This window comes from Schistocerca serialis, chromosome 11 (genome assembly GCF_023864345.2).
Source record: "Schistocerca serialis cubense isolate TAMUIC-IGC-003099 chromosome 11, iqSchSeri2.2, whole genome shotgun sequence".
Classification (NCBI taxonomy): Eukaryota; Metazoa; Arthropoda; class Insecta; order Orthoptera; family Acrididae; genus Schistocerca; species Schistocerca serialis.
The window spans coordinates 167,140,470-167,284,648 of NC_064648.1; the positions used below are offsets into that span (position 1 = coordinate 167,140,470).

General features: G+C 44.0%; 1 protein-coding gene across 1 annotated transcript; it reads right to left on the reverse strand.

The window, feature by feature from the left end:
* Nucleotides 1–28,160: 28,160 nt before the first annotated feature.
* Nucleotides 28,161–91,156, reverse strand: LOC126426593 (uncharacterized). The gene is made up of 7 exons (XM_050088487.1): nt 90,992–91,156; nt 86,225–86,480; nt 81,540–81,706; nt 62,239–62,390; nt 48,710–48,885; nt 40,926–41,134; nt 28,161–30,695 (listed from the first exon to the last, which is right to left on the reverse strand). Exons 1-7 carry the CDS (start codon nt 91,140–91,142, stop codon nt 29,218–29,220), a joined length of 2,589 nt encoding a protein of 862 aa, XP_049944444.1. The 5' UTR covers nt 91,143–91,156; the 3' UTR covers nt 28,161–29,217.
* Nucleotides 91,157–144,179: the final 53,023 nt, after the last annotated feature.

Sequence of the window (144,179 nt, forward strand, 5' to 3'; positions counted from 1 at the left end):
CCTGAGGAAGGAAGGGGGCCAGAAAAATATGTGCTTCCCGTGAAACTGATATTCAGTCTTCTGTGGAAGCGGCCAGCTAAATGAGCCGCAGTCCAACAGGAACAGGAATTCTCAAATTACTGCAATTCTGTCGTTTGTGTAAATAAATAATTGTCAGGGCAGTGTTTGAAAGGTTTGCTGTCGTTCTACCTGGCCAAACGTAACAAGGACAGTTGTCGCATTAACATTGCGACTGTTGGAGAAAGTAGGTTCATTCACTTACTACATGTGTGACACTAATACAACGAGATCAGTTTTGAAATCAGTAATTGATTCCAGGTGTAGATAATGTAACTGTCTAATCCATTTGGTTCCGAACCTCACAGCAAGGATAGATGCACCCGCCGAATATATGTGTACCTCTGTGGTCGAACGCATGAAACTTGGTGTGAGTCCACAGTTTCACATGCGCCAACGAGCGGCCTATAACTCAATCATGGGCCGTAAAATAAACCTACGGTGATCTTCGTTCTATCGATCGGCGCAGCCCTGCGACACGACAAAATAATGCCACTGAAACAAGTTTTTCGCTGTTCATCGCCTTTTCAGAGAAATTAATTGTTGGCTCGAATGTGGCCCTTCCTCCTCTCATGTGGAGTGTGTAAAGACCCTCGACGAATCGTTTTTTATCTTTTTTTATCTGTTACCGATTAACGAATGCAATTTGCACAAACAGAAGGTGAACAGCTGGATACAGTGCCACGAAGTAAAACAAGGTCTCACACTTGACACAATTTTGGTAAACATTTTTGGAATACAGTGATCAATTAATTGTTATATTTAAATTAAAGTTCAGTCTTGATCACGTTATGTCTGTTTTAATGAGTAACCGGTTTCGGTTTTTTCTATAAAACCATCATCAGACCCATTGGCTCCCTTGGGTTGGTAGGTGGAGCTCTCCTTGCTGCTGTGCAGTTGAATTCGCCTTGACTCTAGAGGAATTTTGCTAGGCAGTTACACGTCTTCAAAACCATGGACTGTAAATGCGTTCCACCCCTTACTGCTATTCCTATTCCTCACTACGCATGTCATCCAGTTGAGTATAATAAACGTATCACATGCGTTAATTGCTTTGGATAAAAACGTTTAGAAGGTATTTTTTGACGATTTTTACACGTTTTCCGGAAGATTTTCTCACACAATCGCCTCCTTCCCAGGAATGTAGAGTAACATCAGCTGCAGGCAGCTGAGACACAAGGCCATCCATGAATGTGTCGAGTGCGAAACAGGAACTGTGCGGATGCGTTAAGATGGTGAAACTGGCCAGCGGCTGTCAGTGTGACTCACATGTGGGAGTGGACACGCGTCTCGCAGCTTGAGGAATACGCTTGGTTGTGCTGTGGGTACATTTTAAAACTGTAGTCTCTGCGTCAAATATAGATTCACTCTCATTTCAGTGATAAACTCATGCATGCAAATTTCTTTGTCGTTCTCGTTTACTTCATATAACAGCCATTACTCGCGGGAGAGTTAGAAGTGGCAACAGTCCGCGATGCTAACAGCAACAATCAGTCGCTGAGGCAGTGGCAAAGCTCTTTCGGTTGCAAGAGACGGAAAATTAACGAAAAAATAAATTCCATTTATCTGTGTATAATGTTTCGCACTTTCGTTTCAGACCAAAATATTTGCAGTACTGTTATCAACGCAAAACCGGGGGTACAAACTTTTTTAAATCATAACATTGCTTAACGTTATCTGTTATCAGAAAGGCCACATAGATCAGATTTCGCAACAGTAATTTGAATCGAGACAGCGGCGTTTCTCCAGAACAGTTCGTCGAATCATTTACGTCCCTACGTGGGGCAAAATATTTTAAAATATTGTCGAACTGCTACTAAAGTTTTAACTCGGTACGAACACGGACGGCGTCTGACGCAAGAATGCCGTAGCGAGCAACTCCGTTCCCAGCTGTGACGGAATTTTCTGGCCACAGCAGGTGTCGGGGCAGTTTATTATAAACGCCGTGCCGTTTTAATCGTTCGTTTATATGAACTGAGGAACTACCGAGCGGCGAACTGGAAAGAAATGCGATTACGAAGATGAGGTGAAGGCTTTTCTTAGTTGTAGTTTAATCGGGAGAGCGTAAAATTTCTTATCGCGTTTTCTGTGGGTTAAGGGAGAGAACACTATGCTCTTTCAGTCTATTCCCGCAAGCGATGAAACTGAAAAACAGAAAATTAACCCAGAATTTATCAACTCGCTTCATCGCCTCGTTAGTAAGGGCGTCGTCATTTCATGGCGTCTCTGGTTTGTAACCGGAGTTTCAGCTGTGGGTAAAAGTTTGCTACCGTTAAACTAGAGACGCATCCTTACTTCTCAAATAAAGCATTGCATACACAGAAAGCTGAATAACATACACAGTAATCAATGGGAGGAACTTATTTGTAATGATTTCATCGTATTTTTTTCTTTCTGGTCTCAATATATACCTGCGGCACAACACTTTCATAGCGTGTGTGACATTGTGGTCCACGTAGAAGAACGGTTAAACATAATCTGTCGGAACTAAGAGGTGCTATCAGTTTCTTAAGATGAGAAGACAACATAGCTTCAGTTGTTAGAAATCTTGATTAGACTGAAAGCTGCTAATATTGCCTCTTGAAGCGTATGTGGATAAACTCCAAAACAGTAACTGCTAGTTTCGACATTTACTTCGAAGCATCGGGTTGAACGAAACAAAAGTACTATGCGTCATTCTCAGAAATGTGCTGAGCACCTGACACGCTTGCTTATGCAAAGTCAGTGTATTAAAAACAAATTAAAGATTCTAGTAGTACACAGTGGTTTTAGCTTAGCAACTGTGTTTGCCGTAATTGGGACATGGTTTTCAAAGATTAGGTACATGTACGATGAGTGCCATTTTGTGGTGCAGTTTCCCGCCATGGACTTTTCGGACACGTCGGAGAGCGGACAGCAAACTTCGTACGAGCACCTAGTAATGATAAATTTCTTCTCTATTCTCATCAGGCAACTTTCATGCTGATTTGATACGTGGCTGGAATGTGTAAGAAATCACAGCACTACTTGGCGGAGGAGGAAGCAAACTCCAACAAAAACCCTCTGACAACAAAGGTTGTACGATTCTATTGTCGATGCAGAAAAGAAAATGCAAATTTGTGCGTTTGGCACTTGTGATCATCGTTTTCGTAACGATCGATAAGATGTACGCCATTTGCATGTACTGACAGTATATTAAAGGTAGCAGGACAAAAATTACACGATTCTAATGCTAAAACTTAATAATAGGACAAATCTTTTGCAATACTAAGCGTATCATCGTGAGTAAGAAGACTGTAAGGCCAAGCTCTGTCGATGGTAGGGGCTGCATATGTGGTGCTGCAGAGTCCGACACGAATGTGTCCATGTTATATAACATCACAGCTGTGTATCATGGAACGTGGCCGGCCGCGATCAGTACAGAATATGTGTACATTTTCTAAAGTAGGCGTCTAGATCTGCACATTATACGTTTCCCGGGATGGATGGACGGCAGTGAATTGTCGGCAGTGCTTAATATGCAAGTGATTGCAGACTGACACGTGGAACAAAAGTCGTTATAGTTTGGCCAGTCACGGAGCAATGAGGAATGCTTGAACACTCTGTTTCAAAAGAAACAATTTTAACCCAAATGACTGTACAAACCTGTTTAATATCCTTGCATGCGTTGAAAGTATGGATGCATGTTGGTCGTCAGATCTAAAAGACGTTCTTCACCACTTGTCGTTTCGACTGTTCAAGCGTGTCACATACGTGGCCGTAACTTTTCCCTGGCTTCAGCTACAAGCACAAAACGTTTCCACTGCCATCGCGCCATCGACGCTAGAATGCGACATACTTTTGAACCTGATACGCCAAAGTCTTCCTCTGTTTTTCTTTTAGTAGTTTATTGATACATACACGCTGCTAGAAATTAATGCAAAAACTGTCAACAGGTGCTTGTTTTTCTTTGTGAGTTGTGTTTTATCGACATGTACGGCATGTTCAATGAAAAACACCGAACGACACAGTGTATGATTGTGGTTTACTTCGAGAAAGGGAACTCTTGTCTCATCGTTTTAGAGGAATAACACTTTCTTCTCCTCGTATTAAGGGGCACGAGTTAGTTTTACACAGAGCAGCCAACAGACAATGGGGCGCACTAAAGCGAGCTCGCCGAAACCTGTGTTGCAACTGCCCAGTCCGAAGACATCGCGTCGGTTGCATCTGCGCTGCTCCCCCCCCCCCCCCCCCCCCCGCCCCACGCCGTCAGAGTTTCGAGTCCTCCCTCAGGCATGGGTGTGTCTGTTGTCCTTGGCGTAATTTAGTTTCAGTTAGATTCAGTTGTGTGTAAGCCTGGGGACTGATGGCCTCAGCAGTTTGGGACTTAACACCACCACCTCGGTTGCATCTACTACAAATCTGTCATACGATAGTGAATAGCTACTGCATAAGTACGAATACAATGTTCTGTTCACACCTCTCCTGGTCCCGTGACCAAAATACAGCGTCTCAGTTCCATCGTTGCGTTCACCAGAAGTGGTACTGGGAAATCGGTTTACGAAATCCGGTTTTGGGAGCCCCATGTAGGAGGGGGGGTGGGGCCTTTGTTACTAGCTGCATAGCACGGAACGAGATGAACGGACTGTGGCGTGGGTGGACGCAGGCGGTCCGGCAGTGCCGACACGGACGTAGACGCCTCGCTCTCTCTGCTACAGCCGTTCCCTCTCATGCCGCGGGCCGAGCTAGTAACTCAGCCCCATGACGTCAGCGAGTTGTTTGGGGGGGGGGGAGGGGGGAGGAATGGGGCAGCCGCGCGCCCCGGCTGTCTATGCGGCCCAGCTGTGGCGGAGCGGCCAGGCGTGTGGCGATGTGCGGCGCAGTCCCGCCTCTCGGCGAGAACACCAGAGACAGGTGAGGCGGGCAGCCGGCCTCCACTGGGGTACTTGAAGCTGCGGCTGTCGTTCTGCTCGCTTTTGTGTGGCTAGTCGCGTAACTCACGGCGGAACTGCTCGTGTTTAATACATTGTCTTACTTTAAAAATCAGGATTGATACGAACATTAGGGATGGCGAATAGTTTGTTAAATTAGCGCGTCGAGTGTTTAATAATTTATTACTCGTTATTTATCACCTTGTTGCAGTGGTTTAACCGCTGATACCTTGAGCGACAATATCGTGCAACGAACGGAAAATAGTGGCACATGCAGTCGGGCGGTGTTTTGATGTATCAGTGTCGATTCCTGCAGATTTCTCGTACCACAGTTGTTGGAAACGTAAACCACGCCTTCCTGGTTACGTCACTGCAACGAAATAACCATTGTTCGTAGAGGACGCAAGTATGCGAAAACCACCAAACAGTCAGCACTTCGGACTGAGTGAGTTTTATGGCGACACGGCGTCTTCTGCCACTGATTCCAGCAGCCGTGGTTGTCTGTAATTCTGAACCGCCAGCCGAGAAGGACTGCAGGTTGCCTATCTAGCGGCTTGCAGGGCTCACAGAAGTTTATTTCTTAATATTTCGCTTAATTTGGCCGGATTTAAACATCCAAAATGTTGTAAGCTACTCATTCAGAGGTATAACCAGACGTTACGGCTTTCACACAGTAACAAAAGTATGACAGTTGTAAACTTGGCGTGTCGTGAGGTAACGTAACGCACGGCGCTGAAATACGCGAACGTTATTCACCCACCATTTGAGCACTTGGTAACTTCGAACACACGCTAAGAATAATTTCAAACCGGTCCTAAACTTTTGCTCGCTTACATGCTTAACGTCAGTTATTACAGGCGTTAACTCATCTGCAAAGTAATCAGACGTCCGCAGTTGTTTAGTGCGTAGGCATTCCGAATCCTGTACTCCACTCGCGAATCAGAACTCGTGGCGTCATGCCGACATGTTTCTGACGATGAAACGCAGCACTTGTGTTTATTTCAGTATTTTTACAGTTTTCTGGAATTTAGGTTGTGATACACGAGCAATCTGTTGCTTTCCCCAACCTATGTTAGACTGAGGCGAAGATTTGGTTGCTTGTTGGCGAATTCTTGAAAATTTATCGTAATGTTTGCGTTTCATGAAATAAAACTTCCTTATTCTTTTTTATCGTTCTGTGACGTCACCTTTCGTTTGTGATTTGCTGATCAAAGAGAAGCGATCACACACCACAATTTTTTTCCTCTATACAAGTCTGCAGCGCCGGACGGAATGGCTGAGCTGTTGTAGGCGCTACAGTCTGCAAACGCGCGACCGCTGCGGTCGCAGGTTGGAATCCTCCCTCAGGCATGGATGTGTGTGATGTCCTTACGTTAGCTAGGTTTAAGTAGTTCTAAGTTCTAGGGGACTGATGACCACAGAAGTAAAATCCCATAGTGCTCAGAGCCATTTGAACCCAACTCGCCGGCCGAAGTGGCCGTGCGGTTAAAGGCGCTGCAGTCTGGAACCGCAACACCGCTACGGTCGTAGGTTCGAATCCTGCCTCGGGCATGGATGTTTGTGATGTCCTTAGGTTAGTTAGGTTTAACTAGTTCTAAGTTCTAGGGGACTAATGACCTCAGCAGTTGAGTCCCATAGTGCTCAGAGCCATTTGAACCATTTCTGAACCCAACTCTGCAGTGCTTCGTCTGGCTGTCACGTGTTATTATTTGCCTGATAAGAGACAAAGCAACGCATGAGAGGTCTTTGAGACGCGTCGTGTTCGCTGCGGCTTGTTGTGCAGAAAAGTTGTCGCAATCGTGCTTGCGCATTAGTCGTATCTTACGTGACCAAAGAATGAATGATGGTGATTGACTGTCACTTGCCAACTTCTTTATCTGACGTTCAAATGACACAATTAAAGTGCAGTGTAAATTTTTATATGCGGCCTATAACGACGGCAGAATGTAGATTTAATTTGTGCCATTTCCAGTGCAATATTTGCGAGAATCGAAGTAGATTTCCTATTAGTTTCCGTCAGAGCACTGAATCACGTCGGAATTACATTTGTGGCGGCATTTGCTAATTATATTTGACTGAAACCTGTAGCAAATATTATTTCGTTCAGGCAAATACTGCTACAGAAGCCTTACCCTTTACTGATGGTAAGTCACTGTTTGGGAATTATCGGTAGCCACTGACGTCAGATTTACCGACATTTTAGCATGATAAAGTACTGAAAATCTTGAAGACTTCTGAAATGTCGTGTATCATTTAGACTACATATCGTCATAAAACGCAAATTTGAGTACCAAAACTGTGAAATTGCTAACTTTAACTTCGCAAACAGGTAGATCAGCACGGCAACTGTCCAGTTTGCTCCCCGCATCCAATCGCAGCACAGGACGCGTGATGTCACATAAAAGTGACTGTCTTCACACGAGAGGGACGGGATGATTAAATAAAAGTTCCACGAATTTTATGAATAATGCGCAACCCGAAATCTGAGCTCCAAATGGCTCTCACTGTCGTGGCACTGAAGTGTGTGTCTGTGTGGTGGTTACCGTTTTTATACTCGGCTATCAAAAAATATGCAACGCAATTGGAGCACCGTGATGAAGACCTGTCCAAAACGTCTCGTGGGTAGCGAGATCAGTTGACTGAATTGTCGGGAAATGTGACGTTGACGGATGAAGAGTGGCCGGAGCCAAAACAGTTTCAGAAAAAGGCCGCCATTTAATCGAGAATGTGTGGAATTCGCTCTCTGAGTCACACATCGATTGCCCGTAATAACGGATTATGATCGCTGGTGACTTACGAATGTGTACAATGTTTCTGGGTGCTTTTAATTCTTCACGTGTTCTGTCCACCAGCAGAATCTTTGACAGTGTGGTGTCTCACACGATACTTGGGCTGGCAGTAACGGCACTGTACCACTGGGTGCTCATAATCTGAAGTTGAGCCACTCACAGGGGTCCAGTGTGGACTGCAACTATTGTATGGCAGCGAAACTTGGTATACTAAAGCCCCCTTGCGGAACCGATTTACACTGGGAAGAAATTATTTCCGATTTTAGCCACCAAATGGCTCTATCAACGGAAGAAAGACGTATAGAAATGCTTCCATATGTAATGGATTGGCAACGGAACGTGGACAGGAAGGGTCAAACAAGTGAGAAAGGCAGAATGTTGATCTTGTTAGTTGAACAATTTGTTCAGTACGAGAACCGAAGACTTCGGCGAGAGGTTGCACAACGACAGATTCGCACCTGGTAACCAAAATCGGAACTGATTTCCTCCGGCGCAAACTTATTTCGCATTAACGCCTTAGCATACGTGCCAAATTTCGTTGCCATACGGTAATTACAGACCACAATGGACCTCGGTGAGTGGCTACATTTTACTTACGACCACCCGGTACTTCTATGGCTCTGCTGAAGAAAAAAGCGATTCGCGAAGATTTCGCTGTCGCATTTCTGACCCATTTGGTCATAAACCATTTAGTAGTTAGCCAGTTAAAAAAAGTTTGCAGTTGTCTGACTTCCGTCTTGTTTCACCTTTTTGAAGCGTCAACACTCGTTAGTTTCTGCAAATACCCGTCTTCCCAGTACAGGCGACTGTCTAAACTGGAGCAGGTCGCAGCTACCAATAGGGGTCGTCAACATTGCCCCGTGGCGTAATGATGTACTCTGTGACGTCATATATACTTACGGATACAACAGAACGCGGTGATGTTTACATGACTGCTATATTACGCATTTTTTCTAATATAGGTGGAAAAGTGATGTGTTGCATGGCCCGAGGTCTAGCCTGGGTTGACAGGTTACAGTACGATTCAGTTAGCGGAGCCAAAGAAATGGAGTGTTACAGTAACGATAATTATTGCTGTGTCTGATATTTTATGCACGTTAGATTTCGACGAGTGTTTTATGTCCGTTTTGATGTCGTCATGGATCGAAACACAGTTGGAACGGCAGTTTCAGTATTTTTCAGCATTGGGCACAGTTCGTAGCTAGTGTAAACAAACGTACGTTTACACCTGTGTAAATTTGCGTGTGCACAAGACGGACGCAGCCTTCGCACAAAGAGGCATCGGTGCAGCCAGCCTCGTACGCCTGTTGACACGTGGGCGCGGGCAGTCAACACGTCCCAGGCGAATACAGGCCGTGCTGTCCCGTCCACGGTTTTGCTTCGTTTGCTCCGTTTTGCTGCGTCGCACTATTAAGTTCTAGTCTTTCGTGCACTTTCAAATTTTTGTTAACCCATTGGCCAAGTGGCCTAAAAGGGAACAAATGGATCTGAAGAATATTATCGTGCATACTTATGGCGCGAGTTATCGGTATCAACTAGTGTGTCTTCTGAATGATATAATGGATAATCGAGTTGAACTTTTTACTGCTAATGTTTTGAGGAAACGTGCTTTCCAATGCAGTGGCAACGCGTATCAATTACTAATGGCCCTTTGAATAATATTCATGTTGGTTTGAGACACATTATATAGTGCCTGCTATCTATCGCTGCATTCTCGAAAACAGCATGAGAAAGTAGGCTGTAGTAAAATTATAAAGATTACAATTAGAGCAGTCAACCACGAATATGATATGCAAAGTTTATTTACACAAAAGCATTGCCGGTTTCCGATTTTCAAAAACAAGTTGTTAGGTGGCATTCAAAAGCTGATCAGTACTTGCGTTAACCGCCATTTAAAAGAATATTCGTTTCTGCGCAAAATATCAAACCTTCACGATCGGTTTTGTCTGGAGATGTGAAATTATCGACTACATTTTCCCATGCAAATGACGTCCGAGCTTTGTGTTCGGGCACTACATTACTAGATGAAAGGCAACAGTGAAATCAGCTACAGAATCAGTGTGCCTTAATTGAAAAATAAACAGTACGCAGGATCATTCGTGAGTTGTAACGAAAATGATGTACATTATCGGTACAAGCCAGTGATACAGTACAGGTCCATCTGCCCTTTAAAGAACGTTAGGTCAGTTACTGTGGCACTTCGTATCTTGTTATCGCTATTTCAGGTAAGGAAAGGAGCCACTCGTCACTGATTCTATAAGTAAATTGTCAGCAAGACGTGAATTAAAAGTTAATGAATAGCAGCACTGACAGCTCACCATACCTGTTAGAAAACACTATGATATATAAATTTGTCATCATTGTTTTGCAGGAAGAATAAAGCCATTGGGGTATTAATTTTTCATTCTTGAGGCTGCACAGAAAGAAGTTCTAGATTTAATTACGGAATTCAAACACACGCTACCTATTAACGATACCTGTGTCTTGGTCTATGAGTACGTCAGGCAGGTGCGAAATTGCGTTGGGTTGCATGTTCGTACTTACTGAATAGCGTACTGGAAAGGAGTAATAAAAGTCGGATGCAAGTAGGCATATACTCACCATTTACGTACGTCATCGTTGATTGCTTACGGCAAGATGGCAGATGGTAATGTCCGCAGTATAGGTAGTAGCATTGAAGTCACTACATAGTTTTGGCAGTATGTGATTAGTTAGTACAGAAGTGCTAGTACATTCTGTGAATGAAATATTAGTCGCTGCGGTGATTAATTGGAAATGCACAGAAGTACTTTGATTCCTAACATTATCAGGAGAATCCTTGGAGGCAGGTTTTGTGTGCAAATATTATCTATATTATTAAAAGAATTTGTAAATACAACATTGTCAACCTTTCCGACTAATAATTAAGAGAACTTTTGGCCTCACGTGAAAACAACAACGGGATCGAAATCATGAGTTGAGTCGCTCAGTGACCATACCGTCACAGCAACGCAAGACGACACAGGAGGCGAAATACAGGGCTACCAATAAATCATTCACTGGTTTCCTGAATTCTACATTTTCCGAATATATTTTTCGCCTCAGCGAGTTTAGACTGTGCCGACCACCTCATATTAACAATGCAGCGCCTTGAGAAAATGCCGACAAGGCGAGAGAAGAGTTTTCGTGTGTTGGAATGTGCGGGATGTTTGACCAAATGTGGCAGCTGCGGCCGTGGAGGAGGGTGAGCGAGATTTTTGTACAAAGAAGTCAACAGCAGCGACAAGCCGCGAACTCTGAATACCGCAGCAAGGTGTGTGGAAGACCGTGCGTCGGCTGTTACACTTCGAACCGTGCCGTCTGCAGCCCGGAAGGTTGCGGCCGGCGCCTTCAGACTCGCGCCACAACGGAGGGATCACTGGAGGGTGAACCTCCATGCTGAACCTCCATCCTGATCTTCAGCGACGAAGCAACCTAGAATTTATCTGAAAAACTTAATCTCCGCAATATGAGTGTGGGCTACTGTAACTCCTCATGAAATTGCGGCGCACGAACCAGATTCTCCGATGGTTAATGTTTTCTGTCCAGTGTCACAGACAAAGCTTGAATGGGCCGTTTTTATTCTGTGAAGGAACTACAACGATCCACAGTACGCCACACTCTCACATTGCGGAGACAAACATTTTCAGATAAATGCAAAGTTGCTTCGTTGCTAAGTATGAGCATGGGGACGAAATGTCCATCAACCGGTCCGTGCATTGTGGCGCAAATCTGAAGGACCCGGCCGCAACCTTCTGCTTTTAATAGTTGTGAGAAATGCAGACGGCGCGGTTCGATGTGTGACCGCCGACGCACGGTGTTCCACACACTTTGCTGCGGTATCTAGAGTTCGCGGCTTGCGCCTGCTGTTGACTTCTGTGGACCGCGTACAGAAATCTCGTTCACCCTCCTACACGGTTGCAGCTGCCACATTTGGTCAAATATCCCGCATATTACAACACGAGAAAACTCTTCTCTCGCTTTGTCGGCATTTTGGCAAGGCGCTGCATTGTTAATGTGAGGTGGTCAGCACAGTTTAAACTCGCTGAGTTTGCTGTTATATTCGTGCTCCAATCATATTTGTACAAGCAATATTTCCGAAAATTTAGAATTCTAGAAACGAGTGAATGATTCATGGCTGCTCTGTATTTCGCCTTCTGTCGGTCACTGAGCGACTCAACTCATGGTTTCGATCCGCTCTGGTTTTATGTAATGCCCAAAGTTAGTTCAATTTTTAGTCAGATCGGTTGACAATATTGTATTTACGAATTCTTTTAGTAACGTAGGAATATTTTTACAGATAATCTGCCTCCAACAACACCCCCGACAATGTTTACAAACAAAATACTTCTGTGCCCTTACTATTAATGACTGCAGCGCCTAATACACTCCTGGAAATGGAAAAAAGAACACATTGACACCGGTGTGTCAGACCCACCATACTTGCTCCGGACACTGCGAGAGGGCTGTACAAGCAATGATCACACGCACGGCACAGCGGACACACCAGGAACCGCGGTGTTGGCCGTCGAATGGCGCTAGCTGCGCAGCATTTGTGCACCGCCGCCGTCAGTGTCAGCCAGTTTGCCGTGGCATACGGAGCTCCATCGCAGTCTTTAACACTGGTAGCATGCCGCGACAGCGTGGACGTGAACCGTATGTGCAGTTGACGGACTTTGAGCGAGGGCGTATAGTGGGCATGCGGGAGGCCGGGTGGACGTACCGCCGAATTGCTCAACACGTGGGGCGTGAGGTCTCCACAGTACATCGATGTTGTCGCCAGTGGTCGGCGGAAGGTGCACGTGCCCGTCGACCTGGGACCGGACCGCAGCGACGCACTGATGCATGCCAAGACCGTAGGATCCTACGCAGTGCCGTAGGGGACAACACCGCCACTTCCCAGCAAATTAGGGACACTGTTGCTCCTGGGGTATCGGCGTGGACCATTCGCAACCGTCTCCATGAAGCTGGGCTACAGTCCCGCACACCGTTAGGCCGTCTTCCGCTCACGCCCCAACATCGTGCAGCCCGCCTCCAGTGGTGTCGCGACAGGCGTGAATGGAGGGACGAATGGAAACGTGTCGTCTTCAGCGATGAGAGTCGCTTCTGCCTTGGTGCCAATGATGGTCGTATGCGTGTTTGGCGCCGTACAGGTGAGCGCCACAATCAGGACTGCATACGACCGAGGCACACAGGGCCAACACCCGGCATCATGGTGTGGGGAGCGATCTCCTACACTGGCCGTACACCACTGGTGATCGTCGAGGGGACACTGAATAGTGCACGGTACATCCAAACCGTCATCGAACCCATCGTTCTACCATTCCTAGACCGGCAAGGGAACTTGCTGTTCCAACAGGACAATGCACGTCCGCATGTATCCCGTGCCACCCAACGTGCTCTAGAGGGTGTAAGTCAACTACCCTGGCCAGCAAGATCTCCGGATCTGTCCCCCATTGAGCATGTTTGGGACTGGATGAAGCGTCGTCTCACGCGGTCTGCACGTCCAGCACGAACGCTGGTCCAACTGAGGCGCCAGGTGGAAATGGCATGGCAAGCCGTTCCACAGGACTACATCCAGCATCTCTACGATCGTCTCCATGGGAGAATAGCAGCCTGCATTGCTGCGAAAGGTGGATATACACTGTACTAGTGCCGACATTGTGCATGCTCTGTTGCCTGTGTCTATGTGCCTGTGGTTCTGTCAGTGTGATCATGTGATGTATCTGACCCCAGGAATGTGTCAATAAAGTTTCCCCTTCCTGGGACAATGAATTCACGGTGTTCTTATTTCAATTTCCAGGAGTGTATTTCTTTCACAGAACGTGCTCGCACTTTGCCCCTTCCTGACCACACAGCGCCGACACTGAAGGTACCGCCTCTGATGCCAGTACTTACACTGTGTACGCTACTGTCCAGAATCTTTCCGTAAGCAATGAACGATTACGTACGTAAATGGTGAGAATAGCCTACTTGTATCGGACCCTCAATACTCCTTTCTGGTACACAACTTATGTACGTACAGTCATGCTCAAAAGTATCCGAACGAATCGAATTGCATTTTGCCTGAATCGCATGAAACCCGCATAACGCAGCTGTTTAGCAGGTCCTCTAATAGCCCCTCAGTACAGTCGTTTGACCGTTGAAAATGGTTCCAACAAGTCACCACTAGGAAACACTGCTCCGTATTACAGTAACTCAAGATGTAAAGTAATACCACGACACTACAAATATCAGGGAACCCCCTATCACATATAAACTGTCCTTAACGCTTGTAAGCTCACATTTATTACAATAAATGACATACCTCAAATGTTACCACTCTCATTGTTACGTCAGATAGGTAATGCACGTAGTAAGTCCGTCATATTCATGATTTTTTCATGAAAGTAACATACCGTACTTATTATTTAACGCAAAATGGCATTAAAAATTTAAGTTATTCACGAGCAGCTAGTTGAGAATATCTATGGACTTCAAATGACACGACGAACCGTCTCGTTCTGCATATTGATTCAAACCCAGGTCATGTAGACTAAGCAAAGATTTCGTGACAGACGGAAACTAACAGTCATTCCTGACTAGGTGTACAGAGAGTGATATACCTCGATTTTAGACAGTATCAGTTAGCAAATATCAACTATAAATTACATAACGTAAACATTTTTAACGGACGCGGATTCCTACCCAGCATCTGTTATCCTTGTTAAGGAACTACGAAAGATGTTAAATATTGCTTCTTCACATGTAACTTATTTGAAATGCCGTGACGCGAAGCTTTGTGTTGGACTGGGGTTCGAACCCAGAACCTATTCTCAGCAACATTTCTCCTCACACTGTCAGCCGCCTACTCCTGTTCCGCTCGCGAATGTCGCGTGGTTGGGGCGATCCTCGGCAGGGCCTCTTATATTGGCTGCAATTCCTCATTTTTTCTCGTCGTGGCCATTTCGCTGCAAGCCTGAAAGCCTCGAGGAGACGCGTTGGCACGCCACTTTTTCAATTACAGGCCACACGTCCTGTGGATACATTCAGTCGAGACCGTTCGTAGCGACATCACTTTTAACGTCTTATTGGCTATAACATCGAAATCTAATGGTTCTATCTAAACCGTACATGAATGCTGCATTTAGGCTATAACACAGGAATCTAATGGTCCCATCTAAACCCTATATGAACGCTGTATTTATTAAGTCCCTTACGACGTCTCTTTTTGCGACTTACCCATAAAAACTACGTATTTTTATTCCATTTTCGGGCAATTCTATCGGATGTAAGATCCAATGTTAATTTTTTCTTGTTGCTTATTTGGGGAGGTAACTCTGATTTTCAAACATTCGATTTCTGCAGATTGTTCGTTTCAAATCAGGCGTCACAACGAATACGTCGTCAAATGCAAAGTGAGTACGTACATCTTAGATGCTAAAAGCAAACTAATGTAACAGATTACGTTAAGTAGGGCAGTATATTGTAGTATGTGTTACTGTACAGCGTGTAGTTCAAGATCGCTAACAAGAGATCAATTTTTTGCATTCACATGACACAATTGTATCGTCAGTTACTTTCCTAACCATTTCAGGAGTGAAAATTTTTTTGATTGATTCAGATACTTCTTTCCCAGGTGTACTTCTTCTCTGAGGTTTATGGGCCAAGTTCGCAGAACCACTTTTACGTATTCTTGGAGCTGGTTCTGGATACACTCTACCAGAACTTGTAGCATATTGGGAGTGTTGTCGTGTGCATTGTTTCTTCATTGCCCCCACCCCTCCCCGTATCTTCTTTATTTTTATTCTCTTCAATGTATATATAATTCGACCCGAAATCCCTTAACTCTGATACTTGTTCGTCTATTAGATGTTAAGCGAAAATTTCCGCCTCGTTCAGGTCTCTATGTCTCATTGTAGAAAATCTTCCTCAAAAGAAACACGTTTGCTCAACTGTGACAAACTGCTAATAATAATGGTTAGTCTATAAATCAACCATGAAAATGAAACTAAGCAACTAGACATTCAACAATGCGCCATCAAACTTGCATTCTGGGTTGCCAAAAGAAATTTAGACCGAATTAGAATTGCGGTCGCAGGTGGCGTCAACCCAGTGCAAAATATGCCCTTGGGCACAAAAGTTAAAGTTTTTTTTCGTTATTATTTTCAAAAGGGATGATGGGCGATCTGTTATGTTAAAATGTGTGGATAAAAGTCGTATTTCAAGATCGCTAAAACTCCTCTACTGATTACTAGTTTCAGATCATTGACGAGACTTCTTCAGATATAAAATACAAAAAGGTAGCATAAAAGAGGGCAACTATAGCATAACACGTTTTATGTTTAAAATTCCTGCATCATTTTCAGTTTCGTGCAGGCCTATGAAATTCTTTTAAAAAATTGAACAATTTTTTTTTTTACTTTATTCAGAATGGGTTGAATGTGCGGAAGCCCATTCTGAACAATTAAATTGAGTGTGTGCGCAAAGCAGGGGATGTGTTTCCAGGCTGTGAGTCTTATAGCTGCCACAATATTAGCAGCATTGTCGCTAACAACACACACGACTTTTTCTGGAATTCCCCATTCCCTTGTGACATGTCGCAGTTCTTCGGAGAGTTTTTCTGACGTGTGCCTTTCGTCGTATTTAAAGCACTCTAGGAGGGAAGATGCCAGCTCCAGGTCTTTAACGTAGAGTGCTGTCACCAACAAATAACTCTCATTTGTGGTTGAGGTCCACCCATCCATTGTCAGCACAACCGCTACCGCAGAATTTATTTTGACTCTTACAATTTCTTTCATCATGGTGTACTGTTGTTGTTGTAGTGTACTGGAAATGGTCTTCCGAGCTGGCATTCTGTAAGCTCCATTTAGTTTGCCTACAAAACTTTGGAAATGTTTGCTTTCCACTATGTTGAAGGGTAAATAATCCTTTACAACAATCTCCAGAAGTGTGAAATCTATCTCCTGATTTCTTTTGTTCGAAGGAGGTTTCGAAAAATACGTAGGTAATGTCCTGTGTTATTGATGCCTGCTGTCTGATAATGAAGTGATACTGTCATTTTCTGGCACCGACTGCTGTTCGCTTCTGACAATTGCTGGTGTTGGTTCCGGATTGTCCGCGTTATTTGTGCAAGAAATATCGGAAGATGCAGGAGCAGGGGGCGCTAAGCGCCTGACTGACAATGACACTGTCGGATGCAGCACTCGAACATGACGCGCTAGATTAAATATATTTCCTCCTTTATATGAAACACACTTAGAACGACAGCTGCATCACCTAAATCGGCGAAGAAACCCCAAATTCCACTGCTTGTACGCGATCGCGAGTTGCTAGCCATAGTATAAGAGACGACGCCGCCACTCGGCTGATAACCCGAGGAGAATTCGTGGAGTGACCCCTCGGTTTCCGGGCGCGCGCCCCTCCGCCAGGCCCACCAGACTCAACTGTCTCAGCAAGCTGGAGAGAGCCTTTAATCTCCCCTGCACAGCCGACACAGCTGTAAGACTAGGCGACAGTGGTAAATGGTAGAATGGCGATGTTGAACAGCTGAAAAAAAATTTTTTGCCATAGTCTCTTTCATGGTTTCACACCACTCTTTCTCACTTCTCTTTCGCGCTGCATCTGTCATTTCCTCACTGACGCAAAATTTCCGCTTTAGTTTCCTGTTGCAGTTTCTCGGGCTCGCTCTTTGGCCGGCTTGTATCCTCATTCATTCGCAGGACTGCACAAGATGAGGTGCCACTCCCCCTTGCGCAGTACTCATTTATGCCCTTATTTATCTAAGATTGCTGTAATTTTTCAGGGAATCCAGCGTAACTGGACTGTCTGTGCATATTTCTCGCGAGTCGTCCTGAGCTTCTGTGCCTATATCTGGAACAAGCAGCATTTTATAAAATATATTTTCCAGTTCCTAAAATTATTCTCTGTTCCATGGCTCGAAATGCCTCGATAATGCCCACACGTAGCTCATACATGTGAACAGTCACAGTTACTTTCATCATTTCCACCGGCGGATAGCGATGGATTTGCAGGTATGTGTGCAAACTGAGGAAGTAACTTAATGAACCATGATCGCTGCACCTCAGAACTCTGACGATGCTGAAATGACGGTCGAGTGGAGGATGCTTAAACTTTGCTATCAGCACACGAGTAACTGGCCTTTTCCACTACTATAGACATATTCGTAAGGTACAAAGAACGAAATACAAAAGGACTGACACGTCAAAAAGAGTGAGAGGTAAACTATTTAGTGCTCGTTCCACAGTATCGAACGTGAAAAAGTGCTCATAGCTCATAAGGTATGCATTTTAGAACTTCGTTTACTGGACCCTTTCTCTCTGATCGCCCTTTATAGAAGTGTCCTTCTTATTCTACTGAACTGGATAATGCGCTGTATTGCAGTATCAGTAGCTTCGGAGACATTTAAGCTTGCCTCTCCATTACTTAGTACTTACGTATTCCACTTTTTTCCGTATCGTTTCTTCCTGACTAATGTTTCAAACTTCAGTCTACTCTTCACCACTATTAAATTGTGAGCTGAGTCTATAACTACTCCCTGGGTATGCGTTACAATCCAATACCTGATTTCGGAACCTCTGCCTGACTATAACGTAATGTAACTGGAATCCTCCTGTATCTCACGGCCAGCATGTTCTCCAGACATAAGCCCTATCGAACATGGCTGGGACAGATTGAAAAGGGCTGTTAATGTGCGACGTGTCACACCAACCACTCTGAGGGATCTACGCCGAATCGCTGTTGAGGAGTGGGACAATCTGGACCAACAGTGCCTTGATGAACTTGTGGATAGCATGCCACGATGAATACAGGCATGCATCATTGCAAGAGGACGTGCTACTGCGTATTTGAGATACCGTTGTGTACAGCAATGTAGACCACCACCTCTGAAGGTCTCGCTGTATGGTGGAACAATATGCAGTGTGTGGTTTTCATGACCAATAAAAAGGGCGGAAATGATGTTTATCTTGATTCTATTCCAGGTTTCTGTACAGGTTCTGGATCTCTCGGAACCGATGTGATGTAATACATTTTGATGTGTGTTTCTACAGGCAGACAGGATTTGCAAACCTTTTTAGCATCAAATGCTAAGCATTGTCCTAACAGAAAGCCTGAAGGTAGTACTATTGGACCTCCACTTACAAAGTCAATACCGTCTTCAGTTGCTCATATCTCTGTTTTAAGTATGTGGGTATTTGCAAGTAACTTGAACCCTTCTTAAGCTGTTTTAAATGTGTGTTTATATCGTCGAAATTTTTTCACACTATACCATACTGCCCCTATTCACTCAATGAGTGAATATATTTGCTGTATGTATGATTGAGGGTTTGCAGAATAGTATGACGTATTTATCATATCTGTAAATATCTTGCATAATATTTGTTTTGCACTGGTGCTCTTTCAATGAAAGACAAATACACATTTTAAATAACTTTGTTTATTAACGTTTTATACATGCACAAAATAAAAAAACAATTGTTGACTCATTTCTTAATATTCGCTCTGTCTTATACCCCTACATTATTCTTTAAATAACTGGTTTTTTTATGCTATAAATTCTGCTTCCATTGTGTTCAATGCAACAGGAGCGACGTCGTATCTCCGTCGTCTGTCTGTAAACCAGGCTGTGCAGTTTCAATGTTTATAGGATTATAGTAGCAGCCCTTGGTGCTGCAAGCATACATATGTTTACATATTGTTCTAAATCATCTTGTATGCAACATTCACTTACATAACATACAACATCGTTTAGTAACGCTTTCACATATACTTGCCACCGTATTTGTCTGTTGCAATCCGTAGTGCACTGCATAACCAATACAACTTCACCACACTTTTATACAGGTCGATGATGGTTGCCTTATTGCTACAGATGTTCATGTGAAGAGGAAGTTGAAAAGGATCGTAGTCTGTTGTTATCAACCTCTCAGTTTGCTTCATCGGCAAACAATGCTCCCCCTAACTCGTATCTGTAAATTGTGTTTTACATTACGACGGACATCCTCAGTTTCTACTATAACTTCACACTCACGATCTCATGCTAATCCTACATATACATGTTTTGAACCATAAGCTAACATGTATGTACTGGTAAATAGTAGCATTCTGAAATGAACTGATAATATCATAGAGCTGTATGGTTTATATACATCTCTGCAGTATAGATGACCTCGAAATCCCAAGACTTAATGCAATAACATGCAAAAATTATATAGCACGACGACAGGGCAGTTAACACACTTTCTAAGCAGTGGAGACATAGTGAAAATGACACTGTGCCGCGACTCTCGTCGGTAAGTACTATTTCAGTATCCACAGTCCAGTTCACTTCAGGATACAGAGACCAAGACCATGGGAGAAGCATAACTGATAAATCATATGTAATTATTTGATGAAATTATGACGTACACCTCAGGATCCAGAAGACAGCCCCTGGGTAATTACATATCCTGACGATTAAGCATGTAAATAATCGAATCAGCACATGTGAGGATAAAGAGATCTCTGGAATTAGGACGATTTGATCATGTGACGTCACAGCAGCGAGCAGGACGTGCAGCTGCCTCAAGTATGTTGCAACATGTGACCCTGTTTCTGTTATGATAATACTGAGGCCATTGAAACTGGAATATTTAGAAAGCGACATTGAATTGTCTGTAAAAAGAATACTTACCCCATACTTAAGATAAACACATCAGCCTTCTCCACTGCTAATCCATTTCAAGATCCTCTACTGATGTCTAGGGATATCGAATCCTGTCTGCATGAATGGGTCCTTGACTAGATGCTTGTTGACTATTGATGACGGATTCCACTGAATTTCCCGTAAATGGTTGACAATCAAAGAGAACACAACGAGGTTTTCTGCTGTGCATGATGAGGGTTTCCCTGATTTCAAGTGTTGATGTTCTGCCTGTAGAGCATCTCGATGACTGGCCAGCTGAGGATTCTTCAGAATGTTCTTCCAGACCTTTAGGAGAGCTGATTTCTTAGAGCTGGGGGTGGGATGATGCTGAGAACAGGAAGTCTTAGAGCGATTGTACTCTGAATACATTCCATAATACCTGATTCAGTTGGACATCTATCTTCTTAGTATGAGCACTATTGATCCTGATCGAACAGTAATCTTCAGCAACAGAGCACCTATGATAGGGTTAGAGCTGTGGATCTCAAAACACGAGCATTAGCTCCCCATAAGATACCACCAAATTTTTGAAGACTGTTGTTTCTCGTTTTGACTTTAGGTGCTACTTGTAAGTCAAGAGTTCTATCTAGCGCTGTTCCTATGTATTATGGTGTAATGCAGTACAACGAGACTTGGTCTCTGAATCTGTCTTCTGGTGTGCACTCTGACTGTCTTCTGCATAGATGTGATGTAGATACAATTATTTTCTGTGGATTTAGGTGGAGCCACTATTTCTTGATGTATACATCTAAGACTCCCATATCAGTGGATAAAGAGGTTTCAGCATAATAAACGTTGAGGCTCTGAGCCACCAAGCAAATGTCATCAGCATAAATCAATTTTTTGAAGACTTTTGGTAAGCTGTCCATGTACAGACCAAAGTGGTAGTGGACTCAGAACAGACATTTGAAGTAAACTGTCATTTGGTTTAAGTACCCTGCATCTGTCATTGTGAGAATGGATATGAAATGCTCTATTGTTTAGCATGTTGTTAAGTAAGTCCTTAAATTTACGACACAATCGTGAATTTCTAAAGAAGTGCTTCTCACCAAGCAGTGTCGAGAACAGCTGATAGGGCCAAAAAGGCAGCTACACTTACTAATTTCTGCTCATACTCATTTTAGATATAAGTAACTAGAGAGAGTGTCTCTTCCTTAAATTACTTTCGCTTCTTAAGCTGGGCTAGCGCCTTTATTCTTAACGAAAGAGTGTGTTTCGATTGTTACTATATGTTGAGAGTTGCACTCTGTATCTTCGTTGGTGTAACCAATAGTCTATGGAAAATGTGGTTCATTAGTCAGCATGGTGTGTTTTCATTATTTCTATTTGCTTATTTCTTTAATATCTGAAAACAGTTTACTATTCACATTCACCCAATAGGTACTTTCAAATTACTTACACAGTTCCAGGAAATGCTATTAGATGATGGGGCTCAAGCCTACAGAATTCTTAGCCAGGTAGTATTTACCATGATTGGCAAATCATCACGCAATACTAAGTAACTTTATTAAATTTGGTTAAATCTAAGGCAATTCCCTGTTTATTGTTTCTTTTACAAGCTAACAATAGTTGTTTGGCAACCAAAACGTGTAATGAATGGTAAAGCAATGTGTTTTTGCGATCAAGAAAATTAAAAGGTTTCGTAATTAAGTTTGAATGTTTTAGAAATACATAAGATCACTTACCTGCAGCACCTGATAAGTCAGGTCTTAATAACATGTCATTAATGTCAAGATCATTCGTCGACTACTTCAGATTGACTTTGTTAAAGAATGTCTGTTTCTCAGTTGCTGATCCCAATTACAGTCACTGTTGACAGGGGAGAGGTGAAAATGAAAATGTTTAAGTTTAGTACAAGCAGCAATGTGCCCTAGCAAACGAGTTACTCTTTGAACGGATATTCGCTTAATGATGTGGTGACGCTGTTCATCTTTAATCTGAGGCTCTTATTTGGTTTGGACACAGCGTGTAATCCTGGCGGATTGGAGAACGATGTTATTCTTACAGCTGAGTCCTGGCATTCGCCTTATGAGTGGGTTAAAACCTTCCTTTAAAAAAGCAGCACCCGCGTTTATTTGTCCATCGTTAAGGCATTTTGTTTCCTGTCACATTGTATTGGTAGTCTTTAAGACAAATGCTTAGGAACTAATCTCTAGTATGATACGAAGGGATTTGTAAGATAACTTTGTAAGTCAGAGGTAAGTGCTATGTTATGTGGGAGAAACTGCTGTCTGAATGGTATAGTGGTCTATGTCTTTGTATAGTCACTAGCATAGCTACATCATATTTATAATATCTGCTGTCATTACATTATATAGATTTTGTTTTCAGCAAATGTAGTTATGTCAGTTATATCTCACTGAAGGTAATATTACAGATAGGGAAGTGGTCATGGATGTAGATGAGGTGGGAGATGTAAGTACGAGATCAAATTTGACAGTGTTCTGGAATATCTAGGTCGAAACGAGGTCCAGGGAGTAAACAGTCTTCTGGCAGGATTACAGGCAGCCTCGGGAGAGCCGGCCACGGCGGAGCTCTCCCACCTGTTGTGCCAGGCGTATGAGACAGGCGAAGCACCCACAGACCTTAAGAAGAATGTAACGTTATCAGTTCCAAAGAAAGAAGTTGCTGCTAGGTGTGAAAATTACTGAAGTATCGGTTTAATAACTCGTCGTTGTAAAATACTAACTCAAAAATTCTTTACAGAAGAATGAAAAAACTGGTAGACGCCAACCTCAGGGAAGATAAGTTTGGATTACTGAGAAACGTGGGAACATGCGAGGCGCAACCTGACCAAATGGAGGGGCGGTTGGTAGGACACGTTCCGAGACGTCGACAGGTAACCAATTTAGTTTTGAAGTGAAGTGTGGAGGGTAAAAATCGTAGAGGAAGACCAAGTGGTGAATACAGTAAGGAGATTGGGATGGATGTGGGCTGCAGTATGTACTTGAAGAGGCCTGCAAGTTATACAGTAGAATGGAGAGCTATTTTTAAAACCAGTCTTCACACTGAGGGGCGCAACAACATCTCTCTGTGTTATAACATCTTATTTTCCAGTTGGTGTATTTCTTCATTGTTTATAACTGACTGTCAGAGTACCTCTGAAGATGACGTGAGGAATACATATTTATTTAAAGTAGGGGTAGTTGAATATCACGGGTTGGTGATGAAGGATAGATTTCGTGGATCCACTGTATTTTAATCTACTCGACTTGCTTAGCGATGATTCCTGCTTGTTTTTGAAGGGGCTGACCTGCTCGTTAGTTCTGCCGCATGTCGGGCCCTGACAACAGTACGCAGTGTCGTCTGTGTACAGGGCTGTTGTTTCGATCCTCGACCTTTAGCGATGTCAGCCGTGTTGTTGGTGTGTAGCACTGGAGACGTGACTGTCCCACGTGGCGTCGCTGCGGCTGGCGTAATACTTGTCCAATGGTGATCGCCAAGCAGCGCTTGTACTTACCTGTTTCCAGCAACATTTTTAGTAAGCTGCACACTTTGGCATGCGAAGTTCAAAAGTAACGTTTCAAAGAGCAGCCCAGCATGCCACAACCAATGCAAGGCGCGTTCGCCGTCCACGAGAAAGCGTGCCGGCGTCGCGCCTGCCGTGTTGCGTTCAGCCCGCGTCGCTCTGCTGCTCAGTCCTGGGACCGGGTCGCCTGTGCTGTGGTTGCCGCTGAACCCGGCTTGTTCTTGTCCCATTATGTTGCTCTATTCCTTGAACAATTTTGGTCTGTCTCGAAAGCTTTCCCTGTCACTGAGAGCACGGTAACCTGTGATTTGGTGTTGTTTTTTGGTCTTTCGGGTTGGGAAATCATCTTGATTTTAGCTTGCTTCTATTTTAGAGAGACTATTTTCAGTTTCATGGCCGCGATGAAGAAACGTCTGATATGTTTGAGGCAGGTGTCCTGTGAAAGGAGTGATTTATTTTGTTATCTTCCAGTGCGTCCAGTCTCTGAGCTGCTTTCTTTCCATTTCATATTCGTCAATCTTATAAAGTAGCGGATGTTAAGCGGTTGCGTTCGGATTTTCGAATATTATTTCCTCGTCGGTTTCATCGAATTTTGGATACCACAGATGACCGTGAATGTTTTTGTAGCACTTTGAGGAACTTTTTTGAGGTCGTCAGTAATGAATGACATTCTCATCTGCTATTAAGGATGGCTGTTAGCAAATGGTGTGCTATGACCTGTTGGAACTTTTTTCCAAAAACTACTGCTATTGTGGGACCTAATTCTTGTGATTACCTCGCGCATCCTTTGGTGGGTTTCTCTTCTTATTAGGTCATTGAAAACGTTCAAGCCAATCGTAGCATATCCATTTGGTTAGTGCCGTATGGTCTACAGAATTTCCCTACTGTTTAATTTTGTTTCTTATGTACGTCAGGAGTCTTCCTCTTTGTTATGTTATTTTCTTCTTAGGGTAGTTTTCTGTATAGCAGGTTGTATTGCTTCCACTTGTATTTGGTAATTACAGTATGTTATAAGGAGTGGCTTGAATAGTTGATTCGTTAGTTTTTGTGTTAAAACTTATCAATCTGAATTTTTCGACTATCCGATTTCGTGAGTTTATGATCGTTTTAAGTTTTTTCCTAGTTTTTGTGATTCACAGCATAATAAATGTGAGGTATTCCTTAGCTATGCAGTCGCCAAATTCAGTGTAGCTTCAGAATCTGGGTAGCTATGTTGTACGTAGTATATGTCCTAAGATAGAAGTGCCATAGTGATTGATAAAAGGCGGCGAGTGATTTCTGAGTCTAGCGTGATTCAAAACGGCTACAACAAGTTTAATATCTTTCTTGTTCAATTTTTCAGCAAATATCGCAGATCTAGTACTGAGTCTCCTGTTCCTTTAGCTGGGCACAATGAGGGTATATAATTAACGAGATCAGTTGGCGGTTCCTCGGCAGGATACATCGTTGTGGTGTTTTATGTGAAAGACTCTGAAGCATCTATCTCAGCTTCTACTACGGTCTGGTTTGCGTGACAGATACAGTTATCTAGATTGATTTCTCTACCTGCTCATGAGGTACGTGCTGCGACTATAATACCAACTTCTTTTTCTCTTACTATGCCTTTAGGGAGTTTGTTTTTAGAGCAGAAACCCAGTGTGTTGACAATACAGATAGTGGCAACATCTTTCTTAGGCTTGAATGTGAAGGTTAATTCTTGTTTCCTGGTGTCTCAGGCTAGGTTGGGCATAGGCCTCCTTGTCTATCAATATGGCGATATAGACGTGGATCCGTGTTCGCCAAAGAACGTAGTAGGAGCTTTTTAGAAGCTGCTGTTATTATTTCCCTTCTTACAAATATCATGTAGTGAGGACTCAGAGTATGTTTTCCGTTTGATTGTTTTCGTGACATTCTTGGACGAAGACCGTGATAGTTTCATCAATGCGCTTAATGTTTTCAGTTTTGTCTGCTGAGACGGGCTGTTTTGGTCTTTCTTTGCGACTCTCATCACTATTAACGTTATCAGTGTTGCAGCTGCTGTAGTTTGGTGCTTCTTGTTTCGGGTCTATTTTGCAATTAAAAATTCGATGCGCTCGACTCGGTTCTTCACATTTCTCATTATATCGCAGCTTTTCGTGGCTTATTGGAAAGTGTCGCAATATGGACGTAGCTGTTATTGAGGAGGTAGTGTTTAAATAGTCCAACCTTGTGAGGTACACAGTGCATTCTAAAATGGTGAACAAGTAGCTTGTTAGTTGGTTCTTTGTAACTATAGATGACTGGAAGGAATAGCGGGGAATTTTGATTTAGTTTCCCGGTACCTTTAGGTCCCCTTCAGTTTTTTCGTTTATTGTATCACGGTCAAAATTGGTTATCACAAAGGCGAGCGTGAGTCTGCGTGGGTTCTCTTTTGCTTAGTGTTTGGCGTGCGGTGTGATTTCTGTTACTGTTGCTTCAGATCGGCAAGTAACTCAAACTGTTCTCTCGGGTTTCGATATCTGATGGGTGTATTGTGGTGAATGCAAATTTTTTCGGATTTTTTTGTGAACGACTTGGTGGCCCAGGCAACTGTTTTAGTGCAGGTTACAACGATTTGGCGGTTTCTTTGCCACCTTCTTAGTTTATAGTTTATTGCAGGGTTTGCTAATGTGGCATAAGCTGTGTTAGATGTGCTTTAATTCCATCTGCACCCAACCAGTTGTAAACCTTGTTCTTCGTGAGATGTATTTGGATGAGTGTAAACTTTTTGTAATTGGAGTATCGTGTCTGTGGCGGCTTTGCCTGTTTACTTCGGGTTTCTTGTCCGGGATTTCGGCTAGTTCGCGTAGCGTTGCGTTTCTGGAGATCTGGTGGAGACAGAGTTCTCTACTTGAGTCTGGTGCGCTGAAAACTGTTGTTGCATATCGGAAACAGGACGATCCATAGTCCCCCCGCCCTGCTTGAGAACGCTCGCAGTCAGCGTTGAGTTCTGTGCCTTTAGCCTCGGCAGATGCGTGTTGGTCGTCCCTGTCTCAAGTGTGGCGGTTGTGCAGACTGCCGATCCCAAGTCTGAGTCGCTCTGACAATGCTGCATTTGACGGCAGTGGCGCGAGTTACGCATGATGCACTTTGCAGGGGACATCGTCTGAGTAACACGTGTGCTGTCGAACAACTACGTACATGTAACAACAGTTCAAGCAGTTTCGGCTGCGAGAATGCTTGTCCCCAGATATATCAGAGGAAAGCCCTTAATAGGTATATCGGTTGCAGAAGTTAATGCTTGATACCCCACGAGTCAAAGGGTTGTAACAGCTGATTCCCTGACCACCAATATCTGCTCGCTGGTTCGCCTTTTTGAAGACCAGAACGTGACAGCAGCGGCTGTAAGCAGCAGCAGGGAGTGGCCAGTGGTGGGGCTTGCAGTCCTCTGCTGCTCCTGATTGGCTGAAAGGCCCACGTGTAAAAGGATTTCGTGCAGAGGCTCGGAGCTCGGGGAATCGAACGCTGGCCGTCGGCGCCCGTGTGGCCGACGTGGCGGGTCGCGGTCGCTCTGGAGCGGAGTTCTGTGTCGCGACGCACAGTGTTCTCGAGTTTCAAAACGCGTTCGGATAGCGATAATCTCAGTTTGTTATCCAAATCTGGGAGTAATGTTTTTTGAGTGACCGTCCTCCTGTTGAGTTTGAACTGTGTATTTCGTACAGCCAGTCGAAAGTAATTTCCTGGACTTGGCTGTGAATGTTCCCAGTACTGCGGTCGTAACTCGGGATCTTGCCTGGGGGTAAGTAGGTAGCACGAGGGCCGTTAACTATTGGCTTTCGAGCGATGAGGTTTGATATTTTCCAACGGGTCGAGGCTCGGCTGGCGACCACTGTGTCGGGCTGACTTTACGCATGTCCCGGTGGTGCAGGACGCTTGTCTGGGTGGGCCCCGTGTCGGCTCTGGCCGCCACCACCTAAAGAGAAGGCCGCGGCGCGCTCTGGTGACGTCACGCAGAGCGGGCCAGGGTTGGCTTGGCGCTGCGCTGACAGAATCGAGGCGCACGGCCTGCAAACCTCCGTCAAATGGTTTTACAGAATCTGTGGAGCTGCCGGCGCCCCTCTGCGGCCTGGCGGGCTGCACCCGGCACCTGCCTCCCTCGTGGCGCTGCGGCCTCTGGTTCCACTGCGTCCAAACGGAAATCGCGGTTAACACTGCGGGTGCCTGCTAAGTGCAAAATTCACGAAAATCACTCCACGTAGTACTATTTATCACAGGATTTTCAGTTGGGCTGGATACTAAATTCACACAGACACTCCTTTACTTTGCTCACTCAGGTTTTATTTGAACAAATGGGAGATCGTCTATTGATTACGAATCACAACAATTTCGGCGTACTGTGTGCTTCTAGTGAAGCTACTATGGCACATGTTTTCCAGGACTCACAGTACTGGCACAAGTTTATCCTTCCACAGTACTGTTCCTGTCAATACGTCTTTACGTAATGTTCTTCCTTGCTCAAGAGTGGCACATGGAACATTAACTTTTAACATCTGCGATAGTACCCTTACAAACCACTAGCTTAACAAATCACCATCTTGTCTCACAAACCCAATAATGCTAATCTCATATAACTCTGCCATTCGACACTTTGCGTTCACTTCAAGCCACATATCACACAAGAAGTCATCTGTTACTTTATTACCATACCTGTATGAGCCACTCTATGTAATCAAACCACTAATAAGCTCAACCAACCCAATTACACTTTCATGCACACACCACTCAGTCATTGGCCCTTCTCTTGATTTTTTAAGTATCTGAACGTCTATTGTCATGGTACTTGAATTACAAATCATGTAAAAGTACATCTTTCACACACAAATGGAAACTTTCTTGTTTCAGACATAATATGATATATACTAATATCATACATTATACATTAATAAAATCGACAAACTGCAAAGACGGGTCCTCGACGGAAAATGGAGAAAAGACGTCATACGAACATGTGTCCAGAAATGCACCATCGCCACGGTAGATGACACTGACTAACGGGAATTCCTCCGACAACGTGCTGCGTTTTCCTTGTATATAACAGGCTGTGTGATTGACGCAGCCTATTGTATACACGAAGCATTTCCCAACAATTTTAGTAAGTAGTCTCAGTGCATTAGAATAGGTAGACAGAGGCTACCACTCACAAATAAGCACACAGTTATAAATGAAGGAGACGTTAGGAAAGAGAAGTACTGGCTGTACGATATGAGATTTAATGACATTTAATATTGTCATACCAGGTAGAGTCCATTTTTATTGTTGGGCTTAATGCAGTGTAGTGTGGAGACAGTTATTTGCGAAAAATACTGAAGGAGGCTACACCGAGGATTCTGAAAAGGGAGACTGTTCATTGTTTCTCCTGGCCAGATTCCTCTCGGCTGCCGAACACAGCTCTAGATCTGCAGGGATGTTGGTTGGGTCCCACCAAAGAAGTATCCTGTTCTTCAGTATGGGGAGCGTCGTTCCATTGCAAACGAAACAGACGAAGAGCACTGGCCCTTGCACCATCGTAACTAGATGCATATAGTACACTACTTGCGCTATTCCCTGAACCTGGTGGAACCCAATTCTAATAATAATTCCTGTTCCACTTAATATAATGGCCTTAACTGACATAAAAAGACACTCCTTCTTTGAGGCAAATTTCTTGTTATCAACAATTTCGAGTCGCCGCATGGAGCACCGATTACGTAGGTACATGTATCCAAGCAGTCCGAGACAAACCAAATTGAATGTCACAGACACTGAAATCCCTGCAAGGACTACCATGCGACTGTAGATCAGGTAATATTTACTCGTCTTTTCCAAAGCAACAGCTGCCACACACACTATACTCCACGGTATAAACACGCACAGCACCTCACGACGGAATAACTGGCTTACTTCAGCAGGTAGTAGCTGGTCAGGAAGCCTGAGATGGCGAACACAAGCGTACATGTGGTAGCAGAATGAGTTCAGCCAGAAACAGCTGAGAAGTGTGAGGGCGCTGTCTATCAGCACTGCTGTAGGTAAGTCAGGGACGCCTGCCATACGATACACGACCTCAGAACACAGGATCTGGACTATGCACGTGATCTGAAAGGACAAGAGTATCTTTCCAGGCAAGTTGCGCAACTGGGGAAGGTACATGTATACTCCGGCAGTCGAAAAACGGAAAATGATATTTATCAGTATAAATGACATTTCTAAAGGCTTCAAGCTGTCAATTTTGAAATCCTTGTATTTCAAGGTGGCGTTGGTTAAACTGTTTTTGTAGTTTAGTGTTTCTGCTGTTAGCTTTTGATACAGTACACTGCTTCTACTACCGAAAAATCGAAATGCGAAACTAGTGTACGTACAATTATGGGAAGTCTTAATGGAGGAAAAGTCGCGACACTTTAGCAACAGAATAGCTCTGGAAACAGAGCAGATGGCGTCTGTAGCGTTCGACTGCAGACATGATTGATCGTCAGGACTATCGGAATAGCAGCGAGCATCGTGCACGGACTGTATCATACTGAACGGGACGTCGTGACAAATGCCGTACGAGTTGACAGCCATCCAGGCCAGCAGACAGAGGTTGACGTTTGCCCTCTGCGTGTAGGCCAGGTAGCTGGTGACGGGTATGTGGGGCGACCTCTGCACCACGTCGTCCCACAGCTGCTCGCGGCAACGCTCGCGCTGCTTCACGGCTTCCAGTGGCAGGTCTTCCAGCGGACACGTGGGGTGGTCCAGGGCGTTCACCAACAGCTGCACGCAGTCAGTGCCCACGGAGAGCGTAGCGTGGCTTCTGTCCTCCAGCTGCCACTCCTCGTCTGCAAGAAAACGACAGCAAGTAGGTGGTGGCCGTACACTGCAGGCAGCTGAATCCAAAGTCTTCTCTGGATGACGAGCCTGGGCGTCGTTTACCCGCATTACCCTGGTTCAGTTACCCAGAACTATGTGAGGCGGCATGTCAACACAAAGTAAGAGTATTAACAAAGACAGGTATCATTGTTACTATGCACGTCTATTTCATCTACAGGGTGCCCAAGAAGTCCCTGCATCGCTCTTGACATAGTAAAAATAAGGAAGTAAATAGGTTTTATTGATAGTCCTGCACTGAAGATGTTAAAAAAATAATGTTATCAGAATTATATTTTTGTTTCAGCACTGCAGTCTTTGAGTTCCGAATCCATCTTGTAAAGGAGGGATTAGTGGAGGATTCGTGGGTTCATGAACGTCCGCAGATAGGAAAAACTAGTTAACGCATGATGAGACCATTTGCCTCAGTCCCCCTCGTAAAGTAGCCATGCCTGATTGAGATAAATGTCCAGTATTTTCAGGCTGTCTCAAAGACAGGCCACGTATTGGAAGCAATAAAAAGTGACAGGAAACGTGTGTCACCCACTCTTAATCAGATGAGCAGTCTCCAATGAAAATCATTTGCAAAAGAGTAGTTGGACTTCAAGCATCTTCTTCAACAATGCACGACCACACTGAAAAAATATGAATACGAAAGGATTTAGGCCCATGTTTGTTACTGAATTATCTGACAATGGTGTGGAGCAACGATTTGTAACCTACCGTACTTTGTTGTGGTGACTTCTGCCATGTCTCGCTCAAGAGTGTTGTTTACGTATAAATGTGCCATATACCACAGTTTGATCAGGAAAAAATTGTTTTCTTGTCTAAGGAAAGTACCCATTATCAGCAAGAGTTGGAAAGGAACCTACCTCACCTTATGTGGGCCATTGTGTGATCAGAATACCTGTTAGGACCACATTCTTTTGAAGCTTACATGAATGGGAACTTCCATTTCTCTGTACAACAGAAATTATCAGTATCTCAGCTCCATGACAAGGCAATCACGGATCTTGTGTGGTTGTAGAAGGAAGGAGCTTGAGTCTCGTTTTGTTGTTCAGACGTGTGGGTTTCTTAATGAACAACTTATTCTCGGATTCTATTTGGTTCTGCAGCATTTAAAGCCACATTAAAGTGGTTACCACGAAATCCCAACATTACCACCTCAACAACCTTTTGAAATCGTCATGACAAACTTTTGATCTTACCACGCAAATAACTGAATATGAAGAATAATAAAGCCGCATGTGGCTCAACGTTGAAAGATTAATGGAAAATTGACACAAGTGTTGAAGAAGTCTTTCTAAGCAGAATTACTAGAACGATCCGCAATAAAGCAAGGGGGACAGCGAGACACATAGATATCTGAGGAAGGTGTGATCGTCCATACACTGATCCGTTGGATACGTATTTTTTTTTATATCTAACTACGTCCATATAGAATATACTCTTTTGACATAACTCCATAGGCGTCCTGTACAAAGAAATAGGATGCAGGCTGAATTCTCGTCTTTGTGATATTTCACTTTCCTCCGTGAACTTAGTGACCCCATCACGCAGAGTAAAAAAATGTGATGGAGCATATTTGTCACCAGTTTGTTTCGTTAGCACGAGATTGTCGAGAAAAAGCACAACAAAATACATTAACTGACGATTTTGGGAGTTCCTTTACCACAATGAACGATTTACTGTTAATACTCTGTTTGCATACATTCAAAAACACGCAAAAAATGTAATTACTTTGTCTCATTCGTACCTTGTGTAATGATAATGATGCAGCAATAAATGCAATTGGGATATATATGCCTCAGCTGCTGAGTGGATGAATGTGGGATTACAACTCCAGAGATTTGGGATTCAGGCATTGCTCCCGAGATTCCTTCTGTCACTTATCTCTTCTTTCACCTCTGACATTGATTTATGGAAATCGAAAATGAGGAACTGTAGAATTGTTCGGAGACCCAATAATTAACTGTGTCCCACAATTATTAACTGGGTAAGTTAGCTCAGAAGTAGGAAGACGGCGAGTGACGACAACCTGCAGTAGGACAGCACTGTGGTGACCAAACCAGGCTTCAGGTTGATGACGGCTTTACCTACTGCATTCTGAGAAGTCCTGATGGTCGTTGTCCTCGAGCACTATTCCTGTTCAGAGTACAAATCAAAGGAGAGTGATACTGATATGCTACACGTCATCCAATGTATACCTCATTGGCGTGTTGAGCGCAAATGTATAGCCAGTAAGACGAATAAATTCTGAAAGATTCTTATACACATGCACAGTCTGTGAAAAGCCGAATGCGCGACTTTGTCGTAAACACTCCATTTTCTTTGTTATTCATTCCACTCCCACCACATTATCGTGTGGTGCGCAAGGTTAGGACACTTTGCTGCTTTTTGGGGAGAATGAATAAAATGATAGGTTTCAAAAAAATAAAAGCCATAGCGTCTCTACATAAACACATGTACATTGAAGTTGATGATGGTGCTATGGGGAAGATAAGGCTCTTGCTTCTGGCAAGTCACTGGCAGTCAGTTTCCAATAACTACTACGAGGGTAATACAGTATGATGCAGGTGCCGGCCAGAAAGGGTATATGTATTCAAGGTGTTGGAGTGGGCTGGGAAGTATGATTGACAAGTTGATGTGGGTAGAGGGAGGTGTGGGGGAGGGATGGCAGTGGTCAGGAGGCTGGAAGCGGGATCATCTACATATTGAAGAGGCGTAGACGCTAGGATTATAGCTGGTTGGAGGAGTAAGTGTCTACATACTATTCTGGAACAGGAAGAACCAGCCAGCTGAAGTTCCGCTCGAATAGGATACAGAAGGGGCGGGCAAGTGGAGGATGGGTATGACATGTTGGTATAGGCGCACCAGAAGCCTAGGCATCCAGAGGATAGGCGAGAAAAATTGTTTTTGTTTCCCACGTTTATGGAACGTTTGCAATTTGTGACAAAGTCTGAGGAACCTCAGAAGAGAGGGCAATGTAATCAGCTGGTAGAGGTTGCGTCTGAGACGGGAAAGATGATACAGAGTGCAAGGTGTTCTAAGACTGTAAGGAATGGTAAATTTTTGAGAGTGCTGAGATCCAAGCTATATTGGCGAAAGTAACACTGGGGAAATTAAGGTTTTTGGAAAGACGAAGGAAGAAACAAGATCAGGGGTTAACGTCCTGTTGGTGAAACAGCTATTAGAGCATAACCCAGAATTGGGAAGAACGGGCAAGCAGGACAGCTGCGTCCATCCATAGGAACCGTCGTGTCATTCACCCTACGCTGAGTAGGGACATCGCAGAGAAACTAAATTTGGTCGAAAATCAAGTTTGTAGTCACCAGCTTACCACAGCATCGCCTCGTTCAGTGGGTTTTTTCCAAGTACAGAGGATGGCTGGATGATGGAATCCCCACATTGTAGAGTTTGCTGTTTTCTTAATTTGAGTTTGTTGTAGGCTGGGGTTCCGTGATTATTCCAAGATATAAGAAAGTGAGAGTCCTCTGCCCATGTCAGCAGAGAGGAATGGAGCAGCAAGTCCACCGCCTTACTGCAAGCGCTTATCTTCCTCCACGTAATTGGGCACTGTCCTTGCATTGTGAGAGAACTGTGACTCGAAGTTATCTGTTGAGTGTACATGACTATAATGGATGCATTAAGAGCTTAACATCCACTTCCGACACACATGTTGTTGTGTCATGGTTTTAATAAATTTACAAGTACATAAATGAAACAGTCAATAAAAAGAACGCCTTGTTGTTTGGAAAGCGATAAACTTATTTTTAACTCCTCGCGGCTGTGACTGCGGGAGCACGTATTAATTGGGGTTCAAATACGCAGGAGCTGCTGAAAACACTGAGCGGCATTACAGTGCAAGTCTGCAGACGATGAGCACTGAACGTTTACTACAACTGTGCCAAATATGTGTCTGTTGTTGGCCCTCGACTCTCTGTACGTGCATGCTTGGCCTAGGCTTGACTGAGTGACGTTACGCCGACACTGCACTCTGAAGGCAGAAAATTCGTCGCTTCCATGCAGTCGTCATGGAACTGTTGATACCCTCGTGGACAGAACAGAACTCAGGCTGGACTCTGGCAGAACTCGTACCAGGCACTGGTAGAGCTGGAAATACTTGTCGTGTGTGGCGCCTCGAAGCTACAGGAGGAGTGGCTTACTGCTTCTTTCTCATAGGCGGTGGCGACGCTGCTTAGGTGTACAGCATCTCTGCGGTGGTCGACTGACGATTTGCTGCAGGCGAGTATCGTCGACACCACATGTGTCACCTTCAACAGTGTCACAGGCATCAGTGTATCATGATACACTGAGGAGAGGTAATGTAATGCAGAACACTGACACGAGGTCTGGTGATGAGAAACTTTATGCTTCAATTCCCCCTTCCATTACTGGGGAAATACCAGCAATGCAAATTTCTTCCATCACCTGGATTCGAATCAGCTCACCTTTGAAGAGAGTACCACCACACAGTCATGTTTATGTGTGCCATGGTGGAAGTTAGGGAGAGAGAAATGATTGGTGGTATTTATTGTAATAATTCCTTGGGTTTTTAACATAAGTGATTTTGATGTAGTAGAGGCTACACCAAGAGGTGAAGTTATCGAGGCAGATGGAGATATGCTGTTGAGTAAGATTTACAGTGACAAAAGAAGCATGGTGTGCCAGACAAGGAGCTATACAGTAAACATAATTCATTGGGACACCTGGCACTTGCCAGTTCCCTCCCACAGATCCGAATGTGCGACTATTGCGGAATATTTCGCCAGTGGAGCAGTCATCATACCACTTTCCAATTATAGGCCACATGTCCTGTGGACAGACACCAGTGGTTCCCATTACCTTCTGCATTCTCATGCCTTTGAGCACTGCTGACTCTTCAGGGTTTTAGGAGCAGTGGAAAAAAGTACCTTGAAGCTCTATCCGCCCATCCATCATTACTGATGATTTTTATTCTAAATTTAAGCAGTAGCAAGGTTCGAGCCTGGGTTCCATGACGTTTTGATTAGTATACAAAGACACTACCCTTAAATCATAGGTGAGCCGTGGGATATAAACTTGGGTACAGTATTATATCACACAACTTGACTAGAGGTAGTTGGAAATAAGAGGCTTTTTTTTTTTTTTTTTTTTTTTAAGAAGGTCAAAAGTAATCGAGTCATGAGCAGCCTCAAATAAGAATTTCCTGGAATTGTAAGACGTCGTGGTCTCCTTCATTGCTTACATATTCCGCCCTCACAATCATATTTTGCACATCAAGGCGCTTCATTCGAGCCCAAACTCGATAAGATAAAGTCAGTATTGTATGAATTCATGTAAACGATACGCAGATAACTAATAAATCGCAAGTGCGCACTGTGGTTGAAATACCCGAGGCTGGCGTACACACACACACACATTCCAGACTCGACGGTCACAGGAGCTTCTAGCTGGAGAGAGGCAACTGCATCCCAGGAGGCCGGTCACAAGCTATCTACGTCGGCCAGTGACCGCCTGTAGAGCAGACAGCGTTAACCCGAGTGAAAGGACGACCCCGTGTTCGGCTTAAAAGCAAATTCCGCTACATTGTGTGGGAGCGGTTAGCCTACGCACTCTTTACACATACAACGCAGTTTCAGAGATTTTCACAGGGAGATAGCAAACGCCAAACACCGATACTACAGATTTCCGGATTGGTCACCTTAAACAAAACGTCATTCTCCCATTTTAGAAGAGCAATGCTGATTGGCAGACGATATTTCTGACGCCTTGAGCTGAAGGAGTAATGGAAGAGACCGAAAGATATACCCCTTCATGTCTGGCGTGCAGAGGGGCCGTTCTGTTGTCGCTCTTGGAGCGAGAACACGTAACAAGAGCGTGCGCGCTCGTACGTGTACTCAAAGAGCGAGGAACAAGTCTCTCCTCAGTACTTCACTGGGAGAGCACCTCTGTCGAGAGCGAATCGAAGTGAAACTGTATATTGAGTCCTTGCGATTAAGCGTTGTTCACTGTGATGGCCACCACACTTATTGTGCGGTGTGAACGGACTGAGTAATAGTTAAACGCCTGCAAGCGAATTTTTGAGTGGCATCGTGGTGGACTGGTTATCTGACCCGTGTACCACGCCAATAGACTAGGGGCGAACAGGAGTCCTTGACTTCATCAAGGCGTAGGGAGAGTTTGATTGGCGAAGGTCAATCCAGATAGAACGAGAGTTATCTTATTTGTCGGCAGCGAGCGGCGCAGACAGCAGTCATCGCAGCTACAGCTCTTGCGACCCCCACATTTCCTCCACAACAGTACCCTTCACTGCATATCACACGTGACAGCCTCGACTGTACCTAGCAACATTCTAACCGATAATTATTCAAGTTGAGTAGGTGCGGCTCTCAGCCATTCTGCCAAGTCAATAACAATCTTAAACTTTGTATAGAAATTTCATTACCGAATCCTATCCTTAAGAGGTAACTTCACATTCTGAAAAGAACCCACAAATAACGTGTTCAATTCATAACTAAAAGTGCTATTGTGATTTCTCAGAATTTTTGCAAAATAAATAATAATTTTCGTTACTTTCATGTATATCTTACACTAACTAGCACTACTCCAGTACCCAAGTATCCCACTAGTTACGTAACACATTTTGTGAATTTTTGTGTCATTTCCTTACAGTGGACGACTCCAGAAGGTATTTATTGCTGAAAGTTATTCAGGCATTTCTCTTTAGAACGTTAGGAGTGTCCGTCTGACTCCTGTAGTAGTGTGGGGGTGGAAATTGCATCTTGCAGGGGCCAAAGGGTAAAGGGTACATCTCAGATTAATCTGTTGCGCAGAATGACAGAAAAGCACCAACCCACACGCTCACAAAATGTGTGGCTTTATAGTCTTGTGTTGTAAATGCTATATTTAATTCGTTTTGTGGCGTTATAGACAGGTATTTTAAACTGGGACCAAGAGATATGGTGGTCGTATTTGTGTGACATTGTATGTACCGAATTGTCGAGCAGTCATTAGATACAGTGAGTATATCTTTAAGATATGAAGTACTGAGTCTGGCTTGTTGAGGTTGTTTGGTAATGTGTGGTTGTTATGGATGAGAGGAGAATGAATCCTTTTTCAATAGATTGTTCAGTTTATGGAAAATGTGGCAGTGTTTTTGTTCATGTGTATCACCAATCCCAGGGTTTCTGATCTGCAGAATGAGGTGCTGGTATCAGGATGTCTCACAAGCACCCATTGGCAGTACCATCTGATTCTATGTTGTAGCAATTATCTGTGCTTTGTAGAGTGTATAGTGACTGGGACTGTGTTACGAAACTGTAACAATTTTCATTAAAGTATAGTTGTAGCATTGAGATTACATGTGACTGATGAAGATCTTGTTGGAGCTGAGGGAACAGACATGTGGATGGAATGCTATGCTGCTGCTTTGTCTTGATGTTTTACGTGGCGAAACAAGGTTAGGTATAGGTTTTAAGCTGATGTTTTGGTGTGGCTGAAGATAAAGTTGGATTGCTTTTTGGAACAGGTGACTTGGCTGTTAAAAGTGGAAGGTGACTGTTGGTGTTGTCGTCATCTGTTGGACGAGAGTAGAAGGCGAGTGAGTGTTGTGGAAAAACTGGATGTCTTTCATGTTAGGGATGCGACACAAAAAACTGTTGAGATGATGACGGTGAGCTCGACTGATGGTGTAGAACACTGTGGATCTGAACTCAATATATTTGATGGTGAGGATGCAATGCATGTAGTTGTTGGGATGCGGAATGTAAGTTTAGTGTCGTGAATAATGCGTTTACTTTATATTTATTAGATCATTCGAGTTGAGGCTGTGGAGATGATGCAGTTGTGCAAGGATTGTACATTTGGGCACAGTTAACATGGGAGGTTTTACGAACTTCCAGTATGCTGCAGTAGTTTGGGTCAGCAGCTTCTGGTAACCAGTGAACGAAAAACCGTTCCAAGTTTTTGTTCATTCGGTGAGTTATCTCTATGCACTGTAAATGTTCATTGCACGTTATTGACATCTTCGAAAATGCCATTTTCGACTATGTTATGGTGATTTGAAAATGGGTCTCGGTCCGAAACAAGTCATCCAATGAATAAAAAATAAAAATTTGCAACTTGGACTGGTCTTGTTTGTAATTGGGATAGGCCAGGTGGTTCTGCGATACTGGGTCAGATAGTCCTCACACAGGAAGTATTGTTGACATCTGTAGCCTCGGATTTGCGATTTAGTTGATTTTACACAATGGCAGCGACAGAAAATCAGGACTCAGTTCCTGATACGTTGGTCTGTTGTGGGCAAGCATCTAGTTCTGCTGGACAGTGATGCGTAAAACAGCCGAAAGTAAAGGACCACGGTTTTAATAGTGGCGAGGGCAACTCCTTCAGACAGGGCCGTTGTAGCAGCCTGCTGGATGTCGCAAGCCGTCTCCAACATCGCCACGTGCTCAGAAGAGATTCGCACCAGTTTCTACTTTCCCTCCCTCCCCCCCCCCCTCCCCCCCTCCCTATCTCGACCGAACTGCCACGATCTCTCCGATCTCTCGGGATTATCATGACAACTTTCCCCTGAAGATATCTTCAATGTCGGGCTTAAAGTTAGCTTCCAGACAAACGGCTAGTTGTCCACAACTCTGTAAGCTCTTGTCGCTGCTCATTCTTTAATATCTTGTCGCAACTCGTGAGGAATTGAAACATCAACTACAGCTCACACGTTTGTTCTCGGTGTCCATAACAGTTTCAGTCATGATTATAGACATGCTGCAGAGTGCAGCTCAGTCTAGCAACAGATGGGGTAAGAGTCTGCTTGTTTAGTAACTTGCTAACAATGCGTATTTCCTTTTATGTGCCAGTATTATTCTTGTGAGTGTCTGCAGTAAATTATCGGCGACAGCCGAAATTTTGGAAAGGCCTTTCTTCTCAGTATTACAGTTCCTGGTCCTACTATACGGATATTTTTGTGATAACTTACTTCCTTATCTGTTGTAACCCTTTTCGACCACCTTAGTTTCTTAATTAGTCAGCTTACTACCAATGAAAACCCTGCAACTCGTTTCATGTCTGGTGCACGATAGATAGATGATCGAGTAAGAGATAAAGTCCAGCAATGAGTATAAAATAATAAATTTAAAAAATATAGTGATTCAAACAAATAGAGTTGTTTAGCAGACAGGTGCGATAGCTGTGTTTCCTCAATCCTACTACAGTTCATAGTATCAACATTTCTAAGTATAATATTATTATAAATTTAAAAAATATAGTGATTCAAACAAATAGAGTTGTTTAGCAGACAGGTGCGATAGCTGTGTTTCCTCAGTCCTACTACAGTTCATAGTATCAACATTTCTAAGTATAATATTATCTGTGTATTTCGTACAATTAACTGTTCAGTTACAAATCGAAATATTGTCCGTCAAAGAAAATTAGTAAATACGAACAGTATCATGCCAGGATCACAGATGAGAAATGTAGAACACTACACAAGTTACAGTACTGACAAAACATTAGCTTGTCTGTAGCCGTTAGGTTGCAGAAACCATTCGCCATTTTCAAAACAAGCCTTAGACTAGGTCTGAAAAAAAACTACGTGTACAGAAGTTTAGAGCGTTTATAGAAGATAAGAAGGGACACTTTTTTTATGTGAGGCACGTGTCGCACATGTATGAAGGTCTTATCTGCACTGGCGTTCAGAGACAGAGTTCAAAGTGCTGTGGGATGGGCCCTGTTTTAGAGGTGTTGCGTGCCTCCTACGGGAGGGAGACGAGTTGTTGAGTGTACCAGACACTGGCAGACACCCCAGGTGAGGTGGTTGCCTCTTAGTCTGAGGCTGCAAACATTATTTGTGACACAGACCACTTGTTTCGAGTGTGTTGCACTATCATTAGCAGCCAGCTGGCACTTGAGTAACGTCTCGAAAACATCACACAGCCTCTGTACATCGCTGGCATCGAAACCTTCACGGGCCACGAGCAGGTGGGGGTACACCTTTGACCTTTGTGTCACATAAACTTGTCATAGATCCAGACACAGAGTTGCCGAGGAATCTAAACACTGACTTTGGAAAGAGCACCAGAGATTACCTTGCGTGGCATGCAAAATCACGCAAGAGCTAAAACTACATATTCAGAAGGATATTTGAATTTCATTCCTCGAACAACTGAACACTTGTCAGCGCATAACCATGAAGTGAAGTGGCCGGGTCTCAGTATTAAACTTACCTACAATCTTGACATCATCTTTGTAGAATGAATCGATGGACTCAACTGTAGTGTACCAGTAGACACGATGGAAGGCGTACAGTTCGTCAGCGAGGCTGAACATTTGCGACGCCTCTGGCTGCCGCTCCTTGCACAGCGCACTGAAGTCGTTGTCAAAGGAGAGGTTCCACGGCTGATAGTGCAGTAGGTGTTCACTCAACAGCGGCCGCCTGTAGCACAGAAGGTGCGAGGTTAAAAGTTAAAAACCTAGCATGTATAGTTTATGCAAGAACGTACAAGTATCCAAAAATGTGTGTGAAATTTTATGGGACTTAACTGCTAAGGCCATCAGTCCCTAAGCTTGCACACTACTTAACCTAAATTATCCTAAGGACAAACACACACACCCATGGCCGAGGGAGGACTCGAACCTCCGCCGGGACCAGCCGCGCACCCCATGACTGCAGCGCCTGAGACCGCTCGGCTAATCCCGCGCGGCTAAAAGTATCCAGAATGGATTTCCACTCAGCAGTGCATAAGATACTTCCTGGTAGATGAGTACTGTGTGCCACACTGGGACACAAACCTGGAACTTTTTCATTCTTTAAAGGATGCATAGAAACACAGCAAACAAACGCAAACCCATTGGTGTCTTTAGCATTTTCATTCTGTAAAGGATGCAAAGAAAGATAGCAAACAAACGCAAACCCATTGGTGCATTTTAGCACATCGAGATTTCATCTTTAGATTTCAGAGCACTTGAGTGAGATACCGATTGTAACTATTTCTTGCAGATCATCCACTCCGTTCTGTGCTACTATACTGTTTTAGCTGGTTTCAGACACATCAAACAGCAGAACTGCAGCGCTTGCCGCAGAATACCTCTTTTCTTTAAAGAAGAATTTCGTATTCATTGCAAGAGAGTGAACATGTGATATTTATGTTAAGGATATGAACGAATTGTTCAAATTTGTTATAGATGATTTTAGACGCTGACATGTACACATGTCTGTCATGAGCTGAAGCACACATTACCACTTGAAAATGGCTCAAAAGGCCGAAACTGCAATAGTAAAACAAATAATTTTTAAAGTCAATGGCGAATATGACGCCCTTAAAAAGATACATCGAGCTGGGCAGGCAGGAACCGAGAGCCGCCGTCGCAGCCTTACTTCCGCCAGTAGCTCAGCCGCTGCCTTCCAGTCGTCACAGAAGCTCCCCTGCACGGCTGGCGGGACCAGCGCTCCCGGAAGGATGGGCACTGCAGTGACCAGAGGCCTCGGGAGTTGCTTCCTGGGCGAATCCTCACTCTTCAGTGCAGAGTCCACGTCGTGGATCCGACACACGGCTCTGACCTGCCAGGGAGTTTCCTATATGCTTTAGGTGATGTGGCATCTGCGATAATTTTCCGTAAAGACTGTATGACAGCTGAAAGCAGAACTCCCACAGGAAGAAGAGCTCTATGGACAATCGTGAGTGTACCGTCAAGCAGGTCCACTTACTCAGTCCCTTTCAACTAATCCAACGGCTAAGGACAGCGCGATACGATGACTTAAGCTATTTCAAAACCGTCTTTGCAAATACCAAACATGTGTTTTTATTTCACAATAGGTCTTTCGTTTTACTCATTATACCCTTATCAGTTGTGGCATTTTTATAATGTTTCTGCTTACATCCGGCAGTGTGCATCCCACCATCTCACACTGCTATGCTTGACGTGCAGAAGTACATGTCTGCTGACGTGAAACTTGACAAAATGACGCTTCACTATTGCATAAAAATGTTTGTTTACTTGGCTCTGAAGCATTCGCTCCGTCTCGCTTCGTGATTGGTTGGTGCGGGTGTCTAGTTTGGCAGTGAAAATTATCATACAGGAATTGTTGGCCTAAGGTCAGTGTTCCGTACATAGATTCGATGCATATGTGTCAGGTACATATTATGATGAGAATGGAGCCCTCAGAAACGGGTATGAGACAATTTTTTCCTGATTAATCTACGACTACATTCCATATAGCCCATCAACGATGGAAAGTTTCCATACTGCCAGATACAATGCAGAACAATCAGTACTCCTTGTAGTATGGTCCTTGGTTATCACTTTTAATTGACAACGTCGTTGCCAATTAAAGCATGAAGCTGCATCATAATGAGTTCCGTGTGATGTCTGGGTCCCCAATTTGACAGGAAAGCTGTCCCTCCCATAAGACATGTGGTGCCATGGTGCTAAGGCTCGCAAACCATTTCCACGCCACGTACACCAGCACGCTGTTCTGCTTGGAGGTACAGTACCACACCTACTCCACTGACAAGCTGGGACTCAGAACCCGTGCCGTGATGAAAATCAATATTTCTACGCCCCAGATGGAGGATGTACGTGCATACTGACAATGATCTGAATAAACATTATACGGAGATTTGGTTGTGGAAGAATTTCGGGAAAGGGCTGTTTTTAACGTTCATTCCATAAGGCAACGAAAGAACGGATTTAAATGCAGCAAGGAAGTGAACAAACAATATCCACTGAAACAAGCTCTAAAGAAAATCTCGAAACTTCTGGACAGTTGGGAACGTACTACACAGCTATAATGATACAAAACTGACTGCCATATTCAGTTTAGGAGCAAGTGCGTTGCATCACAAAGTGGCAAATCAACAGAGGACGCAATACATACTCGCCACATGGAGCTGGAGTGTCGACAAGCAGGGCAGACCGCTGCGACTGAAGTCAATCGTCGACAATTTGCGTGCAGAGGCAGGGGTCTGTGTGCTATAGGCGGCTTTGGCCTGTAGTGCTGGAGCCATTACTGAACGTACCATGCGAGTCCAGTAACGAAGTGGATTGACGGAATTTAGAAATGACCGACTGTAAATGGCGATACGTGAACTACAGAAGAGACACGAAATGGTGCGCTGCCTGGACTAGGAGGGCGGTACCTAAGCTGCACCACTGCCTCTGTGGCCCCTCAGCCCGAAGAGTGCTACAGATCTCGCTTCAATATTTTCCGGTTGTGAGAAGCTCCTCTAGTTTTGTTCACACGAAATCGGCGAACGTTCTTTGTTTTGAGCAACATCCCTCACCCTTTTACTCGCGATGAGCACATTCTCGGCTGGAGTATATTCTCTGACTCGCTTTACTCATGTAAACCTCAAAATGTCCTCCCAAAATTTCCAGTACGAAGCATATCCTCCGTTTTACTGACACGCCCCACTATACTTCGCCAGCGCCTCAGCTCTCACCTGGACTCTGCCAGTGGTTCTTCGCCGATCATCTCCCACCCTTCGTCGTCGTCTTCATTGCTTCACCACTCACAGAGAGCCGTAGTCCGGCAGCCCCATCGCCACTGCCTCCGTCAAATGCTCCACCACCGTCGCCGCCACCTGCGCCACCGTCGACTCCCTCTCCAGCAGCCTCTGCCGCTGGCTCTGTCGCCAACACCGTCGCCAGCCCCAAACCGCGGCCCGCCCCAACGCCCGCACCACTGCCGGAGCCAGAAGTTCCAACCACATCCACATTCGTCACCGCCGTCATAAACTCCTGTCAATGTCCTTATCTACACACAACTGGGGCCACCTACTACACCACAACCCTCATGCATGCAGTCACAAGACCAAACAAATGAAATAGAATAGATAAAACCTCACGATTCCAAATGAAACCAAGACAAAAATGATTTCACTAAATTTTCGGACATGAAACCAATAATTCCTCTCAACTATCGTCCTTTGTGTCTACATCTACATACATAATCTGCAAGCCACGGTGCGGTGCGTGGCGGAGGGTACCCTGTTCCACAACTAGTCGTTTCCTTTCCTGTTCCGCTCGCTGACAGAGCGAGGGACAGACGCCTGTCTATATGCCTCCTTAGGAGCCGTAATTCCTCGTATCTTGTCTTCGTGGTCCCTACCAGAAATGTATGCTGGCATTATTAGGATCGTTCTGCAGCCAGGTTCTCTACATTTTCTCTGTTATTTTCTTCGAAATGAGTGTCTTCTTCCCTGCTGAGCTCCAGAAGCATATACGTAACACTTGCATGCTGATCGAAACTCCGGTAAGAAATCTACCTGCTCCCCCTGAATTGTTTCGATGTTTTCTCTCTATCCGACCTGGAGCAGATCCCAAACACTCGAGCACTGCTGAACAAGAAGTCGCTCTGGCGTCCTACACGGGTCTCCCTTACATACGAACCACACTTTCACAAAACTCTCCCAATAAACCCAAGTCGACCGTTCGCCTTTCCTACCAGAATCCTCACACGTTTATTCAATTTCATCTCGCTTCGCAACATTACGTCCAGATATTTCAACGAAGTGACTGTGGTAAGCAGGACACTTGGAATGCCGTATCCGGATATTGCGGGTTCGTTTTTGCTACTCATCCGCTTTCGTCTACAGCAAGAGCCACGTGCCATTCATCACACCAACTAGAAATTTTGTCATCTTGTGTCAACCTGCAGTCTCTCAACTTATTCCATATGCTCGTTCTTCCGTTATCACCCCGCAATGGGACACCGTGACAAATGCTTTCGAGAAATCTAGAAATATGGGATCTGCCTGTTGCCCTTCATCCATAGCTTTCAGTGCATCATGCGAGAAAAGGAAAAGGTGAGTTTCACAGAAGCGATGCTTACCAAAACGGTGTTGATTTGTGCACATAAGCTCCTTAGTCTGAAGAACGTTGATTATGTTCGAACTGAGAATATGTTCAAGCATTCTGCAGCAAACAAGTGTTAGGGATATTGGTCTGTAATTTTGTGGGTCCGTTCTTTTACCTTTCTTCACTTGCACTTTTTTCCATTCGCTTGGTTCTTAGAGCTGATCGCAAGATTCGTGGTAAATGCAAGCTAAGTAAGGTGCCAGTGCCGTACACAACTCTGTAAAACCAAACTGGCATTCCATCTAGGCATTGCCACTTATTTATTTTCAGCTGTTTCTCTACGCCAGGGGTACTCATTACTATGATTTCCAAACGGGACTCTGTGCGACGGTCAAGCGACAGCACGTTTGTACCATTCTCCTGCGTGAACGATTCCTTAAACGAGGAATTTTTAACTTCGGCCTTCCTTTTGGAATATTCTAGCGCCAAAGCAGACTGGTCAATGTGTGACTGAATAGAAGCGTTAGATCCGCTTAACGATTTTGCAGAGGACCAAAACTTTTTCCGGTTCTCCGGTGGTAGCTGTTCTATGATTCGCGCACACATCTTTTCACAGACGCACGAATATCTACAAATCTTTCTGTCCTCATTTGCGCGTTCTCTTTTGAACCGAGAATGTAACAGCCTTTCGTTCCTCAGCATTTTCCGAATATTGTTATTAATGCACGATGAGTCTTTTCCGCCCTTCATCCACTTAGTAGGCGCATACTTTTCCGGATCACGATTTACAATCTCTTTAAACTTTAGCCATAATTCCTCTATGGCCATAATTCTGGAATTAAATGATTGTATTTTATTGTCCAAGTGAGACGCTGACAACTGCATATCAACTCTCCTAGCGTTCTCGACTGATTTACTGACTTTCGTAACCATAGTCGCTATGATGACATCATGTTCACTAATCCCCATCTCTATGCTGACGCCATCGATAAGGTCGTGCCTGTTTGTGCTGGCTGACGAACTAGCTGCTCAACACAGTTTTCGGAAAATGTATTCAAAAGTCCTTCACAAGACTGTCTGTCTGCACGAGCTGCAGTGAATCCATAGACGTCCCAGTCTATGCTCGGTAGGTTGAGGTCACCGCCAGCTAGTGTCGCGTGATCTGGATATTTATGCAATGCTGATTCTTTGAATGGCTCCACATTTGTCCCAGCGGTGTCGGGTGGGTGGTAAAAACATCCAACAACTGATATGGTTTCACCTAGTCCTGTTACGTGCGACCGCGTAACTTCACTATTGCACTCAAAATTCAACCTCAGTAAAGAGAATATTTTTTGTCAACTGCAATAAACACTTCCCCTCCTACGGCGTCGAATATGTCTTTCCGATAAACATTCCAAGACTCGCTAAATATCTCAGAGATTTTTTTTTTTTACTTTGGGTCTTAGCCAGCTCTCAATTCAAGAATAATTTGAGGCTGAGAGCGTTCATGGAGGAGAGTAAATTTGGAAACTATGTTACAAATACTTCCACAGTTGACTGATAAAAGTTTCAGAGTCGAACTGACTTTACTCTGAAAGCTATCTGATTTCCCTAAATGTGTACCAACTGGCGAGTGTTCCTGAGAGTACCTCAAACTACTGGCCAGCCTGAAACCCCCCACGTGCACTCCACAAATACTCTGCTATCCGATCAGCTGCTTCCTTTGTGTAGTGCACCCCTGTCTTGAAATCTACCCATCTCCGATTTTCAGTTCACCTTCCCAACCACTGTTACCTTCATTCCCACTGCCTGACACAATATCGATAGTTTTATCCCGTCACACTATCTGCATGTGTCCGTACACAGTGAACCGGTAACCCACTCACAGTTCTGATGACAGATGTGGAGTAGCAAACCAAAAATCCCCAAACAATAAACGTTGTGGAGTAACAATACCGTTCCTCGAAAACAGCTCCAGTTGGCTACAAATCATGTCCAATCATCCTGCATAATACTTTATCCTGAGTGTGTATTTTACCACCCTGGCCGTGATCTGTCCTACTGCCTGTCTCTGTCCGAGAAATCCTATAGCACGTAATTTCGTTCCTCACACTGACCACTGCCTCTCCACAGCTGTTTACCCACATCAGTTCCCATGGTGAACTTAACTGTAGATGTCGGATGATCACCTTCGTTCCAAAAGACCTAGTCCATTTCCCAGACACACTCATCCCAAAGTAGCTCCCCTACCGACATCTTCAGATATAACTGCAGAAGTCTTTCATCCTATTGATAGCAATCACGACTGAGTCTAATTGTCCATCCTAATCCATGTTCTCCACTTCCATAGCTATCCCACAATAAGCCACCTGAAAGAGTCCAACAACACCGCCACAAGACCTGGGGTGCCTGCTGGGAGCTTGCCCATTCCCACACAGGAGGCCACCTGGTCACCCTCCATAGTGCCAACATATCTCCTACAACACTCCATTCCACGGCCCCATATGTCAAACACTCGAGACACTATTCCGCTTTCCTCCCGCTCACAACCTCCACTATTTACGCTCTATACTACGGACTGATTTAAACACACCAACCACAGGACAAAATATAAGAACGATGGCTATCCGCTTCCTGCCCTCTGCTGACTTCTTCCCATCTTCCCTCATCGCTGCTTAGATTTTTCCTCCATGTATTGAGATGAACATGACTTGTGGCCTCTTTCCCTCACCGACTGGATGCCAGTATCTGGACTAGAGTCGCAACTACACGGTATTACCGTAATTTCTCCCGAAGTGATTTTTTTTTGTCCCGAATAAGACGAGAACACGCTCACTTTTCGTGTCAGGTTCCACATCATTGTTTCCACAAATTATGAAAACTTCGGAAGTGTCTGTAACGATCAATGCTTTCTCTAGTAAATGCAGTAGCATCGTTTTTTGTGTCAGTTTTCTCCGCTGGTCTGTTACGTAATACGTGGCACATTTTAAGACACAATACGAATCAAAAAACCGAAGGCTAAGCGGAGTCAAAAAACTTTCTAAATCACGAGTTTCTGTAACCATGTCCTTCACTACTGCCTATTAGTGCTAGTTCTTTACTCCATTCTGAATTAAATGATCCCTGTGTTTTCTATAACTGTAATGAATACTTCCATGGATAAAAGTGAGATAAACTCCAATAAACCATAGTGAGTACGACAGACATTTGAGTGTACACTGGTCTATACCTGATTATCACGTGCCCTGGCCTGTCCTTGTCTTCTTCCACCTCGTAGTGCTCCGCCTGTTTGCTGGCTAATTGCATGTCATGTACACATCCGGTTAATTTCGTGCGCAGCATGTCTTTCACACGTTCCATGTCCTTAATCCAACCGTGGAGTTGCTGATCACTTGCGTCGTTACCCTGAGACACACAGAAAATAGTTCAAATTACTTTCATAACATCCACAAGCAGCAGCCTGTCTTAGTATACAGTTACATGTAGCACTATTACATGACACTGAAATTACTGCCAGCGCATGAGTGTAGTACATTCAGTTTTGTACAGGCATAAAAACATTAATGCACAGCAGATGCCTAGTGGGGTTTTATTAAATAAATACACTCCTGGAAATGGAAAAAAGAACACATTGACACCGGTGTGTCAGACCCACCATACTTGCTCCGGACACTGCGAGAGGGCTGTACAAGCAATGATCACACGCACGGCACAGCGGACACACCAGGAACCGCGGTGTTGGCCGTCGAATGGCGCTAGCTGCGCAGCATTTGTGCACCGCCGCCGTCAGTGTCAGCCAGTTTGCCGTGGCATACGGAGCTCCATCGCAGTCTTTAACACTGGTAGCATGCCGCGACAGCGTGGACGTGAACCGTATGTGCAGTTGACGGACTTTGAGCGAGGGCGTATAGTGGGCATGCGGGAGGCCGGGTGGACGTACCGCCGAATTGCTCAACACGTGGGGCGTGAGGTCTCCACAGTACATCGATGTTGTCGCCAGTGGTCGGCGGAAGGTGCACGTGCCCGTCGACCTGGGATCGGACCACAGCGACGCACGGATGCACGCCAAGACCGTAGGATCCTACGCAGTGCCATAGGGGACCGCACCGCCACTTCCCAGCAAATTAGGGACACTGTTGCTCCTGGGGTATCGGCGAGGACCATGAAGCTGGGCTACGGTCCCGCACACCGTTAGGCCGTCTTCCGCTCACGCCCCAACATCGTGCAGTCCGCCTCCAGTTGTGTCGCGACAGGCGTGAATGGAGGGACGAAAGGAGACGTGTCGTCTTCAGCGATGAGAGTCGCTTCTGCCTTGGTGCCAATGATGGTCGTATGCGTGTTTGGCGCCGTGCAGGTGAGCGCCACAATCAGGACTGCATACGACCGAGGCACACAGGGCCAACACCCGGCATCATGGTGTGAGGAGCGATCTCCTACACTGGCCGTACACCACTGGTGATCGTCGAGGGGACACTGAATAGTGCACGGTACATCCAAACCATCATCGAACTCATCGTTCTACCATTCCTAGACCGGCAAGGGAACTTGCTGTTCCAACAGGACAATGCACGTCCGCATGTATCCCGTGCCACCCAACGTGCTCTAGAAGGTGTAAGTCAACTACCCTGGCCAGCAAGATCTCCGGATCTGTCCCCCATTGAGCATGTTTGGGACTGGATGAAGCGTCGTCTCACGCGGTCTGCACGTCCAGCACGAACGCTGGTCCAACTGAGGCGCCAGGTGGAAATGGCATGGCAAGCCGTTCCACAGGACTACATCCAGCATCTCTACGATCGTCTCCATGGGAGAATAGCAGCCTGCATTGCTGCGAAAGGTGGATATACACTGTACTAGTGCCGACATTGTGCATGCTCTGTTGCCTGTGTCTATGTGCCTGTGGTTCTGTCAGTGTGATCATGTGATGTATCTGACCCCAGGAATGTGTCAATAAAGTTTCCCCTTCCTGGGACAATGAATTCACGGTGTTCTTATTTCAACTTCCAGGAGTGTACATTTCTCAAACTATGACATCAGATTAGAGAGGTGCAGATATTTCTTGGTAGTTGACATTACAGACATCTGAATGTATGAATGTATACTCCCGTGACGATGTATCCAACTGAAATGTTCTGGAGCTGCCAGCAGCGTCGAGTTCCTACGTGTAAAGCCACATGGCGTGGCTGGAACTCTGACGAGATTCTATTCAAACTTTTGAACGATTTTCGAAAATAGAATGGCCACACTGTTGACAAATACGTCAAAATCCTACTCGTTACCTACGCTGTGAGAATCCTGAACACATGTTTTGACCTTCTACAAACGCAACGATAGACATCAGCCGCTCCATATCTGAAACATTGTCTGAGTTAATTGTGCACACACGAAATGTCAGTTTGACTCAAAATTTTGTAGCGTTTGTCTGTTGCCTGGCTGATCGCGTTTGCCGAATATTTGCGTTTGTAGCTCGTCATCTAACACGATGTCGTCTGTATCTGAACACGTCTCGAATATTGCAGATTTGAAGGAATGTATTGACTGTCCGAGTGTTAAGATCATTTTTTCTGGACCATTTTCGGGTACGAAGTTCACATTTGTGTCACATATTAAGGTCTATGTTACTTTGGCGTTGTAAAAATCGTAAGCTTCTAAGTCAATGCAATAAAGATACGGCCATTTAAATTATATATTTTGATACTCGAAACATCACTCATAAAATCAATATGGTGCTCCCTGTTGATTTAGAATCATGACATTTTGAAAGAAGCCAGATTTCACAGTGCAAATAAAGGAAAAAAATCTTAAAATCCATAATTGGTAACTATATAACTCTAGAAAATACTTTTCGTATTATTTTTTATCAGTCTGTCTATTTGTCTATCCATCTGTTGGGAATCTTTTTCTCTGGATACGTTCTGGGTATCATGTTCAAATTATGTCACATACAAAGGTATACGGACCCTTGGCGGCGTAAAAACTGTAAGCTTATAACTGACTCCAGTCAACAGATACGGCCGTTTATGTCTCGTGTTTTGATAATCGAAAACTCAGTCATCGAAACCTATAGGGTGCTCTCCATTGACTTGGAATCGTGAGATTTGGCAACAACTTTCCGGTACAAGTAAAGCAAAAAATCTGAAACTTGTTAACTTGTAATTACATCACATAAAAATGTCGTTTTCGATTTGGACATACATTGTATTCATGACCTGTTGAAAGTATAACATACGAACATTACTGCATCCAAACATAAAATGTATGTTGTATTCATGATTTAGTACGTAAACGGAAATATGTTATTAAATCTTCTCTCCCTACATACATAAACTAAAGTCCTCTGCTTGCTTGTTCTTGTTTGTTTGGGCTGGGCTGACGAAATAACGTAGAATTTCTGGACCAATCTTGGTATTGCTGGGAGCAGTATCTTGCCAGTAAAGTTACAGAGTCTCGATAACAGGCAAAAATCATTGGGAATCTCGATTCCCAGGACGGGGAGTTTGTACAGAACCCTTAGTGCGTGAGTCCCTCTCGCACTTGCCCATTCTGTTTTCCTTTCTTCTATCTACCCTAGCATCACCCAGTATGTTGTTCTGGAAGGTGAGTGCTCACCACAGACATGGGTGCCGTCGGGAGAGTCTGAGAGAAGTGGGACAGAACTGCTCTTGTTCTCTGTACGTGGGGTCCCCAATCCTTTTGGGTCACACTGAAACAGGTGACAGTGGTTCCACAATAGATTATATTGAGGTAGGGAACCAATACTCGAAAGTGCATATTTATTGTGTTAAGGACATACACAGCATACACCACCTAACAACAATGTAGCTCATAGCAATTCTTCAAAGCAACGACTGTCAGTCTGAATGAATGCATGTATTGCAATGATGCCTGCAGTACTTCACACCGTTGCAAAGATCTCGGGTGTCCGTTGTGCACTTGAACAGTAGCAGCTGATGAACAGTGTAGACACCTGACCACCAAACGGACCTACTGTTCACAACTAGGCTCGTACCACTCAAGCATCGCAGTGGCGCATTAACCTGTGCCGCAAGCACACCACTGACCCTGCTGTCAGCTGTCCATTGCATCAGATAGCTTGTGTCGTGTTCATGGTGAGGTGTGTTGCTGTGTACAGCGCACAATGAGTAATCAAAGATGAAATGTGCAAGCACTGCAACGAACGGATTTTGAGCCCTATGTCTGCTTTTGGCAATCCAGTATAGTTCACTGCGCTGCACTGTCCAACTTCATACGGTTTGTATTGTTTGTGGATGAGGCCTCATTCATCCGTGATGTTGTTTTCAAAAGCGAAACAGGCAAATCTAGAATGAGGACAACACCCACGCCACCCATATCGGAGGCCAACAGCAAAGATTCTCAGTCAAGGTATTTTAGGACATTATCCAAGATCATTCCACTTTGATGTCAATGTTTTGAAGCACCTGAAGAATACTCACTCTCATTGTAGGACTCGAAAGGGGGGGGTCTTCTCTGATGGCCATTGCGATCGCTGGATCTTACAACGCTCGACTTCATTCTCTGAGGTGATGCCTAGATGTAGGTGTACGAAACACCTGTAGATACAGCTGAAGACCTGCTTGCCAGGGTGCAAGCTGCCTGCCTCCTGGTACAACATTGTTGCTCACGGGCGAGGCCTCCACGACGAGTGCGGCCGCTTCATGTTTAAGGATGATTAAAGGTGTAGCTGTTGTCACACGCATCGACTCAGTCTGTGTCTCGACAAGTTTCTACACAGTTGTCACTTCTGCCGAGCTGCTCAGAACAATAAAGTGTGACATGTCTTGGAAGACAGTAGCGTGATTGACTCGATCCCACTATCGCAGTAGCCGCCACGATATAGGAATGACCTGTGAGGATATGCTGACGTCACTCCGAAACTGTGATCACAGAGAGAGCGTCATGCACGTCAAAGGTCGTGAGGTGGTGGCAAGAATGTGGAATATTTTCAAGAACACTGCCATCCTGAATTTGGAATCATTCAACTGTGTGTCAGTCAGACACCTTAGGCAAGTGCATGGTGGTGGAGAGAAAAACGGATTTACTTGTGTTGCAGATATGTGCAAATATTATTTTCTTAATAAAATTTTTGTATTTATTTAGATACTCCCGAGCTCATTTTTTACAGTTCTTTTGTCAGCTACGTTTATTTACCAGGTGACATTTACACTCTTTTTGGAGAACTGTCGAGATGATTCCCAAGTTTCTGCAATGTGTCACTCAAAACGTAACCGATCAGCAGCTACTTGCAGCCAGCATATTCCATTTCGCGCGTTTCTGTCACAGCACAATCCCACTCGTTTAATATGTGGAAGTTCTTCTTCTTACGAGAAATAAACCCGTTTGTGCTGCCTTGCGTCCACGCTTGGTAAGTAGTGAGAGTAGTAGCAAGTTGAGAGAGGCATGTTCAAATGTGTACCAACACGCTGGGCACTGTCGCAATGCGCTAAGTGTAAGTAATGTTAGTGGTGAGAGAAGGAGCGTGATGAACTGCGACTTGAATTGCTGATCAGCGCACGCTGCGTGGCCGAAGGGGTTTGTAAACAGCCCTGCGGGGGGCGACGCGAGTCTTTCTCCCTCTCCGACTGCCAGCCAGCCCTGATATCGGAGTCAAGCGCTCGTGCGGTATGCGTGACGACGATGGTGACTGCAGTCATGGCCACGCACGTTGGACAACAATGACGACGCCGCACTGCTGTCACTGTTTACCGACGACGCTGTGATGTCATTCATCATGGTCACCTTGGCTGAGGATGAAAGCAAGTATACATATTTTCTATAGTGTTTTTGTTTATACACTACTGGCCATTAAAATAGCTACACCACGAAGATTACGTGCTACAGACGCGAAATTTAACCGACAGGAAGAAGATGCTGTGATATGCAAATGATTAGCTTTTCAGAGCATTCACACAATGTTGGCGCCGGTGGCGACACCTACAACGTGCTGTCACGAGGAAAGTTTCCAACCGATTTCTCATACACATACAGCAGTTGACCAGCGTTGCCTGGTGACGCGATGTTATGATGCCTTGTATAAGGAGGAGAAATGCGTACCATCACGTTTCCGACTTTGATAAAGGTCTGATTGTAGCCTATCGCGATTGCGGTTTATCGTATCGCGACATTGCTGCTCGCGTTGGTCGAGATCCAATGACTGTTAGCAGAATATGGAATCGGTGGGTTCAGAAGGGTAATACCGAACGCCGTGCTGTATCCCAACGGTCTCGTATCACTAGCAGTCGAGATGACAGGTTCAAATGGTATAAATGGCTCTGAGCACTATGGGACTCAACATCTTAGGCCATAAGTCCCCTAGAACTTAGAACTACTTAAACCTAACTAACCTAAGGACACCACACACACCCATGCCCGAGGCAGGATTCGAACCTGCGACCGTAGCAGTCCCGCGGTTCCGGACTGCAGCGCCAGAACCGCACGACCACGGCGGCCGGCCGAAATGACAGGCATCTTATCCGTATGGCTGTAATGGATCGTGCAGCCATGTCCAGATGGGGACGTTCGCAAGACAACAATCATATGCACGAACAGTTGGATGACGTTTGCAGCAGTATGGACTATCAGCTCGGACACCGTGGCTGCGGTTACCCTTGACGCTGCATCACAGACAGGGGCGCCTGCGATGGTGTAGTCAAAGACGAACCTGGGTGCACGAATGGCAAAACGTCATTTTTTCGGAGGAATCCAGGTTCTGTTTACAGCATCACGATGGTCGCATTCGTGTTTGACGACATCGCGGTGAACGCACATTGGAAGCGCGTATTCTTCATCGCCATACTGGCGTATCACCCGGCGTGATGGTATTGGGTGCCATTGGTTACACGTCTCGGACATCTCTTGTTCGCAATGACGGCACTTTGAACAGTCGACGTTACATTGCAAATGTCTTACGACCCGTGGCTCTACCTTCATTCGATCCCTGCGAAATCCTACATTTCAGCAGGCCAATTCGTGACCGCATGTTGCAGGCCCTGTACGGGCCTTTCTGGATACAGAAAATGTTCGACTGCTGCCCTGGCCAGCACATTCTCCAGATCTCTCACCAATTGAATACGTCTGGTCAATGGTGGCCGAGCAACTGGCTCGTCACAATACGCCAGTCACTACTCTTGATGAACTGTGGTATCGTGTTGAGGCTGCATGGGCAGCTATACCTGTACACACCATCAAAGCTCTGTTTGACTCAATGCCCAGACGTATCAAGGCCGTTATTACAGCCAGAGGTGGTTGTTCTGGGTACTGATTTCTCAGGATCTACGCACCGAAATTCCATGAAAATGTAATCACTGTCAGTTCTAGAATAATATATTTGTCCAATGAATACACATTTATCATCTGCATTTCTTCTTGGTGTAGCAATTTTAATGGCTAGTAGTGTAAGTGATTCTTATGGGTTCCACTTCTTCTTTTCTAGGTGTGAGCAGGCGTTACTCGCTGTGGGATCTGAACCCAGCAGCTGATAATGATGATGACGATGATGATGATCTCTGGGGAACGACTTCGATCGTTCAGAGGAAGATATCGCTTATTCTACAGTATTAAATTTTTTGTTTGTTATTTTTGAGATGCTCTAGTTTCTACTCAATGCCATTATCGCTGTTTTGACGTGACCACCAGCTACTAGTTCTTTAGCACCTGCGTTTTCGTTTGGGCTTGTCCATATTCTTTCAGACACATTCCCCTGCCCACGTCATACAGCTCCTCTAATACCCATGCTGGATATTCCCTTAATGACAAACATGCCTGCTGATGATGAGTTGCTGGAAGTGTTTTCCAGTAATGAACACAACAACAGTTCTATGTGTAAGTACTCAGAATTTATTATTATTATACGAATACGGATTTTTATTTCTCCTTCCTTAGATACTTATCAACTGCGTCTCTTTCTCCTTCTGGTGTGCAGAGTTAGTAGGAGTTGGACGTGTTGTTGAGGGGAAGAGCATTGTCCAAGTTAGGGGGAGAGCTGTCGTGACATCATGGGGTGAGTCGATACCAGAGTGGTCATACTGAGTCACTTCTCTGAGGTGCAGGAAAGGGAGTCCTGTAAGACACTCAGCTGTATGCTCTGCCTTGATTTATGTTCATAAGATTTTGATCAACTTATTGTGGGGTCCAGTTACATCTCTGTTCAAAAGTATACATTGCTAAAAAAAAGCATGTCCTAATGCCCAGAATCATGATGAGAGGAATTTAAATTAATTTCCATGGTTGCTTCTCGCTAGCGATAGAAATTACCCTAAAAATACAGGGCATACAGATACACAACAAACACCAGATATCCACTGACGATCTAATTTCTCGTATATGGCCGGAAATTGGAAAGCCATAAGGAGAAGACAAACATTAACACACTGTGTGGCACATCAACAAAGAAGTCAAGCGTAAATTAGGTGGTCCCCTCTTCTTGTCCATATTAGCTGAGAAACATCCAAAAAGTGTAGACCTGCTGCTAATCTCTGAAGGCGATAAGCAACACAGCGTTTGGATCAGATGCATGTCCCACCTACGTTCCTCTGAAATGAAAACAGAAAAGGTGCAAGACATTTTTGCTGTAGATGTCTCAAGTCGTTTACCAAGAGCATGTATCTTGAAAGACACCTGATTGACTGCTAGAGCCAGGAAACAATAGGTGTGGAAATGCTTATCAAGGATAAACGGTTCTCGAAGTTTAAGAACGCCTCTCACCAACACTTCTGTCCCTTCGTCGTTTACGTCGATTTAGAGCGCCTCCTAGCTCCAGTGGTACAGTATGAACGTGGTGCCTCTGCCTCCCGTATCACTGCCACAAAATGATGCATACGATATGTGGCTACCCATCAAGTTCTGTGCACTAAAATTAAAATCTTATATCAAGGGGATAGTGCGAGATGGCTGCTCACTGAGCTTGAAAGTCTTGTACGGGATGTTTATAACATTTATAGTGAAAACGTCCTCATGACCAACGTGTAGGAGAACGATGCACTGTACAAGCAGGCAGCTGATCGTTATACCTGGGGACTTTGTCTGGACAGAGGCGAGGAAGCTCCCTGTAGAGACTGTGGCCACGTAACGGGGAAGTCCCAGAGTGCAGCTGACAATCCATGTAACTGTAAGTACCAACTGCCACAGCACACAGCCATCTTTTCCACAATTTCAGTGAGCATGATGCCCACTTTCTAGTTCAGCACTTTGACGAGTCTGGGTAGTAGGATGATAGGACCAGTGTCATTGTTGACACCGTTGACAGATACATGCCGCTTCACAGAGGATCACACCACTTCCTGGATTCACAACGCTTCATGCTCACGACGCTTCAGAAATTTGCTGAACCAACGCGTCCTAAAGATATTCATAGGTAAGGGAGCCACTTATCTCGATGGTGTAGAGTTTCAAGAGTTTCAACTTGTGACGGAGAAGGGGTCTTTCCATACGAATATCGGGATTCTCTAGTAAACTAAGAGGCATTTCCATAATGAATGGAAAGAACGGGCAATTGGTGAATGAACAGCAGGACTTCGGCATCTCTGATTTATCAGAACATGTAAAATGATGAACACGAATGTACATCTGACCGGCAACATCTTCGAGAAGTTCTGTAGCATATGGCTGAGATTTCGTGGGATGCCATGGTAAGAAAGACACAAGCCAGCAGCGAATTCTTGACCAACGTTGAGATGCATGTCTTCCTGGAACATGCGGTCCACGAGTGACTTTGCCAATGTGTGCGCAGGTATGCCAAGGCAAATAACTTGCAAATAATCGAGGTGGAGTACAGGTTGTCTGACGATTTCAGTTTAATCCTTTACCTGGATGTAAACTGTCTCTAAAGGCAAACCATGCAACAAAGTCTCCCTTTTCAAGGGCTCTCATGGATGTCCAAAGGGGAAATCACCAGACTGAGGAAAGAGATCAAATATGTGGCTGCTGATGCTGTTGACGGATATGTCATAGAGGTAGAGCTGGACTATCCCACAAGTCTGCATGACAGACACGGTGATTTGCACAGCCTGAAAGACTTTCATGTTCAGGGACTTCAACAGGTGCCTCCTCTAGGGCATTGGCGCTGCGCCACAAATGCTTATCAGGAGACCTTTCAATTGAGGTTATATACTGAGGTATATACTGCAATTCCAGCTGGAAGCAGGGGTGTCCTATCACGATCACAAGTGGTTCATCGGGGGCATAGGCGTGGAAATCTGCTGCACCCAGACTATTTACTGATGTGTCTGGGTGGGTTTATTTGTTAGCAAAAAGGTAAAAAGGTGTTCCACGTGACTGGGTGTGTGTGGAATAGTTTGATGAGCTGTTTCTCGCAGTTCTGACTGCATGTTTGAGATTATGAATGTTTCATTGCACACTGCGTGCGTCCATGTGTGTGTGCGTGAGAGAGAGAGAGAGAGAGAGAGAGAGAGAGAATTTCGTGTGGAACATGTACAATATGCATCCGTGTAAAGAAAGTATTTTATATGTTTATGGTGCGTGTGTGTGTGTGTGTGTGTGTGTGTGTGTGTGTGTGTGTGTGTGTGTATGTGTGTATTGTTTTTGAGCTGCCATTGCTGTTGCTGTTCTAAGTATGTACACACTGAAAACTTCTCTCTCTCTCTCTCTCTCTCTGAGTTACTAATAATTGTTTAATAGACATTGGAAATTAAAAAATTACCTTATTCACAAAAGAATGTGTATATTGTAATGAATCAATTACGAAATAACAAAACTGTTACGTATATAACAAATACGAGAAAAAATGGAAATTAAAAAGCTTTCAGTTGTTTTCGCAATACAGTTGTTCTTCTTTTTCATATTTTTTGAATGAAATACCTCCTTTATCAGTTTTATATTGATGGCAGGAGCCAGAGAAAAAAGAAATCCTTTTCGAATACAATATTTTTTAAATTTACATACATACATACATGGCCGACCGGTTCTAGGCGGGATCGCGATTTGTCGCCTCCAATTCGTATTTGCGTAAGTAGAGCTTTGCGGATGTGCGCCAGGAATACTCCACGCGTTTACGCGCGTGTGTGTGTGGGACGTGCGTCACGTCCTCGCAGTGACAGCATGCGGTTAGCGGTCAGCGGGCAGCTAACATCCCATTTGTGTTCTGAGCCGCTTCCAGTTTCCGCCAGCCCGGCTGTGGGCGTCACAGCAACACAGGGCGAGGGAGGCCAGCGAGAGACACGGGCCAAGTACACACAGTAGGGGGCCCGGCGTACGGACCGACCCAAAATCACTGCAGTGGTGACACGTGGCTGCAGTCGACTCTTACCGGTACGTCGATAAGCAGTACAGAAAACGAAAAATAAAATTCAGAATTTCCATCGCTGTGCAGGAGCAGTGAATTGGAAGGTGGTGCACACTTTTGAATCGGCACCTTCCACTACGTTGAATCCGTCGTCCTTGCCATGGCGCCACTGCGCTTTCTGCCATCTAGACCTAATCTATGCCGGCCGGTGTGGCCGAGCGGTTCTAAACGCTTCAGTCTGGAGCCGCGCGACTGCTACGGTCGCAGGTTCGAATCCTGCCTCTGGCATGGATGTGTGTGATGTCCTTAGGTTAGTTAGGTTTAAGTAGTTCTAAGTTCTAGGGGACTGATGACCTCAGAAGTTAAGTCCCATAGTGCTCAGAGACATTTGAACTATTCTGACCATACATACATACATATTTGTGCACAGTATTATGTGAGAGCCCAGTTACCAGGGGCACAGGGTCAAAATCGTGAGCTGCGTCCTTACCTGGGCCACAGCACGCCCTGCCGTACTACTCTGCAGGGCTGTAGTGAAGAACCACGAGAGGAATTATCTCGAATACGAATGCCTCGAGACTGCTGCAGCTGTATGAAGGCTCAAGTTTCATTCAGAAAGCAAAGTGTGTCTTTAAATCGAAACTATCTGTACAACATTGGTTTCACGGAATAACTTTCCGCAATTACAGTTTTCCTAAGCAGGTGCAGTGTATGATCAAGGAAGCGTAGCTGCACCGCAAATGTAATAAAGAAGTCGTCCTTTAAACATTCTTGCAAGCTGTGAGGTACTAACTCTACAAAATATTGGATACGTATCAGGTAAATTGCCTTTCCTGCAGTGAAATGCATAGATGATGGTAACGAAAACAAGATGCAATGACAGGACATGACACGATGTCGGCAGAAACCATCCTTAAATGCGGAACCCGCAACTATCAATCTTTGAAATTACCATCCAGCAAACATCCGTAATATTTATAGGAAAAAGATTTAATCTACTCAGAACCTTTTCAGTTCACTAAAACAGGTATCGCCTAATTCTCTTCTCAAACGATCGAAATTGAGGCTCACACGATACTTTAGGGACTGGCACGTTGCTACATACGCCACCAAAAGTTACACAAAGACACAGATCATACTGCGTCCTTTTGCTTTCCATGTATACTACTTTCAGAATCCAAACAGTCATAATGTGCAGTGGCCATTCTATGTGTTAAGGTTGGGTTGTTTGGGGAAGGAGACCAGACAGCGAGGTCATCGGCCTCATCGGATTAGGGAAAGATGGGGAAGGAAGTCGGCCGTGCCCTAAATCAGAATGGCCGGACACGGGATTGAACCGTCGTCCTCACGAAATGCGAGTCCAGTGTATGTGTTCACATAGCTTTTATTCTCGGTAGTGGGAAAATCACTGGTGGTAGTGTTCATAAATCACAGACAGAGAATTCAGACGCGATAATGGTTCGAGTTAGGCCACAGCTTTTATCCTCGGTAGTGGGAACATCACTGGTGGTGGTGTTCATAAATCACAGACAGAGAATTCAGACTCGATAATGGTTCGAGTTAGGCCACGAGACACGTGCAGAAAGGCTAACGACTGAGATGGATGCTCTCAGAAAGCAGCATCCGGTTTCAGGTTAGTCTGACAGAGGTTTTCTTTGGCCTTGACATATCCATAAAATGTTCTGGTTGTGACTGTAGTAGCACAGTGCCTTTAACAAAGCCACTCGCAGACGCAACACGCGCTACCTGGTGGACCCCAGCTGCAGGTTTTCGTTACTGACGCGCGTCCTCTGTGGCTGCGGCGGCTGGGGCATTGCCGTGTCACACGGACAGTGCTGGCCGGCAGTGGTGAGCACAGGGGGCCACCAATGGCGTCGAGCCACAAGTGTCAGCTGCGCTATCGTCTGGCCATGGAGTCGTGGGAAATGGTCACGTGAATGTTAAGGCGGGAAGACGTTGAACAGTTGCGTCGAAATGTATGAATTATGTGGTATGTATACAGGTTCATTACGAGATTTGAAGTTGACGAACCTCCATGTTGAGCATAAGTAATTTTATAGGCCTTCCATATGGAGTAGAGATTCTTAGGAAGAGAAGATGCTGATGGAGACTTGAAATGCCACACTGAGACTCTAGACCACTCTCCACTAAATATGAAGCTAACATGCTTCAGCTTGTAAAGCAGGATTGGGTGCAGTTATCTGAATCTGTTAAAGAAGTAGCTAGCAAATACGAGAAAAGAAAGATACAGACGATTATCTTCGATCTCTAACCATTCCGAGCTTAGCCTCCCTGTATCATAGCCCAAAAGGCTCACAGAAGTAGAGGTTGGTTCAGAATTCTTCCAGATGGTTAGTATTAGAACTGGAGAGCGGAAGATAGCTACAGTGTGAAGAAGGTAAACTGGGAAACACTCTCCAAGAACTGACCAGGTGGTGTGTGTCATTTTCTCACCCCCTGTACGTATAATACAGTTTATAAGAGGTGGAAAAGACTCCACTTACCATACGTTCGAATGCGAGGGGAACCAACAGCTGTGAGGCGTGCGTCGCACCGAGTGAGAGCAGCTGCGCCAAGCCCCGCCAGTAGCTGGAGAGGCGTTCCCGGAAAACAGCCGCCTGGGCCTGCAGCTCTGCACAAGACGGGAGACGTCGGACTGGTGAACAAGCCAGTGGATCAGACTTCTGTAGCAAGCACAGCTTTCACTTTCTGCCCCCACAAAGCGTATGCAGGTAGCATTTACCTTTTGAAACTAGATCAATATACAATGTCAGTAATCGTATGAGTTATAGCACGGACACCTTGACCGGACGTTACAAAGCTCATATTCCAGCGACAAATTTAAAGAGCACATCAAGCAAAGAGAGAGGAGTACCATCACATAACGTAGATCCGGTAATAAAAATTAACCTAAGGGTAGAAGTATCAAAATATCTGAAGAAGTGGAAATATACAACTATTTAAAAAATCACCCACACAGCTTGCCCAACAATAAGATAGATTTAAGAAATAAGAGATCTTGAGATAAATTCCAGTCAATTTTACGTGCTAATAATAGAAAGCAACATAAATTAGAATGTATAGTTTAGCTATTTGACTTTGACGTACTGACAAGCATAGGACGTAACGATTTGCACAGGATCGTGTCTATGCTGGTTTTATAATATGAGTAGTCTTTACGACGTTTCCTGTGAGTTGTATGATGTGTATGGAAATGAGAAAGAATTATGTCCACTCATACACGTTTTTATAATTAGGGTGTATTTATTTTAACATAAGTAATATATTTGAATAATTCAGTAAAAAAAAAAATGAATAAGGTGTTTTGCAAGTGTAGCTGAAAAAGCCATTCTCGGCCTAAACGTTCTAAGGGCCATGGAAATGTATGGCTACATTTGTACTGGTACAGTACCTTACATATTAACGATACATTTTGCAATTACATGGTGATACACATAATGTTCTGTAATTTGTGATAAGTATCTCATCACATGTCTTTACGTCATTTTTGTACTCCTTTTTCTTTTTATTTGTCCAGTGGATCAATTCATGTACGAAATTTGTTGTGAAGGCGATTTATGCCTTTGTGATGTTAATATGGTACAAAGAATACATATGTAAAATGATATATATATATATATGATTATTACTGCCATGGTTTCATAAGCAGGCAAGCTACTGTAAGCCTTTGACGATGGATACCATACGTACTATTACGCCCTATCATGATAAAGATATGTCTTATTTTATTTCTTTACATCAAATGATTGTATCGTAAACAGAATGGCAAATTCCGTTAACGAATGTACACACGATGTTAAGATACTCTGATAGAAAACGTTTACTGTGGGATGTATAATCACTGCTAAGAACAAAGAAGAAACGACTTGTGAATATGTTCCCCACCAACCGCCTCAGTTGTCGTATAAACATCATGAACAGTGAGTGATTTGAGGGGATTCATGTTAGTGATGTTAACATCAGTAACAATAAATTTACCTTATGCCATAACTATGATCCTTACGCTCATCTAAAGTTGATGTACACTCGGAGTTAGGAGGCTCAACATACAGAGACAACAGTGAGATATACACACGTCAGAAGATTCGTAAATTTTGACACCTCCAGTGGCCCAATGTAAGTGATGTGCTGTTTTTAGCATTTGTTGTAATATAACTGCCTCATGTATGGGATGATAGCGGCGTTCTATACATGCCCTCTGCCCTTCACTTTTCGGTTATTGCTGTATACCTGTATAAAGTGCATAGGATTGAAAATGTAGTCGTGACAACAAATAATGTTACAGTTAATGGCAGATACGACGTCTTTAAGAAAAATACTGCATTATTTTTCGCATTTCGTCCTTATGCGAGCTTATTTTCAGTACAGAAAAGACATTGCTAAAGATGGAGAATGATGTGTGTACACGATGTTTATTGCGTTCCTAATGCTATTGGAATTACTCAGCGGCAAATCGCAAAAGAGAAAGTCCAAGGAACGTGCATCTTTACGACTTTGTAAAAAAAACGAATCTTCGGCATGAGGGACTTGAGAGCATAGTACCGACATATTACACTGGCATCTGGCTGTAGGGCAACGACTGCCAGAATGTATAGCCACGGGTTGGGGTGGAGACAACAGAGTGCTGAAAAGTTCACCAGCCATCACAGGCAGACCGATGTAGCCTGGGTTGAGATCTGTGGCTACCACTGACACCACACCACAAGCAGCATAGTGTAGGGCGTTCTGTGGTGTTCAGCGGCGGGAGTCGCTTCTGCCTGTGGCGGTCAGGTCGACGCTGCTCTGTCTTCAGGTGGCCTCGTGAGACGTCACGGGAAGCAGCGGTCGTCGAGATGCCTACCTCCCCAGCCCACAGAAACAAACAGGGGTTAGGAAGACTCGCGATCAAATCATGTGGAAGGCATATGGAAGAGTTCTTCAGAATTTCGAAAATTCTTGAGAAATTTGGAAGCCAAATTATTATTCAAATTGGTTCTCGAGATAAACAATCAGTATCTCTGGAAAATATCATTCACATAGTTCTGTATGTTGCAAGGGCACATAAGTGCGAGGACATCTGCACAATTACCTAAAGAGCTCTCACACTCAAGTTGCTGACAAGAATATGTATATAAGAGGAAAAAGTAGATTGAGGAAGTGCTAGATTACGATCAATTTGGTTTTAGGAAAGGTAAAGGCATCAGAGAAGGACTTCTGGGTTGGCGATTGATCATTAAAGCGAGACTTAAGGAAAATCTAGAAGCGTCTATAGGATTTGTAGTTAGATAAAAATCGTACGATGATTTAAAATGATGCAGGATTTCCGAAACTCTCATAAAAATGAGTGTAACCCCTAGCAAAAGAAGGGTTACGTGCAATATGTACATCAAACAAGAGGAAAAAATAGGAAGACCAATAACTGCTCAGATTAGGAACGGTGAAAGACATACATGTAATCGCCCCTACCATTCAATTTGTACGTCGAAGAAGCAATGATAGACATAAACGAGGGGTTCAGAGATGGAGTTAAAATTCGTGTTGAAAGGCTATCAATGACGGGAATAGCTGATGTCATTGCAGTTCTCAGTGGAAGGGAGAGGTAATTGTAGGAAGTGTTGAATAGAATGAACAATCTAATGTGTACACTCTATGAATTAAGACTAAACCGAAGAAAGACTAAATGAATGAAGTCTAGCAGAAATGGGATCAGTGTTGAACTTAAGGTCAGAACTGTAGATGAGGATCTAGACCAACTGAAAGATTCTGCTACCTTGAGAATAAAGTAACTCGTAATGGCCAAGTTAAAGAGAACATGAAAAGCAGAGAAGAACATCCAAAGAGGATGTTCCTGGCCAAACGAAGTCAACTAACATCAAATGTCAGTTTTGTAACAACAAAAACAAACAATTATTGATAAAATTATTTAATAGGATAGATAAAAGAATCTACTCACGAAGCAGCGGCAGAACACACATGAAAGACTGTTGTGATTGGCAGACTTTTGGAACCAGTGGCACCTTCTTCAGACAGAAGGGTTGAAGGGGAAAGAAGAAGGGTGAAGGAAAAGGACTGAAGAAGTCTAGGAAAAGGGGTAGATTTTGGGAAAGTCACCCCGAACAGCGGGTCAGGTAGTCTTACCGTACAAGATGAGAATGAAAGACTGATTGTTGGGGACTGCATCGGACAGGATTTGGAAACCTGAGAGCTTAAAGAACACAGGCTAACATGCAAGACAGAGATTACTGCTAAAACAGTGATCACAAGTTAATAAGAGTGTGTCCTCCTATCACCACCTATAATAGCCCTGTAACTGGGAAAACATATTCTGTCAAAGGGAGAGCCAGCTGCGAAACGACACAAGTCATATACCAGCTATTATAACACTGTTCAGCCTTCTACATAAGCATGACTACCATCAGATTATCAGTTAGCATGAATGGGTATAGGGTGAGGATATACACTGCCAACTCACAATATCCTGTGGCAGAGCGTGCTCTACAGCATGACATTCGTGACCTCGGCGCCTGTTTCACCATCTGGATTCTTCCCCCAGACACCAGTTTCCCAGAACTCCATAGCTGGGAACTAGATCTACAACATGTCCTTGGTTCTCGCCACCCAGCTTTTTATCACTTTAACTGCTCTTTGCTTCACTCCGTTTCAGTTTCCTGCATCTTTCATTGTCTTTCCCATCTATTTTTCACCGCCCCATCCCACCTCTGTTATGTACAATGCACTTAGCGTCTCACTCTTTATAACTTGTGATAAATGTCTTAGCAGTAATCTCTGTCGTACATATCATCTCGTCTTCTACCTTTAAGCTCTTAGGTTTTCAAATCTCGTCCGATGCAGTCCCCAAAAATTAGTCTTCCCTTCTCATCTCGTACGGTAAGTCTCCCCTGACCTGCGGTTCTGGGTGACTTTTCCAAAATCTACCCCTTTTCCTAGACCTCTCCAGTCCTTTTCCTTCACCCTTCTTCCTCCCCTTTCAACCCTCCTACCTAAAGAAGGAGCCACTGGCCAGAAAGCTTGTCAATCACAACAGTCTTTTATGTGTGTGCTCTGCTGCTGCTTGGTGAGTAGTTTGCAACTTACTCTTATTTTTTTCAATATTTCGAACATTTTTCAGAATTTTACATTTCCGGATGCTTTTCCTAGGTCTACAGGGCCTATGAATGTGTCCATTTTATTTTCCAAGTTTTGCTTCCCTCATCAGTTACAATGTCAGACGTGCCGCTCTCTTGTGCTAATAGCCTTCTGACAGTCAAAATGATCGTCATCTATCATATCCTCTATTATCTTCTCCATTCCCCTATATTAGACACCAACTTTAGTAGTTCTTGGTTGACACTTTTGCCAATGATTTCGGAGACTCCGAAGGTATGTTACCTATCGCTTGTGCCTTCCAAAGCTGTGTTAAGCTCTGACTTTTATGTGGGATCTCCAGTGTCTTCCGTTGTGATTCTCATTTCTTCTTCTGTCAAGTCATCAGACGGGTCTTTCCCCTCGTATATGCCTTTAGTTTACTCTCTCCACCTACCTACACTCTCCTCTGCATTTGACAGGGGAATTCCCAATGCTCTCTTAAAGATGACGTCTTCACTTTTAATTACGTCAAATGTTCTTTTGAGTAATCTGTACAATGAATAAATCTTTCAGACGACCATGTGTTATTCTTTCTCTTCACATTTTTCCAACAGCCACTTCACTTTGGTTTCACATCTACCCCTAGTTACTTCGCTCCCAAGTGACTTATACTGCTGTATTCCTGTGTTCCTCTGAACTTTTTTGCACCTTCTACATTTACCGATCAGTTGCAGTGTTTTTTTCTGTTTGCCAAGGTTTCTTTTCCTTTAGCTCCTTATATCTAACTTTGTTTGATATATGGAACATAAAATCCCGTCTGAGGCCTGCAATCATTTTTATGTTAATAATTGGCCATCGATGCTGTACAATCGCATGAGATGTTCAATTGAATCTTTCATTATAACATATTATGCGTTTCGGGATTACACCCATCTTCAGACATATGTTACAAGCAAGTACAAAACATAAGTGAACAGCACACTCAACACGTCTCAACGTCACAGAAAATGAGATCTGGCCATATGAGTTACATACCACAAACCTGAACTCCTTCCTACCCTACCAGGCGTACAGTCTTGACAACTCAAAGAAGGTGTCGGGGCGCTGCATGGTCATGTGCTCCATGCATTCACATGTAATTCAATAATAATATACTCAGAATATAAATCTAACAGGGTGTAATTACGACGGGCTAATGGGTACTCGGAAAAATTTATACGACAGTTTGGAGCTAAAATTCTTAACAAGACGCGGCAGTCAGGCCGCCAAAAATTAAATAGTAATATTGTGTCAATGGAATATGTTGGACCATGTTGCCAAAAAACAACTAGAGCCCTTAGGAAGGCTGGCGTTCGCGTAAGCTTCCATACAAGGAAGTAGTTGGGGGGAATATTAGTACATACAGACGAAGGGAAAACAGATAAGCTTAAGCAATCCGGTGTATACGAAATTAAGTGTGGGGGATGTGCTGGGACATACATTGGCCAGACGGATAGGGATTTTGCCACAAGGTTTACAGAACATAACTATAGTAATAATAGTGGGCTGGGGTGTCATATGAGGGAGACTGGCCAAAAGCGGGCCCTGATAGAAGATAGCCTAAGAATTCAGCATTTATAACCTAAAGGGAAGATTTTAGATAACTCTGAAGATCTGGAGATCTATGCGCATATACAGCACGCTGCACACCCAGTATTTAATAAACAGGCTTCCGGTGGGAACAACTGGTTTTCTGACTTGTTTGAACGGATACTATTTTGAACTTGGTATCTATCATCCCCTCATTAGAAGTGTGATTGTGTATTTTATAGGAGCTGGTGGTGTTCTGTCCACGTACCGTTATGATAAGCTAGGTTTTTTGCCGAGTGGTTGGCTAGTTTAACGTCATACAGGGAAAGTTAGATGGGCGTATAGGTTGGCATTTACAGATTTGTTCACCACAGTGCCCTTTGCGTGCTCTTTGGTGACACCATGGTTTATTTTATTGATTTTAGACTAAAGTTTTAACACTTTTAATGTTTTGTATTTGTTTTTTAAAAATCTATAGTTCTCTGGTCTCCGGATAGCATAGGTAGGACTGGGGCAATTGTCATGCCACTAGTTTATATAAGGAATGTATGAGGTATAGCCCACGTATCTTTTGCGACTTTATGAAAATGCTCTTCCTCTCACCATTAAACTTTTTCCATGTGGTAGAGGGGCTTCTGTTTGGACAATCATGGCCCATGAGTATCACTTGGCTGTAACTCGATAGGCGGATGGCTTCCGCCGATGTGGTTGCCGTTGGCTATAACAGATGGCACCTAAGACGTTTGTGTACGCGAGCTGGTCACAGGGATTTAGTTTATGATGGATAATGTTGGTTATATTTAATTTGGTGGTATTCTTTTAGAGATTTGAGAGGTTGAAAGGTTTATTCACCAAGGAACTCCCCCCCCCCCCTCTCCCTATTATTTATTTTATATTGACATATGGTTTGAGTTGTGTTTAGTGCCACTACTGGCTATAGGCATAGTATGGCAATGTAAAAAAATTTGGAGTTTAAAAAAAAAATTAAGAAACTTTTAGTGTTAACGTGTACACAAGTAATTACACCCTGTTAGATTTATATGATGAGTATATTATTCTTAAATTACATGTTAACACATGGAGCACATGACCATACAGCGCCCCCTAGCGAGGGCGCTTCGCTGCTGGTTGACTTGTTTAGCGTCAGTATACGCTCTGCTTCAAGACTGCTCGAGCCGCAGTCATATGTTATTCGACACTTTCTTTGAATTGTAGAGGCTGAACGCCTGGTTGGGTAGGAAGGAGTTGAAGTTTGCGGTACGTAACTCAGATGACCATATCTCATTTTCTGTAACGTTGAGACGTGTTGAGTATGCTGTTCGCTTATGTTTTGTACTTGTTTGTAACATATGTCTGAAAATGGGTGTAATCCCAAAACGCGTAACATGTTCTAATAAAAGATTCAATTGAACATCTTGAAACGTCCCCTTTGAACAATTCTTACAAGACTGTGCTTAACCTGACACACAATATTTTGTTAGCGCAACGCAATCTGACTTTCAAAATTCCCTACAAAATAATGGCCCTGACTAACATTAAACTATACCTTTCACAAATCACTAAATCACTTACCTCACAAAAATCTTCGCTGCTCAAGCTACTGCAATACAGCGAGCGCCACTACTGCCAGCTAAATAAAAGATTCAAACTACTGAAGGCACTAACTACTGATAGGGGTAGTTAGCAAATGAAAGGTATTAATAGAGAGCAAACAATGTATTTACCTTAATATCATCACAAGTCATAATATATATATCAGTTCATGACAAATTACAAAACTCCGCCATCTCTCTCCCCACATCCACCACTGCTGGCGGCTCACCTCCAACTGCGCAACGCTACGCGCTGTTCACAGCCAGCTGCCTAACACTACAATGGCGAGTATTACAACAATGCAAACTAGCCACAGACTGCACACAGCACAGCCAGTGATTTTCATATTGAGCGCTACGTAACGTTGCCAATAAGAAAACATAAACAGCCTACTTACATATAGAAAACATAAACAGCCTACTTACATAGAGAAAACATAAACAGCCTACTTACATAGAGAAACCATAAACAGCCTACTTACATAAGCTTTTGCTGTGTTTGTCTCTGATTTTTTTTTCATTTGTTGCATTAATTGCAATAATAATGTATTAGTATCTGGAATCTGTTTCTCTACGCTTTTCGGCAGTGCATTTGCACCGACAACGTCGACCCTTAGCCTAGGATACCTCACTGGAATCTTCTGATTTTTTCTTGTAGTTTGTATATTTAGTGTAGCTTTTGTTTATTGCTAGCGCGTAATTGTAGAGAGAATCTCCTTTGTAGTTGTAGCCTTTCATTGTTGTACAGTAAAACAGTTGTGGCATGCATATAGATTTGCACCAAGTATTTCGCAGCTGTAATTAACTAGATATTATTTTCAGTGTTATGTTAATGTGTTCTCTTATTTTTGATCTTCAAATTGTGTTTTTCTGTGTTGTCGTGTGAAATACTGTGACAATAATGGCGTGTGAAAAACGTAACACTAGGCTCCAAACTAAACTGAGAAATAATAGTGATGACGAGCGTAGCTTATCAGCGCCGCCGAGTAATGAATTTACTAATGTTCAAAGTAGTAATTTGGTAACTGTGCACAGGGAAATGGAGCGGGCGTCAAACAATGGCGTGGACAGTGAAACAATTAGTGAAGAGGGAAGCATTATCGATCGACCGGTCGGCAATAGCTCGCCTCAGGAAGCCGAAATGACACGACACGATCTCGCAAATACTGTAGATTCAGGTTTTGGATCCTCACCGTTTTCTCGAATAAGTCAAGACACATTTTCTGCTTGTCAAAATGTGAATGTTTCCGGTGTAAATTCACTGCCGAAAAGCACTGAGGAACATGTTTCAGACACCAATGCATTGTTATTACAATTAATACAACAAATGGGACAGACACAGCAAAAGCTTCAAAAGTTAGACACAGTGGAACAAAATCTTAAAAAGTTAGACACAATGGAACAACACCAGAGACAAACACAGCAACAGTTAGACACAGTGGAACAAAATCTCAAAAAGTTAGACACAATGGAACAAAATCTTCAAAAGTTAGACACTACACTTGAACAAACACGTGAAGATTTAACCACTGAGTTACATAACATTGAATCGAAATGTCAAAAAGTCTGTAATGACGTAAAAACACAAATTTGTGAGCATTTTCAACCTATTTTTTCGCGGCATGAAAATGCATTACAGAATCACGAAGCAGCCATAAAAGAACTGCAAGCCATTGTTCATGAAAATCATGAGACCTTGTGGGCTAAAATTGACTCAGTTGCATCTACCGATTCGGTTACGCAACTTGCAAAAACTCAGGAAAACTTAAAGGACACAGTAGATACTCTGAAACTTGGTTCAGAAAAACACACTGAGGAAATGTATTCACTATCGGAGAAAGTAGCCGAACTTTCGGATCAGGTCACTAACTTATCTACAAAGGTAGATGATGATCTGAATGACACAAGACCTGTAGCCTTCACTGACACTGAAGAGTGCGAACAAATTAGGAAATTCAAACAAAATCAGAATCAGATTAATACGCAACACCAAAGAGAAATCCGGGAAGTACAAGATCAGCTGACACAGTTAATACAAGAATTACGTATTTCAGAGGATACTCGTGCCCCAACTTGGGAAGAGGGACTTAGAAACACGGAAAAGCCGCAAAATAATAACACAGGGCATTTCGGAAGTTATGAAAGAAATTGGCAATGTGCACCGAATTTTGAGATGGAACGGCCGACACGACCTAACAATGACCGATATGCGACTCGCCGACATGATGATTTTGACTATAAGCTGTTCATTACTACACGTAAATTCAAAACGTTTAAGAATTCTGCCAACGACATTCATCCACAAGCGTGGCTCCATCAATTCTCTCATTGTTTCCCTCCCAACTGGTCATTGGAGCACAGGTTAGAATTTATGTGTGGCTACTTAGAGAATGAACCAGCTGTAAGAATGCGATCGGTCATTCACGATTGCCACAGTGAAGGAGAATTTTACCATGCCTTCCTCTCATCATATTGGTCTCAAGCCACACAAGACCGGGTAAAACATGGTATCATAACGATGAAACATTTCGAACAATCTGAATTCTCCAGTCTTGTGAAATATTTTGAAGACATGTTGCACAAGAATCAGTACCTGTCAAACCCATACAGCCCCTCAGAACTCATCCGCATTTGCTTAATCAAACTGCCTGAACATTTACGACATATTATTTTGGCAGGACGTTGCAAAGACGACATTGAAGCATTTCAGGGACTGTTACAAGAATTAGAAATTGACACTGACAATCGCGGAACGCGAAACCAGGAACACAACAATTACAGGTCACATCCGTCGCAATTCCGCGATGAAAGAAGTAATAACTTGACACGACAAGGCTATTCTCACAACACAAATCGTGACCAAAACAGACACCACCCGTATGACAACCGTTGGCAGAGTAGTAATAACTACAGGGAAAGATCGCATTTCTGTAGTAATGACTATCACAGAGACAATCAGAGAAACAGACAATGTGGGAACCAAAACAATTATTATCAAGGGAGGCAGAATAACTTCAGACGCAACAGTTCGGCGCACAGTCACGATTCAGGGAGAAATTCTCCACCACGTGACGGACAAGGAAGAAACTACGGAATCTACCGACATGACGACAGACGATATATTCGTAACGACAGACCTGAATTGCATCAGAACTGGCGGGATTCTAACAGAGCTGGGCCCTCTCGGCAAGGCGAATTTGTAGAAGTTAGGTCTCCTAATCCCAATAACTTCGCGCGCCAACAAAGAGACAGACAATGACTCGCACAGCAGGCAGCCGCGTGCGCCCGCTGGCTCCGAGAAAAATAACATAAGACTCTAGCCTTGAGAAAAATTTTAGCATTCTTTACCGATGTATACAACATGACAATTGCTTTGAAGTTGAAACTCTGTGCACTAGGAAGAGTAAAGGTTTACACCACATTTCACATGTAAAACCGTTTATTGAAACATAATCTGCTTTTTAACTTTGTCTTTGCCATAAAACTTTTCACTTCACGTTACTAGTATGCTTTAGAAACTGTTACCATGCAACAATGTTTGAAGTTAAATATCCAGCCAAGAACCATGAGAACTTATTTAAACAGAAATTACGAATGCATTGTTATAGTGAACAGACGACACAGTGTTGTATTTGTACTTTCTTGCTTGTTAGTTGCACAATTACGTAACGACTATCAGGCTTACATACTTAGGACACATACTGGTACTGCTAATGAGATTTTAATGCAACTTTTGGTTTACTTGAAAATACATTCTGGGTTTAAAGTACTTTCTGAGAGATACCAGATGACACAGAGGTTAGTTTATGTGACAGCTACACGATTTTTATCACGACGCTACTAATGAGTGACAATTTACAATGTTGCTTTTGCAGTGTATCTGTTTTATATCTGCACAGTTTTCTGAATTCTTCTAGGAAGAAAAACATGTTTTAGTAGTAACTTTTGTGGTATAGCAACAATGAGACAGCCTTTTTCGTGGCATAACAATACGTTACTTTACAGTACTTTCTTCATCACGCCAATAAGCATAATAACTAAGATATCTATACGCAAAGCATTTCACTTTTGTGTTTCATGAGGTAAGTACATTGACTTTAGCAGAACCTTGCTTACAGAGGACGATAACTACGACACTTCCACAGAGATTATCTTACAACAAGACGCGCATTTAGCGCTACAGGACACGCATTTGAGTGATTAATCTTATACTTAAAACACTTATTTTCAAAGATTTTTTAATTACAAAGAAAGTTTTCCGTGATACATTTCATTCCATTGCTGTAATTTGTAACACCTGAGGGTATAATTACATTTATCCTCAGGGGCGTACACGCTTACTTTGTGTACCATGTGTTTGGCAAGCACAAGGAGCCTAGCTAATATGGTATTTGCTTATACAACTTTACACATCGGTACCATATTTCTCTAACACACAAATTACACAGCTATCTGATCATTTAACTGAGAGATAAACATGTTTTTTACTACGTCAGTGACACATGTTTACGTAATTACACAGTTGGATAACTTCACACTTATGAAACTGTATTTTGTCTGTACTTTGTGAAATGTTCATATTTTTCGGAACCATTGTGATACTATGAGAGCTTTGAATGATGTATTTGGTATGGATTCATGATTTTTAAAGTACGTTTGAGGCAGATGACACTTTTGACATGAGCAGAGAATTTTTTTTAATTATTGGAGGAAGCTACGACGATTTTGAGATTTGACTGAGGTGTTATGATGTTATTTTTACGACGACGACGATGTGTATTATGCTGCTGAGGTATGTTTACGATTAATAGGCTGAGGCTACTATATGAGTTATTTGATTATGCTTCATATTTATAATGACGAAATATTGACGAGTGTCGATGGATACGTATATGTGTAATAAGGTAAGGAATAAGGAGTAGGGATTAGGGACTCTGACTTATGGAAAAGGTTGTTGGAAACCAAGAATCGTACTTTAAGAGTTATGAAATGTGTGTGTATATGTATGAATGTATTACAATGCAGACGAAAATTTTTTGGACACTGTTATATCAATAGCATTTTGTTTCTACAGATTTGTAACGCAAATTCTTGACCTGTGAAATATTTTTATATGCGACTGTCTCTGTAGCGGAAACTGCTGTCGTAAATATTTCCGTACGAAAGTTAAGTGACCACCTGCACATAATGCGTCGCGGGCACCCAGCTGTGTCAGACGCCTGGAGAAAAAGCCATTATTGCGAGCCCTTTTCAGCGGCACAGGTAGAAAAAAAAAAGGGGACGTGGGACGTGTCAAACACCTGGAGAACAAGCCATTAGGGTGTGCCTTTCATCGCTAATGCGACACCCTCGTTACTTGAAAACATATGATTACTCGCACTTTGTGCTAATTACTGAAATGCTTATGAATTGATGGGAAATATTCGTACATCTGCACACCTGATTACGACAAGCGTCTTTCTACGAGAGTTGAGAGCTACTAACTTATGAAATGTCACATGACTACTGAATGATATTTTTATGCTTTGCTTTTCATAGTTGCTTATTTCATTTGACATCTGTTTTCCAGCTGTGTTGCAGCATTGCCTTTATAAAATAAAATGCATTTACTAATGTGAACACTTTCTGTCAACAGATCTATTAAATAATTATTTTATGATCCACATTCTTTAAAAAAGGAGCACTTGGAAAGGAAAGAACAATAAGAAGGATCTAGTAACAGTAACACATAATTTTCTTTTCAAGTACATGGTAATATTTCTTTTTACAATCAGTTCTTGTGGTGCACCACTTTAATTACATAGACATTAAGATGATACATTTCCCTTATCTGCATTGTTGTTTAGTGTAATATTTTTTCTGCTTGCGCTATGTCATGTTTAGGTATAAGTTGCTGCTGTTTGCCAGGCATAGTGTTATTGAATTTGACTTTTGCTCATTTATGCTGCTAGCTTTGCCAATTTGCATTTTTTGCATTGCTGTTTGTGTTGATTTGTTATGTGATGCTGCATTGCCTCGTCCCTTAGTTTAGCATCTGAGCTCAGTAGATTTAAGTTAGCTTAAGAGGGGGTAGACTATAGAAGAGAATGAGTTGCGATGAATTGGAAGAAATGCATTGAGAATCTATACGAAAAATGTACAGAAAGCAGGTATAGGTAGGATTTTCTAGGAAATAAATGATGAGGTAAGATAATGGAAAATAAAAATGAGGTAAGAAATGTGTGAACATATAAATACAGAAAGCATGCTTAGATCGAATTTTTTTTGGTGGAAACAAAGGATGAAATAAGAGGAAAGATATATGAAGTTTTGGGTTGGACTGCAGTACCAAATGTTACACTGAAAACGAACCCTGTCCTTTCCTATTGGTGTTATCCCACTATATGTTTGTGTACCCTTGTGTATTTGTTTTCTTCCTGTCTCTGTGTAGTTTCATAGAATTTTTTTCTTCTTTTAATATTAAGCTACATTCACTATGATGAGGAATACTGTTATCCTCAAATATAATTGGCATTAATAATATGTTATTTACCTTATAAATATGCTTACACATTATTTATTCTGTTTAATGCTCATGTGTAAAGTTGATGTTTCAAAAGTTATTGTGATCTTTTATGTATGTACTCATGTCATAATTCCACTGATGTATATGTTAGTTCGATTCTTTTGTAAAGCCTGTACTACAAATGTTATCTGTATTATTATGTTCTTTAATGATGTATTTTGTACCTTTGTAATTGTATTCTTATGTTATAAAATTGTAATTGTCACCAGTTCATGATATTATTAACTTGTAAGTTACATTTCACTGCACACGTTTCTGTTGGTCATAGTATATGGACAATATGTGAGAAGTAGGGACTGTCAGTGTTTGCAAGTGTATTAATAATTCAGCAAGGGACTGGATAACAGCATTGCTGGTTCTAAGGACAATTCCAAAAACTTTGTGAGTGCACAAGTGGTGGTTTATGGACTTGCTATATTCTCCGCAAGACTCTTCGATGGTGAATGTGCACCTGCACAATCGCAACAGATGGCTGCTGGCTATCTCTACAAGGACTACAGTGGGTCTGCACTTCTGATGATCCACCAACGCCATTATTTCTACAAGGACTACAGAGGGTCTGCATCTTTGGTGGCCCACCAATACCGTAATCTCTACCAGGACTCCAGTGGGTCTGCTCTGTGATGACATACCAACCAATATTCTTCAAAACGTCGAATGACTCTGCTGTGGGTTTGCTCTGTTGTGGAGCATTACCTGTCTGCATGTCAAGAGTCAGCACTGTCTTTCCGTTGGAAGGACAACACTACTTCTTCAAGACTGCATGGAAATCCACTACTTCTGTGTGCATTTTCTTCTACTGCTCAGACTTTGAGAAAAACACTATATTTCACCGTAATGAATGATCAGGACTGTCTTTATGGACTGTGAGAAAATTTTAGCTTTTGACCAACATTGTATCAATAAGTGTGTGCATTTTATATCTTTGTTACTGTAATTGTGAAAAATTTTTGTCAAATCTGTATTGGCCAGTGCCCAACACCATTTGTAAAAATTTTTGTGGGGAGCATGGGGGCTATGTAAGTAGGCTGTTTATGGTTTCTCTATGTAAGTAGGCTGTTTATGTTTTCTCTATGTAAGTAGGCTGTTTATGTTTTCTATATGTAAGTAGGCTGTTTATGTTTTCTTATTGGCAACGTTACGTAGCGCTCAATATGAAAATCACTGGCTGTGCTGTGTGCAGTCTGTGGCTAGTTTGCATTGTTGTAATACTCGCCATTGTAGTGTTAGGCAGCTGGCTGTGAACAGCGCGTAGCGTTGCGCAGTTGGAGGTGAGCCGCCAGCAGTGGTGGATGTGGGGAGAGAGATGGCGGAGTTTTGTAATTTTTCATGAAATGGTATATTTATATATGATGATATCAAGGTAAATACATTGTTTGTTCTCTATTAATATCTTTCATTTGCTAACTATCCCTATCAGTAGTTAGTGCCTTCAGTAGTTTGAATCTTTTATTTAGCTGGCAGTAGTGGCGCTCGCTGTATTGCAGTAGCTTGAGCAGCGAATATTTTGTGAGGTAAGTGATTTGTGAAAGGTATAGTTTAATGCTAGTCAGGGCCATTCTTTTGTAGGGAATTTTGAAAGTCAGATTGCGTTGCGCTAACAAAATATTGTGTGTCAGTTTAAGCACAGTCATGTATAAATTGTTCAAAGGGGACGTTTCAATCTCATGACTTTATTGCGATTGTACAGCATTGGTTGCCAGTTATTTGTCTGTCCAACTTCTGTGATGCCCTTTTCATAGATGTCCATTCCTGTTCAAATGAACTGCCTGTGTGATATTCATCAACATAGCATTTACAGCCAAGAGAAATTCAGAGGCATTTCATGAATGATCTCCACTTCAGTGTCCCACTGCTTTCCGCATTTATTCTTCCAGACAATTCTCTTAAACTCCTATCCACTCTTCATCGCAATTCAATTGAGATCTGAGCTTATATCTGGCCCTACGGGAGCCACACAATCTAAGAGCAGGATTTAGAAAACTATAGATTTCGACTTCTAGACGTAGATAATCGGAAAATTCTTCCCATAAATACAGATGTACGAGTATTAAGAAGAGTCTCACCAGGACGTTACCTCACATGGAACTTTCCTGTGCCTCGATCCTTTTCGAAGCATACCTCCCGTGGGGAAGCGAGAGTTTTCGATAGCTACCGACGGTTGCGAGTCAAAACAAAGAGCGACAGAGGGAGAGAGAAAGGGACTCCCCTCTCTTCCACTCCGCTCCAAGGCCAAACGTCATGTGCAATCATGACTGTTTGTACTGAAGCAATAATGTTATGTAATTGCAATACGTAAAGTTTTGATATTTTTATCATTATGTAATTTGTTAAAAGAAAGGCGAACGAACATGTAAAAGTAATGCATCCACAGTTTGAAACAGTTACACTGTTTTACATCTAAGTCAACTTAAAGATGCAGAGCTACAATTTTTGTAGTATGTGTATTCTGATATAAAGCATGACATATGGAATTTATGAAACCCCATACATTAATTTCTGTCATCAGTGATAATACCTGCTACAGTTGCAAAATTGTACATCAGCAGTTGATTTTATCACTGGGATGTGTATGAACAGTTGTGCATGTCCTATCAAGAGAAAAGTGTGTTCTTATGTGTCTCCATTGTTGTTGTTGTCGTTATTAGCAGAAGTAGTATAATTATCAGTACCGTGTGCTGCCCGTGTACTTCGCATGTCGTAATGTTGACTCATTGAGATGTTAGGTTATATGTAAGAGAGTGGACTAATGCCTTAATTTTATCAGGTGGAATAAACGCATAAAGAAGTAAATAAATGTACACAATGTGCCAAATTCCGTTGCTTTTTATAACGCACTTTACACTATTTCTAACGACACGGGCTCTGTCGTTTCTTGCGACTCTTAGTGTGTGTTCTGCTGGGGTTGGCATCGTGTAGTGGATCCCCGTACGCTCTGTAGCGTATGGTAATAAAGGTCTAAAAATTTCGGAAAAGTTGCAGTACCTTCCTGCATTGACACTTTTATCGCAACGACAATGAACGGGAGTCTTAAAACGCCACGTGTCTCAGATCTGTGCTGAAGTTTAGTGAGCGTGCAGTCTAGATCGCATCACATCGCATAGTAATTTTTTAATCGGGACCTGTGCGCTAGCTTCATGCTGAGTGCCCTGGGGACGCTTCCAAGACAGCAGCCGTGTTCACAGACCGCGTGGACACGCTCCTGGCTGGAAGACCGAACACTCAGCCGCCCTGCCGCATCCCGACATGGTCGCTAAGCCATCCAGTCTCAGCCTCACAGCAGATGTCTGGCTCCAGCGTGTGGGCAGCGGCGGTCTCAACGTCGCTGCGGTCTGGCGGCTCTACGGGACCTGCTGAGTGACGTCAGCTGAACACGACACAGCTGGAGAGACTCGTGGACTCTCTTTGTCGGCCAACTCAGGCCCTTGTCGAGGCTAGAGGCGGTGTGCTCTACTCCTGTGTCAGCATGATCTCTCCTTATCTGACATCGAATGAAATCTGTCCTCAACCTTCATGTTTACTACTTGTAACCTTCCACGTAAACATAACTAACTCGACCTTCTTTTGTAAGGAGAAAAACGTACACTTGCGAGATCTCAACCCTAGATGCCAAACACCCGCCCTCTCTTAAAATAAATGGCCATACTTATGATATAACTCATTTTAGACGTCTTGAATGCAGAGTTTTTAGAGTTCTGTAGGTGCAGGTTGCCTGCCACTGGCTGCGCCCCACTGCAGCTGCCTGATGCACGAGTGCAGAGTACTGTGCAGCGGGGTGACGTCCAGAGCCCTCAGACCCGCTTCACGTCGCAAGTGTGGGAAGACGTGCGTGGAGCCGGTCACGTCTGCCCCATGTGCTTCGAAACTTTGTTCTTCGAGTAGAACACATGTTATTTAACATGAAAAACGGGTAAGCAATATGAGCAGATAGTATTTCAATGCCATGCGCATATATGGTTAACACTGTTTGGCAATATTTTAGGACATATTCTGCAGCAGTTTTTTGTAAAACACACCCACACACACACACACACACACACACACACACACACACACACACACACACACACACACAGATCTCTGTTACGGGCAGAGGCAAGGTGAAATCTGACAATATTACTTCTTCAAAGCAAGCTTCCTAAACAGTCAGTTCGTGATTTTACGTCTCCGTCGCATTGTGCCAATGAAGTTGTTTGACGAAAATGATCGTGGTGAAAGGGTATCGTCATGATTGTCACCACCATCCTCTCATAAAGAAGAGTCTAACGTCAATCAACTATTCTTCTCTCCATTTAACGGGTCTTCTGTATGACTACCGCAACTAAATCACAAGGTACAAATAGTAGCACAACGAAACGCTCGTAGAGTTTCTTTTGCCTCGTGTAAGAGTTAGTCGAATAGCCACATATAACGACGCTTACCGGTCACAACTGTCGCGAGCTTTGACGTTTAAACGTGGCAATCTGACCGTCACTGTATACTGCTCCTGGAGCTGCCACACTGTCGCTTGTCGGTTCACCGGCACTATAAACGCGAACCTCTTACTCACCGTACCGTACAGTAGTTCGAGCTCCGACAGTGGGCGAACGCAGTGGAGCGTGCCAGAAACAAGTGGTACACGAGCGTTAAAAACCTATTTGTTCAGAAGGTCTTAACTGCGTACAGTCATAATCGTGGCGCAAATCTCCGCGCGACATAGACAGCTGGGGCTCACACCTTGCAAGTGTGCGTTTTGTATGTGAGACCAGGTTGGTCATCTTCTCTTGTTAGATGCGATCGGTTGTGATTAGATAACTGTTTGTTTTCTCCAGTGTGATTATTATTTACTTCTGATGTTTTTATTTCTATGCATTGTTATTAGGACTGAATTTTCAAATGTGGTGCAACTCCATCATCATGTGTTCATAAGCATCGACGAGAGTTTTTATAGAATACCTAAATGAGCACATTACACTTTATTTAACAATAACGAACTTCCAAATAATATACTCACCAGTTTTATTCCTCCACTGAAACTGAACATGAGGCCGCCCCTCACATCTCACCCTGCCGAACGTGGCTCTTGTGATGCGTCCAATAGCATGCGCTGACTGGGACAGGATATGATGCCTCAGGTCATCCGTTTGCAGCGTTGTCATGTTCCATTCCATGTTGTTCAACCTTTCAAAATAAAATGGATTCAGCTTATGTGACAGATGATACTCTGAAACTTGACTGTATTTTGTAGAATAGAATAGTGAAAACTAAACTGAACTTGCCCTTCTCCAGATTTTACGTTTCCCATTGATAGAGGTCGCCAGCCCCTTAGAGACGAATCGAGGTGTCAGACAGGAATTCTGGCGTAAATTACGGCTGGTATGCGAGTCTGCTAACATATTATGGCGAACTGATCATTTCTGATGAAATACGAGAACTCACATACAAACATGCAGCCAGAACTATGATTGGACAAGCACGGCAGACCGCCTTCAAAGGCATGGAGTGGGCACTCCCCCACAACATGGCTCACCGTCTGCTCCTTGGCGTCATAGTCACGAGCAGCACCTCCACTGTAATACCACGTTTTCAAGACGTTGCCATGTCTCTCTTGTGCCGTTTGGATGAGGTTGAATCTTGGTCTTTCGTGACAAGAAAGACCATACTGCGCTACCTTACTCAGTTGGACTGAATACTTATTGCACCCTGTCTTAGGAATTAGTACCTTGGCATCCTTGATTGTGAGATTAGCAGGGACAAAATTTGACAGAACATGCAACCCCTAAGTGGGAGCTGTTGTAGCAATGTCATTAATAGTCAGCATGGCTCCTTAACGCTTTAGCACAATATGCAACAGCTCAATAACCAAGACAAATTGCAACGTTGTCTTTTTGTCTGCATTTGCTCCCCAGTTTTTTGCAGGAATGTAGTGCAGTTGATTTAGAATAGAACCAAACGACTTTCACAGGTCCTCGCAGTGCTGCATAAATGACAGTGACAGGGAGAGGGAGACACCAAGGTAATTCAGGAAGTAGCTGCAGGAAATTTTGGTCCTATCCAGGGGCACATATGACTGCCTGTGTGCCTCTGTATCACGGAGGTAGAACTCTGTGGGCTCAGTTCCGCTTGTGTTTTGCAGGAGTCTCTATTTGTAAAAGTACTCCCTCAGTTTGGTGTCAACTCGGAGGCTCGTCGACACAGTCAGTAAGTAGCCAGTTTCACACGATGAATGTGGTCACTAGGCGACCACTACGAACAACAATAAACAACTACCTGGGACCTTGGAGTGCGAAGAAATTGCCTAAGGGGACACGTGAAACGGAACCTGGATCAGTGGAGTGGGCTTGTGTTTACCGGCGAGTACAGGTTTCGAACGTCGACTGGGGATCGTCGTACAAGGCTGTGTAGGTGACCAGGCACCGGTGCAGGTCTCTATCCATGGGTTCTGCTGTGGGGCGGGACTGTCGTAGTTTGGGCTGCTATTATGGTAATACTAACAGTAGCAGAAAACAGTATAAGGGGAGTAGGATTCTTTAGGAAGGTAGAGCAGAGAGTGTGTTACAGTGAACAGTTCAGTGATACAGTTACGCGTATCACAATCGACAAAAAACCAACACCGACAACCATAGTTCAGATAGTACATGCCGACGTCGGAAGCTTAAGATGACAGAAAAAGTATATGAAGGTATTGAAAGGGTGATACAGTACGTAAAGGGAGATGAAACTCCAATACTCATGGGAGACTGGAATGCAGTTGTAGGGATAAACGTGGAAGAAATGGTTACTGGAGAATGTGGGGTTGGGATAGGGAATGAGAGAGAAGAAAGACTAACTCAGTCCTGTAATAAATTTCGGCTAGTAATAGCGAATACTCTTAATCGCAAGAGGAGGATGTATAATTGGAAAAGGCTGGGTGATATGGGGAACTACAGTTAGATTACATCATGGTCCGACATAGATTCCGAAATGATATAGTGGATTGAAAGGCATACGCAGGAGTAGATATAGACTCATATCACAATGTACTAATGATAAACAGTACGTTGCAGTTTAAGAGATAAGTCAGAAAGAATCGATATGGGTAGCAGTGGTTGTGGATGTGGGTTTTCTGAAGATGGAAAAATAATGTTGGTGCTTGTTTCTTGTAACTGTAAGATTCAAGAAATTTAAATTCTTGTTTTTTTTTTTTTTCTCTTTCCTTTGTGAAGTGGGACTGAGGTAGTACTGTGTTGATGTTACTGTGTAGCTCTTCAACTGTTTTGTGTTTCATCTATAAGACAATTGTGTCATCCTCGTGTCGATACCAGTCAATTATTTTGTACTCATCTTGTTTTAAAAAGTTGTTGAATATTGTGTTCTCTATATGATCAAAGAATATACCTACTAATTTCCCACTGAGGGGATATCCCATGGCTAGCCCCTCTTTTTGTTGCTGAAAGTGAAGTAGTTTTGTTCAGTGATTAGACTAAGAATGGATGAGATTTCATTTATTTGTCTTTCTGGGAATTTCTTGTACTTTAGCTGTTGTTCTATAGTGTTTATAGTTTCTTCTGTGAGTATGTGTGTGTACGTGGATGTAATGTCAGAAGATACAAGTTTTGCTGTTGGGGGGATGTTCCTAATTTTCTCTATTATGTCTTCTGGCGTTTTGAAGCTTCTGTTGTTTGTGTATGTGTATGTTTTCTCTAGGAATGTGTACATGTGGCTCTCTGAGGTCCATCGCTGGCCTGACTAGAATGAGAAGTTTGTGGACCTTTGGGAGGCCTGTTAAGAGTGGAGCTCTAGGATTCCTTTGTATCATTCTTTTTGTCTGGTTCTGTGTGAGGATGCATGTGATGCTTTCTATTAATGTCTCTGGGTTCCTTTGATATCTTTGTGTTGGATAATCACTTAGGTTGGTCATTATATTCTATTCCAGAAGTTTTTCTGTTTATACCAACAACAACAGAAGAAAATTATCACATACAAAAAGCAATAGCGGAAGGGAAAAACGTAATAAACGGAGAAACAACACCTTTCAACGACACAATCTTCACTGCTCTGAGAGAACTGACGCACGACACACAACAGAAAGCACACACTTGCAAAAGAACCACTCGCCCATCAGACAGAGACACATAAATGAGGAACGGAAGTCGTCAGAACTCGCGCTTAAATTTTCATAACCTTCTCGCAACGTGTGATACATTTCTCACGAGACACGCCAGCGGCAAGTTGGCGTAACGTTATGCATTATGAAAGAAGTGCGACGGTTATGTTTTTCTGTGTATAGAACTAGCTGCAAGCCGTCCAGCGAACATGAGTACACGAGAAACTATGTAACAACCGAGTACACCCAAAAACTGTATCCACAACACTACCGTAGTCCCAACCGCATAACGCTGACATACATAAGTTCACGTTTTCGTATTTGTTTAGTAATAGTCGCTCACACAGTTGCAAGTGACATGATTTATGTTGAGAAAAACGGCAACAGAAAACCACAGAAAGTATGCCCCAAACACCAACAAGAATCTTAAAACCACGCTGTAATGTATAATAAATAAGCTATTATGAAAGTACCCACAGAACACAATATTTAAAAAACAAACAGTAAACATTTAATAACGTTTTACACCGTTTTATAGCTGTGCTATTTTCTGCATGTTTTACATTGATGGCGATATTTGTCTCTGAAACTAAGTCTTCGAGGCTAGAGGCGGTAATACCGTGATGCCATTTCATGATCCTTGAAGAAAAAGTTGGCTTCAATGTGACTGTCTTACTATAAGTTAATGATGTATGGAAAGAATGGGAATCATGCACCAGCTAGTTGTACTTGACAAGTTTATTCGAATCCTTACCTAGGTTTAAACAGATACAAACATTTCTTCCTTGGAAGAAGTAGTAACGTGTGTAAACTTATTGTGTGAAAGAGAAAACAAGTCATAAAGCTCAGTCAACACTAAAATGACCCATATAAATGCTAACGTATAGCCAGATGGCTTAATGAACGGTAAAGCAAGGTAAAAGTGTGAATAAACATCTGACGTGCCACTGGTTGGCTGTTCGATTCCTATGGCTTCCATAATTTTACTGTTGCTGACTGCTGCCATGTTAGAGATTTTAATTACGTATATACAGCAAATGTTGTGGAGTATTACTGTAATCTGGTGGTGCAGGGTGTTGACTCTATAATTGCTTCTTTCGAAAAGTAATTAATTTAGCCACTTGCAGTGTTTATTGTTCACTTTTGAACTAATTTACAACTAACAATGATACCGAGCTACAGCTGTTGTCATCTCAAACGACGCTGTACTTTTATTGATTTTTTGATAATACGGTTGGGAAATAGGAATATAAATTCAATTTTAGTAAGGCAAGCAGTCTCGATGAAAAGCTTTTTTTGTTCGTTACCGCTTTCAGTCTCTAACTGTCATCATCAGATCATTTACTGTCTGCTGTAGCGACATGCGGAGACAGAGAGCGGAGAGAGACGTGTGCCACGAGGCACATTCCATTGACTGCTCGGTGGAAAGTGTCAACAGAAGAGGCGGCGGCAGAAGGTATTAGCGCGCTTCGTCTTTGGGTCTCATAAATGTGCCCTTATTGACAGATAGTTAGTATCGCAAAATAGGAAAAGTAGGTGACAGCATTGAGAATAAATTTAAAGAAAGAATTAGTTGTACGGTCAGTAGTAATGGCGTCGAGTGGTCTACATACCCCGGTACAGAGCAGGAGTCGATACAGTCGTCAGCGATCCGGCAGTCGAGCTCCTCGAGGAGTTGCAAGGATTCGTCCCACGTGAGGCGGCGGAGCTGCGCCAGGGCGCCGGCGCACCCCCCTCCCTCCCCCGCTCCAGCTGCTGGCGGCGGCGGCAGTCCGGAGTCCCAGAGGCGGGCTGCCAGGCGCTGCACAGCTGACCACGCGGGGGGCGGCTGCTCCGGGCTGTGGCACCTTGTGAGCCCCGGTACCCAAACTGCAAAACGTTCTTCAGTCACCTCGAGGTCTGGACTCTGACTCACGAGCTTCCACGGGCTACTCATATGCTCACCACTACCAGCAGCTACTGAAAGTGAAACACTAAGAGAGCTGCAGCCAACGATAATCGACACGGCGTGAGGTGTGCTGCACACTTCTACAAGCAAAAGGTCAACAAGTCAGCTGACTGTCAGCACGGCGGCCACTGCTGCGGCTGCCCTTGGCGAGGAAGCGGGCAGAGCTGCGCCGACAGTACAACACTGGACACTGTGCCGTCATTCCGTATGAGCCCAAGTTCTGACTGCAGCATCGGTGTGGACGATCCGTACATCGAGGCCCTGAGCAGAGCGGCGAATGCCACGTTACATTCTCGCCCATCTCACAGGGAGCCACTTGGTAATTGCTTACACTCATCGCAGCTGTTACATTTCTGAGTCCTTGAGACAGCTCGCTTGCGATATTTTCGACTTCCTTTCAACAAAATAATTTAATGTCGCATGTCAGCCATGCTGTTCTGCCCCAGCTTGACAGAGTTAGCACCGCTACCACAGGAACGTGCGATGTACCTGGCTAGGCGCAGACAGTAATATTTAAGTCGAAATCACACTTAGCGTTAACTGGTTTGATTGGCGAGATTGGGAATAAGACATATGGTCTCACGTTGGTGTCAGAGCTGGCAGTGCGGGGCTGGAGAGGAGACTCCAGGCTGGCCGAGAGGAAGCTGGGCTGCAGGCGGCAGGGCGCTCCAGACTGGAGCGGCAGCCGGTGGGAGCCTTTCCTGGCGACTTCAGATCTCCAGTCCAGGCTGGGCCGTGAATGACGACCCCGGGCATTCTGTACTCTCATCTCCTGGAGCGCCGCACACTTGCCCTGTCTCATCACAGACTACCCGCCAAGTACTGCGTCACAGTCAAGTAACTGCAGCCAGAAAAGCTGGAATTCCCAATAATGTGATCGGCATACCACTCTCCTCTCGCTTTAACCTCTGGGATCCGCCTCTGAGCTGTATTTTCCTCTTAGCTGTAGCCGTGTTTACACAGGGTATCTCGTTAGGTAAGCAGCAGAGGCGCTGCCATTCGTTGTTCTGTAAACTTCCGAGGCCGTAGTTGCACTTCTGTCTCTTTGTACTTGTGTGGGAACGTTCAGCGCTTACGGAGCAGGGAGAAAACAAATGTAATAGCTAAGTACTCATCAAATGTTGAGATCATTTTTGAAATAATCGAACTGAAATTGTCGACCGATATGCAAGTGCGGTTGACATACGGTTCCTCGCCAAAGATAAAGCAGCAATGAAGGCACTGAGTGGCGGAGAGTGGCTTTGCACTAACAAGCGCTGATCTGTTCTCACCTGCCAGAAAGTTTACGGCAGAATCTCTGGACACACAAAAGATATTCTGCCTGCTCATTCCCTCACGAGGGACTCACGTCTTTTTGAGCAAATGTGTGACAAAACCCTCGCAGTGAGTTAGACTGCAAAATGAAGCAAAAGGAAAGAAGAAAGCGTAATGTCTCTATGAAGGAACAGACGGTTAGCCCGCGTAGCTACACTCGTCTGATCCGCTTCGCTTAGGCAGTCCAGCTGAGGCTATCTCGGCGGTGAGCTGACCTCGCCGGTAAACATTCTGAAAGTTCCGTACCTGCCCAGTGAGACTGCTAATTCTGATGACGTCTCTCGCCGTAGGTGTCGCTACCGGGCTGTAAACATACAAACAGTCGCTTCTGATGGGACTGCGGGCAGCTGCTACTGTTAACCGAAAAATCGGGATGCCATTGCTGTATGCCTATTGTAATTAACCACTGCGAACGTTCGAGTAATGCACGCCTGATATTAATGAACGTAATTGACTCGTACAGAGCGAAGTCCACGCTCCTGACCCAACACGGAGACCTCCGCCTCGTCGTGTCTGAGGGCCGACTGACTCACTTGGCGCTCTCCGTAACCTGCGATGTATTCTCGCGAGAGCATGTCCCCGTCAACTGTGCAGCGATACCTGAAGCTTCCCGTACTGGAATAATGCCACAGTTACGGCAATGACTGAGAGATTTTCCCTGACAAGTTCTGTAACGAAAGGAAACTACCCCTGTTACCATTAAGTGTGTTTACGGCCGACTGGCGCGCCTCCTGCACGTACTCCCCGGCCTGCGCGTCTGGCTGCAGGCAGGCCGGCCTCCCACGCAGCGGGCCACGGCCCCCGCCCCCGCACTGGACGACTCGCGCCGCGGGCCACTCGCGTTCTCCGGCCGTGGGAACACACTCCAGCCGCAGCCTGGAACCTGTGTTACTCTGGAAACTGTATAAGCCCCAGAAAACAGCTGGTTGTATCTAATGAAACTATCGTCTTTCGATTCTGCCTCGTATGAGATCATTTTTTCTGTATCTTTAGCTTTTATCGTGTGATGTTCAAATAGCAAGTGTATGTCTGAAAGCATTACCAGGGGACTGATAAGGTTCACTTTCTCTTCTGAACCTCCGTCAGGAAGTTGATGATCGTTCCTTCAGCAGAGAGGAGCGGGGGCAAAGGTGCTACAGATACACTGGCGGAAAAGAAAATCTCAGCACAAAATAAAAATTACTGTAGAGGAATGAGACTGCGGGCGTACATCGCTCTGGATGACACACCTTATAGCTTCGAAGGGAACTATCAAGTACAAAAGCCGCTGCCTCAGCTCGAGGTAAAGCAAAGGTGAAAAAGCCGAAGTAAGGCATCCTGCAGCTCTTTTAATGTAAATGTTTGTAAAAGTAACATTTGGATTTCCTGGTCAACTCCTACCAATAACCCATTTTATTTTCCGTGTTTGCTGTAAGCTACGGGTAAAAACACAAGCTGGACATGCACTTGCGTGTCAGATGTGACAGCGTTCGGCGGCCCACATATTGCCCACGATGCTAACACAACACTGGCTGCAGATGGCAACAGGGGGCGGGACAGGAGCTGTCAAATGATGTCGACAGCACGAGGCTACGGAACGTGGCTGAACTGCTTAGTTGACGAGTAACTCACGACAGTGCTACAGTGGTAGTGGTGTTGATACAAAGCAGAGCAATGGCGCCGATAAACAAAGCAAACATTGCGTTATATCTTCAGAAACAGTAGCCAAAGTCGAGATTTGATCAGAAAGGAACTCAAGAAATTTCGCTGAGTGTGAAAGAAGTGGCGGATGAGTCAGTGGAATGCGTGGTGTCGTGCGAACAATGTACAAGACGAGTGCAGTGATGGCGATACGTGCACGGCACTTGAAAGTTGTACTGAAACCGGTGTGCTGTACTTCATCGTCGTTGTCGGACAGAGGGCCGCAGCTCCCGTTTCCAGTCAAATGTAGTGAAGGACAGTCGTTGTCCAAGGAGCGGATACTAAACATAATTACGTACTTGGAAAATCGCAGACAGCATAGCAAAAGAACAATTACAAACATATTTTGAACAAGTCTGCAGAAATATGACCGTTAGTGTGTAAGGAAAACTACAGAAATTCAACGGAGGACAAGGCGCACTTGCGCGTTTCAAGGATGCTCGACATACATTACAGAGATTTCAAGAGAAGCAGTGGATGCTTGCATGACGTCAAACAGTGCTACAGAAGGGTGAGACGTGAGATAATGAAATTTCGAAGAAAGCGTCAACTGAACGATGCGCAGCAAACTACAGGATCGACCGAAATATTTGTAGATGAGATAAGTAAATTTACCCCGTCGTTGAGTAAGGAATTTGTTTTCAACTGCAGCCAATCGGCATATGAAGAGGAAACGTACATGAAAGGGACCCTGGAAATTAGAGGTACCAAGAGAGATCAGTCAAGATAATCTATTATCAATTCGCATTCGTATACAGTTATGCCGACTGATTAACCAGACGGTAAATTGGCTAGAACGCTATTTATTGCTCTGCGCCCTTTGATTCTTTCTCGTCTGTGTAATTTTGGCAGGGGCCGTAGGGAATATTTACGTCACAGCAAAGAAGAGTGGGAGAATAGACGTAAGAGAACTACAGCTATTCTATGATCACTGCTTTCGGCCAATAGCTCGTCAAAATAGGTGTTTTTTCTTGATTCCTAGGCTGCGCATACAAATCATACACCTAAAAAACAAGCTACCGCTCCTGGAAAGTGTGTGACATAGCAGTTCGTACCACCTGGAACCACCAGATGAATAGTACCTCCAGATGTCTGTCTTTTCTGTGCGTATGAAACATATTATAACACTACCTGCAGCAACGCCTTAAAGGACAGCCAGTTTTACGATAAGCTCCACGACAGGCCGTTTCGCATTCGGTTGCATGCCATCACTTTCCTTCAGTTCTCGTCACCCTGTTACACCAATGTCATTTCCATACGTATTCCTTAAGAGTGGATACCTGGCTGAGCGTCCTCATAATAAACGTAGTCCTTCACTCCAGGCAGAAAACGTATAATTTTTAATAACAGCATATGTAAGCCAAGCCGCCTGTGAGTGTTTGATAAGTTGACTGCGCATAACGTCTTATGAATCCGTACAGCACGAAAGAACACTTACCGAGTTGGTGACAGTAGTGCGACCGTAGCTGAAGTTCACCGATACTGACCACCAAGGGTCTGTCCTGGTGCCGGCAGACGCAGTCCAGCACCGACGTCCCGTTTGCCGCAAGCAGAGCTGCCACTGCGGCAATTACGCCCGCCGGCTGCATTGTCCGCTGTCGACGCTGGGGAGCAAACAGAAGCAGTGCGCGCCGCAGGGAGCGCGCGCTCAATATGAGGACGGCCAAACCACGGGAAGCGTGACGCCTCTCATCCGGATGACCGCCGTATTCCTGTTTGCTTGGTGAGAGTTCGCGAAAGTCGTCGAGTAAAACAAGGAAGTGTTGTAGTCATTGTGCTGTTCCTAATCTATAAAAACGATTTAGGAGGCAATCTGAGCAGCCATTGTTTGCAGATGATGCTGTCTTTTACCATCTACTAAAGTCATCAGAAGAGCAAAGCAACAGCAAAATGATTTAGAGAGTGTACCGGCGCGGTGCGTAAAGTGGCACTTGATTCTAAATAATGAAAAGTGTTATGTCATCCACAGGAGAACTAGAAGGAACCCGTTAAATTTCTTTTACTCGATGAGTCACACAAATCGAAAGGGTGCCGTTTCAGCTAAATGCCAAGGTATTACAATTAGGGCCAACTTAAATAGGAACGATCAAATCGAAAATCTTGTAGCGAAGACTGTGTTTTGTTTGCAGAACACCTAGACAAAGCGACAAGCCCACTAAAGAGACTGTCACTTAGTGATGCTAGAAGAACCCTCCGCCACACACCGCCGGGTGTCACGCGGAGTACTGGTGTAGATGCAGATGTACATCTACAACTCCACACATACTCCGTAAGTCGCAATATGGTGCATGGTGGAAGTTGCCTAGCGCCATCATTAGTCATTTTCTTTCCTGTTACGCTCGTAAATACAGAGAGGGAAAAGCGACTATCTTTATGCCTCCATCATCATCAGTTTTTTGCTATATTAGCAGGTCCTTTGCCTCTCCATTTTCTGCGATCCATTGCCTCCTCCTTACGGCTGCTGTATGTTGTACCGTCCATTACGTGATCCAGTATCTGAAATCTCCTCCTTCCTCGCTTCCTTTTCCCTTCTACATAACCTTCTACACATATTTTTATCAGTCCATCATTCTTTTTTAATATATGCCCAATCTAATTTCTTTTTCTTCTCTTTATTACATCTAGCAGCTGTCTTTTCTCTTCCACTCATCTCAATACCTCTTCATTTATTACTCTGTCCATCCAACTTATTCTTTCCATACTCCGCCATGTCCACATCTCAGAAGCCTCCAGCCTTTCTCGGTCTTTATTCCTCAAAACCCATGTTTCAGGCCATACAGAAGAACACTCCATACAAAACATTTTATCTTTTCCTCAGTTCTATGTCCACACTGCTGCAGAAAACTCTCCTTTTCTTATAAAATGCCTCTTTTTACCATTGCTATCCTTGTTTTCATTTCTGTGGTGCACTTCCAGTCGGTGTCTATCCTTCTTCCAAGATACTTAAAATTTAGCACCTGTTCTAATATTTCTTCATTCAGCACAATTTTTATTTCTTTATTTTCTCCTAGTGCCAATACTTTTATTTTCTTTGTGTTAATTTTCATTCCATAATGGCGTCAATGGTGTCCACTAAATCCTGTAATTGTCTTTCCCCTGTGGCTAGAAGGACCATGTCATCAGCAAACCTCAAACACCCTACTCTTCTTCAATTTCTACTCCTTTGTCATCTAATGTGCATTGGGCAATCATATTTTCCAAGTAGAGATTGAGAACGTTAGGTGATAGACAGCATCCTTGTCTTGCTCCTTTTCCTAGTCCGATCCAGTTTGTACTTTCTCCTCTCACTTTAACTGAGGCTTTTTGATTAAGATATAATGAGTCTTCTGGTTTTCCAGTCCACTCTCTTTTCTCTCATTACAGTCGCCAACTTGTCCCAAACCACAATGTCAAATGCCTTTTCTAGATCGGTGAAGCCCATTTAGAGATCTCCTCCTTTTTCAATAAACCTTTCTCCCAAGAGTTGTAGGAGCCCCACTGCATCTCTGGTGTCCGTATTCCGTCTAAAGCCAAACTGCTCCTCGCCAAGATTCTCCTCCATTAATTTTTAAAGTCTCTTATTAACTATTCTTAACATCATTTTGGCTGCATGTGAAATGAGGCTGATTGTCCCGTGCTCACTGCATTTCTTGATTCCTTGTTTTTTTCGGTAATGGAATCATTAGTTTTCTCAGAAAATCCTCAGGCCATTCACCAGTGTCACATATTTTATTCGTAACCTCAATATTTCCCTTATTTCATCTTGTTTCTAGCATTTTAATATTTCTCTCCGTATCTGTACCTACTGCTTTACCATTTTTCATTGCAGTTATGCCAGACATTACTTCTTCCATTATGATGATTGGGCCTTCCTTTCTGGTCATCATTTACACTGTTCAGTAATTGAAGTTCCACAGTTTCTGGTTTGCGATCTGTGTCATATAGCTCTTTTAGATATTCTTCCCATCGCTGGAGGACATCGTCACGATCTTTGTACCCTACCTCTTCGTCTTTACTCAAAATTTCCATAGTAGCACTTCCTGCTCTGTTTTTATCCCATGTCATAGTCTTTACTCTGTTGTACAGTAAGTCGTATCTTCCCTTCCTGTCCAGTTCTTCGATTGCATTACATTCCTCTTAGCCATTTTTTCCTAGCCTGCTCTGTTTCTCTTTGCAGTTCATTATTTAACCTTCGGTACATCTTTCTTGCATCTTCAGTGTTCTTGTTTTTAAATTTTCTTCTCTCCCCCACATTCGAAATCATTTCTTGTGTGACCTATGGTTTCTTTTCCCTTTTCCCTTTTACATATCCTATATTTTACTGTCCTGCTTTAATGATTTCAGCATATTCCAGTACTCGTTGACATTATCAGGGGGTTCTTTGTCTCTTAATGTGTTTAGAAACTCAAGTGACAGCATTTCTGTAATTTGTTCTTTGTTGGATCTTATCTTCTCTAGATCCCACTTCTTCACCATGACTCCACGGACACCCAAATTTCTCTGTTAGTGCTCCTTAAGCGAAATGGTCGTTGACGCCAGTGAAATCTTTCTGCCGTCAGCTTCTAATGTCGGTTCTCTAAATTTCCTCTATAATTTTCCTAGAAATAATATCGTGTTCGCTACAGGGGTTCCTATTTTCGTTCACAAACCACCTCCATAACACTAGCATGTTGTTCGATCCTGGAGGTAACAACTCTGGCTGCACAGTTAAATTGCTTCGACGTCTTTCCTTGATAAGACCTTGTGCGGATCCAAAACACTCAAACAGTGCTCAAGAACGGATTGTACTAGTCGTGTCTTCTACAAATGAACCGTTCTTTCCTAAAATTCTCCCACTCGAAGTCGAGCATTGACCCTCTCCGCTGCACCCTTTCATGCTCATTTCATTTCACATTCCTTTGCAACGTCACACCTAGATATTTCGTCGACGTGAATGTCAAGGAGTGCGCTGCTAATTCGGTATTCAAATATTTCTACATTTAGATCTAACTATAATTCATCTTACCAACTAGAAATTTTGCTTAAGTCATCTTGTACCCTTCTACAGTCACTCAACACTTAGACGTCCCTGTACACCACAGCATCATCAGCTCATCCTGTCTGTCAGATTACGTTCTGCCGCACTGCTGGCGATACCTTTGTCTCTCATGAGCACTCGCTGTCGAGTGCAAAGTAAGGGGTTCTGCTATTATGAAATTTGCGTTCCACTCCCATATCTAGAAACCTTTTCTGCGTTCATCCGTTAAGAGACTGCACGAGCGAAATCGCTGCCTCAGGATCTGTCAGTACTTTTCTTCCGGTGTCATATTACAGCAGACACATATCCGTATGTCGCCTTCCCATCCACTCACCCTTCCCTCCCCTCTCCAATCCCCCTACATTCCCCTCCCCGACACTGTTCCCGCCCAATAAAGATCATTTCAGTTCTGTATAAAGTTGTGAAAAGAACGTCACAAAGTGCAGTCAGCAGGGATGGGCCGAAAAACCAAACATACTCGGCAATACGTATGTATTTTTACACCAGGCCAATGAACTCCAGCTGGAATGCAGCAACAAGCCACAGAGTATCTTCCAGATTTATCAGACCTGCGGTCTTTCAACTATTTCACACAGAGATCAGAAGTTCCTCAAGTCGGCAAGTCTCAGTTAAGTTGCAGAAGTGTACTGTTTTTCACCAACACATATACTCTGACTGTTAGTCTATCTAAAAGCGTCAGTGTAGGTCCAGAAATGGAAAACTTTCGACGTGTTTTTGGCATCACAGGACTATCTGTGCAGCATGAGGGAGTATACAAAGAAGTAGATGACAACAGAGTGCGGTGCATTACAATCACCAACTGACTTTAAAATGTATGGGAGGAGGGTTTCAACAGTGCATATCTACAGGGAAGCTATGACTGAATCAACTTCAGGGGATATGCGCATTTAAATAAAACATTCGAGTGTGGGGAATTTGGATGATTTATACTGCACCTTAGCGACTGCTACAGACAGACTGAGGTGCTGGTATCTGAATGTAAGAGGAGCAGTGTATAAATGCATTTATTCTCGCTGTACCAGGACAGCCTATTACTATCGAGTTCAGTGAAGTAGAATTCAGGGGTGATATGTCTACTAATACATATGTTGAGGCACTTGCTCGACAGAATACTAGACAAGCTGAATTTTTTAGACTCATATGAAGCAACGACTGGGAAAACATTGCTCTACACAATGAGTATAAAACGTACATATGCAAGTAAAGAAAATACAAAATAAATTGTTCTTCCTGCCTCACTGCGTACCAATCCCCACCATTGTACTGCACATAAACATGTGATGAGCCCTATTCCTTTACCTTGAAGTTTGCTACTGAACACACTTCATGCTTTATAGGTAAAGGTGTATATTCTAGAAGAAAATACATGTGTAATGCAGCACACTGTAAATAACTAGACACATCTTACAATACTGATTTAAGGAAATCAAAAATGCTTCAAGTGGCTCGGAGCAGTATGGGAGTTAACTTCTAAGGTCATCAGTCCCCTAGAACATAGAACTACTTAAACCTAACTAACCTAAGGACATCACACACATCCATGCCCGAGGCAGGATTCGAACCTGCGACCGCAGCGGTCGCGCGATTCCAGACTTTAAGGAAATCCTCCTTTTCCATCATTTACATCTGGCTGGTCATTTATAGCGATTAGTTTCTTTTCTTCGAAATAACAAAGATATAACAAAACAATAACTAATGGTTACTAACAATCTTTTTTTGTAAAAAAAAATGATCGATGTGTATTTTTTAATATATTCATTTTCTATACCATTTAAGCCAGCCGGTGTGGCCGAGCGGTTCTGGCGCTTCAGTCTGAAACCGCGCGACCGCTATGGTCGCAGGTTCGAATCCTGCCTCAGGCATGGATGTGTGTGATGTCCTTAGGTTAGTTAGGTTTAGGTAGTTCTACGTTCTAGGGGACTGACGTCCTCAGATGTTAAGTCCCATACTGCTCAGAGCGATTTGAACCATTTATACCATTTAATCACATATATAATTTCAGATTTAATTCCATATACATTTTTAAATTAATAAACTACCTGCTTTTTCCGTTTAATTAGGTGCCATATTTACATTTAATTCCATGTACAAATTAAAAACTAATAATAAGCACTCTGTTTTCCCAGTCAACCACTTTTTCTTTTCTAATTTGTTTTTGCCTGTACATAATATGCGTAGGTGAAAAAAGAACCACACATATACACATGCACACATGTAGGCACTGAAGAGTAAAAGAAATTAGTTCATGTGGCACAGACTTGACTAATGTCTGAAGTAGTGCTGGAGGGAGCTGACACCTTCAATCCTGCAGGACTGTCCATAAATCCGTAAGAGAACCAGAGGGTGGACATCTCTTCTGAACAGCACGTTGCAAGGCGTCCAACATATGCTCAATAATGCTCACGTCTGGGGAGTTTGGTGACTAGCGGAAGTTTTTAAATTCAGAAGAAACTTCCTGGAGTCACTCTGTAATAATTCTGGACATGTGGGTTGCCGCATTGCCCCGCTGGAATTGCCCAAATCAGTCGGACTTTACAATGGACATGAATGGATGCAGATGATGAAACAGGATGCTTATGTACGTGTCAGCTATCAGAATTGTATATAGACATACCAGGAGTCCCATGTCACTGCAAGTGAAAACGCCCCACACCATTACTGAGCCTCCAACCCCTTGAACGGTCGGTTCCCTGCTGACATGTATTCATAAGGTTGTCTCCATACCCTTAAATAGTCTTGTTTGAGGCACAGCTCAATGTCCTAACGGATTATCAGATGAAATTATATAACTTTTGGCGCCAGAGGTAACTCCATGTTAATGTCTCGTTTGCAGTCTGTGTCTAGAAATAGGGCATGGAAAATCGCGGAAGTAGTTACAATGAAGAAAGTCCGATAGATCTATTTGCTTCCTGGATGTTCTGTAAAAAGCCTTTGAAAAGCTGGATGGCGCCAGAAGTCGTCTCACCGGCTTCTGAGCGGTACAAACTACTGGCAGCTCGCTTTCCGTGCAGGGAAGGCCACTAAGAATGCCGCAAATGCAGTACAACAACTTGTCTGTGCAGCCGCGTGATAACACGTAGTGGGCGGCCGAGTGGGTGCCTCGGAGGCTGACGGCAGCTGACGGTGGCGGCCGGCGCTGTCCTCTCAGGCAGTGGGGACTGAGCGCTCACTGCCGAGGTAGCCGCCACGGCTGCGGCATCGTGCTAAGCGTCCTGGAAAACAGGCGCGAGTGACTGCAGCAAAGGCTGCATTTTCTTCCTTTTCCGAGCCTGCATTTGCACAGCCAGGGTCCGCCGTCTGATAACTTTCTGCGGACCTCAGTGCTCCCTCCACTCAGTGCACTCGGCCCCCGCCTCACCGCGGTGTCTGGCTGAGCAGCTGACGTCACGGGCAGCGTTACCCGTGCACTGCCGCCTGGAGGTCTTTTGTCATTTTTTGTGTAAGACAGCTGTAATCACTTCTCGAAATTATAATACATGGAATTTACAAATCGAAAATTATGAAATTTTTAACTTTTGAGAAGAGAAAAAAAGCAAAGTGGGAATGATTGGTAGTTGTGGCCTCAACAACGCTGCTGAGGGACGTGGTCTCGGATCGCGTCCTCGAGCCCGACCTCCCTGGGCGGCGCCTCCCATTATTAGTTTACCACATGAGATATTTCACGCCTCGAATGTCACGGGACCAGTCATCCCTTGCAGAACTGTTCTAATCTCTAAATGTAGTCCAGGGAAGGACAGAAAAGACGATAGAAAGAAGCACAGAATGTGGCAAGTTATCCAGAATTACTTACTGTGCAAGGTCAGCTTGATGGTATTACTTGCAGTAATTACCATCCACCAGTTTGCCCATTGCTCACAAGCCACACTGGAGAACGTAGTTCATGTTCTCGAGTTGGACTGATCACACAGCACTAAACATACTTTGCCACATCCAACAACTCCCACTTGTTCCACAAAGTGTAAATAAACCAAAGAGTGTGGGTGAGGCTAAAGTTCAAAGATGTTGCATTTGGACAGAGTTTATTTTTGGTCAACAGTAGCATTCTAGAAAACTGCACACTGATGACGCTAAAAATAAAGAGTGTGTCAAAAAGGACATTGTAGCTTTGGACATACATAAATACTGTATACTGACATATCTTGCAGAGTCGATTGACGTGTTATTTTGTAGCAAAGAACCTCAAGTTTCTTATAAAAGTGTCGTTTCGTTTCGATGCGAATACCAATTATGATGTGGGACACATCCCACTGGTAGTCAACTTCCCCTTCCCACATTCCTTGCGGAAAATCGGGTGAAAGGTGAGCAACGGCAGCGTAGATTAAATTTTTCAGGTCGGCCGAATTGTTTGCTACGGGAGGAACATACGCGCGGTCTTTAATGAAACCACCGAACAGTTATTGCAGAGTTCGTTTCATGGTACCAGGAGACACAGCGGGCACGCTCCACACCAGTGAAAGCAGCCATCCTAACTGTGCACAACTCTGGCGTTCCTGAAGTACATGCAGGTTGTTTGCTGCATAATCATACACCTACCGATTCTATAAGTTATCTCAATACATTTCTATATCATTCTAAAGTTGCAAATTCCTTTTTGACTCGCCCTGCACATCTCTATTTGGATTACATCCATTATAATTAAAGTCACATCTATTGGATTACCTGGCACAGAGAGAGTCTTGTAGAAGACTCTCTATAGCTTTAAATGGTGAAGTCTTCTGATTCGAAAACTTTATTTACCGAATTCACAATTCATCGTACAGTGATGACTAGTTTCGGCAAATTTGAACTGCCATTTTCTAAATATTCTTCCTTAATACATATCAATTATAAACTAGACGTCTGAGCTTGTAACCCCACACCCTGTATAAGTTGCAAGCCATTGTCGCCACATCAGTAGTACAGCTAGAACAAGCCTACAGGGCTTCCACGGACATTTCTGTGTGAAGTTATCTATTTTAACTACAAGTTACTCGTGATTTAATGTGTATGGCGAGCGTGGACTACAGGTGGAAGATGGACGCTGATGATCTCATAGTATAGGATTATTGTCTGCAAATGTTGCCGCTCTTGGTTGCTAATACACTGCCAGAAAAAAAATGGTGCTTTTGGAGGTTAATAGGTCACTCAAGATTTATTGTTGCAATGGTGCATATGCAGTACGTGAAGTGGTAACACATACGGACGAATAGCACACACGGTTGGACGAACCAGGCATCGACCCAACCTGAGACATCCATATTAGCAAGTAGCGTGGCCACCACGGGCGGCAACACAGGCGCTGACTCTCTCATAGTGTCGATAGTATGGGTGGCGAATACAGCCCTGGGATACGTGATGTCACGTCGTTGTGTAAGAGACCTCGCTTGACATGTCGCACCCGTCACTTGTCGTCCCATCATATCCCACTCATATCCCACACCTGCTCGACTGCAGAGGAGTACAGAGATCTTGCCAGCCAGGGAAGTTGCCACACGTCTTGCAGGGCCATTGAGTTTGATGAGCAGTATATGAACGAGCATTATCCTCTTGGAACAACGCGCCATCTTTCTGTTACAAGAAAAGCAAAAGAGCAGGTTTAACAACATTCTGCATGTCCTCTCCAGGAACGGCACGGTAAGGCCAGTGTGTACACTCTTTGAGGTAGCACTCACCAGCTCTTCGTCGTATGCACAAACGACCGTCACTTGGATGCAGGCAGTATCTGCTGCCGTCGCTGAAGACCAGGGCGCGCCATTCCTTCTTCCAGGTGAACGAAGCCCTGGCGGCACCAGTCGAGCTCTCCACGTCGATGCTGTGTGTGTGTGTGTGTGTGTGTGTGTGTGTGGGAGGGGGGGAGGGGAGAGGAGCTAGAAGTGTGGGTGCCCACAGTCTCACTGCTAATAGGTGGTTCGCAACAGTTTGTGTCTGGTCTCACGAGCTGTGTTACCTGTGCTGTGGTAGCTGTACGCCCTGTCGCCGCTGCCCCTGGACTAAGACGATTCTGGCGGGCGGCAGGGCTGTGTGGACGTGCAGGAGCTCGTCTGCGAGTGCGAGAGTGATCACGTGACCACTGACAGCATCACAGAGTGGGGCAGCACGTGCAGCTTATGCGGCAGTTCTGTAAAAGGACGACAATTTGACCCCTTCCAGATGTACGAATATATGAAATGGTTATGAATATGATCAGGGATAAATTGAGTTTTGTGAAAAGAATATAAGATTTTAGGTTGGTTGATATTGCGAAACATCCTGGTCTGGTAAAAAGCAAGAGGTTGTCAACAGACAGTCAGGCAGAAATTATCTAGCTGACTAGTCAGATTCATGGCTGACTCTAGAGGAAACATTTGGACTCCATAACGAAAATATCCGACCCTGATTTGTCGTATGAACATTGTAATGAAAATTTTGGTTTTGATTTCTGGAAGAGCATTAGTTTGACTTTTCCGTCTTTCATAGGTACTGAATTCGGTGTTCAGTAACTTTCATCAAGTGAACAGCGTCGATACAATATTCCAAAGTTTAAAAGACGCGGCGGAACGGCATTTAAGTATGACTGATACTATCTTCCAGAAGGAAAGAAATGATAGCTGTTCAGATATTTAGTCTCAATAGTGGGTTTATAGGTGAATGCAGTGTTACTTTCACCTCACATCCCTACTGTATTAGTGAAGGAGCTGAGCTGTCCCACTGCCAGCTGCTGCGGTCTCCCAGTGGCAGAGCGGTCGGCGCCGGGGCGTCGCTCCGCCCCCGCACGGCGGCAGCAGAGGCCGGCGCTGCAGCTGGTGAGGCGCTGCGGCCGCCCCCGCCTGCCTCAGTCGGCACAGCACTGCAGCCGGAGCAGTGCCACGTCGAACGGCGGCCTCTAGAGCTCTGTACACTGGCGTCAGTGTTGGGTTATTCGCGTGTGCAAACCGGAGTGACGCGAATACCACAGGCGGTGTACGCCGAAATGCTACATCCGCGTTGACGATTTGTTCACCTGATTGTTCCGTAAACTTGTGTCTCTGATCCTACTGGTGAACGTAATACAGTACTACGCTCGCTAGAAGTGTTCTTTGATGGAAACTAATACCTACCATAGCGCGTTACAAAGAATATGCTGGAGTGTAGTGAACACGGCTGCTTGTTAAATCACAGACCCTGTATTAGTTGAAACAAAGAATAGCAGGTGTCCACTGTGATTTCTTGACAAGCCCAGTGGTTGTAGGCTGTTCAGTTACAGACACGTTTGCTGGATGTTCGAGTACGATGTGGATGACTGATTTGATCATTTCTGACACAACTTTCACTGCTCCAAGTTATTCGTTCTTTTGAGAATAAAAGTTGTTCTACAATGTGTTGAGCATTTTTTGCTTATAACACAGCTTCATTATATTTACTGTTAAATGGTAGACGTCTATTAGTGCGTTTTTGATCCTGCCGGTTGCAAGCCCCGTCAATGCGATCGCGCGACATGTGTGGGTGAGATGTTTACACTGGCGGGTTTTATGCCAGATGTGAAGACACACTTCCGTTGTGGAAACTATTAAAAGCATACCGCATTGAAGTCCGGCAAAATTTTGACTTTCACTAAAACATCGCCGATCTTGGTGATACTGCGCTTTTTTTAAAGTGATTTCTCTCGTTTCTTCTTCAACAGTGGCTGTTTTGTGTGCAAAGGGAGAATAGAGCCGTGTCTCACTAACATGTTTGGTGTAAATCTCTCCATTAGTGGGAAGCTACTATCGCAGGATCGCGATTTCTCGCCTCCAAGTGTCGTATTTGCGTAAGTGGAGCTTTGCGGATGTGCGCCAGGAATACTCCACGCTTTTACGTGTGTGTGTGTGTGTGTGTGTGTGTCTGGGAAGTGCGTCATGTCCTCGCTGTGACAGCATGCAGTTAGCGGTCAGCGGGCAGCTAACATCCCGTTTGCGGTCTGAGCCGCTTCCAGTTTCCGCCAGCCCGGCTGTGGGCGTCACAGCAACACAGGGCGAGGGAGGCCAGCGAGCGACATGGGCCGAGTCCACACAGTAGGGGGCCCGGCGTACGGACAAACCCAAACTCACTGCAGTGGTGACACGTTACTGCAGGCGACTCTTGCCGGTAGGTCTATAAGCAGTACAGAAAACGAAAAATAAAATTCAGAATTTCCATCGTTGTGCAGGAACAGTGAGTTTGAAGGTGCTGCACACTTTTGAATCGGCACCTTCCAAAATGTTGAATCCGTCGTCGTTGCCATGCCGCCACTGCGCTCTCTGCCATCTAGACCTAAACTATGGCCGGCCGGTGTGGCCGACCGGTTCTAGGCGCTTCAGTCTGGAACCGCGCGACTGCTACGGTTGCAGGTTCGAATCCTCCCTCGCGCTTGGATGTGTGTGATGTCCTTAGGTTAGTTAGGTTAAGTAGTTCTAAGTTCTAAGGGACTGATGACCTCATATGTTAAGTCTCATAGTGCTTAGAGCCAATTTGAACCTAAATGTATGGCCTGACACCCTTTGTCTCTTACATGATGCGAGCCTCACTATGGCTTCATGCCAAATACCTACAAAGAATTAAAAATAAATTTCGTCCGCTCCGAATAGCTACACCCATTGGTAACCGCTTCATTAAGTTTTAAAGATATAAATAACTAATTTATAAATTTTATATAAGAGTATAAGGAGAAGATTAAATCGATTAAGTAGACATATAGATATCAGAGTAGCAAATTTTACCTGGTGATTATCAGTGCAACAGAGAATACAGAGAATCTATTGTACCCTCATGTCGTTTATGTACCAAGTAAAATATTCGACAATGTACACTAAATTACTCCAATGCCTCCTCCACCTACACTGTTTGGCGGAAAGACCCTCGCCGCCGTGGGGTCGCGTGCGTGCCTCAGTGATGCACACAGCCGTACTGCAGATCCAACAACGCGGAAGGGGCGTCTAAGCAGGAGCCAGACCAACATATGTTTCCCGTAGAGGGGCAGCAGCCTATACAGAATAATGCTGAAGGTAAGATGGGTAAATTCAGTTCTTAACGAAAAATTACATAACCGAATGGATGAAACATATAGAAGGAATCAACTGACAGCAAACGTCTTCAAGTATCAAGGAACCGTTAATCAAGCAATGGAACAATGTGTGCGGTAGTACAGAAAAAGCAAAGAACCTAACAGTGAATGGTTGGAGGTATCAGGAATTCTTTACGTCATTAGCTACAATTGAAAACATTACTTACAGTTATTAGCATCCATAGCTTTAATGCTGATTCGCAGGGCAATTTATTGTGCAAAGAGTATTACTAAAATAATGGTCAAAGTTTTGCTTCGGGATAGAGATTTTCTTCGGTCAGTCCCCTACTATTCTACCTGTGTTCTACAGAAGTACAGTGCAATGTTCTTTCGGACATGCATACATATATGCACGCTTGCATGTCCGAAGAAACTTTGCACCGTATTTCTGAACAACACAGGCACTGCAGCATCGCATTTACCCGCCGATACCGGGCAAGCGACTGTTAGTTAACATGTCTCCGAATCAAATGGCTCTGAGCACTATGGGACTTAACTTCTAAGGTCATTAGTCCCCGAGAACTTAGAACTACTTAAACCTAACTAACCTAAGGACATCACACACATCCATGCCCGAGGCAGGATTCGAACCTGCGACCGCAGCGATCGCGCGGTTCCAGACTGTAGCGCCTAGAACCGCTCGGCCACCCCGGCCGGCAACATGTCTCCCCTGTACGGGAATATACACAACGTATGTACGAGTGCAGGGGTAGCAGACACGTGGTTGACGACATATAGAAATCAGGGTCTGGTCTTGAAGAAATGCAAGTGAATTTACGCTAACGCGTATGAATTTATGCACCATCTCGCCACATAAGTCTTCTAATGTCAATTAAGTAGGTGGTAGAACACATGCATTTTTTCCTGGGTTTGTTGGAGAGCTAAAGTTTTCATTTTCTTCAATTCTTTCCCTGAGCGACCAGCTCGTACTTCCTGTTCGACTTTCTGCTGAACGTGAATGTGGCGTTCCACGTTCGTTCGTAAAACTAAAGGCAGGTACACACTCCCAGATGAGAAGAGCAGACAGTAGAGCGCTGTATCATCTGCAGTTCGATAGAAACAAAACACAGTGACAAAGAAAGAAAGAAAGAATTATTTACCCATTGCGTGATAATGTAATGACTACTGGAGCGATGAAAATTAATACATTCCGCGAGCGCCACTACTGCCAGCTAAATAAAAGATTCAAACTACGGAAGGCACTAACTGCTGATAGGGATGGTTAGCAAATGAAAGATTTTAATAGAGAACAAACAATGTAATTACCTTAATAGTAATAATATATATAGCAGTTCATGAAAAATTTCAAAACTCCGCCATCTCTCTCCCCACATCCACCACTGCTATCGGCTCACCTCCAACTGCGCAACGCTACGCGCTGTTAACATCCAGCTGCCCCTCTACAATGGCAGACAACAATGCAGACTAGTCACAGACTGCACACAGCACAGCCAGTGATTTTCATACAGAGCGCTACGTGGCATTACCAATATAAAAATCTAAACAGCCTACTTACATAGCCCCCATGCTCCCCGCAAAAAATTTTACAAATTGTTTTGGGCAGTGGCCAATAATGATTTGATAAAATTTTTCATAATTACAATAACAAAGAAATCAAATGCACACACTTATTGGTACAATGTTGGTCAAAAGCTAAAATTTTCTCACAGTCCATAAAGACAGTCCAGATTGTTCATCACAGTAAAATTGCAGTGTTTTTCTCAAAGTCTGAGCAGTAAAAGACAATGCACACGGAAGTAGTTTTCCATACAGTCTTGAAGAAGTAGTGTTGTCCTTCCAACGGAAAGACAGTGCTGACTCTTGACATGCTGACAGGTAATGGGCCACAACAGAGCAAACCCACAGCAGAGTCATTCGACGTTTTGAGGAATATTGGTAGGTAGGTCATCACAGAGCAGACCCACTGTAGTCCTGGTAGAGAGTATGGTATTGGTGGGCCACCGGAGGTGCAGACCCACTGCAGTCCTTGTAGAAATAATGGTACTGGTGAGTCAGCAAAGGTGTAGACCCACTGTAATCCTTGTAGAAATAATGGTATTGGTGGGTCATCAAAGATGCAGACCCACTGTAGTCCATGTAGAGACAGCCAGCAGCCATCTGTTGCGACTTTGCAGGTGCACATTCACCATCAAAGAGTCTTGCGGAGAATATAGCAAGTCCATAAACCACCACTTGCACACTCACAAAGTTTTTGGAATTGTCCTTAGAACCAGCAATGCTGTTATCCAGTCCCTTGCTGAATTAGTAACACACGTGCAAAAACTAACAGTCCCAACTTCTCACATATTGTGCATTACTATGACCAACAGAAATGTGCGCAGTGAAATGAATGCTTACAAGTTACTTAATTTGATGAACTGGTGTCAATTACAATTTTATAACATAAGAATACAATAACAAAGGTACAAAATACATCATTAAAGAACATAACAATACAGATAACATTTGTAGTACAGGCTTTACAAAAGAATAGAAATAAACATATACATCAGTGTTACAGGAATTATGACATGAGTACATACATGAAAGATCAGAATAACTTTCGAAACATCAACTTCACACATGAGCATTAAAACAAAACAGAATAAATAATGTATAAGCATATTTACAAGGTAAATAACATATTATTAAAGACAATTATATTTGAGGAGAATAGTATTCCCCATCATAGTGAATGTAGCTTAATATTAGAAGAAGAAAAACTTCTATGAAACTACACAGAGACAGGAAGAAAACAAATACACAAGGGTACACAAACACATAGTGGGATAACACAAAAGGAAAGGACAGGGTTCGTTTTCAGTGTAACATTCGGTACTGCAGTCCAACCCAAAACTTCATTCCATAGATCTCTCGTCTTATTTCAACCTTTGCTTCCACCAAAAAAATCCTATCCAAGATGCTTTCTGTATTTTTCTCGCATAACCTCTCAGTGCATTTCTTCAAATTCATCGCAACTCATTCTCTTATATAGTCTACCCCTTCTTAAGCTAACTTAAATCTACTGAGCTCAGATGCTAAACTAAGGGACAAGGCAATGCAGCAGCACAAAACAATTAACACAAACAGCAATGACAAAAAATTCAAATTGGCAGCAGCAGTAAATCTAAATAAACAGAGAAAATGCAACATTACAACTAATATGCGCCAATGTGCAGCACCAAGAAAAATAAATCAGTAGTAAAACTAGCTTAACAGAGTAATACAAAGTGATATTCAGTAATACTATGCCTGGCAAACAGCAGTAACTTATACCTAAACATGACATAGCTCAAGCAGAAAAAATATTACAGTAAAAATGGCCATGTTTAATACCTATATCACATCTTAACACTAGAGTGATGCGTCACAAAAACTTACTCTACCAAAAAAATTACCAAGTAGTTGAAAAGAAAATTCCGTATGCAATTCCTGTGAAGGGAAACGTCTTTTTATACTCCTTCGTTTTTTTGAATAGATCATAAAATTATCTACTGGATCTGTAGGCATAAAATATTTATATTAGTACATATATAAAATTTTATTTTAACCAATGCTGCAGTGCAGCTAGAAACTTGATATTAAACAAAATGTGAAAATAAATACATAAAGCAAGACATATGGCATTTTTCTCAACTAGCAAGACAATAGCCGTGAAATGTTTCTCATCGTTTCATTAGGCATTTCAGTAAATATCATAAATTACAAGCTCCACAGTATGCTTTCAACAAGGAAATGTCAACAGCGAGGATAATGGCCTCCCCTTTCTTTTTTTCTACCTGTGCCTCTGATGAGGCACTCACTAATGACTTGTTCTCCCGGCGTCTGACACAGCTGGGTGCCCACGACGCATTACGTGCAGGTGGTCACTTAACTTTCTTACGAAAATATTTACAACAGCAGTATCCGCTACAGTGACAGTCTCATATAAAAATATTTCACAGGTCAAGAATTTGCGTTACAAATCTGTAGAAACAAAATCCTATTGATATAACAGTGTCCAAAAAATTTTCGTCGGCATTGTGATACATTCACGCATTTACATACATTTCATAACTCTTAAAGTACGATTCTTGGTTTCCAACAACCTTATTCACAAACCAGAGTCCCTAACCACTACTCATTATTCCTTACCTTATTACACATATACATATTCATATTCATCAACATGTCTTCAATATTTCATCATAATAACTACATAGCATAATCATATTCCTCATATAACATCAGCTTATTGATCATAAACATACCTCAACAGCATAATACACATCGTCGTCGTAAAAATAACATCATAAAAGATCAATCACATCTCAAAATCATCATAGCTTCCTCCAATAACTTCAAAACCTAAAAAAAATTCTCTGCTCATTTCAATAGTGTCATCTACCTCAAACATACTTTAAAAATCGTGACCATACCAAACATATCATTCAAAGCTCTCATAATATCACAATAGGTCTGAAAAAATATGAACAGTTCACAAAGTACAGACAAAATGCAATTTCGTAAGTGTGAAGTTATCCAACGGTGTAATTACGTAAACATGTGTCACTGATGTAGTAAAAAAAGTTTGTCTTTCTCAGTTAAATGATCAGATAGCTATGTAATTTATGTGTTAGAGGAATATGGTACTGATGTGTAAAGTTGTATAAGCAAATACCATATTAGCTAGGGCTCCTTGTGCTTGCCAAACACATGATACACAAAGTAAGCATGTACCCCCCTGAGGATCAATGTAATTATACCCTCAGGTGTTACAGATTACAAGAATGGAATGAAATGTATTACGGAAAACCTTTGTATCATTGTACTTCAAATATCTTTAAAAATAAATGACTTAAGTACAAAATTAATCACTCAAATGCGTGTCCTGTAGCGCTAAATGTGCGTCTTGCTGTAAGATAATCTCTGTGGAAGTGTCGTAGTTATTGTCCTCCGAAAGCTAAGTTCTGCAGAAGTCAATGTACTTACCTCATGATAAACAAAAGTGAAATGCTTTGCGTATAGATATCTTAGTTATTACACCTATTGTTGTGATGATGAAAGTACTGTGCTGTAACGTATTGTTGTTCTACGAAAGAGGCTGTCTTATTGTAGCTATACCACAAAAGTTACTACTAAAACATGTTTTACTTTCCAGAATAATACAGAAAAACTGTGCAGATATGAAACAGAAACACCGCAAACAGATTCTAAGTCTGACAAAGCATACTAGCAATGTAAAGTGAAAAGTTATATGGCAAAGACAAAGTTAAGGTGTAAACCTTTACTCTTCCTAGTACGCAGAGGTTCAACTTGAACGGAATTATCATGCGGTATACGTCGGTGAGGAATGCCAAAAATTTTCCCAAGGTTAGCGTCTATGTTATTTTTCTCTGAGCCAGCCGGCGGACGCGGCTGCCTGCGGTGCGAGTCATTGTCTGTTCCTTTGTTGGCGCGCGTCGTTATTGGTATTGGGACACCTAGCTTCTTCAAATTCACGTTGTCGAAAGTGCCCTGCTCTGTTTGAGTCCCGCCAGTTCTGATTCAATTCAGGTCTGTCGTTACGATTTTCTCGTCTGTCATCACGTCGGTAGATTTCATAATTTCTTTCTTGTCGGTTAAGTGGTGGAGAATTTCTTCCTGAATCATAACTGCATGCTGAACTGTTGTGTCTGAAGTTATTCTGTCCCCCTTGATAATAATTGTTTTGGTTCCCATATTGTCTGTTTCTAAGGTAATCTCTGTCATATTCATTACTATGGAAGTGTGATCTTTCTCTGTAGTTATTACTACTCTGCCAGTGGTTGTCATATGGGTGGTGTCTGTTTTGGTCACGATTTGCGTTGTAAGAATAGGCTTGTCGTGTCCAGTTATTGTTTCTATCGTCACGGAATTGTGACGGATGTGACCTGTAATTGTTGTGTTCCTGTTTTCGCGTTCCGCGATTTCCACGATTGTCAGTGTCAATTTCCAGTTCTTGTAACAGTCCCTGAAAAGCTTCAATGTCGTCTTTGCAACGTCGTGCTAAAATAATATGTCGTAAATGTTCAGGTAATTTGATTAAGCAAATGCGTATGAGTTCTGAGGGGCTGTATGGGTTTGACAGGTACTGATTCTTTTGCAACATGTCTTCAAAATATTTCACAAGACTGGAAAATTCAGATTGTTCGAAATGTTTCATCATTATGATGCTATGTTTTACTCGGTCTTGTGTAGCTTGAGACCAATATGCTGAGAGGAAGGCATGATAAAATTCTCCTTCACTATGACAATCGTGAATGACCGATCGCATTCTTACAGCTGGTTCATTCTCTAAATAGCCACACATAAATTCTAATCTGTGCTCTAATGACCAGTTGGGAGGAAAACAATGAGAGATTTGATGGAGCCACGCTTGTGGATGAATGTCGTTGGCAGAATTCTTAAACGTTTTGAATTTACGTGTAGTAATGAACAGCTTATAGTCAAAATCATCGTGTCGGCAAGTCGCATATCGGTCATTGGTTCGTCGTGTCGGCGGTTCCATCTAAAAATTCGGTGTACCTTGCCAATTTCTTTCATAATTTCCGAAGTGCCCTGAGTTATTATTTTGTGGCTGTTCTGTATTTCTATGTTCCTCTTCCCGTATTGGAGCGCGAGTGGCCTCTGAAATACGTAATTCTTGTATTACCTGTGTCAGCTGATCTTGTACTTCCCGGATTTCTCTTTGGTGTTGCGTAGTAATTTGATCCTGATTTTGTTTGAATTTCCTAATCTGTTCGCACTCTTCTGTGTCAGTGATGGCTACAGGTCTTGTGTCATTCAGATCATCATCTACCTTTGCAGATAAGTTAGTGAACTGATCCGAAAGTTCGGCTACTTTCTCTGATAGTGTACTTATTTCCTCAGTGTGTTTTTCTGAACCAAGTTTCAGAGTGTCCATTTGTGTTGAATTCGTATCTACTGGGTCCTTTAAGTTTTCTTGAGTTTCTGCGAGTTGCGTAACCGAATCGGTAGATGCAACTGAGTCAATTTTAGCTTGCAAGGTGTCGTGATTTTCATGAACAATAGTTTGGAGTTCTTTCATGGCTGCTTCGTGATTCTGTAATGCATTTTCATGCCGCGAAAAAATAGGTTGAAAATGCTCACAAATTTGTGTTTTTACATCATTACAGACTTTTTGACGTTCCGATTCAATGTTATGTAACTCAGTAGTTAAATCTTCACGTGTTTGTTCAAGCTTATGTTCCACTGAGTCTAACTTTTGAAGCTTTTGTTCCATTGTGTCTAACTGTTGAAGATTTTGTTCCATTGTGTCTAACTGTTGCTGTGTTTGTCTCTGATTTTGTTCCATTGTGTCTAACTTTTGAAGATTTTGTCCCATTTGTTTCTGATTTTGTTCCATTTGTTGCATCAATTGCAATAATAATGTATTAGTGTCTGGAATCTGTTTCTCTATGCTTTTTGGCAGTGCATTTTCACCGGCAACATGCACATTTTGACAAGCAGAAAATGTGTCTTGACTCATTTGAGAAAACGGTGAGGACCCAAAACCTAAGTCTACAGTATTTGCAATATTGTGTTCTGTCATTTCGGATTCCTGAGGCGAGCTGTTGCCGACCGATCGATCGATAATGCTTCCCTGTTCACTACCTGTTTCACTGTCTACACCATTATTTCACGCCTGCTCCATTTCCCTATGCACAGTTACCAAATTACTACTTTGAATATTAGTTAATTCATTACATGGTGGCGTTAACACACTGCTTTCGTCTTCACTGTCATTTCTCAGTTTACTTTGGAACCTAGTGTTACGTTTTTCACACGCCATTATTGTCACAATATTTCACACAACAACACACAAAAACACAATTTGAAGAGCAAAAATAGGAGAACACATTAACATAGCACTGAAAATAATATCTAGTTAATTGCAAGCGTAGCTGCGAAATACTTGGTGCAAATCTACATGCATGCCACAACTGTTTTACTGTACAACAATGAAAGACTGTAACTACAAAGAAGATTTTCTCTACAATTACGTGCTAGCAATAAACAAAATCTACATTAATTACAGAAACTACAAGAAAAAATCAGAAGATTCCAGTTAGGTATCCTGGCAGGGTCGCCATATGAAACGTCCCCTTAGAAAAAATTATAGATGCCTGTGCTTAACCTAACACACAATATTTTTAGCGCAACGCAATCTGACTTCCAATAATCCCTACAGAAGAATGGTCCTGACTAACATTAACCTATACCTTTCACAAATCACTTACCTCACAAACATCTTCGCTGCTCAAGCTACTGCAATACAGCGAGCGCCACTACTGCCAGCTAAATAAAAGATTCAAACTATGGAAGGCACTAACTACTGTTAGGGATAGTTAGCAAATGAAAGATTTTAATAGAGAACAAACAATGTAATTACCTTAATGGTAATAATATATATAGCAGTTCATGGCAAATTTCAAAACTCCGCCATCTCTCTCCCCACATCCACCACTGCTGGCGGCTCACCTCCAACTGCACAACGCTATGCGCTGTTAACATCCAGCTGCCCCTCTACAATGGCAGACAACAATGCAAACTAGCCACAGACTGCACACAGCACAGCCAGTGATTTTCATACAGAGCGCTACGTGGCATTACCAATACAAAAATCTAAACAGCCTACTTACACAGTTGGCCACAAAGGATATTTATAAAGTGATCCATTAACCTGTAACACAGGATATGAGGAACATCTGCGCTAGAGCAGCTGTGTGATTGAGGAAGTTAGTCAGTAAAAGCTGTCCTGCTGAAAGAACACATCCCAGTAAAGTTGTCCAAAAGGCAGCAGACCAGGCTTGTTGTATCTAGCAAATTCTCGACCAAACACCACTGGTTATCTTGGCTTATGATTCTGTCCAGCATGAAACGCCGATATATCAGCCTGTCTGCGACAGGTGAGCTGAGGAACACCCTGCAGAGGAGATCCCTGTAACACAATAACTGAGTAGATGGGTGTCGTTCTGAGCAAAGGTTAAATCAGCTGGTTCTGTAGGAACAGGTCTGGTGTATACTGCTGTCATCAGGGTGCCGTGAACAGGCCTCAGGGGCTACTTTCGGCCACAACAGAACACGACATGCAACCTGGATTAGCTCTTAGATTTCACAACCAGGTTGGTTGAGCTACTTCAGCGCGACTGGGGCTATGAGTGAGGCGCATTGTCGTGCTGGTAGATACCAGTGTTGCAGGGTCAGTGCAGGCTAACGCTTCTTATGTTCTCCACAGTTCAGCGTCTCCTTAACAGGCTTCGTTTCACCCTGCGTTTCCGCACAGCATGATATATTAATCAGGTCTTGCATGTCTTCAGGGTGGGACATGATGAGCATTACGTCGGCTGTATCACTGCAACAGAGTATGGAAGGTGAGGTAATGCTGATAATGTACGAACGGCAGCAGAGCAGACTGGATGCTCCTGCTAACTTCCGTTTTACCTCCACAACCACCACACGTGATCTGCTGTAAACTCATATTATTCACTCTTACCTTTAAAGTTATCTTTCACATCAGACTCCATAACGTTTCCACGTAAAACCTGCTTTATAGCTATGCAACTACAATTTTATTTATGTATATACAGGCACTGTTTACGTCTGTGGGCTCTGAATAACAATAGAATAGAGATAATTATGATATATTTTGCATTTGTAAAGGATTAAGTAGTGGATTTCCGAAATAATATCTGTGTCGGCGAGTTCTGAAACCGCCACAGAAAAGAATTAACGAAGAAAAACTCAAAGATTTCATGACAATCAGCCATTTTATAAGTAGTGGTGTAAGAATAATATTGTCGTTGTCGTCTTCTTGGTGTCACATAGAGAGGAGGAATCGGTGACGCTATGTTTAACACGTAGGTAGCTTTCATTTGTCAAGATTGTAAGCAGGACGCTATTGGTCGGTGAGTAAAAAGAATGGTGTGTAAACTTGTTATTCGAGTTTTAAATATAGTTGTTTAATGAGAATTCGTATGGTACTATTAGAAAGCTTGCCTGGTGTTTTACACATCTATTTGCGACACTTTCAGCTTTTTAAGTCGTGTCCGCGGTGCCTAGCTGCGACACGGCGGAGCGAGCCGCCGCCGCAGCAGATTCAGATCTGATAATAAGGGCAATCATACGGCAAGAAGCGGTCATGTGAAAAGTGCATTTAAAATTATTTCTCACAGCAGTTCGAGATCGGAGTACAAAGCAGCAGATTTTACGTTGTGTTTCACAGGCGGACGCGGGCTGCTAATATTGTAAACTTTAACAGTATCAAAGTTAAAATACTTTCATGTTTGAAAAGGAAACCTTGCTAAGCAAAAATTATGGGCTCGTAAAAGTTATAGAGAAATCATTTTCCGGTTAATAATGATAGTCTTATGCTCTAGTGTTAGCCATGGCACTGATTAATAATTAATGTTGACGAAAAATCCACTGCAAGGTTTGAGGTTCTTTAAGCATTCCGTACGGTAACTTCATTATTTTTGATAACAGAAATAATTTCAGAACATTTTTACGATAACTGTAGCAGAGGTGGATATGTTGTGCATTCTACTGAGTTACAGTAACAAAACTGTTCATTTAATAAGAATCCAGTTCTAGTATAATAACAATTAATCTCATTTGTTCGCAACATACAATTAACCAAAAAAAACCTGTGTACAGAAAAAATAACAGGAGCGCGAAAACTCGCGCAACGAATTTTGTCAATAATATCCCACGAACTAGCAAAAGTATGGCAACTAACAAATCTGGATCTGTGGTGGGGGGAGACACCTTCAGAACTGGGACCTGGGGGGAGGAAATCGACATAAAACTGCAGTCTCCGTATGTCCATCTCTCAGTCACTCGACATGAATTTCCAACTGTTGCATCTCACATCATCCTCAGGCCGCGAGTTAACGTCATTCCATTCCAGTCTGAGCATCATACGTGAAATGCAAGCAAACCCTGTAATACACAGGCAGGGGCAAATTAAAATAGCAAGGACGAATGGATACGATTGGACGTGAATGTGTGCACATAACCGTAACAACACGCTGTGACGTATATGCCGGCCACGTGATCCAGACCAGATAAGAGCGCAGTGCGAGTGGAGCAGCGCAAAGGAGGCGACGGTGCTCACAGAGGAGCAGCGGGTGTCCGTTGTGGAAAGTAACGTCACAAAAAGGCACTGGAATGGTGTGATCAGTTGTTTGTCGAGAAGTTTAATGGTCTCAAAGTGCCAGCAAGAAACACCACGCAACTGGCCTCAGACAGTATCTGTTTTGAACAAGTCAAAAAACATTCCGAAACATGGCCGAACACCAGAAAATGTGAATGGAGCTCACCAGAAAATGCTATAATGTCCTATCAAATCAATCCGACGCCTGTTGCAAAAAACTGGAATGACACGTCGATCATGCTGACAAATATAGCTGGGCTTGCACATGCATCCCTACTGAGTGTCTGTTGTTCGCGCATTAAAACCAGCAGAGTTCCCTTAGTGCCTCCAGTTTTGTGATTGGCTTCTTTATGTCTGACGAAGTCTGGTTTGTCAACTCACAGAATCACTGATTCTGTGCAGCGGAGAATCCATATAATTTCCACAAAACAGAGCTGTATTATCACAACGATTGGGTTAGGTGTGCAGTGTCTGCACACCACGTTATTGGCCCCATCTGCTTTCATCAGAGTCTGACTTCGGGGCGCTACATTGCCAACATTTTGAAATCATTTCTGGCAGCACTAACGGAGGAGGTAAACACCTATAGTTAGTTTCAACAGGATGGAGCAGCTGCCCATACAGGCAGTCAAATCTAGGAGTCATGTGTGTCAGAGTTGTTAGCGAAGATCAGTCTGGTCACGACCGCAGCTGGCCAGCCATTTCACCTGATCTGTCACTGTGCAATCATTTTGTGTGGGGAGCTCTCATGTCTAGGGTGTGTCGCAACAACCCTCATAGTCTTCAAGGACTGCAGCAGAGCATTTGGGATGAGACTTCAATAATCCCAGCAGTCCAGCTTCGACCCACGTTCAGCAGCTGGCTGACCAGGACCCACAAGTGCCAAGAAGTGGACGGTGGCCACTCGCGACATCTGCTACAGACAGGTGAGTACTGTATTTCCTTCACCCTGCTGTGTTACTTCGTACCCTGGAACTCTGTCCTCTGGGCCACTTTTATTTGTCCCACCATATAAACTGGCGAGCTATATTGAAGGCTAAATCCATCATCAAGTCTCATCATAACCACATTTATCCTCAGATCATTAGTTTGTAGCTCGAGCATGAGATAGCTAGCAATTAAGGAGATGCAAAATTGCTCTGGGCCACAAACTCCGCTACAGCATGGAACTAAGTTTCTGATGATGACGTTCTTATGTCATATGTTCTCGACATTCCTTCCGTGTTAAATCTGAACAAAAAGTTCAATTTCACAAGAAATAACTCCATCGTCGTTATCAAAAACAACAGATGACCACTGTGCTACCAGACAAGGGGTCGGTGGCGGCCCCACCCTGTACATTCCCGAGCTATCTCGAATGCTGTTTTCTCAAGTTGTGATGTAAATAATTTGGTGAATTACTTTATAGTCTCCTAGGGGTAAGATAATGACCGTCACTCCCGTAAAAGCTAATGTCCTACATTCTGATGTCTACAGCCACTTACACAGCAGAAAATGTAATACATGAATGGGGTGTCACATTTTTTATTGAACAAAACATCCATGTCCGTCTTCTGAGAATTACCTACTCCTTTCTCTTCATTTGTATTAAATATATTTCAGTTTTCTAACATTCTTTAATTTTTTCGAGTGTTTTTCTGTGGTTTGTTAAACAGTTCCATCATACGCAGTGCCGAAAACTCGTCACGGCGTAACCAGCGTCTGACAGGCATACGCAGACGTAAAAAGCACCTGCCGTAGAAAAATGCCGTGTCGCTGCACGCCTCACGCGGTTATACAAGTCTGTGACGTCACGACATCAGTACTTGTGACACGGTTATTACGAGCTAGTCTGACCCAGCACACCCAGTCTGGAGAGGTCGGCCGTACATTCCTTTCACTACATTAATGCCTTGTAAGTGTCCAGAATTATGAAGGGCAAATTCTACATTTGTTTTTGCCTCCTCAGCGGTATTGTGTTGCGTGGTTCTCGTATTTGTCTGTCTTCTCTGTAGAAGCGGTGGAGATAACTCAGTGCAGTCGCAGAGTGGCGCTGAGGCGGCCTGCGGCAGGGCACACACTTGCCACGCGACGCCGCTGATTCTGCATAAAGCCTCGATGCAGCTGACATCAGTACCCCATTCCCACCCGCTTCCTTTCTTCCCCTTCCACCTCGATTTACATATAAAAATACATATTCCTCACACACTGTCAGTCGAACAACGACGAATACAATACTGAAATTTTTTTGTTTTAGTCTTCAGTAGCAGTTTATTTATTTTGCTACTGGTTACGTTTACTTCCCAAGTAGATGTAACGCGTCGAATACAAAAATCTGACACAGTTTTTCGGAAGTGAGGGTCAAGAAGGCGTGCCTGAGGATGGTAGTGTGTACCGCAACTGGTAGCTGGGAAACAAAATAAACAAACTGCGGCTATAGACTAAAACCAACATTTTCAAAACAAAAATAAGCGCTCATTTTCACCTTCTTGTATCAGTCCACCTCAGCATTATTTCACCTCGGTGTGAGGGCGGTTTGGTCGACCTGTTATAAGTAGTCTCGTAATCGGTTTGATGGTTTATGCTTAACGGACCTGAAAGCATCGACGTACAGTGAGTTTTCCTTAGTCACCAATGTATTTGATTACTGTAACAGACTTGTCCGAGTCGGCTACACCAGCCTCTCGCGCACTTCGGTCCACCCTCCTACGTACTGCGCACTCGGCTGAGGTTCGGGCACCTTTTCTTGTTTTTTCTTTTTTTTTTGCTTTATTGTGATTTCATTCCCCTGCCCCATATGGGCAGGGGAGGGCTGTCAGCAGCACAATCCGCCGTTCTTCAGCCGAGCGACATGACAACTAAAACAAGAAGAAAATGGTACATACATAAGGCGATAAAAAAGTGGAACATAAAACAGAGTAAAGGGAGAAAATGGAGGTAAAATTAGACTGACACGGAGACGTTCATGGGGGACAGTTAAAAAAGCCACCAGGAAGTTAAAAAACATAGTTGGCGATGCTTAAAACACAGAGAAGACACTAAATGGACATGCACTGGTTAAAAGTCGGCCACAGTATTAAAAAAACTCCAGAACAACACACTTAAAGCCCACTTGTAGCATACACGACGAAGAATAAAACTGCCAGGTGGGACCTGCCGAGGGAAAGGTCAGAAAGGACGGAGGAGGAGGGAGAGCAAGGGGCAGCAGGGGAAGCGGCGGGATGAAGAGAGTAGGGGCATCAGCGGGTACACGAAGAGGCAGGAGATATGTGGGGTGGGAGATGAAGAAGGAAGACAGGGCAGGAGGGAGTGCAGAGACACTGAAAGGGGACATAAGAGAGGGAGGGGAAGTAAGAGGGGGAAGCCGCTCAGGAGGAGGGAGGGGGAAGAGAGGGAGCCCTGAGGAGGAGGCAGGAAGATGGCGTTAGATTTGGTAGGAAGGGTAGATGTCAGGGTGAAGCTGATCATCCAGGAGGGGTAGACGGTGGAAGTTGAGATGGAGGGTGTGGAGATGGAGAGAGGGTGGGACACAATGGTAAAGGCGTGGCAACTGGTTAGGGGAAGGGGATGAGGTCGTAGAGGATGCTCGTCGGGGATGGAAGGCGGATGTGGAAGGCGAGGCGGAGCGCATGGCGTTCGAGGATTTGGAGGACTTTATAGAACTGGGGAGGGGTGGAAATCCGAGCTACACTGGCATAACAGAGGATGGGGTGGATCAAGAATTTGTAGGTGTGAAGGATGGTGGAAGTATGCAGACCCCACGTCCTGCCGGACAGGAGTTTCCGGAGGCAGAGGCGGTTGTGAGCTTTGTTTTGGATGGTAAGGAGATGAGGAGTCCAGGTGAGGTGGCGGTCAAGTGTGAGGCCAAGGTATTTGAGGGTAGGAGTCAGGTGGATAGGACAGCCATAAATCATGGAGGCAGAAGGAGCGGGTGGTGCGGCCTATGATGATCGCCTGGGTTTTGGAGGGATTGATACGGAAGAACCACTGGTTGCACCAAGCGGTGAATTGGTCAAGGTGGGTTTGGAGGGTACGTTGGGACCGTTGAAGGGTAGGATAAAGGGCTAGGAAGGCGGTGTCATCAGCAAACTAGAGAAGATGAACAGGTAGGGGAGGTTTGGGCATATCAGCAGTGTACAGGATATAGAGGAGAGGGGAAAGGACAGAACCTTTGGGCACACCGGCAGAGGGATAGAAACTATGGGTGTTGAAATTGTGGATAGTCACATAGGAGGGACGATGGGAGAGGAAGGAAGCAACGAGACGGACGAAGATGGTGGGGAGAGCATAGGTCTGGAGTTCAAAGAGGAGCCCAGGATGCCAGACACGGTCATAGGCGTTCTGGAGATCAAGGGAAACAAAGACAGCAGAGCAATGGGAGTTAATTTGGAGGAAAATAAGATTGGTAAGGTTAAGGACCTGGTCGTCGGCAGAGAAGGAAGGCTGGAAACCACATTGGGTAAGGAGGTGGTGCTGGTTAAGGTGGCGGTGAATACGGTGAGAGAGGATGGCCTCGAAGACCTTACTGAACACGGAGGTGAGGCAGATGGGACGATAGGAAGAGGTATCAGAGGGAAGTTTGTTAGGTTTAGGGGAACAGCAGGACACGGGAAGTCTGCCAGAGATCGGGGTAAAATCCAGTGGAAAGGAGGACATTGTACAGGGTAGCAAGGACAGACAGGAAGGAAGGGGGGGATTCCTTGAGGTGACGCATCATGACCAGGGGCAGTGTTGCATTTGGAGTGGAGGACGATATGTCTTGTGCAGTGATGGGACTGTTGATGTCTGAGGGGTATAACTGATCCAAGTACTGGAAGCTAGGGGCGAGTGGGGGGACAGACGTGTCAGTACAGTCAAGGATGGTGGGGAGGAGGAAGTAATCAAAATGGGGAAGACCTCAGATAGGTGGGAAACAAAATGGTTAGCCTTACTGAGGTTGTCAGGAAAGTGTCGATCATCATTGAGGATGGGGTAATGGAGGGGGGGATGGCTACCAGTAAGGCAGTGGAAGGCTGACCAGTACTTGGAGGAGTTGACAGCGAGGGTGAAGTTGAGACGTGTGCATGTCTGGCACCAGTTTTTTGCTGTAAGGAGTTTCCAGATGTGTCGCTGTAATTGCCGGTGGCAGGTGAGAGTATCCCAGTCACGGGTGCAGGGGAAGGAGCGGTAGAGCCTGTGGGATTCAAGCAGAAGAAGGACTGCCTCTGGAGGAAGCGTTGGGCGATGAGGGTGGATGAGTTTGGTAGGGACATGAACCTCCACAGCGTCAGTTATGGTCTTCTGAAGGAAAGAAGAGGCATGTGTGATGTCATCAGGGTGGTGAAAGGTGAGGGGGTGGCTTTCGACCTGTAAGGCAATGGTTTCCCGGTAGGCATCCCAATTGGCACAGTGGTAGTCATGGATAGACTTTGGAGGGGCAGCTGTGTGGGTGGCTGCAGGGGCGGGATAGGTAGAGGAGATGGTGAGAAGGACATGGAGATGGTCACTACCAATGGGATTGAGGACATCAATGGCAATGCGACCAAGGAGGTTGGGGGAAGCGAGGTTAACATCAGGGGTGGAGCTACTTTCAGGACGGGTGTGCTGTGGGAGAGAAACAAGGTCTCCATGGAGGGTGGCCAGGAACTGATGCCACCGCCAAAGGGTGGCAGGGTCACAGCTGTGGATGTTGAGGTCAGCGACGATCACATAGGTGCAGAAGGTACGGTCAACATGGGAAATGAAGTCAAAGGGGAGAGGAGCTGCGGGGCGGATATAGATAGTGGCACAGGTGATGGTCAGGGAGGGAAAAAATTGGCTGAGGAGAAAGTGTTCAGTCGGGTCATCGAGGATGGGTTGTGGAGGGACAGGGAAATGCTTAAGGTGGCCTATAGTGACCCCGCCTTTGGCTAGGAGTAGGGGATTGTCAGTGCAGTGAAGGTAATAGGGGGAGGTGCAGACAACATGGTGGGGTTGAGGAAGGTTTCATTAAGGACGAAGGAGTCAACCTGGTGCTGGGAGAGAGTATGCATGAAGAGGTATTTGTTTGCAGGGAGGGAGTGAATGTTGAGGTAGAGGAGATGATACTGTTGACACGCCAGGGGGTGGTGGGAAGGATGCGGGAAGGGGAGAGAGGGGCTTAAACGAGGGTGTCGAGGTGGGTGAAGGTAAAGTGGGCCTGGTTGTGGGAGTAGGTGTTTAAGTGGAAAACAGAGCGGATGGCAAGGGAAATCTGCTGGAGTGTGTGGGGGTACTGGAAGGGGTGGATGTTCTGCAGGACAATGGTGAGGAACCGGATGTTGTCTTCTGCTGTAGGGGGAGGGCAGAGGGAATTGTTAGGGTGGGTGGGTGGGCGAATGGGGACAGTGAGTTTATGGTTCATGGGAGGGGGTTTGGCTTTGCATTTGGAGGAATAGGTGGGGTGAGGTTCATTGCAGGTGTTGCAGGAAGGGGGGAGGAGAGGTTGGGACACTGTTTAAGGAAGTGGGAGGTTTTACAATGGGGGCAGGTGTGTGGGTTCTTGCAGTTTTGGTTGAGGTGGTCGTTGTACTGGAGACAGCTCTGGCTGCAGTAGGATTGAGGATGGGAACAGGATGGGTCAACAGGGTGCCAGCAGTTGAAAATCAGGGCTCCCTTTGTGAGGAGGTGGTCGATGGAGGAGGCGGACTCGGTAAACATACACATGAGGAAAGTAGGGCCAGAGGAGTTGTAAATATGGCGGGCTGAGCCGACTTCCAGGGTGGGGTGGCGTTCTGTTCTGCCAAAACCTCAGCCTCCGTGACCAAAAGGCTGAGTTTTGTGATGACGGCAGTGAGGGTCGGCGGTTGACGAGGCGGTTGGGGCTGATGAGAAGGATGTAAGGAAGGAGGTGTGGGATGCATGGGGCCCAAAGGTGATGCGGGGAAGACGCTGGAGAGATCAGTATGGAAAGAGGGAGAGGGAGACTTGATGAGAACAGAGTCTCTGCGAGGGACAAGTTAGGTGATGGGTGCACTGGGGATGTACTTCCGGATTTCAAAGGTGAGGGTGCGAGCATCCAGGAATTTTGGATCAGGGTTGGCTAGGACGAAGGTATACAGGGAGGGGGCTGGAGAGGAGGGAGGTGGGATGGTATCCATGGCGTGGTCAGAGGGAGGTGGGGTGGGCAGTGGCTTTTTGGATGATGGAGTAGAGGAGAGGTCGCCACTGGGTCGTTTGGAAGATTTTTTTTGCAGGAGTTGCCTGGGAGGAGGGATGAGGGACTGGATGGATGGGGAGGTGGTGGGAGGCAGGGCCTTCCTTTGAGGCAGTAGCACTGGGAGAGAGGGTAGGGCACTCTGTGGTGGCGATTGTGGCACGATGGGCGGTGACTCAGGCAGGGGAAGCAGTGGTAGTTGCATGGGAAAGTCGTCTGGGCGGGCGACAGGAAGGTGGGCGGGAGCAGTGCCAGGGGCAGGGGCAGTGGCAGGAGCAGGAGCAGGTGCAGGGGCAGGGGTAGGAGCAGGAGTGACATACAGGTGGGGATACAGTCATGAGGCGGAGATAGATGGGGAGGAGACTGTGAGTAGGGGAGGTGAATGAGACGGGTCAATCCTAGACGAAGAGCTCCATGACGTTACAGTGGGGGCAGGTGAAGGGGAGGTATAGACGATGGTGGTAGTTGGGGTGTCCATGATTGCAGGCAGTCCCGACAGGCGACAGGAGACGCAGAAGTACAAAAGGAACTAAAACGGGAAGTGGCGACGAGCACTGGGTGGCGGCGAGCATAGTGGTGGCGGCGGCAGCAGCAGCAGCAGTAGCAGCGAGCACCGAAAGAGGGCGACCAGGCGGCGGCGGCGGCGACCGGACGTCGGGTAGCAGTGACAGCGTGCAGACGGGCAACATCACGACAGGCACGGTTGGGGATCTTCCACGTCGAAGATACACCCTAAGTGTAGTCCAGGCAGTGTGAGTCCTCGCTCTGGAAGTGAGGGAATCCAACCCTCGAATCCGTCTGAGCACCTGTGCTCCAGGCTTTATACCAGAGCAGCGGGCGCCGATAGGCTGCCGTGTGGGGTGTGGCCAGCGCACAGCGCCAAGCTGGCGGCAGCAGCGCTCGCATATATCAGGAGCGCCGCCAGGCCGCTGTCATCTAGGCACGTGTGTTCTAACAGCCTTCCGAACTCGACGTGTCTCGATGCCAGTGTTTGGAACTTTACTTGCTAATTAATACACATGAGGGAAAAGTCACACTTGATATGTCGAAGTATGCTATGATTCTGTTTACCATTCGCAATAAACGTAATTTAAATTCTACGTGGCTAATTTTCGTTGCTGATACACTCCCTGGACTTACCTAAAAAGAACACCAGACATGTGGCTATTTGCTAGTTTCACATTAGAAACTACAAGGAGGAAGGACACTCCTTGACCTCGCTACCTACCCGTTTTCACAGGTAGCGTTTTGTGCACATGTGAGTAAGTGTAGCGTATGATTTTGTCAGAAGCGCTCTCTGTCAGAAATGTTGCTCCAACGCGTTGATAGAAACAGGAGCCACAATTCAATTTTTTGCAGCTATGGCATTTAATTTCTGGTAAGTGTTTTGAAACATGTTGTTAGTGACTGTGAAACATCCAAATGTTCAAATGTGTGTGAAATCTTATGGGACTTAACTGCTAAGGTCATCAGTCCCTAACCTTACACACTACTTAACCTAAATTATCCTAAGGACAAACACACACACCCATGCCCGAGGGAGGACTCGAACCTCCGCCGGTCCATGACTGTAGCGCCTAGACCGCTCGGCTAATCCCGCGCAGCTGTGAAACATCCCCTTAGAAAATTATGTATTACTGTGGTGATAAACCTCTTACGTTATTTGATTTTCATACAGCTGAGCAAAACTGAACGTACTCAGACATTTATCTCTTTACTTATTCTTATCATCACTATACTGACACACAATTTTTTTAAGCGCAACGCAATCTGACTTTCAATAAGCCCCACAAAAGTCCGCCCCTAGTAGCTGAGTGGTCAGCTCGACAGACTGTCAATCCTAAGGTCCCGGGTTCGATTCCCTACTGGGTCGGAGATTTCCTCCGCTCACGGACTGGGTGTTGTGTTGTCCTAATCATCGTCATTTCATCCCCATCGACGCGCAAGTCGCCTAAGCGGCGTCAAATCGAAAGACTAGCACCAGGCGAGTGGTCTAGCCGACGGGAGGCACTCGTCACACGACATTTTTTTTTATTCCTACAAAAGAATGGCCCTGAATAACAGTAACCTATACTTTTCATGAATCACTTAACTCACAAAAATCTTCGTTATTCAAACTACTGCAATAGAGAGTGCGCCAATACTGCCAGCTGAATAAAACATTCTAACTACTGATGGCACTAACTACTGATAGGCATAGGTAGCAAATGAAAGATTTTGATAGAGAACAAACAATGTATATACCTTTTAATGTTGAAAAGTCATCATATATATATATATATATATATATATATATATATATATATATATATATATATCAGTTCATGATATGCAGTATTAGAAATTTACTCTTTCTGATGGATAGACGTCCAGATTGTCTGCTCTCAAAATTCTTCCATCTCTCTCCCCACATACACCATTACTGGCGGCTCACCTCCAACTGCGCAACGGTACGTGGAGTTCACACCCAACTGCTCAACACTACAATAGCAAATATACCAACAATGCAAACCAGCCACAAACTGCACACAGCACAGTCAGTGATTTTCATACCGAGCGCTATGTGGCGTTACCAACATAGAAACCTAAACAGCCTACATACAACTGTAACTCGTGACATAATAACAGTCTTAAAAATATCCAGAGACGAGTAGCACGGATTGTCAATGACAATAATTTTCACATCTGACATGAAATTCCCCTGTCAGAGAACTCAGGTCCATCCCAATCAGTTCCCAAGTGTACATTTCGTAGGGAGCTGTGTGCAGTGCAGGTCCAGAGTTGAATACCTCTAAGAGTGTCACAGCTGACATCGGCACATAATGCTGCACGCCTCCAGTGGGCCAAACAGCACAGGAACCGGACAGTAGGTGACTGGGTGTGCGTGTGGTGTTGGCTGAAGGGTCGCCATTTCCCCAAACAAAGCGAGGCGTCGAGGGTACCGGTGGTCCAGTGAGCTGTGTAGAGGAAGTTACCATCAATATAAACAAGGTAGCTTACTTCAACGTATTCATGATGTGTGTGCTATGGACAATCACGTTTTCCCACAAGAGATTGTACATATCCACAAGACACATTCCTGGTTTCGCAGCCATTGACGCACCCTATCACCTCTCGAATGGGCCACTAAGGAACCAGGTCCTAGACAGCGGCGCTGTTGATTACTACTTTTCATCTGCTATAGTCCAGTCGTTACCTGTAATGTCTGGACTATACCAGATGAAACTTAGCAATCAACAGCACCACTGTTTTGGTAATTTGAGGGATCTGACCATCAACAATGGGCTCTTACTGGATATGACACATCTGAAGGAACTCGTGGATCTTCTTCGTAGACGAACTAAGGCTATTATCTAGGCTAGAGTCGGTGTTACAAAGTGTCACGGTCATGTCCTCCAGGAACGACGGATTTTTTGTTCGTGGTGCTTAAAATTGGCGGGCTGTCGTAGTTTGCGCTAGTTTCAACATATGGATTGTGTAGCCTTTAATGGCATTAGCTTAGCTCCACGGAGAACATAGGGAGACGGTTTTTCTGATAACTAAAATGGTGTCCCTTTATTCCGAGATCTTCATTGAAATCTGACCATCATTATTTATTAGTGGTCAATGGCGATTGAACGGTTCTGATTTATTTGATCGGACTATGATGAAGCTTCCGCGCTATTGCTTCACACCAGGCGATAGTTCAGTACAGATAGTAAAATACTCACATACCTTGAAGCTTTAAACACAGCAGTGTTACGTATGTGGTTTCATAGTTTATAGCTTTTGACAATACTGACTGTAACAACATCTTTTCAATTATCTACAGTTCACACATAAACAAGAAACAATACTGACGTTTCTAGAGTCGACTGAGATGAAGAGAATGAAGCAGAGATGTAGCCTACCCCCATGCTATTCAGTCTGTACATCCAGAGAAACGTAAAGGAGTAGGAAGAGGAGATTAGTGAGGAAATGAAAGTTCAACGACGAGAAGTAAAATCTTGATGGTTTGTATATGACACTGTAATTCCGCCAGAGACGCCAAAAGTCATGGGGCAGCAGTTGAACGGTGTAGAGCGGTGTACTGCAAGGAAGCAAGAGAGAGGATGTTGTTGTGGGTACCCAGTCTCCTCTTTCTACAACGCAAATGCACACACGGTATTAAAAGAGTTATTTATTTACATGAGATGGAAACATTTACGTAACTTGAATGCTGTTGTCGTCTTCATTCGTTTGATGCAGCTCTCCATGCTACTCTATCCTGTGCAAGGTCCTTCATCTCCCAGTACCAACTGCAACCTACATCCTCCTCAATCTGTTTAGTGTATTTATCTCTTGGGCTCACTCTGCGATTTTTACTCTCCACGCTGCCCTGCAATACTAAATTGCTGATCCCTTGATACCCTAAAATATGCCCTACCAACCGATCCCTTCCTCTAGTCAAGTTGTGTCACAACTTCCTCTTCTCTCCAATTCTGTTCAGTACTTCCTCAGTATTTGTGTGACTTACCCATCTAATCTTCAGCATTTTTCCGTAGCACCACATTTCGAAATCTCCTATTCCCTTCATGTCTAAACTATTTATCGTCCACGTTTCACTTCCATACATGGCTAAACTCCATACAAATACTTTCAGAAACGCCGTCCTGACACTTAAATCTATACTCGATGTTAACAAATTTTTCTTCTTCAGAAACGCTTTCCTTGCCATTACCACTCTACATTTTATATCCTCTCTACTTCGACCATCATCAGTTATTTTGCTCCCCAAATAGCGAATCTCATTTACTACTTTAAGCGTCTCATTTCCTAATCTGATTCCCGCAACATCACCCGATTTAATTCGACTATATTCCATTTTCCTCGTTTTGCTTTTGTTGATTTCTATCTTATATCCCCCTTTCAAGACACTGTCAATTCCGTTCAACTGCTGTTCCAAGTCCTTCACTGTCTCTGACGGAATTAAAATGTCATCGGATAACCGCAAAGTTTTTATTTCTTCTCTGTACATTTTAATTCCTACTACGAATTTTTCTTTTGTTTCCTTTACTGCTTGCTCAATATACAGATTGAATAACATTGGTGATAAGCTACAACCTTGTCTCACTCTCTTCCCAACCACTGCTTCCCTTCCATGCCCCTCCACTCTTATAACTGCCATCTGGTTTCTGTACAAATTGTAAATAGCCTTTCGCTACCTGTATTTTACCACTGCCACCTTCAGAATTTGAAAGATAATATTCCAGTCAACATTGTCAAAAGCTTTCTCTAAGTCTGCAAATGCTAGAAACGTAGTTTTGCCTTTCCTTAATCTATTTTCTAAGATATGTCATAGGGTCAGTATTGCCTCACGTGTTCCAACATTTCTTCGGAATCCAAACTGATCTTCTCCGAAGTCGGCTTCTACCAGTCTTTCCATTCGTCTGTACAGAATTCGTGTTAGTATTTTACAGCCGTGGCTTATTAAACTGATATTTCGGTAATTTTCACATCTGTCAACACCTGATTTCTTTGGGATTGGAATTATTATATTCTTCTTGAAGTCTGAGGGTATTTCGCCTGTCTCATACATCTTGCTCACTAGATGGTAGAGTTTTGTTAGGCCTGGCTCTCCCAAGGCTGTCAGTAATTCTAATGGAATGTTGTCTACTCCCAGGGCCTTGTTTCGACTTAGGTGCTTCAGTGCTCTGTCAAACTCTTCACGCAGTATCATATCTCCTATTTCATCTTCATCTCCATTCTCTTCCATTTCTATAATACTGTCCTCAAAAACATCGCACTTGCATAGATCCTCCATATACGCCTTCCACCTTTCTGCTTACACTTCTTTGCTTAGAACTGGGTTTCCATCTGCGCTCTTACTATTCATGCAAGTGGTTTTCTTTGCTCCAAAGGTCTCTTTAATTTTCCTGTAGGCAGTATCTATCTTACCCCTAGTGATAAGCGCCTCTACATCCTTACATTTGTCCTCTAGCCATCCCTGATCAGCCATTTTGCACTACCTGTCGATCTCATTTTTGAGATGTTTGTATTCCTTTTTACCTGCTTCATTTACTGCATTTTTATATTTTCTCCTTTCATCAATTCAATATCTCTTCTGTTACTTAAGGATTTCTATTAGCCCTCGTCGTTTTACCTACTTGATCCACTGCTACCGTCACTATTTCGTCTCTCAAAGCTACACATTCTTCTTCTACTGTATTTTTCCCCCATGCTTGTCAAACGTTCCCTAATGCCCTCCCTGAAGCTCTCTACAACCTCTGGTTCTTTCAGCTTATCCAGGTCCCATCTCCTAAATTTCCCACCTTTTTGCTGTTTCTTCAGTTTTAATCTACAGTTCATATCCAATAGATTGTGGTCAGAGTCAACATCTGCCCCTGGAAGTGTCTTACAATTTAAAACCTGGTTCCTGAATCTCTGTCTTACCATTATATAATCTATCTGAGACCTTGCAGTATTTCCAGGCTTCATCTATGTATACAACCTTCTTTTATGATTCTTGAACCAAGTGTTAGCTATGACTAAGTCATGCTCTGTGCAAAATTCTACCAGGCGGCTTCCTCTTTCGTTCCTTACTCCCATTCCATATTCACCTACTACGTTTCCTTCTCTTCCTATTATCGAGTTCCAGTCACCCATGACTATTAAATTTTCTTCCCCCTTCATTATCTGAAAAATTTATTTTATCTCATCATACATTTCATCAAACCTCTTCGTCATCTGCAGAGCTAGATGGCATATAAACTTGTACTACTGTGGTAGGCATGGACTTTGTATCTATCTTGGCCACACTCCGGTCCATAGAACGCCAGTTTTCTTTCTCCTGATAACAACATCCTCCTGAGTAACACCACCTGGAGATCCAAATGGGGGACTATTTTACCTCTGGAATATTTTACCCAACAGAACTCCATCATCATTTAACCATAAAGTAGAGCTGCATGCCCTCAGGAAAAGTGACAGCTGTAGTTTCCCCTTGCTTTCAGCTGTTCAAAGTACCAGCACAGCAAGGCCATTTTTGTTAGTGTTGCAAGGCCAGATCAGTCAGTCATCCAGACTGTCCATTATAATTATCCAGGCTGTTACGCCGTGGTCGGTTGATGATTTCTGTGTCAATTCCCAACGTTTCGTCTCCGACTGCGGGAGGCATCTTGAAGGGCGTCCGTAGCTCGATGGAAGGTCCAACACACCCACTGGCTCGCTACTGACTGCCGCTAAATTCCGTGTCCGCGCGCTTCCGCACCGCGGCCTGACGTCACGTGTTTTGAAAACGTCTGTGTAATGGGCTGTTGTCCGTTGCCGTCGATCGCCGTTGCCATCACCCAGTAGTGGACCTGTGGTACACATCTTCTTTAACACCGGCATCCATATACCGTTTAATTTCACGCCCTCCTCCTTTCGATTGAAATTATTAGCGTGTTTAGCGATTTCGATTGCCTCCCTGTAGAGCCTTTCGTAATATCCGCTTATGGCTAACAGCACAACATCGCCAGCAGCGCCTCTCCTGGGCTCGTGACCGTATCGGTGGGGCCGCAGATGACTGAAAGACCGTGACCTGGTTAGAAGAGTCCTGATTCAGTCGGTAAGAGCTGATACTACCGTTAAAGACCCCACTAAGCCCTGGATCCAGTTTGTGAACAAGGCACTTGACAAGCTGGTGATGGCTCCATAATAGTGTGGAATGTCTTTAGGTAGAATGGACTGGGTCCTCTGGTCCAACTCAACCGATGATTTACTGGAAATGGTTATGTTTGGCTACCTGGACACCACTTGCAGCCAGTCATGGACTTCATGTTCCCAAATATCGACATAATTTGTATGGACGACAATGCACCATGTCACCAGGTCACAACTGTTCCGATTGGTTTGAAGAACGTTCTGTGCAAATCGAGAGAATGCTCTTGCCACCCATGGTACACATATGGAACATAATAGGGATGTCAGTTAATACACAAAATCCTGCACTGGCAACACTTTTGCAATTATGGAGGCTGTAAGAGGCAGCATAGCTCAGTACTTCTGGAGGGGACTTCCAATGACTTGCTGAGGCCGTGCCACATAAAGTTGCTGTACTACACTGGGCAAAAGGAGGTCCCACACGGTATAATGAGGTATCCCACCTCATTGTGTATCTCGCGTTGGTAGAATGAGGATAAGATGAGAGAGGTTAGTCTGCGTATAGTGGCTTACGGACAGTCATTTTTAAGCGAATGGGATATGGAAGGAAATAAATAGTACAGACACGATTTTCCCTACGCCATGCACTGCCTTACTCAGTAATTATTACGTGTAGATGTAGGGAATGTCGCCCAGCGGAAAGTAAATCAGCTAAACACTTGGTTTCCACCTACCATTAGTAACAGTAATACACTGACGTGACAAGAGTCATGGGGCACCTCCTAACATCGTGCCGGACCTCCTCTTGCCTGGCGTAGTACGACAAATCGACGTGGCGGGACTCAACAGGACGTAGGAAGCCCCTGCACTGCTACTGAGACATGGTGTCTCTGTAACCGCCCGTAACGGTGGAAGTGTTCCCAGCACAGGATTTTGTGCACGAAGTGATTTCGTCCCATAAATGTTGGGCGGGACGCCTGTCGGGCTGTGCGGATGGCCAAATCATGCTCTAACTGTCCAGATTGTTCTTCAAATCCGTAGCGAGCAATTGTGTCCTGGTGACATGGCGCATTGTTGTTTGGGAAGATAGTCCATGAATGGCTGCAAATACCCAAGCATAACCATCTCTAGCCAATGATTGATTCAGCTGGGCCAGAGGACCCAGTCTGTTCCGTGGAAGACAGCCCACACCAAGATGGAGCCACCATTTCTATTGTTGGACGGCCGAATTGCCACTCAGCTGCTCTGTTTCCGTGTTCTTCTGTATACGCTAATACTTTCAGTTTATAGCCCACATCATATGAATACCTTTTATTTTTTCCATTAAGAAACTATCTGAACACCTGGCTGAAAATGATTCACAAGTTCGTGGCACCCTCCATCGGTAATGCTGGAATTCAATATGGTATTAGCCCTTACTTAGCCTTGATGACACTTCTCGGAGGCATACGTTCAATCAGGCGCTGGAACGTTTCTTGGACAATGGCAGCCCATTCTTCACGGAGTGCTGCACTGAGGAGAGGTACCGATGTTGGTCGGTGAGGCCTGGCACGAAGTCGGGCTCCAAAACATCCCAAAGGTGTTAGGTCAGGAATCTGTGCAGGCCTGTCCGTTGCAGAGATGATTTTTTAGTCCAACCACTCCGCCAAAGGCCGTGCATTATGAACAGGTGCTCGATCGTGTTGAAAGATCACCATCCCCGAATTGCTCTTCAACACTGGGAAGCAAGAACGTCCTTAAAAGATTAATGTAGGCCTGTGTTATGATAGTACCAGGCAGAAGAAGAAGACGTGCAAGCTCCATTCATGAAAAACACGACCGCACCACAACACTACTGCCTCCGAATTTTACTGTTGGCGCTACACACGCCGGCCTATGACGTTCACCGGGCATACGCCATACCCACACCCTGCCATCGGATCGCCACATTCTGTACCGTGATTCGTCACTCCATACAGCGTGTTTCCACTGTTCAATCATCCAATGTTTACTTGACAGGATTCGTGGCAGAACAGTCTTCTTTTGAGTGTAGTAAGTCAGCTGGGGGACGTAGTCGAGAGTTGTTTCCCTGTTTCTAAAATTTCAGATGCTACTCAACTGCGTTGAACTGAATGTTTCCAGATCGTAAACAATGTGATACGAGAGAGCCATAACAACGCAGAAGGAATTTCCAAGAAAACTGAGACACACTGAATTCAGTGTTCTCGCTGATGAGTCAACAGACGTAGAATATGTTAAAACCTCGTGTGTTCTGGTTTGATATTTTGATAAGGACACAAATAAAACTGACAGTAAATTTCGGAACCTTTGTGAAATTTTAAAACATGGAGAATATAATAAGGTGCAACAAGTAAAAATCTTTATAATAATATAATGCTTCGATTTTCTGAGTACAATGTTTCTCAAAACAATCTTATAAGATTTACTTGTGCTGATTGCAATTATATGATGCGATCAAGCTTAACTGAACAATGTCCTGGACTAATTATACTCAAATGCATATTTCATATTTTCACATATGTGTCAGTGAAGCTGGTAAATGACTTTCCAAACCTGGCTAGGAATATTCATAACCATTTTAAAGCTAGTGTTAAGTGTCAGGATGTGCTACACACAGGTCTCCGTACAGTTTAAACGCACTTGCCTTTTAATGACATGTTTATCCTTTAGTGGGAAGCGACTGACGCAGGAACGCATATTTGCGTAACGAGATCACTGCGGATGTGCGCCAGGAATACTCCAGCTTCTTACGTGCGTGTGTGTGGGAAGAGCAGGCAAGAGTGCTGGCGTCATATCCCGGCTGTGACCGCTGGCGGCTAGCGGTTTGCGGTCAGCTGAAATCCTGTCTGTGCTCCAAACCGAGTCCCGGCTGCGACAGCGCGGCCGTGGGCGTTACAATGCAGGGCGTGGGAGGCCGGCGACACGGACCGGGACCGTACAGTTTGGGGCCCACCGTACGGGCCAACCCAAAACCACTACAGCGGTGACACGTGACTGCAGCTAACACTTACCAGTACATTGATAAGCATTACAGAGAATGTAAAAGTAACTTCAGAATTTCCATCGTTACGCAAGACCTGCGAATCCGAAGCCGCTGCACACTTTAGAATCAGCACCTCCCAAAACGTTGAATCCGTCGTCCTTGCCATGACGGCACTGCGTTCCCTGCCCTCTAGAGTTCTGGCCCTGACACCAACTCATTTCTTTTCCAGGGGTTATGTGAAATACCTATGTCTAAAACCATTCCACAACACAAATCGCTCATTTCTGATGCGACAATTCATCCACAGACGCATCTAAATCTATGATACGAAATGTTCTCGCTTAAATACTGTCTGTGTCGACAAGGGTTTCACACAAAATACCTATAAAGAATCTAAAATAAATTTGCTCCGTACGGAATATCTACAGCCACCGGTAATCGCTTCATTGTGTTTTATCTCTATACCTAGAAATACAAATACGTAATTTATAAATTTTATATAAGAATATGAAGAAAGACTCAGAAGACTAAAAGGATTCAGCAGACGTCTAGACAATCTTACCCGGCGATTATCAGTGGAAGGGACAATATAGAGAGCCTGTGATACCCTCATGTCATTTACAAACCAAGGAAAATATTGGACAGCGTAGGCTACAATACTCCAGTCCCACCTCCACCTCCACTGTTTAGCAGCAAGGCTATGCAAGACTGGGGTGGCTTGCGTGCCTCAGTGATGCAGACAGCCATACTGCAGATGCAACAACGTGGAAGGGGCGTCTATACAGCAGCTAGACCAACATGTGGTTCCTGAAGAGGAGGGCAGCCTGTCCTTTAGTTAGAGGGGGTCAGTCCAGATGAGTGTCAGAAGGTCTGGCCCTGCAACATTAGCCCACCGGCCCTCCATACGTTGGTGTTATGGGCGGATGATGGCAAGCAGAAAATACAAGTGTCATGCTCCCATCGTAGCAGAATCTGAAATGTGATACAGAATAATTCTGAAGATAAGATGGTGAAATAGAATATATAATGAAGAGGTACAGGATCGAACTGATAGGAAACAATAGAGCCACTGTCTGACTAATAGAAGGAATCGATTGACAGGATACATCCTCAGATATCAAGGAATCGTTAAGTAGGTAACCGAAGGATGTGTGAGGTAGTGCAAAAAAAATCGGAAAAGCGAGCAATGAATGGTTGGAGGTATCAGAAAATTCCTTACGTCACTAGGTACACCTAAAAGCATTAGATACAGATATTAGCATCCATACGTTACATCCTGGTGCGCAAGTCAATTTGCGACACATTGTTCATAATTTCCAGTCCTGCTGATGACAAAGAACTATACAGACTTTCCCTCAGACCACAACTCAAACATATCCTACGGACGTAAACAAACTAGAGAGTGTGACTAAAATATTGGTCAATATTTTTGCTTTGCACGAGAGCTTTTCGTGGGCCAGTATTATACTGCTCTACCTATGTTCTTCAGAAGTACACTGTAATATCCTTTCGGACATGCATGCAAATACGGACGCATGCATTTTCGAGGAAACATTCCATCGTATTTATGAACAACACAGGAACTGCAGTATTGCATTTACCCGCCAATACCGGGCAACAGATTGTCAATTAACATGTCTCACCTGTAGGGGAATATATTTAGTCTAAGTATGAGTGCAAGGGGTTGCAGACATGTGGTTGACGACTTATGGAAATCATGGTCTGGTCTTGAAGAAAAGCAAGTGAATTTACGCTAGTGGACAAGATTTTATGCGCCATATCGTTACATAAGTGTTTGAATGACAATTAAATAGTTGGTAGGACACTGGCATTTATTCCTGTGTTTGTTTGTGACTGAAGCTTCACATTTTTTAAAATTTATTTCTCTGTGCGACCAGCTCGTACTTCCTGTTCCACTTTCTCCTGAACGTGAATGTGGCGTTCCACGTTCGCTCCAAAACCAAAACGCAAGTACACACCCTCAGATGAGAACAGCAGACGGTAAAGCGCTGTATCATCTGCAGTTAGATAGAAACACAACACAGTGACAAAGAAAGAAATAAAGAACTATTTACCCATTGTGTGATAATGCAATGACTACTGTAGCGATGAAAATTAATACATTGCGCTGGGTGAGAGCAGTAACACGCGGTAGTGTTCTGTCTATACCAGTGGTACAGGCACCAGTCCCTCACCCTGTAAATACACACACTCACACACACAGACGTAAAGGTTAAGAGCTGCAAAGATGACAAATTTGTTCTTATTGAGGTAGTGGATAAGTTGCAGAACATAGTCAGTGAAGGAGAAGTTCCAAGTGAACCCTACTCTTATTGAGAAGAAGATGTACTGGTTATGGAAACATTAGGAGCGGCCGGGTTCAGACATCATGTCCATTTCCTCCAATGTGTTGACCATCCCACCTCAACCATGGTGCCGGCCGCGGTGGTCTAGCGGTTCTGGCGCTGTAGTCCGGAACCGCACGACTGTATGGTCGCAGGTTCGAATCCTGCCACGGGCATGGGTGTGTGTGATGTCCTTAGGTTAGTTAAGTTTAAGTAGTTCTAAGTTCTAGGGGACTTATGACCTAAGATGTTGAGTCCCATAGTGTTCAGAGCCATTTGAACCATCAACCATGGTAACCAGACACACCTTGAATCTAGCCATTCCAAAACCCAGGCAACTGTATAAGACAAACAACCACTTTTCATCCTCATAACTACTGCCTCATGGAAATATGCTATCCAAATTACTAACTCACTAAAATACACAGAACTACGCCTCGACTGTAAAGAAACGTGAAAACTGCAAGTGCAAATCATACAAGAAAAGTGTACAACAGGATATTTCAGTAGCTACTTACTGACCAAACATGGGAACTGTATCCCTCTACTGTACTCCACACCTCCAAACCTGGGAATTGACTTGTCTCATTTTCCAGAGCTGGTATTTTCTATGAACGCCCCCTGTGAACATCAAATGAATGACTACTGTCGAATAATGTTCAGAGAAATTTGTTGCCAACGCATTCGTCTGCTGCATTCTATAGACAAGTTGCGTAAACAGTCACTCAGAAATTCGTGAACAGTTCCAGTGCAACACACTGACCAGACAAATCTGATTTACAAATACGACGTGATAAGGTATAGATTCTTCTATGATGTTTCTGCAGCCATGGGCCAAGGGTAGTTCTGCATCGAGCACCAGGTGGGGGCGTCGCCAGTTTACTGCCTCACCACAGAATGTGCATACCTGGACAGCTTTCCCTCAGCGATTTCGTGTCCTCGTGTATAACAACAGTTTACTTTGGTCTCTTAGAGTGATGTGAGGGGTATACGATGTGAACGCTAGTCCACTCAATATCCTTCACATATAGTAGGATCCGTTCAGTGGAGATGGTAGTAAAGAACAACACTCCTTCCCAACTGCAGTTTTGTGAGTACCACATTCATACAACATATAATGAGGAGGTAGTGACGTTCTTTCTCATCACCTAAAGTGGCCACCTCTGATCTAATTGCTAGTGGGGGATATTTGTGTTGAAGTCCTCCGTGGAACAGCGTCGAAATTGGTGTTAGCTGATCTCGTTTCTACTGCCCACGAGGTTGTTGCCGCGTCTTGGCCAGGTGGAATGGAGCAACAGATGAATGCACATCTACCTGCTCCTGACTTTTCAGTTTGATCTTCGTTGCAGGGTCGTGAAGTTGTTGTTAGCAGACTAGCTGTGTCCGCAGTGCAACACAAGAGATGCCGTATACAGGACAGAGAGCAGTTGGGTACATCTACTCCTCACACAGCGCCCCCTGAAGTGACTCTGTTGGTTGTTATATACTGTACTGCTGACTCCTGCTCTGCTGGTGGGATCGATGGTGCGAAAAAGGAAGTTGAGATAGCTGGTGTGTGTCCTAGCATCTTCCATAAACATACAGGCGTGGGGCAGTCGTTGGGATTTCTGGTGTTGCAATGATTAAACAACAGAAAAACTGAGACGCCTCTAAATTTGTCTGTTCCGTTTACCTCACCCTTTCCTACGAGCTCTTACCGGCTTTCTCCTGTTACTCCCATTAAGCCGATTGGTGGCCAGGATGTCCTCCCTCTTTATCCAGATGTGATGCCTGATTCCTCTCATGCGTGCCGATCAGATTTGCCCCTGGTTCTAATTGTTTTTCAGATAATCTGTCTAACGTTCTATTGTGTCATAGTCGCTGTAAGCAACGCATCTATCCTGAGCGGGTGGCAACTCGTAAAAGGAAGATGCTGGGTCCTGGCTCGAAACTAGCTATCAAGTGAATAAAAAAGTGAAATATAACAGATTTTCCGGTTTTTCGTTGTACTGATATTTAGTTTCAGCCAGTACGTTGCTAAAATCGTCCTTAATTTAAGTCTTTTGGTCACGGTCCTCCAGGAAGCCGAAGAATACCTCGCATCTAATGACTTAACTAGCGTCATAAACTTAGTATTATCAACCAAAGAAAATGAAAGGTAAGAGTTGTATCGAGCGGATGGACGTGTACGGGTATAGAAGCAACCTCATGAATCCGAGGACTCTGCATGTCAGCAGGGGACTGTTCATGCTGGTGGAGGCTCTGTAATGGTGTTGGGCGTGTGCCGTTTTTGGCTGATATGGGACCCCTGATACGTCTAGATTCGACTCTGACGGGTGACACGTACATAAGAATCCTGTCTGATCACCTCATTCATGTCCATTGTGCATTCAGACGGATTTGGACAATTCCAGCAGGACAATGCGACACCCTACACGTCCACAATTGCTACAGAGTGCCTCCAGGAACACTCTTCTCAGTTTAAACACCTCCACTGGCCCAAAAATCTCAGACACGAACATTATTGAGAATATGTGGTGTGCCTTGCAACGTGCTGTTCGGAAGAGATCTCCAGCTGCTCGTACTCTCACAGATTTATGGACAGCCCTGCAGGATTCATGGTGTTATTTCCCCCAGAACTCATTCAGACATGAGTCGTGTTGCGGCACTTCTGTGAGCTCACGGGGGCCCTACATGATATTAGGCCGGTGTAGCAGTTTCTTTGGCTCTTCAGTGTATATCGTAACAATTCAGAAATGTAATGGGGATGATACAGAAACGCACGACATTTCAATGTATAGCTATGCTGATATTGAACGACAGAAAGACCCTGAACCTGAATGTGGATGATACAGAAACGCACGACATTTCAATGTATAGCTATGCTGATATTGAACGACAGAAAGACCCTGAACCTGAATGTGGATGTACAAGGAGTGTACGCCGACCCACATACGAAGAAACGATCACCATAATAAAATAAGTTAAATCAGAGGTCGCACGGAAATATATAAGCGTTTTATTTTCCACGCGCTATACTTGATTGAAATAACAGAGAATTGTGAAGGTGGTTCTATGAACCCTCTGACAGGCACTTACATGGGACTTGCAGAGTATCCATGTAAATGTAGATGTAGATGTAGACTGCTGCTGCAGCAGCACCTGGAGACCTGGTCAAGTCGGCATGACAGCGGGTATGGAGCAAAATCAGAAGGAGTGCTAGGACTGAGCATACGCAGAAGTAACAGAGGTGGTTGTGGCATTCAAACCGCAGTGTTTCACAGAAGGACGAAGTTGTTTTCGTGAAATTCTCAAAAAAAAAATATGGTTGACATGGCTCTCAGCACTGTGGGACAACATCTGAGGTCATCAGTCCCCTAGACTGAGAACTATTTAAACCTAACCAACTTAAGGACATCATAAACATCCATGCCCGAGATAGGATTAGAACCTGCGACCGTAGCAGCACAGCGGTTCGGGACTGAAGCGACTAGAATAGCTCGGCCACAGCGGCTGGCGTGAAATTCAATTAGGTAAATGTACAGAAAAGGAGTTCGAGGCAAAATGTGCTACATTTACATTGAAACTATTGCACGTCTCAAGTAGGAACCTCGAGAACGAAGTAAGAGAAATTAATGTGCGTACAATGGTATCTATTCTGTCACATACACTCGCTAAATATGGCAAACAAACAGTGGATACATTCGTTAAGGTTGTTACCAAGTACCATTAACCATGCTGTATAATTCATAGATCAATCATCAGTGATTTTTCCTTAATGGTTCCTCTAAAACATGATACTCAAAAATTAGGCTTGCATGCCATTGCCAGTGGAGCTGATGGACATTAGAACAATTTGTGCCACTTATCACAGAAAGCGACGGAAAGGCCGGTGTTCTTGTGGAACATCGTCTCCTACTCACCCAGCAGAGGCAGGACAACACTCTGGACACCTGCAGAGTTCGGTAATTCCTCAGACACAGGAGGATCGTGTCATGTTAAAGTTCCCCAAGCCATGCGACTGAGAGTGTATCTGATTTGTCACTTCAGAGGGAGCTGGTACGTATTGGAGAGTAGTGAAAGTGTATAAATGTCTTGTCCTGTTGAAAGATCACCCCCAAAAGTAGCACAGTAGTACAGCTTGGAAGAATCCACCATAGTTTAGTGTTCCCTCACAGAACAACATGGGTTATTTTAAGTTACATTTGGCCAACAAAGGATATTTAGAAACTGATCCTTTAACCAGTAACACAGGATATGAGAAACATCTGCGTTAGAGCAGCTGTGTGATTCCGAAAGTTAGTCAGTAAGCGCTGTGCTGCTGAAACAACACCTCGCAGTAAAGTTGTCCAAAAAGCAGCAGACCAGGCTTGTTGTATCTTACGAATTCTGTGATTCCCGACCAAACACCACTGTTTATTTTGGGTTATGATTCTGTCCAGCATGAAACGCCAATATATCAGTATGTCTGGCTCAGATGAACTCCTTGGAGAGCAGATCTGTGTAACACAAGAACTGAGCAGATGGGTGTCGTCCTGTTCAAAGATTAAATCAGCCGGTTTTGTAGGAATGGAGTTGGAACAGGTCTGGTGTATCCTGCTCTCTTCTGGGTGCCCTGAACTTGCCTCATGGGTTACCTGTGGCTACAACTGAACAAGACACGCTACCTGGATTAGCTCTTAGATGTCACAACCAGGTTTGCTGATATACTTCAGCACGACTGGACCTATGAGTGAGGCACATTGTCGTGCTGGTAGATACCAGTGTGGCGGGCTCTGTACAGGCTAACGCTTCTTATGTTCTCCACAATTCAGCGTCTCCTTAACAAACACCAAGCTTCGTTTGACCTTACGTTTCCGCACAGCATGATATATTAAAGTGGTCTTGCATGTCTTCAGGGTGGGGCACAATGAGCATTACGTCGGCTGTATCACTGCAACACAGTATGGGAGATGAGGTAAAGCTGATAATGTACCATTGGCAGCAGAGCTGGCTGGGTGCTCCTGCTAACTTCCGATTTACCTCAACAACCACGATATGTGACTGTCGGTTACAGATACACTCAGTAAGGCTCCTGCCGTCTCATCCACAATCAGTACGTATACATTTTATGTTAAGAGGTGCTGACTATTTGATTCCAAAGACTGATCTTTTATCTCTGTGCCATAAAATCTTAGGAATTTATGGGAGGGAGAATCAGTTTCACGCAGTATGTTAGTAAAAAGGCGTCGTCTAGCTGAAAGTAAACGTGTTGCAGAATCTTCAGCATAACCGACAGCTGTATACAGCACACTACTGTATCATTTCAACATTACCCTGGTGCAATTTTAGGTTGTGATTTCGCACAGCACGGTAGTCAGACTTGGTCGTGTATGTAATGAACATTTCTGAGAGCAGAGCGTGGAAAGCAGTGAGTACAGTCGCGTTGTCTTGTTGGAAGCACACGTTTCAGCGACGTAGTGGAGGAACAAACAGAATGGGCTTTGTTTCATCCTGCACCATAAGGATCCCTAAACAGACGATAAGGCTTGTTTTGGGTTACGTTTGCTTGTGGTGTCCCCTCTATGTTTTGTACATTGTCCAGGAAACTGAATCATCAGCGGAAGGTTGGATCTGTGTGACATGTTCAAAGAGTAATCGAGCGTTTTGCTGCTGGAAGAACACGTGCCACTTGAGATGCAACACCACAGTATGTAACACAATAATACAGCATTACAAGTGAAATACTTAATTTTGTTCTTTCTTGCCAATATGATTTTTTTTGTTATATGTAATCAGTAGCATCTGAAGTTATATACACGTGCGTGTTCTATAAATGTTTGCATTTTTCTCCATTTGGGTACCGCATGGATATAGTGGGTCGACTATTTTTTGATATAATAGAATGAATTTGTAATGCATATTACTTCATTTTTATAGTTCCAGAGTATATATTATAATAACAAACATCGTAACAGCTTTTCTTGACGTTTTGGTTTGACGATTTGTGCCGAAATTGCCGAAGATGAATAATTTCGCTCAAGTTGTTCACCCCGCAGAGAAATCGTCAGATGTTAAAAAGTAATTTCGAGTATGCCCCAAAAGAGTGCTAAATAACTATTATTTTTTAGCACATAAATGACATAGTAGATAACGTCAGAATTTTCATGAGATTTTGAAGGATGATGCTGTTGTATACAGACAAGTCGCGAATTCAAATAATTACTGCGAAATGCTGGAAGACCTGGAGAGGATCGACGCCTGGTGCAGGGAGTGGCAGCTGACGCTCAACATAAACGAATGTAGTGTACTGGCAATACGTAAAAAGAAAGACTCTTTATCGTATGACGACATGAGCGCGAAACAATCACCGGAAGCAGTTATTTCCGTAATATATCTAGGAGTTATGTTTGTGGAGTGATTTGAAGTGGAACAGCACACAAAACAGTTTTCGGGTGAGGGAGACACCAGAGTGTGACTCGCTGGAAGCCAACGTACTGTTTCCTCCTACTTACGTCCCGCGAAAATACCACGAAGATAAAAGTAGAGATATCTTAGCACAGAAGGAGGGAACCTAGTGGTCGCTCTTCCTGCGAATCATACGCGGCTGGAACAGAAAAGAGGAAAGTGACAGCGTTGCGCAAAGTACCCTCCGCCACACAGCGCAAGCCGGCTTCTGCAGTATAGATGTAGATGTCGTTGTAGATGTCACCACATGTCGCTAACCTTACTAATCTTTCCTGAATATGCAAATCAATTATATCTAAGACTTAAGGTCTAATTAGTACTTTAAAATACACCTTTCTTGATACTTAAATAAATAAGGCGATAACTAGCGCTATTACCTGAACTATTCCTTGTTTCTCCCACAGAAAATTTATATCGATTACATCCCCCAGGTTTCAGTTCTAAAGGTCGTACTTTACTACTGTCTCTAGCCCCCTCTCCACAGCCCTGGATATATTACTTGCTATTAGCATCACGCCGTATCTGTGCTCACTTTTAATGTGCCATAGAAGCCTGCTCTTTTAATAATGACAATTATAATAAAATACGCTACCTGACAAAAAAACATTAAATGTAGAGAAAGGGAGGAGAAAACGAATTGAAACTTCAGCGGCAGAGGGTGATAATCGGCGTAACTTCCGTAATTGCAAGATCGAGTCAAATTCACAGGGATGTGGGCATATGAGCCCAGTTATCAGTGTGACGTCCCACCGCCTCTGCCGGGATGGGTGTCATGGAGTCGCTCTGTACCCACCTGGGGCCAGCAGGCGCACAGCTGTTGTTGCTGACACTGGGACGAAGCCGGCGTCCAAGGCTGTCCCGCACACATTCCGTCGGGGTCAGGGAATACTTCAACACGACACTGCCCGTTCACAGAGACACGTGCAATATGTGGGCGAGCATTGTCCTGCTGGAAAACAGCACCACAATACTGTCACACTAGAGGTAACGCATGAGGACGCAAGTTATTTCCATTCATTAAGTAAACAGAGGTAAAATTTGTTTTATTTACGTTATCCAATATCAGTACTGCCCTTGATCTGATGGTAAATTCAAAAAAAAACTAATAATATTCACTCTCACCTTTAAAGTTATCTTTCTCATCAGACTCTTGCAACGAATTTTGTCAATAATGCCTCACATAATAGGAAAAGTACGGCATGTAACAAATCTGTGGCATGGGGCGGGGGCAGACACAGTAATACGGGGCGACCTCCAGAACTGGAACCTTGGGGAAGAAATCGACATAAAACTGCAGTCTCAGTATGTCCATCTCTCACTCACTTCCAGCTGTTCCATCTCACTTCATCCTCAAGCCGCGAGTTAACGTCATTCCATTCCAGTCTGGGCATCATACGTGATATGCGAGCAAACCCAGTAATATACAGGGAGGGGCAAATTAAAATGACAACGAGAAATCGATAGGATTGGATGCCAATGTGACACAAACACCACGTATGTGCCGGCCACGTGATCCAGACCAGTTAAGAGCGCAGTGCGAGCTGGGTCAGTGCGAGTGGAGCAGCGCAAGGGAGACGACGGTGCTCACAGAAGAGCAGCTGGTGTTGGTTGTGGAAAGTTACGTGACGAAATAGGCGGTGGAATGGTCTGGTCAGTTGTTTGTCGAAAACTTTAATAGTGTCAAAGTGCCAGCAAGAGACGCCACGCAACGCGTAGTCCCAAAATGGCGTCAGACAGTATCAAAAACACTCTGAGACATGCCGGACACCTGGAAATGTGATTTTAATGCACCAGAAAATACTTTAATGTTCTACCAAATTAATCCGGCGTCTGTTGCAAGAGACTGGAATGACACATCGATTATGCTGACGAATATTCTACCTGTCTCGGCACACGCATCCTTACTGAGCATCTGTTTCTCGTGCGTCATAACCAGCACTCGTTCCTTAGTGCTTCCAGTTTTGTGACTGGATGAGAAAACAATGAATGGCTTGGACATGGATCCGTTCTTTATGTCTGACGAAGTGGTTGTCAACTCACAGAATCACAGGTTCTGGGCAGCAGAGAATCCGCACAATGTCCACAAAACACAGCTGCATCATCACAACGATGGGGTTAGGTGTGCAGTGTCTGCACGCCACGTTATGGCCCCATCTGCTTTCATCAGAGACTGACTTCGGGGCGTTACATTGCCAACATTTTGAAATCATTTCAGGCAGCACTAACGGAGGAGGTAAACATCTACAGTTAGTTTCAACAGGATGGAGCAGCTGCCCATACAGCCATCCAATCCTAGGAGTCACGTGTGATAGATTTGTTAGCGCAGGTCAGCCATTTCACCTGATCTAGGGTGTGTTGCAACAACCCTCATAGTCTTCAAGAACTGCAGCACAGCGTTTGAGATGAGACTGCAGCAATCCCAGCGGTCCAGCTTCGGTCCACCTTCAGCAGCTGAATGACCAGGACCCACAAGTGCCAAGAGGTGGACGGTGGCCACTCGTGGTATCTGCCACAGTCTGGTTAATGCTGTATTTCCTTTCCCCTGCTGCGTTTCTTTTTACCCTGGAACTCCGTTCTGTGGACCACTTTTATTTGCCCCACCATATAAGCTGCTGAACTATCTTGGAGGCTAAATTCTTCATCGAGCCTCATCGTAACGACATTTATCCTCAGATCACTAGTTTGTAGGTCGACGGCATGACATACCTAACAATTAAAGTGATGGAAAGTTGATGATGTGCCACGAAAACTGCTCTGGGCCTCAAACTCCGTTACAACGTGCAACTAAGTTCCTGAGGATGACGTTCTTGTGTCATACGTTCTCGACATTCCGTCCATGTTCATTTTTGAAAAAAAAAAGTTCCAGTTCACAAGAAATATCTCCATCGTCGTTTTCAGAAACAACTGACTACCACTGTGCTACCAGACAAGGGGTCGGTGGCTGCCCCAC

Coding starts and splice junctions, on each gene's coding strand:
- LOC126426593 (XM_050088487.1), bottom strand. CDS start 91,142: ATGCAGCCGGCGGGCGTAATTGCCGCAGTGGCAGCTCTGCTTGCGGCA. Junction 86,481..90,991: donor GCACTACTGTCACCAACTCG/GTAAGTGTTCTT, acceptor AACGTTTTGCAG/TTTGGGTACCGGGGCTCACA. Junction 81,707..86,224: donor GACTCCTGCTCTGTACCGGG/GTATGTAGACCA, acceptor TTATTTTGAAAG/GTTGAACAACATGGAATGGA.